This window comes from Furipterus horrens, unplaced genomic scaffold (assembly GCF_987537825.1).
Source record: "Furipterus horrens unplaced genomic scaffold, mFurHor1.1.pri manual_scaffold_1, whole genome shotgun sequence".
In the NCBI taxonomy this organism is placed as follows: Eukaryota; Metazoa; Chordata; class Mammalia; order Chiroptera; family Furipteridae; genus Furipterus; species Furipterus horrens.
In genome coordinates this window covers 12,922,174-13,066,352 of record NW_028327171.1, presented here as the reverse complement: position 1 = coordinate 13,066,352, position 144,179 = coordinate 12,922,174, and the positions used below count along the sequence as shown (strand labels likewise).

The 144,179-nt window shown below is 38.1% G+C and overlaps 1 protein-coding gene across 1 annotated transcript; it reads right to left on the bottom strand.

The window, feature by feature from the left end:
- Nucleotides 1-38,159: 38,159 nt before the first annotated feature.
- On the bottom strand, nt 38,160-128,814 carry CYYR1 (cysteine and tyrosine rich 1). The gene is made up of 4 exons (XM_090269364.1): nt 128,363-128,814; nt 123,390-123,492; nt 50,419-50,576; nt 38,160-40,646 (listed from the first exon to the last, which is right to left on the bottom strand). The coding sequence occupies exons 1-4, from the start codon at nt 128,433-128,435 to the stop codon at nt 40,513-40,515; spliced, it is 468 nt and encodes a 155-aa protein (XP_090125490.1). The 5' UTR covers nt 128,436-128,814; the 3' UTR covers nt 38,160-40,512.
- Nucleotides 128,815-144,179: the final 15,365 nt, after the last annotated feature.

The following is a 144,179-nucleotide window of genomic DNA, read 5'->3' as shown; positions in this document are numbered from 1 at the left end:
ATTGATATTTGTCAATTTGATATTGGCATATAAAAGGGACATCAACTTTAGATATTGCTTTCTTTGATTTTTTTCCCATATCTCTACCAGAGTATAAAAGGCATTCATATGGATCATTGCAAAGATGTTAACTACCGCACCCAAACATTGGAAAGCATAATTTTATTTCTGTTGAAAAATGAAGTTCTCGTAGCAGGCTCAGGCAGGGGTGGTGATTCCAAAGCAGGGAACGATGGATGTTAAAAGATAGTTAGGCATTGTCATTCCATAATGTGGATAAAAAAATTGTCAGCTCTTCATATGAAGGAAGCTTCTCAGAACAAGATGCAAGTGAAATCACCCACGTGTCAGCCCTTTAAACTTTGAATTATTTATGGGTTATGTACCTGCATCCCGGGTAGATTGGTGTCAAGAAGGCTTTATTTACAAAAGAATAAAGATTTTCTAATTTCAATGAGGGCAAGATGAACTAAGGGAGCAAAACAATTATAGAGAGAATTGCAGATCCAAATGCTGAGAGAAAGGCAGGGTTGTTGGCTTTTCTGTATCTGTCAGAAAGAACTGCACTGAGGTATTGGGAATTCATCCATGCAAAATTGCTTGAGTAAAAAATTACTTTTTCCTGCAAACTCACAAATAGAGGATCAATAAACTGCCAGGGGACAGAAAACACTGAGTAATCACTTGTATCAAACTGAAGCTATGCATGCTTCACATTTCTGGGACCTGGCTTTATATCTAATTAAGCAACTGAAATGATTTATGGACTCTAACATTTACTTTAAAAGTGGAATTTGAAGTACAAATTTGTCTTTCTAAACTCTACCTGTTCAAATAGGAATCTTATGTCACCCGTGGTGAGACTCAAACAATCTCTAGTTAACAGCCTGCCTGGTTGGGATAAGGCTAAATTGATCATAGAATAATTTACTAGAACTTGGCAAGATTTTTAGGTCTCTTAACCTTGTAAGGGTTTAGGAAGTCTCTTGCTTGTTCTGTGCTTGTTTTTGTTTCACATGCATTCAGAAAAGTTTACAGCAACTAGGCTCTGTTCTGAGTGCTCATGATATTGCAGCGAGTAAGACCCAACAAAGAGTTCTGTCCTCAGGGAGTTTAGCTTCTAGTGGGGAGAGAGAAATGTAAGCAATACATAAAATGAATAAGCAGGTAGGTCATTACATTAGAGGATGATAAATTCCATGGAAAAGAACAAAGTAGAAAAGATGTACAAGGAAAAGAGGGTGAGAAGAAAGGCAATTTTAAACTGGTATAACAGGGAAGGCCTTCCTGGGAAGTTGACATTTGAGCAAAGACTTGAAAGAGGTTTGGAAGGAGAGATGTGCATATTGGGAAAAAGTGCTGCAGGTAGAGAAAACAGCAAGTGCAAAGGCCCTGTATCAGCCAGAGCAGAAGACTGATATGATAATCACATTGGATATTTTGAGCAGAGTTGAAAAAAGTGATCATATACAAAGATGTGGGCAGGTTGCAGGGAAATGACAGGAGACAGTCTAGTGTTCAGGGGCTAGAGACAGTGGGGTGCTACACTCATCATTAGGCTTGACTGGTTGACAGATAAGTGGTAACTGGAACTTGGAGTAAGAGACAGCTGTGTTGAGAGTCTGCCTGGCTGGAGCTGTGACCTTAAGATGAGCCATGTCGCACCTGCACCAACACTGCAGGAAGGAAGCCCCAGAAAGGAGAGATAAGGAGAAACTGTAATCTCACTCCCATTCCCCCTTCAGATCTTCCGCTGGGCTCTCCGCTGGCCAAACCCACCTGAAAGAAGAGGGCCAGGGAGACTACTGCTTTGGTCACAGAGTTCATCCTTCCTGGGCACAGAGGTGGGTTGAGAAGGGTGCACAGAGGGCGTGGGGGGCATACTGAAGACATATGGTGCAAGATCTGAGGCAAGATCATGGCTGAAGCGAAGAGGAAGAGCAAGGATGTCACTGTGATTACAGAGGAGTGATTGAATAGAAAAGTACCAGGAAATAAAGTCAGAGAAATGGCAGACTGGAATTTGATGGCCAATATCAGGGATCGTAGAGTTCTTAGATCTTACGGTGAGTGAAATGGGAACTATTGGAGAGTTTTATGTGAAAAGATGACAGGAACTGACATATCCTGAAAGTATTTTTCTGGCTGCTGAGTTAAACATAGATTGTAGTGAGGCAAAGGTGGAACTGGGACACCGTTGAAAATAGCGTTGCCTGATTCAGGCAAGAGAGATGGTAGTTTGGACTGGTGAATGCAGTGGAGGTGGTAAGAAATGGGTTCCTGAGAAAATTTTCAAAGTAGAGCCCTCAGGATTTGGTGACAGAGTGAGCGGAGGTTGTATGTGAAAGGGGAACAGAGGAGTCGAGGGATGAGGATGGCTTCAAGCTGGGAGGATGGAATTGCCACTGATGGATTAGGAACGACTGTGGAAGGAGCAGGGTTTGGGGGAAAGCCCAGCACTCAGTTTGGACAAGTTGAGTTGGAGGTGTCTATTAGGATGTGGCAAGTAAGCAGTTGGCTCCATGAGTCTTGAGTTTAGGAGGAAGAGCTTACCAGGAGAGAGAAGTGTTGTATATGTAAGTGTGAGATGCCATTTAAAATCGTTAGATGAGATAAAATCTCTGAGGGCGTTGGTATAGAGACAAAAGAGAGGCAGAGAGAAAACCGGCGTCTGAAACACCACCAGTAAAGGAAAATCAACAAGGAGACAGAGTTTCCAGCGCAGCAAGGGAGAAAAAATAAAAAGAGGAGAAGGTGGTCTCCTAAAAATAGCTGAAAGAATGTTTCTAGGAGGAGGGAGTGATGAACAGTCAGCAGCCACTGACAACCAAGTATAATGAAGATGGAGACTTAACCATTAGATTTCATTAGCATCCTTGATACCTCGAGGTTTCACAGAGCAATGGGAGAGGGAGAAACTGGTTAGAGTGGGTTTAATTAGAATGCATATGAACAATATATAAGTAAAACATAATTAGTATAGATTTCTCTTAAGCGTGTTTTGCTTTAAAGGTGAGTAGAAAAATGGGATAGTACCTGGACAGAGGGGGAGCCAAGTGGGATTTTTTTAAGCAAGAGCTAGAACAGCATGTTTTTGAAAAATAGGAATGCTCTATCAGAGAAGAAAATTGAAGAAACAAGAAAGAGAAGAGAAGAGAATTGCTGGATAATTTTTCTGGGAAGGCAAGAGGGGATGGAAGCTACTCATTAGATCGAGAAGTTGTCCTAAGATTTGAGTATGGACAGTTCATTTATAGAGATGGTTTTCAAACTTGCATATTAGCATCACCATTAAAACTCTTGATGTTCACTTCTCCTCTCTTAAAAATTAAAACATGATATCTGGGAGAGGATCCAGCATAAGCTTAGAAAAAGTCTTTGAGCACTGAAAATGGTTCTTAAGCTTCTAAATGTATCAAAATCACTTTGGTTCTTGAGTTTCTAAATGTATCAAAATCACTTGGAGGACTTGGTAAAATCCAGATTGGGGCATTACCTTCAGATTTTCAGATTCAATAGGTCTGAGTCAGTCTTAGGGTTTGCATTTCTAGTATCAGAGGAGATACTAATGCTGCAGAGTTGGGGACCACTATTTCAGGATCACTGATGTATAGTAAGAGGAGCAACTTCGTATAGTATATGGAAGTCAATGCTGGCAGGCGTGTTGATGCAGAACTTGACAAAGTTATCTTCTGGTTATTAAATTATTCTCAGTAAAGTAGAAATAAAGTCATAATCTGGGAGTGTGAAAGGGTTGGCAGGCATAAGAGATTCAAGGGGAGAGGTGGTTATCTTATCATCATTTAATAAACAAGAGTGTGAATGGTCCAAGAAAATGTAGCATAGTTTGCGGGCAGCAACATGGCTCAACCAGCATGTTTGTTTATTCTACTGTAGCCCCACTGAGTGCACAGATAGAACTGTTCGAAGAGGCAGAAAGATAAATTGGACCAGGTTTCAAGTGTTCTGAAGTGAGAGAAAACCAAGGAATTGGGAGTGTTCACAAGTGAGGATTTGTAATGATTGAAAGGGAATTTAAGTTTGGGTAAGAAGGAAAAGAAATTCACTAGGAGAATGAGTGGAAAGGGGGCAGAGTTAAGGGGATGAAGACTTTATTGGAGTAGAAGGATTGTTGTATGTTAGAGAACAGAATTTTTGCAATGGAGACTAAGGAAGAATTGCATTTATTTATTATGACCAGGCCTGGGTTATAACCATGGAAGTTTGTAGTTGAGGAATTGTTCAGACCAAGTTTATGAACAAGAGGGGTTTAATGAGCTGAGAATCCAGTGTGTTGGAAAAATTATTTACGTGAATATTTAAATCACTAGAATTAAAGATTGAAGTAGTTTTGGAAAAAGAATAACAATAAACTAGATGATAAAGATTTTGAGAAATGAGAGACCTAAAGCTAGGGAGCAAGGAGGTCACTTCCCAAGCTCCCCATTCAGGGTATGGGGGGGTGTGGGAGGAAATACCAGTTCCTGAGAACAATTGAGAGGCACCATATACCCAGGGAGATGCCGGTACTAGACTAAGAAGAGCAATAGTGCCCCAGGGGAGAAGTTGAGGTAGTTGGGTGTTTGGGAATGTCTGAGCTGAATTCCAGAGGACAAAGTGAAAGCATTTCAGGAGCAGGAGAGATTTAAGGCATTGGGGTAGACTCAGGGGCATAGAGAGACCTGGGGATTGCAGATGATGAAGAGTCACCTGGGATTGGAGTTTCTTGGGATGGTGCATAGAAATAGTAGAAAGGCCCATCATTTGATGAATCCTGGTGGCCTCAAAGCAGAGAGCGAGTGATGTAGAGTCTTTGAATGTTGAGAGGTAATGAGGAGTGGGAGCCTAGACCCCCGCTTCATGGCTTCTGAGTGATGTGTGGAGGCAAAGGAGGGGTGATCTTACTCTGAGAACATGAAGCTGTCTCCTGAAGATGTTTAACTTGAAGAACACAGCCTACATTACTTTAATTAAAGGAAATGATCCCGCACATGTTGCCAGATTTGGAGCAAAGAAACTCTGTAACCATGACATGGAGACTAGATAGAAGATTTTGGAGAAGGCTCAATCCTTGTTCCTGATATATGAAACATAAACAATAAAATGAAAATGTGAAGAATTCCCACTGGTTCCCCATCTCTCAGCTGGTTAATTGGGTTTTATTTTTCTAGCTTTGATAATTTTTTAGATGTTTCTTATCTAAATTCCCCATGCATTTGCTTCAGCTTTGAACCGTACTTTGTGAAACCTGATCTTTAGGCAACCTTAGACATTTCTCTAAATTTGCTGGGGTAAAATTCAATCCAACTAGTATTCATTAAGTGTTTCTGGTGTTCACAGTGGTGGGTTATGTGCTCTGGGAGATACAGAACTCTAAGATGCTTGCTTGCTTAAGTGAAACTAGATGTTCCTTTGCTTTTCTCAGCAATTATTTTTCCTGCCGAACATTTCCAGATAATATCAAAAGTGCATCCTGAGCTTAAATTCATTTTATTATGGCTATTATTAAAATTAAAGTTTATAATTTAAGAAATGGCCTGTACATTTTGAACCGCCCCCCTCCCCCCCCAACCACCACCACCTATAAACATTAAATCAGCTGTAAGGCAGAAGCTCTTCTGGTTACCACTGTAGTCTAACTTCTGCCTTATAATCAATTTAAAGTCCAATTTACGTATGGAAAACAAAGTAACTTTCAGAAATGCTCATGAATCTTGTCCTTTCTTATGTCAAAACCCTCCAAAAGACTTTGTATCAGCGACTATAAAATACAAAGACAAGGCCCTAAGTTTCCATCACATTTTCCATCTCCCCTGCACCCAGTCACACTGGTCTCCCTCCTGCTCCTTGAAACTTTGAGGTATGTTTCTACTCAGATCTTTGGCCTTACTATTTCCTTTGGCTACAGTGCTTTTCCCCAAGATACACACAGGTTTGCTCTATTATTTTATTCAGATCTCTCTGCAAATATCACCTCCTCAGAAAGGACTTCCTGGATAATCTTATTTGAATAGTAACTCCCCATCACCTATGACTTGATGCCTTTCTATGAAGTTTAATCATTCTTTGAACTCTACTGCTTTACATTATATTACATATTTATTTGTTTATTTTTGTTTGTTCCAATGAAATGTAAGCTTCCTGGGGTCAGGGACTATATTTTTCTTCTGTGTCTGGGGCACATAGGACACTTAGAACCTAGAAAAAAGTAAATGACTGTGGTGAAGTGAGCCGAAGTTTCATATCTCTCCAGGGAGAGTTTTGATAACAATAGACATTTGACAGATGGCCTGGAGTTATGTTCTTCTAACAGTGGTTATGATCTAACTAAATATTTCTGACAAGAAAAAAAAAACACTTTATGTTTTATCTTTTAAACCTTATGGTGATGAGCCAGTCCCATAATAAGTGCTCAACAAATTTTTGTTTAATAAATGAATTAATGAAAAAATAATGTATTGTATACAAGCATATGTCAATGTATAAGAATGTTGCCAATGATTAGGTCTTCAGATAATTTCTTATTTTGAAACAACTACACCTCTAATGTTAAAAGTATTATTTACTGAAACAAATAAAATACATTTCACTTGGCTTTATGTGAGTTTTAGAATAATTGTGACATTCTCTATGGTTTAAAGGCAAAGAACTTTCTATATTGGAAGAAAAACATAAGTGTATTTTAATTAACCAAAGATATGAACTCTTATAAATTTACTTAAATTTTAGTTTGAGAAGAATTTAAGACAAAAATTAACGGTGTTTTTTAAGCTTTCACAAGTGACTCCCTAACTTAAAAAACTACATAGTCACAATAAAGACATATCCAAATATAAGCTAAAAATTTATTCAATGTCAGAATATTATATTCTTTCATTCTTGAATTTTTATTATACAAAATAATTCAAGTTTGACATTTTTGGACATAAAAGTCTGTCTTCCCTTTCCTACTGTGATTGTGTTAACTCTTCTTTCTCTATTTGCATTTCATGACCGATTTAACAAGAGTTGTGTGTGGATAAAGCAGGATCTTGGAAAGGCATGGGTTGTCCCAAAATGTAGTTCCCAGGACCTGTTTTACCTCTAATTAGCCATGGAAACTCAGGCAAAGCACCTGACTTTTCTATGTCTCTAGAAAGAGGGTGTTCTTATTGGCTTCTGAGATGGCATTTTGTTCTGCAAGTCTCTGGACTACCAAGTCCCCAACAATTCATTCTAGGGTGAGATTTCCTCTCACCGAAGGGCACTTCTCTTCCATATTGTGCTCTACTGATGGGACCAAAGTCAAGTGTCTTAATATCACCTGGAATCCTAAATTTTGGCTATTCTTTCCATTACCTCAACATCAACTATATTCATATACTTGTATTTTTTAAAAGTTAGTTATTATAGAAAATCACTGGCTTCACTAAGAGATAAGTAGCATTCAAAAAGCAGTGAATAATTTCATGCATGAGGATGAATGTGACAAATGATATCTTTTTGCTGAGTTTAATGTGCTGTGTTTAATATAGTTCAGAGGAATGCAGGACAAAATCAGGGTTTGTCCTTAGAGCACACTTTCTACTCAGAGAAGAGTGTAAGTTCTTATTTTTAAAAAATATGCTTTATTGATTACGCTGTTACAGTTGTCCCAATTTCTTTTCCCTTTGTTTCCCTCCACCAAGTGACACCCCTCCTTCCAGTAGTCCCCCCGCCTTAGTCCATGCCCATTGGTTGGGCATATAGTTCTTCTCAGCATCTTCCTGTCTACTCCACTCCCTCCTACTATGCTTCTTAATTCCTGTACCATCTCCCTCCCTTTCTCCCCTTCCCCCTCCCCACTGACCTCCCCACAAAATGTTCCCCATACCTATAATTCTTTTCCCACTCTTGTTGCCTACTTAGTTTGTCTTTGTTTCGGTTCCCTAGCTTCCGTTGTTGGTTGTTTTGATACAGTTTTCATTTTAGTGTTCATAGTTTTGATCCTCTTTCTCCTAAACAAGTCCCTTTAATGTCTCATATGACAGTGGTCTGGATCTAATGAACTCCTTCAGTTTTACTTTGTCCTGGAAGCACTTTCTCTGCCCTTCTATTCTGAATGACAGCTTTGCTGGATAGAGTAATCATGGTTGTAGGTTTTTGCTTTTCATTACTTTGAATATTTCTTGCCAGTCCCTTCTTGCCTGCAGAGTTCCTTTTGAGAAATCAGCTGATAATCTTATTGGGACCCCTTTGTACGTAATTCTCTTCTTCTCTCTTGCTGCTTTTAAGATTCTTTCTTTATCCTTAATTTTTGACATTTTGATTATAATGTGTCTTGGTGTGGTTCTCCCTGGGTCCAGTTTTTTTGGAACTCTCTGTGCTTCCTGGACCTGTAAGTCTATTTCCTTCCCCAAGTTAGGGAAGTTGTGCTTCATTGTTTTTCACATAACTTTTCAATTTCTAGTTCTTCTTCTTCACCTTCTGGCAACCCTATGATTTGGATGTTGGGTCGCTTATAGCTTTCCCATAGGTTTCTGAGCCTCTCCTCATTTTCCTCACTTTTTGTTTCCTCATTCTGAACTGATTGATTGTTTGTTTCTTCCTTATGTTCAGATTTATTGATTTGATCCCTGGTTTTCTTTCCCTCACCACCAGTTTCGTATGTGTTTTTGTTCATTTCAGCAAGACTAGCCTTCATTCCTTCCCCATCTTGTTTAAGATCTGCTGTTAGCTCTGTAAGCATTTTTATACCAAAGCTCTGAACCATGCCTCAGAAAGATTTCTTATCTGCTGCTTCATTGGATTAGATATTTGCTGTCTGGTCAGCTGCATCACCAGGATCTCTATCGTGATCTGTGCCATCCTGACAGCTTTGTGTTTACCTTTGCTTCCTGGGTGGGGCTGTCACACCTCCTATGCTATAGAGGGCAGAGCCCCATGCCCTTGTCACACCGGGTGACCCTTCTCACCACGCTGTGGCATTTTCTGTGTGGGTGGGGGTCCAAGATGGATTCTTGCTGTTCACTCTCTGCTGAGAGACCGGGAGCCTCCTCTTCCATCTCCAACCCCTCTGGGCCTCACAGTCCAGGGCAATGGGAGTCTGCCTTCCCTGGCATTGGAATCACAAGCTGGCGGGTCTGGTCTGCAGACATGGGTGCTCCCCAGGTGCTTCTCGACTCCCCTTAAATATGGGTGTCTGTGCTTACCGCCATCCCACTGCCACCACTGCTGCTGCTGCTGCTGCCAGCACAGGTTGACCTCTCCACCCCGGATTCACCTCTCCTACCCATCCAGATGAGCACCACTTCTTTATAACTTTATACATTGGACTTCCATTTATTTTCTGGAACTTCTGGTCATGTCTGGTTTTGCGGTTGTTGTATTTCTTCTTAGTTGTGGAGGAAGATGGAGTGTGTCAGTCTAGGCCTCCATCTTGGCTGGAAGTGAGCATAAGTTCTTTAATATGCATTTTACACGTCAAAATTTTCAACTTGAAGTACAATTTATGAACAATATAATACACACATTTCAAGTGTATAGTTCCTTGAGAATGTACGGTGTGAAAGTGTTAAGACATGGCCTACTGGATATGTGATCTGGCGTCTGCCTCTGGATATTGATGTCAGTTTGTAAGCAAAAATGAACCATTAAAGGTTTGTAATTAAAGAAGCCTGATGGCAGTTGGAAGCTGGACTAGAAGAATAAAGGGCTGAAAGAAGGAGAATATACTCTAAGAATCTCAAATTACCAATTCAAAAGAACCTATGCACCCCTATGTTCATAGGTGCTCTGTTTACAATAGCCAACTGCTGGAAGCAGCCTAAGTGCCCATCAGTAAATGAGTACATAAAAAAAACTGTGGTATATTTACACAATGGAATACTGCACAGCAGAAAAAAGGAACTCCTACCTTTTGTGACTGCATGGATAGAACTGCTAAGTGAAATGAGCCAATTTGTGAGAAACAGATACCATGTGATCTTACCTATAACAGAACTCTAATGAACAAAGTAAATTAACAAACAAAATAGAACCACAGGCAAGAAAACATAGATCAGACTGAAAGTGACCAGAAGGGAGAGAGGAGAGGGATAATGGTGGAAAGAAGGGGAAGGGACTGACAAAGAACATGTATGAATGACTCATGGACATGGAGAACAGTGTGGAGATTACTGTGGTAGTGGGGGGTGGGGTGGGTGGAGGAGGGCAAAAGGGGAAATTTGGGACAATTAAAAAATGATTTAAAAAACAGTCTTGTAAAAGTCCCTATTATGAGGATTTGGAATAGGGAAATGCAATATAAGAGAGAGGGGCCACCCCTGGTCAGTGTGGCTCAGTTGATTGGGTGTCCTCCAGCAAACCTAAAGGTCCTGCTTCTACTCCAGTCAGTGCACATGTCTGGGTTGTGGGCCTAGTCCCAGTTGGAGTGCATGTGAAAGTCAACCAATCAATTTTTCTCTCTCACATCAATGTTTCTCTCTATCTCTTTCTATCTTCCTTACCCTCTCTCAAAAAATAAATAAACAAAATAATTTTTAAAAAATAAAAGCGATGGGCCAGAATGGAAATATATTTAAGAGATAGATTTAGTGACCAGTTGGATATAGGGGACATAGGAGAAGGGGAATGCTAGAATATCTCTTTTAGGCTGCAGTAACAAAACACCTGAGACTGGATGGCTTAAAATTTATTTCTCAAAATTCTAGAAGCCAAGAGAATCAAAATTAAGGTGCCAGGATATTTAGGGTCAGGTGAGTTCTTGATTCCTGACTCACAGATTTTTAGAAGGGCACTAATCCCATTCACAGGGGTTCCACCCTCATGACCAAATCACCTCCTGAAGGCTCCATCTCCAATACAGTAACACAAAGGATTAGATTTCAACATATGAATTTGGGGATGGGTACCAATGTTTAGTCTATAGCACAGGACAGCATAGAATTTTAAATTACAGTATTGCTAATATTCCCAACTCTCCAATTCCTTTGTTTTTCACCTTTTCCTGCCCCATTTCCTTTTCTAGAGTGTAAAGAAAGCCATAAAGCCAGAACAGGGGCTTCAGAATTTGTCTCTATTAGGGGGAGACTTTGACAGATGATAGACATTTTCACTGTATCATATAGATGTTTTAAAATAAAGTCTATTTTAATAAGATTTCTATGTATATTCAAGTGGCTTTAAATTCTATACACAACTACAAGAAGACTGAGTTAGCTGAAAATCAGGAAAATGTCACTATTTTGAAGGTAGAACAAGTAAAATATACAATGTGGGAAGAAAGGGAAGGAAAAATGGGAAAAACTATTGGTGATGTCAGAGTGCTTGCCTCTGAGCTGATTCTGCCCATGATTAGTATGCAGACATTACCTAATAAATTGCTCTTAATAAATAGCATTTCTGATGCATTTGATGTTCTAAATTCCTTTTGGCTTCTCTGTACTTGATCATATTTTATTAGCTTTGTAAAGCTTTTCAATCTGCAAATAGTACATTCCTCATACCTTTAGGTACAGAAATAAAAAGAGAAAAAAAAAGACATGAAATGAAATAGAAATAAAATAGAAATGTCTCATATTATCCTTATGTAGTTATAACTGTAGTAGTGTACATTTGTGACACCTTCACTCTTCACATTTCACTTCCTTATTTTTCATTGATGACAACAATGAGTCAGCAAAATCATCACCTTCACTCAACAGATAAAGGACTTGAGTCCCTGGACATGTAGGTAGTGTCTAAGATTTTGTAGGTGGCCTGTCCTCCTCTTGACTTTTGTTTTCTTAACTCTTTATTCAGAACTATTTATTCCAATGCATATAATTTTTGGTGTGGGTGGGTATATGTGGCAGATGTCATTAGAGGATTAATTGATTTTTCCAAATCAATTGCCTTTCCTGTACTCCATCTTGCAGACCTGAAATTCAATAGCAGTAGTGAGTGCAAAGTTAAATTCCATTACTTCAAACTTTGTGTAAATTTTCACCAAGTACAGTCACTGTGACCACTACTTTCCTCCATTTAGGAGGAAGTTCTTGGGTATATATTCGTTTACCATTGAAATACCTGCTTGGCCACTGGATTGGTTTCTCACACATGATTCTTCTGAGACTTGGAAAGTAATGATGGCAGTGAACAGAGGCTGGAACAAGAACTTAACAATGTGTGCCTTTTGTCAGGCATTTTAAGAATGAAGTCATAATGGAAAATCAAACTCACTAATTCCCCATCTCCATGGTTTTCCACCTATCAAATTAGTGAGCCACCTGTATGACACCTTTTTGGGTCCCAGTCTGGCTTTATCATGTGCAGACAGAACTCAGCTGTGACTTGCCTCAGCTGGCTGCTGATCTGACTTGGTTGGTTCCCTTTGTCTCTCCCAACGGCTCTGCTGCCTCTTTCCAGATTTGCTGCCAGCAAGGCCTCTTCAGCAGTTTTTGGCTCCAGCAGCCCTTGGCTTCCTGCCACCTGACCACTCATGACCCTGTTTCTGTCATCTGTTCTATCCCGGATTTTCTAATCCATGTATTTTGCCCTATTTAGCAGGTAGCACACACAGGTCTTTTGCTCCGTCTAAATTAAGATTTGCTTCCTTTTTTTCAGGCACTTAATCCTCTTTTTTTGAAATTGCCGTTGGGGAAAGGGTCAGTGGACAATACTTAGTGTGGTGCTTCTTCTCTTCTGCACACATCTGACTGTATGAGGTGTATATCTTAGCTCTGAATGAGGATATCACTTTTCCGAAGGTCGCAGCATGAGCGCCATCTTAACCTTCTGGGCATGAGCTAATTCCTCTCAGGGCTTGTGCTCATAATTCCTGGGTCTTGCCACTAAGGATTGAAGAGCTCCACCAGGAAGGATGAATTAGATTCAAGTAATACCACTGGTTGGACTATTGATGGACAAGTGACAGAAGATTTGATTCTGACCCACCATTTTCTGAAGGCATCACTTGAAGGTAAAAGTCCTGATAGCTCATCTGGAATACCTTTTCCATGTTAAAATAATATTATCTATATAATCCATGAAATATTGCATGAAATGCTAGTTGGCCATCAAGTACCAGGAGATGCCCAGCTGGGTGAGCAATCTCATTCCTATACTGACTTCATGCTTTCTGTAGCCATGCTCCAGCAACTTGGAGACATGGCTGGTGCCAATGTGGGAGAGGGCAGAGCCTCAAGCATTAGTACCACCTGTTCCACAACAGCTTTTATCAGTTCAGTAAATTACAGCTAAAGGAGTCAAATATGAGAGATGCCCTGTTTAGGATGACATATCCCAGTGTAGGTAAGCGTGGGCTGGGACCCAGTACTTCATACTGGACCCTCCAGCAACATAAGATAGTGGGAGAACAGGCAAATCAGGATTGAGAAGAGTCGGGGATGGTCATAAAGTGGCCATTGGCCCAAATTATGGTGCTCAAAGGGATATGGTCATCTCATCTTGAACCGCACTGACCTAGGTTCTCTTTCAGGGGTGGGTGGCAGGTTAGGAACAGTGAGAGGAAAGCCCAATCTGAGGGTTGTTGAATAGAAATGGAAGGAGTAGTGAAACTCACTCTCCAGGCAGGAAGGTGAATACCAATGGCAGCATCTAGGAGAGAATGAGGGAAAAGTGTGGCAATTGTCAAGGCCATAAATAAGAGGTCAGGGTGTTATTTATAACAGGATTTGAGACCCACTACAGGAATACATTTTCAGTGTGCCAACAGCTGGCCAAGATTCTTCTCAGGCCCATTAGATGGAATCAGTGAAATAGAACCAAGACAATTCTAGATTATAATTCATTATGTAAGGTCTTTCTTGGTTGAGATTGAATCAGCACCCAGGTGGAACTGATCTTTGGATTGAAGAAACTGAGTTCTGTAGGAGAAGGAGCTGTGGAGGCCATGGAAGGGACTGACAGGTGCAGTGTTGTGGTGAGACAGGGTGGCTAGTGTCCCAGTTTGCCCAGGGCTGATGGGATTCCTGGGACACAGACTCTGAGTTGTAAAAGTGAGATCATTCCATTTCAATTGCCGGTCACCCTATGAGGAAATGTATTTGATGGTCTTGATCAAGTGCCTTCTCAAGTGTTGCTCACTGTTAAATAAGGCAATAAAACCCTTTATATGAAATGTGAAATGTGGGATTGGTAGTCATTTTGGTGGAAACTAACAATAACTTAACTTTTACTGATATATTTTATTAGAGAACCTTAGGATATTGGAATTGAGAAGGAAATTAGATGTCATTTAATCTCTTATTATCTGAATGATAAAAATTGAGGCTGGAAAAGCAGGTAAATAACTTCAGTTTGAGCAGCTGCTTATGGGTCTAATATTTTGTGTCCAAATTCTTTGCATGACCTCATAACTTTTTTTTCTTTTTGTATCAGTGAAAGATTCTTCCTTTTTCACTTGGAAAGAGTCTTCAAGAGAGTAGATCCTATGAGGTAAGGAAAAAGAAAACATGATTTTTTGTATCTATATGAGATTATGGGTGTTAACTAAGTTTATTGTGGTAATTATTTCACAACATAGTCAAGTCATTATTATGTACACCTTAACCTTACACAATGCTGTATGTCAATTATATCTCAATAAAACTGGGGAAAAAGAGCCCTTACCACATATAGTCTGCTTGTTCTTCTTTCAGTTATATTCAGTCAGCCTTCTTCAGAAGGTTAAAGTAAAATCTGCTGTAGAACTCTAAGAATATCAGGTTGTAATATTTCTATGTCAAGTGTTATTATTACTAATGATAGTAAACTCCCATTATCACCATTACTGTAGTACAGGGGAATATAAGACAATATTTGTTTCAACCCCAATTTCTTAGATGGATTGTAATGAAGAACACCATGAATTTGAGGAGTCTAGCAGTAATTCTTGGCTGCTAGATAGCTCTTGTGGTCCCTACTATAAATCTCTGAGATGGATATTCAGCTCTAAGGTCAGTCAATTTAGTCTATACTACATGTTGTCATTTTGGTTACTACCTGGGCTATAAGTCACATCCAAGTTTTGCAGGAGGAAAAGAAATAAAGTATTGCGCAGTGACCAAAGCTTCAGTCCTGTAAACGGTTACAATACAAGGGAATTTCCATACCTGAGAGTGAGTGAAAATGACATCTCTTTAAGTTTCAACATTTAAAGGAGCAGATCAACTTCAAGTGGAGGGTCAGCCTGTCATTTTTCATTCTATATATTGTCAGGTTCATCATGGCTAACATGCCCAGAGTAGCTCCTGGGGGGATTGTCTGATACTGAGAGTCACAGACAGAAGAATCTTTTGAATAAGGAAGTGGATAAGATGTGTTCATGCTTTAAAGGTGCTTTAAAGGTTCTGGAGAAAAAACAGAGCAGATTCTTCACTCCTCAAAATTTACTTTAGAAGACTATTCTTGAAAAAGTTCCTTGGAATTTCACTTGGTTCCCTTCAAGGTTGCATTGAGAATAAATTTGGTCTGGGTTAAAAGTTGAAAACAAATTCATATTTTGGCTCTTGAATCTATAGAATTATCAAATTAAAGGTTAAAAATTAAATATAAATATCACTGATGATTTTGTTTTATTAACATGACATCACAGATTCAATTTGCTTGAATTGGCTAATTCATTTGCTCAATCTTTTGGAATTGAGTAAACAATGTTTTTGTGAGAAAAACTCATTATTCTAAGAAAAACTATATATTTTTGGAATGGTAAAGAAAGAAAATGGTTGTACTGGAGGTCTAGAAACAACATATCTGGGACTAAAAGTATATTTCCCATTATAGTATTGAATGACAAAATAAAATTGATGTTTCAAAATTGAATGGTTCATTCCCATAATTTCAGGGAATATTATTCTAAGTCATCTCAGAAGGTTATGTTAGGATAGTGAATCTCCAGATAGTTCTAAAATGTTGCTTGATGCCCGATAGATAATGTCTCATGGGTAGTTTTCTCTTTTTAATTTGGTTAATGTCACCTTTATCATGCCCTTACATAAGCACCAAGTTCAATGTTATATAAGTGGCAATAACCAAGAGCTTCAGGCTTCAGTAAATATATAGGCTATTAAATACAAACTAAATGAAGTTCACTGCTTTTGCCACTTAATAAGTGTTTAGCTTAAAATAGTTCTTTTTTCTTGTATAAAAGACCTTGCATATACTTTCTGAAAGCAAAAATTAGCTTTGTGAGAAGATCAAACTTATATGGTTAATAAACCCATACTGGGAACTAGGAGATTGCTTTCTCAGACAGGGTAAGAATTTTTCTCTGTAATATATTGTTTTTAATAAAGAAGCAGACCCTACATTAACTATTCTAATATTCATTATGAAAAAAATAATAAAACATATCTTGTCAGATAAAGAAGCTCCCGGATCAACCTTTTCAAGAGAAAGTAGAGCTTCTAAATAAATAAATTATATTATGTAGGGAAATGTCAGCAGGCAATTTTAATTATGCTCTCTGTTGGCATGTGATAGTATTTCCCATGAATTATTGTGGGCAAACACTTGGGACTGAAACCAACAGAGTAATTTAGGGTGGCTGCATTGTGTGATGGTTCTTTTGCTATTCTGCTGTACTTAAGAATGACTGTTTTTTTCATTTTTCTTAATTTGATTCAACTCACATTTGGTTTTGTGATTTTATTAAGAATAAATCTATATCTAATCAGTGCAACACAGAAAGAAAGTAGAACACATTGCATGGTTTGGCCATGCCTAAATGAGCAGTACCTTCTTTTGCTGAACACAGTGAAGGCTGAAAACCATCACATTGTCTGAGCTGGACACACCAAACCCATCTGCTAGCCTCAGTTTACCCATCTATAAAAATGGAGAAATTATAGCTAGTGCTACATTTTGAATTATGCTACAGTAATAGCAAGAAAATTGCCTAATATAGTATAAAATATTATAGCCACGTTTTATGCACAAAAAGATTTCCTAAGGTTTTCATTGTAAATCTAGATTATATTAATAGAAAATTAGATGACTGTTTCTGTAAAACAGATTTTTCGTATCTCATGTTTGCTTAAACCATAACAGAGCCCATCAACTAAATAAGCCACCTGTGTTTATAATAAAGTTAATGAAGATATGAGGGTATACGAAGCTTCCATATTTTGTGATATGAAAGTCTGTTTTGTAGCTGAAGTTGGATATAACAGCAGAAGCGCTTCAGGCCATTTGGAGAAGTCTACCAAAACCAAGAAATTCTTCCTCTGAAACGATCCCACAAAATTTGTCTGGGTTCACCTAACTGTGCTTCCAGAACAAAACTTCTGCATAAAATATAACAGAAAAGTAAAATGCCTTTGTCAGTTAGTTTAGTAGTCTGATATGTGATACATACCTTTCCACTACGTTCTATGTAAAACCAATTTGAGATCACTTGAAATAGCTTCTAGCCAATAGTTTCATCTCAACATTCCCAACATGTATTGTCTAAGATGTGACCAAATTAATATGGCTTTCTGAATTATTAACGCTATTTCTTCTATAAAAAGTATCCCTTTTGGGCAAATAATCTGTGACAAGCTTGACATTTTTAGGTAAGTTCTCAGTGACAATCCTGCCACATCTGTATTATTTTTCTACCAAGTATTCAGGAATATACCTGAATATTTAGGTTCTTCACACTAAATAAGGTGTTCTGACATGAACAAAGGATAATTTTATTTATTTATATTTTTATTTTATTTAATTTTTAAGCAATACAATGATCCCTTACTTTTCGTGGGTATTACATTCTAGACTCCCCGCAATAGGTGAAAAGCCGTGAAGTAGGAACCTTACATTTATTTTAGTATTTACTGTACAGTATCACAAAATCCCACGAAACAGTGAAAAAAAACACGATAAATAATTAAATATAATATTTTAAAAAATTCCGCGATACAGTGAGGCCATGATGAGTGAACTGCGATATAGAGAGGGACTACTGTATATTTACATGGTGCAAAATTCAAAAGGTATAAGGGAATAGTCACTGAAGGTTCTGTCTTCACCCATGCCTTTCAACCACCCCATTTTACTTTCTGGTAACAAGAGTAGCACTGATTCTTTGGGTATGCTCCCAGAGAAACTCTATGCTGCATATACAAAAGGTACATCAATAGATACAGATATACTACATAATGGGGAACCTCTAATGAACTACACATGTGGAACGTATTTCCTGTGTGGTGGTAACTCCCACGTACTTCCAGACTGAGCAAACATCAGCACGGTTGAGTGGTTTCCATAGGTGTGGAAGCAGAGAAGCCCTGGGACACAAAGTGCTAGATGGGTGGTATGCTGAGAAGAGATACCATGAAGCCACACGTGTGCTGAGGTGGCTCATTAGTGACCACTTGTAGTAAATAAGTTGAGCCAAGAGGACATGAGAAAAGGCACGAGAGATGTCCAATACACGGCATGACCGAGGACAATACCATCAAAGTTAAAGAGGGACCAGATAGCAGTTGCTGATACAGAAATTCTAGCACAGACTCAAATTTCAGTAACTTCCTATAAGTTTAAAAAGGGACTCATCTTCACCCTTTCTACTCCATGGATTAGCTTTTTATTGAATAGACTTCCCTAGTAAGCTTTTTTTTTTTTTTTTTTTTTTTTTTTTGTAAAATACACACAGCAAAATGTACCATTTTAACCATTTAAGTTTATGGTTCCGTGGCATCAAGTGTAGTCACATTGATGTGCAACCTGGTAGGCTTTTGTAGGAGAAGTACATGGTAGAAATTTTCAATTTTTTGCTGATGTTGACAGATACTGTTTTATACCTTATTTTTTCACTTAGATCCCATATATATATATATATGTATGTATGTAAAGTATGACTTTAAAGTCTTCCTGTGAATTTGCATTCTGTGGATCCCATGCCATGAAAATTACTAAAAGACAGTGTTTTGTCTGGGATTCTAGAACACCAGAAATGGCCAAAATATTCCAGGAACCAAAATAATTAAAAATGGCTATTGATTTACCCATTGTTTTGAAAAGTGTCACTTTTAGAAGTGTTTGGATATGCATTATTGGTATTATCAATAAGCCTGGGCAACAGCAAATCATGCAAAGATCTTACTCCTAAGCAAAGATGGGTTGATCTGTGGCAGGAGTTGGCCTTTGATCAACTTTACGAAGTAGTACATCTACCTCAGATTGTGTTGGTCACAATTGGTAGAATTAGGATGTGTCTTTTGCCTATATAATTCTTAGACAAACTATATCTTTCTACATTTTAGTGAGTTTGCGCACTGGCTGGTATAGATACTATTTTTCTCCTTTTTATTCACAATTCTTAAAACTTCCCTTGGGAAAATATCTAGTTTCTAGTAATCGGCTATTTCTGATGGCAGGAATGTTAAATTTTATAATACTGAATGGGGAACATTTTCCTCTCAAGAAGCATTTAGTCTTCCTCTCTCCACGATGAATGAGCTTCTCTAAGGATGCCACACCACACATTTGTAAACTCTTATTTTAGCAGCAGCAAGTGTATAGTTTTTGGAGACATTTGTGCAGAACCATGCGCACAAACACACATTCACACATACAAACCACTGGTCAAGAATCTTACAGGAAGTACTTGTCAAATGTCTCTTCTAATTATAAATAAACCAAATCAGATTCACCTTCCATTCTGCACACACAACAATTTATAAGAATTAAGGTAAGTGCTGCATGTTCCCATCTTTGTTTAGGCTGCTATAACATAACACCACAGACTGTGAGACTTACAAACAAAGAAAATTTATTCGTCACAGTCCTGGAGGCTAGCAGAAGTCCAAATTCAAGGCACTGGCAGATTCAGTGTCTGGTGAGAGCTTGCTTCCTGGTTCTTAGATGGCCATCCTTTTGCTGTGTCCTCACTGGATGGAAGAAAGGGAGCTCTCTGTGGTCTCTATTATAAAGGCACTAATTCCATTTATGAGGCTCCACACTCATGACCAAACTACCTGCCCAAATTCCCATCTTTTAATACCATCACATTGAGGGTTAGGTTTTAACATATGCATTTTGGGGGGGACACAAACATTTAGTCTTAAAGCCATTCCTAAAACATTTTTGTCTTTGAAAATTTCACCTATCACAAAATTTTACTCATCTCACATACTCATGTTGAGTTTATCTTATAAGTTCTTTGGTGGAAATAAGTTGTTACTATGTTTTCTTAACATGTAGACTTTTTTTAAGAATCTGTGCTAAACAGTTTTGACTTTGCGGTTGGAACATAAGTATAATTGTTCAGTGACTTTGGCATGTCTGAAGTAGTCTGTGTCAGAGGTTTCCCATGTTTTACCAGAGAGCAAGAAAAATACACTTTACATTATGAGAACCACCAATATCAGCAGCTTCCAACTTATTTCTGTGTTATGTGAGGTGGAGTTGCCTCCAACACCCTAGGCTCGATTGGAAACTACTCTGTCCAGCAAAGGTTTCACAACCATGGTGGACACTGTATTTTGTCTGGGGGGTAAGGGAGGTGGCTGTTCCCTCTAGTGGAGAAAGCGCAAGACCTCCGTTCCTCATTCTTTTTATTGAGAAGGGTATGCATAGGAGATACAAGGTCAAAATTTATGAGTCATCAATAGCTTTTAAGCACTTAAATTACAGTTGACAATAACAGATTACAAGTACCAGTACAGAGGGCACAGTGACCAGTCTGTGTCAGGGTCTATTAAACATCTTGACGCCACACTGGCATTAGGTGCAAGGTTTCATGCATTCCTTGCTAGAGATTGTTTATACTTAACTAAGAGATAAGAAAAGCAGAGCAAGTTCTAAAGCATTATAAGCATTCTTTAAATCCATTCCCATGGAAACCCTCTGAGTGGCTTTAGGTTATGTCTCCCACACAACCTTTTGTTGAGACTTAAAGACAAGTCGGGGGTGGGGGGACAGCAAGTCAGGCTCACGGCTGGGGCTACAATTCCCTATACCACAAGGAGTGGTTCCCCACAGTTATGTCCTATTGAATTAGTCTTTATTTTGGCCATTTGAATGTAAATTAATTCAGTCAAGGAATATTATTAGAAGCCTTCATTATTACTTTTATATACAATGGTTAAGGTAGTGTTTCTCAACTTCAGCGCATAGATATTTCGGGCCAGATAATTCTTTACTGTGAGGACAATAGGACATTAGCAGCATTCCTGGCCTCTCCTTGCTAGATGCTGATAGCTCCTCATTCCAGTTGGGACAACCCAGAATATCTCTAGATGTTGTGAAATGGCCTCTGGTGGGCAAAAATACCCACCTTTTAGAGCCACATACATAGAGAGAAACCTTGACTTAGACATGGTGTCTAGAGCGAGTCTCAATGCCAGTGCACAAATCAAGGGTACGCAGGGCTGTAGCATTGTTAAAATACAAGAATACTTTTAAACCAGTTGCTAATAGGGGTTCTGAGTCTTCCAAATTCTTCATATGACCCATTTCTCACCTTCCTTCTATGCAATTAAAGCTCATAACAAGGGGACTCCAACATCTGTCTTATTAATGGTTAAATTTTATTATCTATTAATTTTATTATTTATATTTATTTTGTTGTTACCCCTTCCTACAATGTAAAAGCAACTAGACTCATCCACCTCTCTATTCACAGTTGGGTCCTAGAACAGAAAGTTGGATGACTCCTTTTAGGTTGTCGTCTTGATAGAAAAATACTGTTTATTTTTCTGTTCTATGTATGCATAATTCCTCTCCAAAAATGACTGAGCTCGCTCTACCACTGATCACATGTTGAACCATATTCTTGTTGGAGTTTAGTTTTAAGACAGGCTTGTTTTAAGAGTCAATGGGAAAATATGCAGAGAAAAATGCTATTCCAACTTACAATGTCAATACAGCTCCAGATGCCATGATAACAAAAGCTTTGTCAACTTGCACGTAATGGAGCCAATGACAGACAGTGCCTGGAATCCACTACATGATACTAAAATCATTCATTGACAAACTGCTCATGTTCCCCCACAGATTTACAAATGCTGACAAATATATTTATTCAGTAGTTACCAAAGAGCTCAGCCTACAGTCTTTTTTGCAGGATTTTTAAGCATTTGAATATTTTCTGGTAAGTTCTTTGTATTTCAGAGAAATTTGTTTTGCTTGAATCTGAAAAAAATTCACTTTCTGCTTACGCCTCATGTTAAGAATTATGACCAGTTGAAATATAGAAAATTAAAAAACTTCCTTAAAACATGTGAAAAAATTTTATATTAATTTATCTACAGTTAAAATTTTTAATAATTACTGTTTTAAAATATATCTTCTAGATTTTAAATATGAATAGTATTTTGATAAAAAAAATGGAAGCACTCTAAATCCTGTTTTTTTTCTGCTTAATATAATGTGGACATAAAGTAGTTTGCATAATTCACTTGTGGTAGCTGTAGAATATTTAATCGTATGAATGATCTTTATGCATTTGGCCTTATTGATACATAGTTATATTGATTTTATATTATGTTATATTCAACATTGTAGTTATGATTCTCATGCATACATCTTTGCACATTTGTCCTTTCATTTCTTTTAGATTAATTCCTCAGAGCGCTGTCATGGCGGCAAAGAGATGCACATTTTGTATTTTGGTGCCTGTTGCCCAACTGTTCTCCAGGAAGACCTGCTCAGAGTTCGTCCTGATAGGGCGCAGGTGCACCTGTACCTCACATCTCTCCTAGGCACATACTCCTATTTAGAAACAGGTTTTCAATACATTAAGAAATCCACTCAAATTTTGAAATCTTGAATTGGTTTAGTTAGACTGTGAAGGCTTGTGATTGTGTTTTATTAAGCAATGATCATAAACTGCAACATCTTCCCAGGCGAAATCAGTTTAACTCGTAACAGAAGATTGTGATGGAGTCCAAAGTGACATGCGAGAGAGAATTATATGCCTGGTTATTGAGAAATAAGACTCCATCAATTTATCTTACGAGAATAGTCTGAACTCTGTGGTGAAGCTGACTTTGGTTTAAGTTTCTCCCTTAGAAATTCTGATGAAGAGCAGTGATGGTATTTAAGGTATTGCAGTATTTTTCATCATATTCAGGACAAAGTATAACCTTAGCCTACTTTATAATGCTTCTTCTGATAGAGTTATTTTTGAATCTTTTTTTCTCCACTTGCTTTTTAGAGGTCAGAGCCCAAGTGAAACACACAGTTTGCTTTTGGGTTTGATGTGAGATGGTTTCCAGAAGAGCTCTCATTTATAAGATAATGACTCCAGCTCGGCATAGAACCCTCTGCTCTGGTAGAGTAAGACTCAGCCTAGGGCTGGATCTGGGTAGAATGACAGCTCATGACACACTGGATTTTAATTTTTTTGTTCTAGGCAGCTCCTGTGGGAGACTCCATCCCTTGTGACTTCGTCTCACTTTATCCCCCTACCCCAAATCTCCTACAAAGGAGCACAAACAATGTTGCCAGTTTATTTTCAAAACCAGCTTTATTATTGGACTCCCTATAACCTTTAATTTGGTGGGGTAAGTGGGTAAGGAACCACAATATATCAAACGCACGGTATTCTAGCACCGTATGGAACTGATTTCATTCTCACAAAACAACAAGAGATAGTATATTAGCCAGTGTTCTCTAGAAAACAGAACCATAGGGAGTGTGTGTGTGTGTACATACACACCAAAATGCAAAATGTGCCTATCTTTTGACTTCATGATTTCATCCTGAGAAACTGATCTAAAAGAAACAATAAGACAAATGTGCAATGATGTGTGCATGAGAATCACAACTGCAATGTTGAGTGTGTGTGTGTGTGTGTGTGTGTGTGTAGAGAGAGAGAGAGACTGATTTTATTTTAAAGAATTGGTTCATACAATTGTGGAGGCTGGCATGCCCAAAATCTGTAACGCAGATCAGTAGGCTGAAAACTCAGGCACAGTTTCTATGTTGTAGTCTTGGGGCAGAATTGCTTCTTTCCTGGGAAGCTTTTGCCCTTAAGTCCACCTATATCATTGTGGGTAATCTACTTAAGTCAACTGACTACAGCTGTTAATAATGTCCATAAATATCTTCACAGCAATATCTAGACTAGTGTTTGACCGAACAATTAGGCATCATAGCCCAGCCAAGTTGACACACAGAATCAACCATCATGAATGGTTCTGGGAACTTAGACAAAGCAATAGCCCGTGCTAAGTGGCATACAATTGACCAATGAGGAAGCCGAGGCTCAGAGAAACTATGTAACTTCAACAAGATCCTGCGGTTTGTAAGCAGTGGTACCACAATTTAAACACTGCTCCGACTCCAGAGCACACAGTTTGTTTGTGCACAGTGAGTTCACTGCAGACACCCCCCCCACACACACCTTTTTAACCTTTTTATCACGATCCCTAACAAATCCATGTTACAGAAGAAGAAGAGTAACCCAGATTATCTTCCATAATCACTGACATCTAATGGAGGAGAATGCCCAATATGGTGAGGATAAATTGAGTCAGAAAGGAAGGCAGCTATCACAACAACAAGTCAAAACCTCATGCTTTTGTTCAGGCCATATTTTTAAAAACATTACACCACTTTTAGACACATAAAAAATGTTCAGGAATCTGTAGGTAAACCTGAGTCCGCTGCGCACAGAACTTAAGAGGAAAGTTACTTTCGACCATATTAAATAGTTGGAATATTCAAAAAAATGTATTTGTGAGTAGAAGTTTATATCTTTTTGGAGCACTTTAAAGCACTTTAGACTCCTTTCTCACTCCATTCCTTTTTTTCAGGGAAATTGGAATGTTTTATTTCTCATCAGATACATCCTAGAAAATTAATTGGTTTGGTAATTTCAATATTGGGTTCAGTGAATTTTCTTTCTGTATGTATTGAAAAGCTTGCGTGTTCCTTCACGACACTCAGGAATATAAAATGGGAAATTTAAAAAAGTCAGAAATCAAATGGCATTACTTTATTAGAATACAATCATTCAACCCCTAAATCATCATATTTTGGCTCTGAGTTAGGATGCCACATTGTTATTTCAGGAAAAAAAAAAAAGTTTGAATGCAGAGATAGCAGTTTTCTTGAAAATGCCCACATTTATCTTCTTTCCTTTGACTCATCTTATAAGAACAGCATTGAGAGAAAGCTGGAAAATGCCATGAACTATTGATTCATGGAAAATGCTAAGCTTATGATGAAAAACTCTTGCTATTTTCAAAGTTGAGGTCCTCCTTTGAATGTTTTATGTAGGAAAGGGATTAAAATGTAATTGCCATAGGAGACATTTGATTGGTTTGTAGACTTTACTTAGTAATTAACTAATTTGGGGATGAGCAATATTTATATTCATATATGCCTGATGGGTTCTCCAGATTTTGACATTATCTCCACATTCACCTGCTATTATGTGAATGATATTAAATGAGCATCAGACACACACATGCCAAATTACTCATCACTGGAAACTATAGATACTATAGAAAATTCATAGCAAAAAAGTAAAAATTTCTACGTTTAGAAGTGAACACACTCCTTAAATTAATTTTAAAGGGGGAAGAATAGTAAAATGACATTTCCCATTTTTACTTTATACCTTCCTGACGGTGTGCACAAAAAATAGCAAATATATCTCACAAATGGCAATACCTTTAGGAAGTGAAAGGACGTAGGTTACATATCAGTGCTGGCAGAAATAACACATTCCATTAGAACATTCATAGGAACTAAGGACTTGCCAGTCCTCATAACTGTAAATTGACTGACACAACCTATCTTGTTCCTACCTACTGTACATAAAATGAATAAAATCGGCTGTATATTCTTGTGTGGTATCACAGAGAACATAAACATTTAGAAGTGGGACTTCCGGCCAAGATGGAGGCTTAGACGGACACGCTAGGTCTCCCTCTACAACTATAGAGGAATACAACTACTTCAAAACAAAGGATAACTAGAAATTCCAGAAAATAAAACTACACGGAAGCCCAACACATGAAGTTATAAACCAGCGGTGCCATTTGGGCAGGTAAGAGTTAAAGAGGGCAGCGCTGTTTGCGGTTGCACCTGGAGCGCGGGCGGCGAGGAATCCCGGCGGCCAGGACCCTGCCGGCGCGCGACTCAGGCGCTGGGGAGAGCGGCCGCCGCATCGCCTTGAACAGTGAGGCCCAGGGGGGCGGGAGGACGGATCCCGGTCTCCTAGCGGAATAACTGTGTGAATCCATCTTGGACCCCCGCCCCCACAGAAAGCACCACAGGGCTGCGAAATAGGTCGCGGACAGGCAGGCGCCGGCCGGTCGCTGATTTGTGATGCGTACACAGGCACTGCCCCCGACAGCCAGCCCAGGAAAACAAAACGCATCTGTCAAAATGTGGCAGACAAATATAGAGATCCCGGTGGCACAACTCACCAGACAGCAGATAGAGAACCTGACAGATGAACAGATAAGAAACCTGTCAGAGGCTCAGTTCTGGGCCATTGTTATCAGGTGGCTTACAGAATTCACAAAAGAGCAGGAAAAAGATATGAAAGAAGCGAAAAACTTTCATAACGAAAGGAACAAAACCACATACGAGACAGATGGTGAGGAATCCAGAGTTCATTTCAACAAACTGGAATATGGAGAAGGAACAAGCAGTCAACCAATGCAGCGAGAGGAAATGGGAAGCAACAATGAAAGGATCAGAAACCTCTGGGACAGCTATAAAAGGCCCAACATAAGAATCATTGGTTTGCCAGAGAATGAGGAAGATGAACTAGAACTTGAAAAATCGAGTGAAAATATAATAAAGGAGAACTTCCCAGACTTGGGGAAGGGAATAGACTTGCAGGTCCAGGAAGCAAGGAGAGTTCCCAAGAGACTGGACCCAGGGAGAACCACTCCAAGACACATTATAATCAAAATGTCAAAAATTAAAGATAAAGAGAGAATCTTAAAAGCAGCAAGAGAGAAGAAAAGAATTATGTACAAAGGGGTCCCAATTAGACTATCAGCTGACTTCTCAAGGGAAACCCTACAGGCAAGAAGGGACTGGCAAGAAATATTCAAAGTAATGAAAATCCAAAACCTACAACCACGAATACTCTATCCAGCGAAATTGTCATTCAGAATAGAAGGACAGAGAAAGTGTTTCCAGGACAAAATAAAACTGAAAGAGTTCATTAGATCCAAACCACTGTTATATGAGAGGTTAAAGGGACTGGTTTAAAAAACAGAAGCTAGGGAGATGAAACAAAGGCAAACGAAACAGGCAACGACAGTGGAAAAGGAACTGTGGGTAAGGGAAGCATAGTGGGGGGAGGTCAACAGGGAGGGGGAGTGGGGAGAGGGAGGGAGATGATATAGGAATTGGGGATCATGGTAGGAGGGAATGGAATAGACGGAGAGAGGTTGGGAGGAACTGTATGCACAACTAATGGACATAATCTAAAAGGGGGGGACAACTGGAGGGAGGGGGGCCACCGGGTGGAGGGGAGCAGAGGGAAGGGAAATTGGCACAAATGTAATATTTTAATCAATAAAACACATTAAATCTGAAAAAAAAAAAAAAAAAAAAACATTTAGAAGTATTGACAGAGTCACACCTAGAATCTGATTCTCCAGTCTAGGAAACAATAAATTGAATGGTAGAACGTTTCAGAGAGAAGACCTAGGGTTTTTTAAAAAACAAAAATGAATTTCTGAGACCATATCTTGCGCTAGGAAGTTTTACTTCTGGGAGTGTTTCTGGGGGGCAGGCTAAGAAGGGCTGGATAGAGCCTGATCAGTATTTTCCAGGCATTAGGGGGCACTTTGAAGTAAAAGAAAATCTTTAGGGAACCATAACTGCCCACTTTGAAGTATTCCTAATTTTATTCCAGTATTATCTCTCTGCAGGTCAGTTTCAACTGCTACCCAATAGCCCAGCCATGCCCCCAGCCCCCTCAAGATCTACAGCAGTGACCCAATTTCCAAAATTTTCTTTTTCTTCTATAGTCTATGAATATCCATTAAAGATGTGTTTCATGAAGCTCTGTGCTGGTAAGCTAATACATGCTGCCCTGGGGACAGATAACCATGGCCTAATTGAAATGGTCTCAGGCCACATATTTGCATATTCACCTTAACCTTTATGTCTCTGTTTCCCAGCTCTTGCTCACACTCCACCACTAAGCACACTTATAAGCATAACAGTGCAGTTACATAGATGAAAGCACTTTGAAATCTGAAGAACAATGTCCAAGTGTTAAATATTACAGCAAAAGGATATATGATACACGAATTTGCCATATGAATTAAACATTTACATTATAGTAAATATATAAACAAATATAAATAAATATATATATATATATACATGTATATGACTCAAAGTCTTCCAGCGACTTCCCATTTCACTCAGAATAAAATGCAAAAAAAGTCTTACCACGACTTACATGCTTGACCCAATTTATTCTGCTACTCATGTGACACAATCTCCCTTTTGCTCACTCTGTTCCAGCCACCATGGCCTCCTTGCTCTCCCTCAGAGGTCAAGTGCTTTCCCATTTCAGGCTCTGAGTTTATGCTTGTCTGTATTCCTGCTGCATTCTTGCCCTAGATATTTGCAGGTCTCACTCCCTCACCTCCTTTAACTTTTCTGCTCTGACAGCTTTGAATCAAAAGTCTCCTGATCTTCTTATTAAAATCACAGGCTTTTACCCCTCAACTCTCTCATTCTCTCTCCTATTATCATGCTTATTTTTTTTCAGACCCTTTTCACAATTGATACACAACTCATTTATGTATTTTCATGTGAAGTTCCAGGGTGTTCCCTGGTAGATCCCCAGCACCTTGAATCAGGACTGCCACACAGGTGTGCAATCAATGTCTGTTGAATAAATGAAGGACTATTAGTGAAGGTAGATCTAGGTAGCACTGCTCATCTCCTCCTTGTTTACTGAACTGATGATCTTTGTCTTTATAGAGATCTTTGAAAAAATAAACTTTATTTTTAGAGCAGTTTCAGGTTTACAGCAAAATTGAGTAGAGAGGAAGGTATAGAGATTTCCCATAGACCATTTGTCCTCATAAATACACAACCTCTCCCACTATCAACATCCTGCACAATAGTGGTGCATTTTTTGCAATTGATGAGCCTGCATTGACACATCATTATCACTTAGAGTCCATAGTTTACAGTAGGGTTCCTTCTTGGTTTTGTACACATTCTATGGATTTGGACAAATGTATAAGGATACAAACCCACCATTATAATATCACACAGAATAATTTCACTGCCCTAAACATCCTCTGTGCTCCACCTATTCATTCCTCCATCTCTCCTAATCCCTGGAAACCACTGATCCTTTTCTTATCTCCATAGTTTTGCCCTTTTCAGAATGTTATATATTTGGAATCATACAGTATGTAGTCATTTCAGTTTGGTTTCTATAAAGGGCTTTTTAAAAACTGTAAAGTAGTTGAGATCTGCTAAAACCAACCAACCAACTGAAAAGCAAGCCAACCATAGATGTATCACCAGTAGGCTTCATAATAAATAAAACCAAATAAAAACAATCAGTGGTGGTAACATTAGAACAATGAAAAAGAAAATCTCTTAGGTTTACAAGACAATTGTTCTTAAGTAAGAATTTTAGGTGCTATAAGCCTGACTTGAGCAAAAGCACACACACAAGTGTTTTTTTTTTTTTTTTTTTTTTTTTTTTTTTTGTGGGCCTGGCAGCCTTATGTATAGATTAAAAACCCACCAACTTCATCTATGATAACTGGTCTGAGCCACAGGCATGCATGCTGCTTCCTCTGCCTACACTTGGCTGAGTCACTTCCACTCCCAGGATGTCAGCATTTCCACATTTGAGACAATGGGTTCAAGCTAATGACATCTAAGACAGCACCTTGGATTGATGTGTCTTCACTGCCCTTCCACTGAATATGATAAATTAATTTTAGTAACTGCTTTTCTTTCATTACAGTATGTAGAGACTACTGTAATCCCTATGAGTCAAGGGACCATGACCACTTCCTTCATTGCTATCCACCCAGCGTTTAGTGCTTGACACAAAAGAAGTCATAGATAAAAATCTGTTGATTGAATAAATGCCTCAATGCGTGAATGAATAAGTGAATTGAAGTGATTCTAAGAGGGTGCCCACAAATCTTCTGTGCTTACTTTTTGGTAACTTGCCAGGAAGAGGTTTCCATCTTTTTCTTGTAAAATTCATCAACCTTATTTTTTAAATTAGGCCTGGAGACATCATCATATCAATGGACTCATTCAAATAATTTTCTTTTTCTTAATATAAGTAGAAATGTAGCCCCTACTATTTTAATTTTAATGCTATCTCATAGTTATAGGGGCTGACTTACTTAAATACATTCTCAAGACAGGTAAAAAAAAATTTTTATTTCCAAAGATATATTCTTGAAACCTGGTGACACAAAAACAGCGCTGCCTGATTGGATTTTCTCCTAACAAATGGAGACCATAAAAAGGACTTATGTCCAATATCAATTATTCATACCCCAACAATGCATGCGTCCATGAGTGGGCCTCTTCACCAACAGTAAAACACAACCTCACTCTAAATAAAATGCAGGTTGCTGTCAGGCAAAAATATATTCCCATATTTGCATTTATTCCCAGAAGACAGGCATACAGGGTCATTACTTGGGTGACACATAGCTGTTAAAGCAAAACTGCAGTGATAGAGATCAAAGCACCACCTGAGATATTCTTGCTATTTAACCATCATTGATGGAAGTTTGAAGAAGAGACGGGAGGTAGAACATTTATTAATACTCCCTTGTTCCTTCGACCAGCTCAGTAAGCTGAGCAATTCATTCTTAATGGCAGGTGTTAGGGTCATTAACTATCTAAAAAATTTCAGAATCAACGATGCTTCAGGTAATTACAAATTTTTATCCTTTGGGTTAGATTGGAGGTACCGCGGGACGGGAAATCTAAGGAAAATTTTTGGCTCCTGTGGCAGTTGGGGCAGGATAATTCTCTGTTTTTGTGATTGTCTTGGGTGGTGGAGAAACCACTCCTCATTGTGAATCATGCCTATTAAAAAAAGCAATATAGAAATTAAATAGAAGGAAAAGGAGATCGATTTTTGAGATGGTTACTTCACATTTAAGAACTTTGGGTTTAAATCTAAGTTTTCCCTTATTAAAGCACGTGAGCGACTACATTCTATACCTTGGTTTTTAGTTCTGGAAAACACACTCAATAGTGAACTCAACATATACTTTTACGGAGTGCCTATACTGTCCCAGGTATTCTACTGGAGACCGGGCGTAGAGTTATGCATTAAACAGATGTGACCCTGGTCTCAGGGAGCTTGCAGGCCAGCGGATAAAGGGGACAGAACAGAAGCAAGTGAACAAATAATATTTAATTGCATCTTGGAGTAAGTGCTAGGAAGACAACATGGGAAATATTGATGCAGAGTGATGGTCATGGGTAATTGGAGACTTACTCAAATCAAGCTGTCAGAGAAGCCTTACCTTATGATTTGGTGTTTCAACTGAGACCTGAACAATTAGAAAGACAGGGATCAGCATGTCCAAAGGTCCTCAGTTTGGAAAGAGCGCGACAGTAACAACCTGAACCAACAATTGTGTAGAGAAGTGGCATAATGGAGTGGATAAGAGCACAGACATCAGGGTCTTGCTGGTTCTCACCAAGTGACTTTGAGCAAATCTATTCTTTCTTCTGTGTCTGTTTTCTCACTTAAAAAATAATGGTGTTACAGAAGAATATTCCTATGGTGCCTTATTGTTCTTACTCTACATGAATCTATCAGCTTATTAATTTCTGATAGTTGCTATGCAGTAATTTATTAGGCCCTCATAGGATCACAGAGCTAAAACATGATCTTAGAGATCATTTAGTTTAGTAGCTTCATTTTGTTTTTAAGAAAATAGTGGCTGTGGGGAATTCTTCACTGTCCCAAAGCTGGTTGGCATGAGAGCTGAGACTAGGATTTAGGTTTCTTACTTTATCAAATAAATATGTAATGAAACCCAGAGAAGTTGAGAAAAGACTCCACTCTATTTTAATATATTAAATGACTCCCATGTAAGTTTTTTCTTTTAAGAATCAGTGTTTCAGTCAGGGCAAGAAAAAATGGCACATTCAAACTAAGTAATTTGAAGAGAATTTAATGAGCTGCATGGGTGGAGTTGAGGGAAACTATAAGGGGTATTGCATACCCCCAGGCTAGTGTCAATTAGGGAAGCTTTACTAGCCTTTGGCTTGAATGGGCCAGAGGAGAGAGTTAACAGAAATAGCTGTTGAAAGAAGGCATCCCATGGGAATTGAGACTTTTGTTTGAGAGATGCAGCCCCCTAAATTTCCCAAGTGTATATCTGATCCTTAGTCTTCATTTTTCTTCTGATCTCCTGGGTGGGCACCCTATTGGCCAAATGCCACCAGATGGTCAATAAGAGAGGGAGCTCATCCATGCACTTTATGCAGTGTGGCTCCTAGGGCAGAGATAGAGGGGTGGAGATTGGGTATGAAAGGCAAGGGAGAAGGTATGCAAAACGGAAAGGTTTAATACCCTTTGTTTATTCCACACTTTTGTGTCTTGTGTTACCATATATATGCTCAAATATTACTATATGATGGAGAGACATTTGGCCCCTATTTTGGTTTCTACCGACATGTTCTTAAGAACTTGTCTACGGATAGTCAAAATGACAATCGATTCACATGAAAACTTGAAATAGCATCCATCTAAGTAGTTTGATAAAATTATTTTCTTAGTTCATTTGAATTTGGCTAAACAATAGCTTAGCACTACTTTACAGCTACTTATTCCTTCTTGTGAGAAACGGGTTAGTCACTGAAATCATTGTACTTCGTGTGTGGTGCAGAAAGTAGTCTCCCAGGGTGAGCTTGCACTGTTCGCTCCCAGTATATCCGAAAGACTGCATGGGGGTGCAGGTCCATCCACCAAGAATTTACTTGCATGAGATAATGAAGTCTCGTGGGCAAGGTTCATCTATGGTAGGAAAGAGCCGGAATTAGGTTCCCATAAAATGCTCCAATCTTCCGAAGAGAGTTAATTTTTTATAACAAGAGTACAATTTGTCTTCAAGCCCTTTCCCCATAGACCCATGTCTAAGTTTGAAGAGCAGGTGAGAATATTATGTCAAAACTGAAAGCACTATTTTCAGAAAATAGCCCCTGACATATCAGGAAGATGAAGTATTGCTGCTAAAAGCCTAATGTCTTCAGTTAAAGAAAAAGAGGTATTTTCCCATTTAGCTCAGAGGGCAACACTGTCTTGGTTTGTTGAGGAATGGAGAGAACACAGGAAGTGCTGGCATACAGGAGACCCTACCTTTTCAGTGGCCCAGGCCTCTGGGTGTGTGTGTCCTAATTCTAATGGCACCTGCAGTCAAGAGCTTTCAACTACAGCCGGAGGCAGACACAGCATCCTAGTTATTCTCCATGATGGCTCTGCCACTGCAGTAGTGACAGTGCAACATGACTGCTCCTTCAGTGATAGGGATACTGCTGACTGGGCACAGCGAACCAATTCAGACATCCTGATGGTGGTTCTCAGCAGCAGGGCCGTGGCAAATGACCTTCATGCAATCTAGTGGATGGCAGATGTCTAGTCAATAACAGCGGTAAAGGGGAGCTTGAGAAAAATACTTAGAAGATGTAACTTGGTAACCGAGAGGTCTTAAGAAACACCTTCTGGGGACTCCCAGATATATAAGTTGTACATTGCAGGAGTCTACAGTAGCAAATAAGACCCAGGATAGAGAAATATTATTATCTATTAGATTGCTGTGGCTGGAGAAACACAGACTTCATACATATTTAAACTTTGACATTCATGCATCTATGACTTTGTGCTGGGCAAAAACTATTTTATTCCTCAATTACTATAGAATTCTATTGTTTATACTGAATTATCTAGTAGAATATATCCTTTTACATTGACATTATTGCTTTTCATAACTTGGATAAATGCACTGCTCTCTATACATGTTAAATAATAATAGCACAAAAGCTGGTAGCCATTTTATTACCTATTTCCAGCAGAGTTAGTCTTTTTTGTTTCATTTCAGAACGTTCACTGTTTTCTCCACATACCCTGAAGAAATTGCAGTGTGAAACTATGGCATCTTATTTAAATGTCTTTAGTGAATTCTTCGGACAGTGCTTCTGGAGTCTGAATTAATTAGAATCCACTCTATGAAAATGTGATTTAGGAGGCAATTCTCTGGTTGAGAAATTGTTTGGTATCCTTTCTTTATTTTATTTTATTTTTATTTTTTATTATTATTTTTAATTTTATTTTTTGGTTATTCAATTACAGTTGTCCCATTTTTCCCCCATTGCTCCCCCCTCCCAGCCCACCCCCCCTCCCGCAATCATATCCCTCCCCGTTGTCCATGTCCATGAGTCTTTCATACAGGCTCTTTAATTAAACCCTTCCCTTACTTATCCCCCTTCTCTTCCTCCCCCCTCCCTGTTTGGTATCCTTCCTATGAAAAAAAATAAGCTGACTTTTTAATCTAAAGAATTATGAAAGGGTCTCTCGCACACTGGCCCGTTGTCTTGTTCTCAGTATGTGAGTCAGGCAGGATGAACATGTTCACTTACCTGAGTGCACATATGTGAATGTTATAATGACACAATCCAACCGTACACGGATTGACACATATCATCGGTTTAAAACCAAGAAACTCTCACCCTTTTGCCCCATTCTCTAACCCGTATCTTGGATTATGGACTGCACTTAGAATATGCTGCTCACTGTAAACTGTCTTTCTCTAATTCTTAAACTCATTTTAACACTCTTTAACATCAAGTATTATTTGCTGGCTTAATATGTTCGGTCATTTACTTCATATTCCACTTATCATTTAGCTGCCCCCAGGGATCACAAATGTCCAAGAGGTAGTGCTTGTTCTCAAAGAACTTGTGGTCTCATGGGGAGACAGACATTTACCCATCTGAGGCAAGGGGGGTAAGAGGGGTGAAAAATAGGTGCAAAAAGGGACAGAGGTGGGGCCAGTTAATTCTGACTGGAAACATTATCAGACCTCTCCTCAGATATAAGCCCGTCAGCTACAGAAGAAGTGAGTGACCTATCTCTAGGCAAACAGATGAGGGAGTTTGTCTTGTGTGTTCAGGTGGTGGTGAAACACCCAGGGGTGGGCCTCCAGGTGCAATTTCACAAGCAAAGCAGAAGGGATCAAAATTCCAAGTGGCTTCTAAATTGTTCCCCCACCGAGAGGAAGTTAATATACAAGATGTCTGGTAATGAAGACACTAACTTACAATAAGATACAAACATGAGAAAATGAGATCACTTGGTTCTCTTCGGATTTTCGTCAGAAAAAAAAGTTAAATTTTCCATCTTTCAGGCCTTGGAAAAAATATGAGGGCTCATATTCGCTTATTGCCCATGGCCAAATGCAATTCAGAAAATGATTCCCCTGCCTCCCCTCACACTACGCGGTGGCAGGAGGCACACACTCAGGCTGCCTGTGACTGGGTTAGAAGAGGGGAACAGAGCAGAAACAGGAGTCAAGGAGTCTGACTCTGAACAAGTTTTAAAAAACCAATTATGCTTAATGTATCCAGAGAAGGCAAACATTCCAGCACGTTTCTGCAGTTACAAACATTTGCCTTGGATTCGTTTTCCATTTCTTGTGAAGGTATTCAGGGTTAGGTGAGGTAGCACCGTGATCCGCTGAACACTCCTCTGGAAACTTGTTTTGGAATTCTTTTCTTGAAGACTAAACACCTTGGGAGGAACGGGGACCACGTTAAGACTTGTTTAGAAGGTGTGTGGTACACTTCGCTCCTTGCCAAAAATGCAATGTGCTCTCGCGCAGCTCGTAAATGAAGTTCAAGAGAAACACAAATGTTCTGCGGGACCTTCGATATTCCTTAGGAATGAAGCACTTACCCTGTTAGCATGGCCTGGGAGTACTGCTGGTGCCATTCCACCCATCAGCACACTAAAAGCAATTTGATGACCGCCAAGCCTGGCCCTTGGATTCTCTCAGCCTTTGAGTTGTACAATCCGGTTAGGAGGGAGGCTGCCTGAACTCCAAATGATGGACTTCAGGAGAATGAGATGAAATATCCCTGTGGCAGCTGGCCAGCTGCTACTGCTTTCACCTTCTGGTGCCTGTGTGCTGGTGTAAGCCCCTCCTCTTTTGTGAAAATTGGACCTACTGACCTGACTCTAAGGTATAGAACATAGCGCACGTGCCTCCCCTCCTGCTAACGCAATGTTTTGCTGGTATCCTCTCCACGCTATGCTCTGTGTGCTTGCTTGCTCTGGGGAAGCAAGCAGACGCATTTGGAGTTGCCCCACGCAGAGGCCCATATGGTAAGAAATTGAGGGTGGTCTCTGGCCGACAGCCAGGGAATATATGAGGCCTGCAGTCTCAAAGTCTGCAGAGAACAGAATCCCGTCAGTGACCATGTATGTGAGTGAGCTTGGAGGCAGATCCTTCCTCTGTTGCACACTGAGATGACTGTCGTAGCCTATGAATGTCTCTGAGCCAGAAGACCCGGCTAAGCCACATCTAGATGCTGATTTCTATAAAAAATGAGATAATAAACATCATTGTCTCTAGCCACTAAGTTTTCAAGTAATTTGTTACGCAGCAATGGATAACTACTGCACCTGCTTAAAGAAGTGATAGGGCTTGGAAATGGGAGCACAAAGTATGGGAAGAAAATAGTATTGAGATTTGTGTCTGTCTGAGTCACCAACCCAGACAGAATTTTTATGACAAACGTTCTACATACACTGTTTATAATCATTGCAACAACCTGGCAAGGGTGATGTTGTTGTTCGCATATTTTGGATAGACTGAGGTCACAGAGACGCAGTTCCTTCACTCAGAACTCTTAGCTACAAGGTGACAGAGATGAGAGAGAAACCTTAGTCTCTCTTATTGGGAGGCCTCACTTCTTTCCTCTGCATTAACAAGTCGCAAGAGGCCAGGGCAGGGTTGGGACTAGGGTGGCAGTGAGAATCACCTGTAAGGTCTTTGCAGTGCTAGTTCTGTCACTTCTCTTTCCCGGATGCCCCAGCACAGTCTGCCCTGACCTGTACCACGCAGTGGGCTTGGACCAGAAGAGCAGTAAATGTACACAGTTCACCCATACTGCTTGAAGCTTAGTCCTGTAATTCAAAAAGTAAAATTGCACATTTCAGCCAGGTTCTGATTAAGATTCTGGTAGTCCTTAGCAGCCTCTCTGGTGATTAGTAAGATGATCATGTGACTCTGATATTCTGGCGTTAGGTTGTTTTGATTAAGTTAAAAGTGAAATAGCACCCAGAGTGCCCCCATTTGATGGGATCATTACAGTATGTATGACCTCAGCTACAGCCCCGATTTGGCAAAATGGGTTTGGCTAACCAAGTTGGGAATAGAGTGGATGAGTGGCTAGTGCTGCGTTCGTTCGGTGGTGGCAAGAGTATTATGAAGCAATAGAAGAGTACACCACTGCATCACCCCTTGGGCGGATGTGGGTGGCCCCAGAAGTTTCTGTCATGCCTTCCAGAACCGAGCAGGGCAGCTGCAGGATTGGTTAGACTCTACTAATGGGCTGTGGTTCTGTCTCGCCAGCTCCCACGCCATGTCTGGGGTGTCTCATCTAGATTCAGCCCTTAAGCTCTTGTAATAATTGCCCTACCCCTGGCCCAGAGGGGGCTTCCCGTTGCTCGTGGGTTCTCATGCAGATCACAGCCTTAATTCCAGAGCCATGGCCTCTTGACACGTATTTGTGACAGACATCACTGTTAACTGCCAAGGTCCACTCCTGGACAAGATGACTGGAAACGCTTATTCTTCAACTCCTTCCTGCTACCTTATTGAGTTTCACACAGCGCTGCCCATAAGGTAGACGTTGGCCCTATGAAGCTGTGTAACATTCAGAATGTGGCTAGTGGGACTGAGACGCTGAATTTATCATTTAGTTTAATTTTAATTCATTTAAATTTAAATAACCATATGTAGCTGGTGGCTAATGTGTTGGATAGCACAGCTCCAGAGGCTTTTGTCCTTATGTTTTTCTTTTGGGAACTTATTTTTTGGCTAATATTTATAGAACGTTGTCTATGTGCCAGGACTGTGCCATACTTTGCATTTTGCATGTATCCATCCAATTTTCGCAAAACCCGATGAAGCCCATTATATGATTTACATTCTTCAGAGCGGAAAGTTGAATTATAGAGAGATGAAGTGGCCTGTCTTACATCATACAAGCAGGAGACAGGATTCAAAATAAAGTTTATTTGGCTCCAGTCCTGCTTTGCTGTGCAGAAGAGCAAGGCTGAATCAGCAGGAGTGGTGGGAGTGAAACAAAATGGACACAAGTCAATTAAAATATAACCCTTGTGAAAGCGGGTTGTTTCATTTTATTGCTTATTGTAAACACTTTAGCCTCAGCAAATACATCAGTTTTTAAATAACCATAGTTCAAAGCTTTCACATCATATACTATTTCCTCCCAAGATAGATCATCTATGAAAATAATCGGTGAACTCCCAAAGTCTATACTGATCATGTGCCCATTTACGCTATTGTGACATTAAATACAAATAATAAAAATAGTCACCTATTGTAGGTCTATGGGTTCGTGATATATCTTACCAGACGTCTTAAAACAACTCAAAGAAGAGAGATGGTGTGGACTGAAATGGCTCCTATGTGGGTAATGTTCGCAGAACATAGGAGGTATGTAACAAATGTTTATTGATGCTGAAGATGACGAAAATTCAATTTCCACCGGTCTTTTCCTCTCTGTTTTTCTTAAGATACATATGGTGCAAATTTTGAAAGTCACAGAGACCCTGGCACTTTAAGCTGCACAGCTGCAGTGTGATAGGGTCTGATCACGCTTGCAGGAGAAAGATAAATAAAGCATATGTACTGTGAAAATTGCGCTAAAATCTTAGTCACTAGAATAGGTTGGAACTCTTGAATGCACTATGTCTTCATAAGAAAACTATCAGTATCTAAAAACCAAGCAAGTCACTCAAAACAAATCTAGCTTTTAGGTCTCACTGGCAGTTAAACTGAATTTCAGTCAGATCAATGTATTTGTAAGTAAAACAGGCCACTTGTATTAGCTACTAAATTTCCTGTCTATAACAATGGAACTATAGTTTATACCTTGGGACATTTCTTTTGTTTTCTTCAGCAAAATTCGTAGCATTGTTTTGGGATTTCACTGAATTATGATGATGATGTTGGAGTGAACATTTTAGATTTAACTGCAAAGTGATACACAAATTTACTCATCTATTCCCAATATTTTCTCAGTGTAAATTTTAAATACATGAAAGGTCGAACATAAATGTTAAGGTCACTTGCAGTAAAATATGGCACATTAGACTTATTTATTAACAAATTTACACATAAAGACAGGCACTTCATAACATTTGAATTTGGGCAAAAGGCAACAATTTGTTATTAATATCTTAACCTTTCCATTAACTGTGTAACTTTTTTAGGGGATCAGAGTATCAAAATATCACATAAGGGAAACAAATTTTTCTAAGCTACCTATGAATGGAATTCCACAGAAACAAATCCAATCTTCACTTTTTTCCTCTTCTTTTTGTAAACTGTATATCTTTATGGTCAAGCTCTGAGATTTTACTTCCTGTAGATAAAATGGAATTATTTGGCTGCTAATATTTTAATCTGAAGTAAAGAATTTCTTGATTGTGAAACATGATACTTTTTTCCCCTGCTATTGGAATAACCTTTGTCATAATACACCAATTAAAGTCAGATGACTTTTATGTGGTAGAAACTATCATTGAAGAGTTCTTGGCTTTGAGAAACTTTGACTTCCTTTGATCCTGTTATAACTTTCAAATTGAATAGGTGAGATTGAGCTATTCCAGTAGTTTTCAGCTTTGGAGGCATACAAATTTACCCCACACCTCCATAAAACACGAGCAGAACTTTTGAGGTCCACTGGGCCCTTTGACCATTTGATTTAGCTATTCCTTCTAGAGCACATCTCTAACAGTCAGCCAGGTTCTGTTTGAAGTCTTGCTAACAGGGAGCTTCTCAAAAGCTCCAACTGCCCTTTCTCATACTGAAACCAAAGTTCTTGTAACTTCCATCCAGTGCTTCCAACAGTATAAGGCACAGAGTAGATTCTCATACACTTGATCAGCACTTACTGATGAGAGAAAGAATGAACAATTCTAGTTCTGACTCTTAAAGCTACATGGAATATAGAATACAGTGGTTTCTTTGTGTAGTGTAGGCTATTTTCCTATATTACATAAATCTTCTCTTTTCCAGGATCAGTACTGCAATATCACTTTCAGATATTTTATCTGTCTCGTTACTCTCCTCCAAATGTGCTTACGTTGATCAGTAGATCTCTTTAAATGTGATTCCATCGAACCAAACATAATACTCCAGGTGGGGTCAGCTCAGAGAAGGGTTAAAAATTCTGTCTCTCTTAGCCTGGACATTCCACCCAACACATTGTTTGACACAAAAGACTATTGCTTACAGCATTCCTTTCCTGTCTGTTTCTGAGTATAGAGGCGTTTTATTCTGGGCAAGATCTGTGGCAGGCACGTATTCTGTTCTGGGAGAAGGATTATTTCCTTGAGTGTCCAGGATAAGGAGGGGGTGGAGATCGCTGTGCTGAAGCCTGTGGGGTCGGGGAGTACGGAGGAGGCCGTTCTGCACGGTATTCCATCTCATGGTCATAACTATAGGGGGGCGGCGTCACTGAAAAAGAAAAGGAAAAGGGCGTCAGGTGGCAGCGTTTGAGTGCCCTCCATGTTTATGCTACTGCACAGGGTGCTTTGGAAGGGGACATAATTTTTGCCTGCAAAACTCTGAGTTTTATCAGGCTGAGGGCACACATATATAACAGGGTGAGTGCTTATAAAAGTGGTCACATTGGCCAAATTATTTAGGGGTGGTGCCTTAGAGTTAAATTCTTTTGAAATAGGTGTTGAAGGGCAGAGAGAGAAGAGCCTGGGGGGTAATTCAAGTTTGAGCACAAGAACAGACAGAGGAAAACATTTTTGTTCAGAGAAAAAAGTACATGGAGGGGAGAAATGGGAAAGACATTGAGGGATCTGATTGCATTATCATCATGGTGGGCTTTGAAAATCACATAAGGGGCGTGTGATGTACGATTATCAGAAAATGTTTTGAATATGCTAGTGAGTATGCTTTGGGGTGATTGAGGTGGACCAAAGAGAAGGTGGGACGATACAGGAGTTATGGGAGCGATTGTAAGGGACTCATAGCAGTGGGCTGGGCAGGAATCCGAAGCGCCCGTGGGCAGCGAGTGCTTAGGTCATGGCTGGGTAGGTGGAGAAAGGTGTGGAGAGAGAAGGAAGGTGTTGAAGTGTTGCCCAGTACTGGGCTCCCATAGCGTGAAAGGTCATGAAATCATTACAAGAATAAGAATAAGACAAAGAAAAATAAAACAAGCAGGTTTGCAAATAAGGATGATAAATTTATTTTTGTAAATCTTATTTGAAAAAAAATTTTAAATTAATTTTTATTGTACTAGATGCAGTGCCTTTTTCAATGACACTTAATACACTTTATTAGGACTATGTATGGATGTCTTTTATGCAGTGATCTCAATCCCACCTCTAGGGTTGAAAGAGAGGCATCCCTGAGTCCACCATGTCTTTAAGAACCCATCCATTCTGCAACATCCGAGCAAAGCCTCAGCAAGCCCTCTGATGACTTGCCAGCACTTGAATCATCATGAAGATCATGATTCTACATGGAATTAACGTGTTTAATGGCTTACTGTGAATGGAGCCTAAATCACAAGACTGGGGTCATAACAATGCAAAAAAACAAAAACAGGAACAACACAAAAAACCCAAAGGTTAGCTCTTAATATGAGAATGGGAGGAAAGAACAAGCAACATTTCAACATACTTATTTCTAAGATGTCTTCTAAAACGTGCTTTTACCACTAAGATTATGAGTGTTCTGATTGATGTGCATGCGCAAACACTGGGTTTCGTCCTATTTGCAAACACAAACTATGTTTCTTCTGGATCCCTTTAAGTTGGCAAACTTTACCGGGAGTTTACTGATCTGCCTAGACTCAGGGATGTCAGGAAGCAGAATTGAGTCACTCAAGAAAAGAGGGCAGGATGTCTGGTAAGCAAAGGCTTTGCAGGTCTGAGGAGGCTGAGGGCGCCTGACAGAGGACAGAGCTCTGTAGAGAAAGCAGCAATGATGTATATAAACAGCTTCTCCATGGCTGCTTTGGACCTTTGGAGGTTTGGACTATCTCAAGCTTTGTTTTCTGCAACAAAATGTAATAACTCCTGTGGAGTCCAGACACACATTTATCCTTGGCATTACACCCGCTCCTTTGCTTCTGTATGTCTAGGAGGACTGAGACAAACAGATTTGTAATAAACGTCCTCCAAGCCAAGAGATGCAGCCTCCATGTAAGATAGGAAGTTCCAGCTGGATACCCACTGGACTGTTTCTTTTAAGCATGTGGTTTTAAGTTGTTTTTACATTGAAGCTTTTCCCTGCCTCCCACATGAGGAGCACACAGGGCATGATTCTGCAGACTGACTTGACTGCATCACTGTCTGTCATGAAGCCGCAGTGCGTGCCTGTGCCTTGGTAACAAAGTGTTTATGTCTTGCCATCTGCGTAAAAATTGCTGGAGGACAGTTCAGTGGGATTCCCATGGTTTGTACAGCTGCATGTCAAACATGAAAATCAAATGTACAAAACAGTGTTCTTTCTGTCATACAGCCTTTGAATTTCGATAAAGCGATAATATAATGCCGAAGAGTGATATTTTGAGGACTATCCATCATAAAATAAATATAGTACATCTTTCATGGTAGCAGCTATTGGAAGACATTTTGAAGTAATACTTGTACAACTGTGGACTGTGCTATCTTTCTTTCTTGCAGATAATGCCGTTTCACTAGGAAGTAAATTTTTCATGGTCTCAATTTTTAGCATTCTGGATTAACTCTAAGAAGATTTGTTCTTCCTTAAAGGTTAAGTCATCTTTATAAGACATATGGATACAGATGGCGGTATAGCGTCTTAGAAATTCTTTCATAACCAATATTACAATTTTCTCACTCAGGTAGAACAAACATGTCATTTACCTTTATTGTCATTATAGTTGTCTACAATATTAGAAAGTTTAAGGATGTTATGAAATTCATAGAAGAAATGTAATGTTTTTCACCCACTCAGGCCAACAGTTCTAAAGCAAATGTCAAGGGAAGCTGCATGGTGTTAAAAAAACTATACAACATTATTTTAGAAAAACCAGAGACAGAAAAGTCATCTATAATGTTGTCACCACAATTTAACAAATTTTATCTTTATATATTCTCTTTTAGTCATTTGTGTTTTTTATATCCTTGTAGTCATATAAAAAGGTATGTGCTTTTAACTTTGTATTATAACATAGTCTTTTTCATTGTGCTATATATTCTTCATAAACATTATCGTTAATAGCTACATATTATTCAAATGACCATTCACTTGTTTTGAGATTAACAATTTTTTATTATTATAAATAATGAAGTGACAAATATCTTCCTACACACAGACTTCCTTTGAATTAGTTCTTTAGAATAAAATTTAGGTAGTCAACTAACTGGCCATCATTTACTATTTTTGTCTTCTTTGTTTTTATTTTTTATCTTATAAAAGCTCCTGCCTTCTGCCCATTTTGTAGTTCATCACATGAAGACTGTCTACTTCACGGTGTTGGTTTGTATCACCTAAATTGTATTCTTTAATTATTTTTTAAAAACAGGTAACCCTGCCTCTCAGTCCCTTATACTTTTTTGCATTCAAAACCATTTTCTCACATTGGTGTAACCAATAATGTTACTGTTTTGGAAATCTGACTACCACTCTTCATCTTTCTTCTTAAGTATATTTTATTGATTATGCTATTACAGTTGTCTCAATTTCTTTTCTCTTTGATCCTCTCTGCCCATTTACCCTGCTTACCCTCCAGCAATCCCATCCCCCTTAGTTCCTGTCTATGGGTCATAAATATAAGTTCTTTGGCTTCATCCTTTCCTATACTATTCTTAACATCCCCCTGCCTATTTTGAGCCTACTAATTTTGTTTCTTAATTCCTGCACCATTTCCTTCTTTCACCCTCCCAGCTAATACCCCTCTAAATGATCCCCATGCCTATGATTCTGATCCTCTTCTGGTTGTTTGCTTAGTTTGTTCTTGTTTTTATTTTTTACATTCTGTTGTTGATAGTTGTAAGTCTGACGTCTTTTTACTCTTCATAGTTTTGATCTTCTTTTTCTTAAATAAGTCCCTTTAACATTTCATGTAATAATGGCTTGGTGATAATGAATTCCTTTAGCTTTACCTTGTCTGTGAAGAACTTTATCTGCCTTTCCATTCTAAATGTTAGCTTTACTGGATAGAGTAATTTTGGTTGTAGGTCCTTGCTTTTCATCACTTTGAATACTTCTTGCCAGTCCCTTCTTGCCTGCAAAGTTTCTTTTGAGAAATCAGCTGATTGTCTTATAGGCACCCCTTTGCAAGTAACTGTCTTCTTTTCTCTTGCTGCTTTTAAGAGCCTCTCTTTATCTTTAACATTTAGCATTTTAATTATGATGTGTCTTGGTGTGGTCCTCCTTGGGTCTAGCTTGTTTGAGACTCCCTGTGCTTCCTGGGCTTCTATGTCTATTTCCTTCACTAAATTAGGGAAGTTTTTCTTCATTATTTTTTCACCTAAGTTTTCAATTTTTTGTTCTTTCTCTTCTCCTTCTGGCACCCTTATGTCTTGGATGTTGGCATGCTTAAAGTTGTTTCAGAGGTTCCTAAGCCTCTACTCATTTTTTTTTTTCAATTCTTGTTTCTTCCTTCTGTACTGGTTCACTGTTTATTTCTTCCTTATATTCCAAGTTATAGATTTGAAGCCTAGTTTCCTTCCCTTCACTACTGGTTTCATGAGAATTTTCCTTCATTTCACTTAGCATAGCCTTCATTTCTTCCCTGTTGTACTTAATCTTGTCTGCCAAGCCTGTGAGCATCATTATCACCAGTGTTTTGAACTCTGCTTATGTCAGGTTGCTATCTCCTTGTCTGTTAGGTTGGCTATCTCTTTGTCGCTTAGTTCTCCCACTGGAACCTTGATCCTCTCCTTCCTTTGGGCCATACTTCTCTGTCTCCTCAACTTCAAAGCCTCCTGTCTTTGCCCCTCTGTCTTGAGTAGGGCTGTTGCACCTATCTGGATGGGTATTTCTCCTTTATTTCTTTGTTGGTCTCCCCTTTAGTTTGATCTTCTGGAACTTCTGATTTTTTTAATAGTTTTTGATGTAGATGTATTCCTTCTTAGTTGTGAAGGGAGATGAAGCATGTCTACTTATGCCTCCATCTTGTCTGGAAGTCTACCTTTCTATAATACATATTCTAAAACATCTTGAAGTTCACTTGGATTTTCAATTTATTGATGACATTTAAAAAATAATAATAATAACTGATGTAACCTTTTTTTTTTGTCATCACATCCTTATTCAGCTTAGATTTATAATCCAGCACAGAAGTTATTTCTGTGCATTTGTCAACTTTCTTATCTCTTTCTTTCCCCATTGCCTGATGAAACTCCAATCCTAATTAAATACAAGATTTTAACTACCCTAGCTCTGTATCCAGGAGCTTAATGTAAGAAGTTAAAAATACACAGTTGTGCTGATTGATTTCAGTTTAAGTAAATGACCATATTCTTAAGTGTGGAGTCCATCAGCAGTGCTTGGAAATTAAGCATTCTTTAGGCATTCCAGCTCTCCACCATTCTCCGAGAATTACTGTTTCATATTTTCTTCTTTCTGCTTAACTACAAACACTTCCTTAAATATCTCTTTTAGCATAAGACTTCCTTCTTATTTCACTAAGAAAATAGGTACAATCAGAAGATATCCTACCACCAAATCCCCTTTTCATGGGTATATGAAAGTATTCCCATGTTCAGTAAGTATCCCAAATCCCAATAAGGTTGCCTTCATTTGTTAATTCAATAATGCAAATGAAGGGTTGATTGCTTTTCTTTTTTTCTTTTTTTTAGAGCACAAAAGCTTATTTAATATCAAATGACTAGACCTTTGAAAAGAATAAACAATATTAATAGTCAAGGTTAAAATATAGTGTCAATTTCATTGTGCATAGCATTAAAAAATATATAAAAAGAACATATCATTCCTGTCCAAAAAACCCATTTATTTAATAAAGTAAAAAAGGCAACAAATGAGTGCAGTTTCAACATGGACCTTTGTTGTTTCTCTGTCCTTTTGTTATAGAAGACTGCCAAAACTTGTGTCAGAATATAGGCTCAGACAACTTAGTAAAGATAGAGACATAGCCAATATGAATCAGAGAAAAAGCTCACCATGAAGCCTTAAAAAGATATAATCACACAACAGTGAGGTGGAACTGTAATGAAAAAGAAAAGTATAAATAAAAAAGGATTGACTGACCAATACTTTCTAGGATGTGGAGAAACGGAATCTCTCACACATGGCTGGAAGAATGCAAAAAGGTACAATTGATTTTGAACACAAATTGCTAATCTCTGTAAGTTCAACATTCACCTACCCAATGAAATATTTCCAAGAGATTTTAAATACTGCCAGCCAGTTAGATGACAGAATGCTCCTCAACTTGGGTTTGTCAGATAACTTTTCATGCTAAGGTTCAGGCTGTGAACTTCCAGCCAGAATACCACACATACGAAGCCTCAGAGTTACACCCAAAGATGTAAGATGTTCATTTGCCTTGTGATATTAATTTTTATTTCCTGGCTGAGATGTTGTCTGCTTTCTGCACTTTTATAATTAATGAGAATCTTGGAATAGATGCTTTAAGAGTATGCACATATCCTGCTCCTCAGCAATCTTTCCCCCCAGACTTACCATCAATGGATGATTCTTGTCCTCAACCTTTATTAGATGGTTTAAAAATGATGTATTTTCCAACTCCACAAGTCCTTTCTACATGTATCCTTTGGCATTTTTCTGTTAGCAAGAACCTCCCCCTCCCCTTTTCCATTGTTTTTGTCTATCTATCTATCTATCATCTAACTATCATCAATCAATCATCAGGGGACTCAATAATGCACTTCAAATCTTGATTTTCGTGATAGCATTAAAATCCCTTGTTTTCTTTTTATTGACATTTGGTTTTTATATCTTTGCAAAGCCTTTTGTTATGGTCTTTATGTATTATTTTCTTTCAGGTGCATATAGTCCAAACCTACTTTTAAAAAGGGGGTTAACATGATTACTTGTTTTACATGGAATTTCTGAAAAGTAGTGGAAATGCAAAATTTGACAAACACAGATGGTTTTAAAAATAATTGTAATTAAACAGGACACAATTTATTCTACCCAACATGGCAGGAATAAGAAACTATTTTAGAAGGTCACTGTCCAATAAAAGGTCAGGGGTGGCATATTACTTTTTCTTGGTAATCTCACCCCCGGGCAGAGTAATTATGTTCTCTGCAGGGTTCCCCAATGAGCACTTGCACCAAGGGATAATATAACAATGGCTAAATTGTTTTCTACCCATGTATGTGGCCTCCAGGCTATAGGACCATAAAATAACTTGGGTTGTTATCTCTATTATCACAGGGTTAATTAATTAATATGGGTAAAACAATTTATATTTCAACACATAAAAGATGTTGAAAAGCATTTAATTCTACTCTGAATTGTTTCCTCATCCTTTAAGTAAAAGCTTAATTAGTGTCTTTGAGAAGGAAATGAGAAGTAATCAAGAACATTATGTTTTGAAGACCTTGTCTTTTTGCAGTAAAAATGCTTCTATCATAAAGTTTATTATGTTTTTTGCATTATTCAGTTCCCAGAACCATGCATTTACTAAGAATGAGACATGCTTCTGTGATCTGCCAGTATTAGTGGAGCCACTAATAAAGTTTTAAAAACATGTTTTCATGCATGAAATAGAAACTTCAAACCCAGGACTTGACATGAAAATATTTTATATCTTCTAATCTAATTCTATAAATGATATTTTAAAATGTTTTAAAAATTAATTTTAACTAAACTTCTCTTGGTCAAGCAAAAGTGTATAAGAAATGTTACCTATAGAGCACTTCTCTTTGCCTTCTCTCCAGTTAATGTCTATCTGACTTCTCTGTTCTTCTCTTGGGTTATGGCTTGACCAGGTAAAAATGAGGAGATGTGAAGAATAAAAAACAATTCCCCTAATTTTCCCTTGTACTCTAGTCCTAATATCATTACACTAACCCCAACAATATTCTCAGTAAGTTGGGAAGATTCAAAATTGTGAATTGCTTTTGCACTGATTAAAAGCTATATACCCCAGAGTGGAATTTAAGGTCAATTCCCTAGGTATTGATATTTAAATCAGGCCTTGACATGAGTTGTGTTCTTCATTCTTTCTGCCATGTGAGTGCCTGTTAGGTGCCAGCCCCGATCTCATGTGTCTGAGATTTAGTAATGAACAAAATAGAAAAAGATTCCTGCCTCCTGGAGCTAATGTTCTGGAAGGAGAAAATAACCAATAAACAATAAGTGTAACAATTAGGTAAATTGTATGGTATATTAGAAGATTAAAAACACTGGGGAAAAACATACAGCAGAGTAAGGAGGATTGGGTGCTGTGGGAAGGGACGCATTACAATCTTAAATAGGGTCATCAAGGCAGGCCTCAATCAAGAGATGATCTTTGATCAAAGACTCAATTGAGTGAGAGAGTCAGTATTCTAGACAAAGCCCTCAGGTGGGTCTGTGCCTTGTTTGTTCACAGAACAGCAAGCGGAAATGTGACTGTAGCCAGAGTGACAATCAGGAAAGTAGAAGAAAATAAGGTCAGAGAAATAAAAAGAGGAGCTAAATTGCTTTGAAGGTCTTGGTAGAGAATTTGTCTTTTACTTTAGATAAAATGAGGAACCACTGGCTTTGACTCTTCCTCTGGGGGAAATAAGAAATCCCTGAAGGATTTGAGCAGAGTAGTGATATGATGTGACCACTTTCTTGAAAGGTTCCCTCTGGCTATTGTGTTGAGAAAGACCCTGGAGGCACCAGGAGGGTTCTGGGAGAACACTTAGGATGTTATCACAGGGATGGAGGTGAGAGCTGATGGGGGCTCTCATCAGGGAAGAAATAGTAGGTACTGGGAGAACTAGTCAGATACTGTACATGCACATATTTTGAAGATGGAGCTGAGTTTTCCTGATAGATTGCATGTAGGTTTGAAGAAAAGAGAGGAGTCAAGGAGGAGTCCAAGATTTTTAGCCTGAGCAACTGGAAGGCTAGAGATGCCATAAATTGAAATAGCAGAGGCTGTAAATGGAGGAGGATGTGGGGGCATGGTCGTGTTTGGACGTGTTAAATTTGAGATATGTTTTAGGCATCCAAATGGAGATGTCTAATGGGCTGAGAGAGATCAAATAAATCTGAAATTCAGCAAAGATGTTTGGAATGGAGATATATAACTTTGGGAAACATTAGTATGTAAATAGTACTTAATACCATGCGGCAAGTGATATAACCAAAGAAGTAAGTGTAGATGTAGGATACAAAAAGACACAAGACTGAGCCTTGAGGTACTTTACCATAAAGGTACTGGAGAAGAGGAAGAACTGAAAAAAGAGGAACAGGAGAAAGGATAGTTCTCACACTCATCTGATATTTGCTTCCTTCATTTGAAGATGATAAGGAAAAGGGTAAGAGAAGAAGGAAAGATTAGGGAATTGATATAAAAGGCAAATTGTATAAGGAAAGTACCCTAGTTCTTTTCTATAAAGACTGAGAGAGAGGACATGAGTATATACCAGAAATGATCTTTTTAAGGATATGCTAAATTTAGAACTTGAGTTTTTTATATGTCAAATTGTACATATACATATTGACTTAGAAAAACACTATCAAAATCACCTTATACAAAACACAGTTAACACAGTCATATATGTTCAAGATATTTATATGTGGAACTTCTAGCATAATTCTCAATAAATTCTTGCCAAATTATTAATGTTACCTTTGCTCTTTGTTGAGAAGTTTAATATTATGTTAATATGGCTGTATTTGCATATAGAGGACACATAAAAACTTTAATATTTTTTCTCAAAACATACATACCTATTAGTTCAGATGCCAGTTTATTCAGACATGTAACTTATACTTTCGCTATAATGATTTGTCGGAACTCACTCACTGGCAGATTAACACAGTGGATATGAATTGTTTATTTCTCTTAACTCTGGCTGATTGACAGTTGTAGTCAATGAGACAACCATTGAAAATAGAAATACCTTCAAATATGTGGTGGATTTTATTAGTTGCATCTAAGTAATCCCCACTGAAAGTGAGAGTTTCACTCTACATTGATTTAATCATACACCACATACTTGGAAATGACCCCATTGGAAGTCCTTAATGTGTCCTCTCTCCAAGGCTGAGACCATAGCTAACAAATCTGACTGTCATGTGAGGTGATGTAAGCAATTTGGCTCACCAGGGTAGGAGGTGATGGCATTGATGCGGGCAGTGCTGAGGACTCCCACCCGGGTCCCGCGGTTGTTTTTCATGCACATGCAGATACATATGGCGATTCCAGCAATGACGCCCATGATAAATACGATTCCAAACACAATACCGGCAATCGCCGTGCCCCTAATAAAGAAAAACAGAAGTGCATTTATTAAAAAGTCTCATAGGGACTCTTCAGACTTTATATACAGTTAAAAACTATATGGTATGTGCTTCTTTACAAATGTTCTTAAGGATAATGTTAAAAAAGATAATTTCCTGATTTGGTTAGATAACCTTGTGTATTTCAATGAATAAATAAAAGTTATACAGTAGTCCCTCTCTGTATCGTGGTTCACATATTGTGGCCTCACTGTATCGCAGAATTAAAAAAAAATTATATTTAATTATTTATCACGAATTTTTCGCTATATAGTGGGCTTTTGTGGTACTGTATATGTGTGTTGTTAAAGTTACGTAGGCTTAAGAGTGTAGAATAAATGTAAGGTTCCTACTTCGCAGGGGGGTCTAGAACATAACACTTGTGGCAAGTGAGGGAATACTGTAAATATTGAGGGACTCCTCTTTCAGAACAGTAGACTTATCATTCAGATTCTGGTTTTTAAAATTCATGTATTATACAAAACATAACTCTCCAGATATGCTATCTAAATAATAATTATAAAAAAACATTCTGCCGTGTATTTAAATAGCAAAGCATTTATCTACTTTCTGTAGAGTATATGGGTTTAATGAAGACAACTTGAAAAATGTCAAAATATTACATTAATATTAACATTTATTTTCATTAAAACTCTTCATAAAGAAAAATAAAAACAGTATCACACAAAGGAAAGTAATTAGAATGCTATGGGATTTCTCTATAGCAATTCCAAAATCTAGAAGACAATAAACAATGCCTTCATATTCCTGAGAAATAATGTCTTTCATGTCAGAATTCCATACCCAGCCAAACTATTAGCTAGTGAGTGTAGCATTAAGTCATTTTCAGGCATGCAAGGACTCTGAAACATTTATTTATCTCCCTTGTACTTTTCTTTAAGGAGCCATTGAAAATATTTCAGTGAATAGGGCAGTTCACCAAGAAAGAGCAAGAATGTGTCTATATCTACATCTAGCTGCATATACATCTATAAATATCAAATAAGAGTTATAATTTCAAGTAGTTAAATTGCTACAAAATAGTTACAATTTCATGTGTAAACTGCTAATAAAAGATAGAAACACCAATCTGTATCATTTTCCCATTAAGTCTATATTACTTGCAAAAGCATGCTGTAAAATTTAGATATGCCACAGATATTTACTTTGTCTTTTTTCATGCTAGACCTTTTCTCTAATAACTTCCCTCATCATATGTTCTTTCCTGAGGCTCTCTAATTAATTTCTTTGTTATGCTCAGAATAATAAATTTCCCTGATTTACTGGCTCTACCCCTCTGATAGAGATAAGTGTCCACCTCAATACTTGTACTCTACATTTTCCTTCATAAAAGAACTCTTGAGGGTTAATTTGGGTATATGACTACCTGAAATAAATATTTTATCTCTTAGATACTATTAAAACTAGTCTTTTTGGTGATACATTTATATAACATCGTTGTAAGTAAAGTATTTTGTGACATCACTCAAGAAAACTTCTTAAAAGATGGGAGGAGTGAGCTTTTTCTTCCTGCTTCTTCATCTACTCCCCATCCTGCTTTCTGAAATATGAATATAATAGTTGAGCTATCTCAATGCCAGACCATGAGGACAATCTGCCTAGGGATGGAGGAGGTAAAGCATGCATCCTTAATGGATATGGAGATGTTATATCAGTCCTGAGTTACCTATCTCTGAATTCCCTTTACATGAGAGAGAAATATAAACTATTTAATTTTTTTTCATTAAAATCTGTTACTTTAGTTTATGTGTGTGTGAGTGCATGTGTGTGATATTCTTCTTAACCTAATCTTGCCTAGTTTTTGTCAAGATGAACACAGTAAAACAAAGAGAAGTCTTTAATGTGGAAACAGCACTTTTAAGGAGCACACATATACTGAGGTCCCCATGAAAAGATTCCAAAAACAGCATACCAGAACCAAGAAAGCATGAGACTGTATTCAACTTCTGTTAGATTGGGATCATTCTTCTTCCATCTCATGTGGCTACCTTTTTATGATTTAGTGAGAGATCTTCAAGAAATTTTTATATTGTCTAGACATCAAGGAGGTATACAAAATGAGAATAAAAAATAATCTTGAAGATGTTGGGAATGATAGACTCACCTGCACAATAACACTTTTTTTTTTGACTGGAGTTCAATAGTAAATGATTTGATTTATTAAGAAAAAATTCAAGCCAAAAAGTACCCTTTGATAATTGGTTGGTTTGTACTTATTTTTACTGATCAAACTTTTTGAACAAGTGCTCAATTCTTATATTAGATTCAAAAGTGAGTTCCATGAAGTTTAAATACATATAAAATAAGAGTAAAAACAGAAATCTGAGTAAAGATTCCCTGAATTATATTACTTGATATGTTCTGTATATTATGTGGATTCTATATGTCATATATCTTGCCAATATAGCCTTAGCACAACATAACATACTGTCAAAGTCTAAATGTGACTAATTTCATAGCAATATTTAGAAGAGTAGTTTTGACCCATACATGAATCCACTTCATTTCCAGGCATGCCCTAGAAGTGTTTGATTATTCCTGTCATTATGCCTGCAATTATAAATGGCTGCCACTAGATAGCAGGATTCAGGAAATACAGTATATATTGCATATCTGTCATGTGCTAGGCACTATTCTGAGTAATGGGAAACAAAGTTAAGTGATGCATGGAAACTTCAAGGATTTGAGAACCATGTATGGAATAGTAGGCAAAGAGAGATTTTGAAGGTCAACTTTTTTCAGGCATAGAAGACTAAGACAAAAAAAAAAAAAAAAATTAAAGAATTTGATTATACTCAGCAGAAAAGAACTGTTTCTTACCCAAAAAATAGCACTATGAATGTAATACACTAAAGAGAGTAGTAATGATTTCTTAATACTTAATTGCATATAGTTTTTTTGACCCAGAGGATGATTTTGTGAAGTAGAAACCAACCCATTAGTTTTGCAGGCAAGAAAACCGAATCTGTAAGAGGCTAAAATAAAGATTTTATAGCCAGTTCCTGGTAAAGGATCTCTGAGGTCCTAATCCCCACCCCACAGCTGTTTGTACTGCAGTGGCCTGCCTTGCTCACACTCTTTCATCTACTCGGCAAATGTTATGGAGACTCTTGGCTCTGCCAGATTAATGGACAAAGTCTTCCTGGGGAGCAGAGGAGAGAAAGAATTCCTGGAATGGTTGGGAAACTGAAGCTCTGAAACCTGATGACCAGATTGAAATGGGGAGTAAGTGAGAGGTGGGAGTATAGAGAGTGTCTTCCTAGTGGGCACTTGCCCCTCGCATCCCAATGTACAATTCATAAAAATGTGTTGAAATGAAGACTATATGAGCCAGGCAATCATAAGCTAGATTTAAATAGAAACAGCCACAGCACAGAGGTTTCCTTGCTTCTTCCTTTTAAAGGTAAAAATCTCCCAATTACTGCTCGATATAATTCTCTCATTTCTAATGCTTTTGGCACAGTTCACCTTTCTGAAGTAACCTCTGCTGAAACTTCACACTGAGCTAATTACCTTAACTTAAGATGAGTACTTTAGACAAGACTTTCTTCTTTTTCTTTTTATCACATTTTGAGTGGAAAAAATTATAGAACAGTTTTTAAGTCGTGACTATAAGGATTTCTATTGAAAATCTATTTGTTGAGATCTAAGTCCTAAGAACATATGCGACTTCAGAGATTGAATCTGACTATGAAAATGCAAAGTTCTCAGAGTAATCTGCTCTCCTTCCCATTGACTCTAGCATGGAGAGTTTGGAATAAATCTGGAGGCTCACCTAATCGTTGACCTAGCAGAACAGTAGCTACAAGACCTTTCAGACTTAGACATGAAAACATTTAATGAGGTTCCTATAGGACTGAATTGGATGTTGTAAACCTTTCCAAATTAACTGCTGAAACCAATAACAGACCACCATGGCATAAGGGACCCCCTGGCACACAGCTCACATGCTGTCTAACCCAGTGTTTCCTCCTGCGGTGTTGCCAACTGCTAGACTGCACATGACAAGTGAGCCCACCCACCCAAACAACCGTGATCCCCTTCCTGGACCTTAGCAGGTCCCCATCATCTGCTGAGACAAGCCTGAGATTGATCATTGTTTGCTGGGGAGATCTCTTGTTCTCGGCCTGCCAAGGATTTGCTCGGTTCCAACATTTATTATCAGCACACAATTCTCATGAGCTTGTGGCTTCCAAGACCCAAATGCTGCTGCCTGATCGCACCTCTTCAAAGGCCTTGCTCACAGCCTCACCTGTGCCCAGCTGATGTGGTTGATTGGAGATGTCACACTTTGGCTTCCTTTTTGGAGGTAGCCTCATGCTCATTTTAGTGATTCTTAAAGCCATTCACAAGCAATACTTCCTCATCATAGCCTCACTATTGTTCCCTTTCACTGTAGATGGCTGCCTCTACATTGTTTCAAATGTTTTCTGTGTTTTTTGCCTTACAGTGACCCATGAGAGAGAAGCTGGTTTCAAACCATGTCTCATTCCAGTAGACAATACCAGAGAAAGAATGTGATTGGCTCAGCTGGAGTTGAGGACTCACTGCTAGATCAATCCACTTGGCCATGGCCAGGAATACAGTGATTGGCCCAGCTTGGGTCAAATGCCTCTTTCCAGACCTGCAATACGTAACCAAAGGGGAAAGACATGGGAGAAAGAGAGGTAGTCTATTTAAGAGCACAGGCAAGGGATTGGCAAACATGACACACACTATAACTTTGTATAGTTGGCATTATTAGAATTCCAGGGCCAAGTTCGAGTTTATAGATGTGAGCTAGAATTTTCAAAAATGAAGAACAGATAGAGACAAATGACCCCAAATCTCAGATCTATCTGTCCTTCTCCTAAATATATGTGGTAGTACAAAATCAAAAAGGTAACCCCAGACAAGTTTGCAGGCATGGAACAGTGGGTATTTCTAGTGGCCATTTGTTTTAGCAGACCTTATTTCAAGAAAAATAAGTTAATCTCAAGGTTGGACAGAATCATAAATTATGTAACACCATACATTTTTTAGTGTCTTCTCTTGCCTAGATATTATGTTAGAAATTCAAAAATGACAAAGACTAAGAAAATACACATGCATATAATTATAATGAATGGCATTAAGTCAAAGGGGAAAAAACAGACTAGGTTCTATAAGAACAGAGGTCAGTGAGTAATCAGAATGTGTTAGGAATTGTGCAGGCATGTGTGAGTGTATTGTGAGCAGAGACTGGGTGTTTGTGAGTAGAAAGAAGGCATATTGTGAGAATATATGTGCGCAAAAGAAGATTGTGAGTGTATATGTGTATTTGGAGGTGCTAGAGGATGACTTCTTGAGATGAGAAATGAATCAAAGATATTTGAGGGGATTAAAGCAGAAGCACATTTCAAATCAAAAGAACAACATATAAAATACGATAGGAATGTAATATATGTATCACGATGTGTTTAAAGAACCATGAAAAGTTGAGAGTTGCTGAAACAGAGCAAAAGGAGGTGAAGCTGGAGGATAAGAAGGGGTTTGGGAATGCTTGTCAGGAAGGTATTCAATGACAATATCAAGAACTTGGCCTTTTTATTGGAGTATACAGAAAATAAATGATAATCTGTAAGTACAGACCAGTCTAAGAGTACTGTAGAGAGTGGATTTCATGGGTATCAGACTGTCCTCAGGCAGCCCTATTAAAAGACCATTGTAATTATCTGGGCAAAACATGGTGAAAGACTGAACCTGATAATGGCAGAGGGGCAGGGGAAAAGGTGGGGAGAATTGAGCTCAGAAACATGAAACATCGAAGGTAAATTAATGGTGCCTTCAGGCCATTAAGTTCAAACTCCTAAAGGACTACTATAACTCTACACTATCCCCAGTCCCCCAAAGCTTTAGTCATTCCCAGTACTTAAAAGTTACTGGATCTGGAGGCAGCTTATTCCATTACAGAGCGGCACCCTGCAAGCGTGTGGCACTATAGTTCACCACGTCTCCTATCTGTCCCAAAGAAGGGGCCTCTGAGAAGTGAAAGCTCTGACTTTCTATAGGAAGGAAAGGAAGTGTCAAGCCCAGTGATGGGTAGGGTGGGGAGCAGAAGATAAACTTTGTTTACCCTTGTTGTTTACTGGCCTGATTTTAACCAAGTATGTTTTCCAAAATTAATGTATTTATAAAAGACATATGCACTTTTTAATATTGTATTGCATAAACTTTCCACACAATGAGCATGCATAAATAGGAGGTGTGCTTTATTTGTAGAATCAATGAACTCTCCATTGTCCTTCTCTGAAACTCATGCCCCTAAACCTCTGGAAAACATAAATGAAAACCAATAGTCTTTAAGTTGTTCTTAGATTGCTGCAGCAGTCCGATTTTCCAACCCAGGCCTGGGGGCAGTTACAATATAATTGGATCAGAGAATGCCCAAGCTCCCCTCCAGCTCCTCAGCACCACAGCTAATTAGCAGACATCCCACTTTAATAATACAGCTCTTCCACGTCAAGAAAGGAAAGTGAAGCAAAGGTGGAAATCTCAGCCTAGTGAAGATACAAAACAAAGATTAGAAGAGTGAAATTTCTGTGTGATAATTAATTACAGTCCAACAAGAACAAAGTTCTATGAATTTTGGCTAATTGTAATTTAAGCTATATTTATTCACTCAAATATCACCTCCACTTGTGAGGTGGAAAGAGATAATACTTTTCAATAAGCCTTATCTTACTTATTGTCAATTTAAAGCAACAATCTCAAGACTGTGGGGATATAATAATCCTCGAGGTAACATTAAATATTTTATCTAAGTAATTATAATTGCATGTACTTATTCATATCATCTAGCCAGCTCTTAATTAATTATTTTTATTTTCAAAGATATAGTTCTGTCTTGAAAGTCTTGGCAAAAATGGTCATACCATGACACAATAGTTGATTTAGAAGATATTGTACATGATCTTTTCTTAAGAGCATAAATGATTTGAAAATTAGTTCAATTGTGTGCATTTTAGGAGCAGTGCTTGAAGGTTTCACTGTATTCTTTGAAATTCCAATAGGCTAGGGCTCCTCACTCTTACTGCCATGAAACCTGGGGTGGGGGTGGAATCAGGCCAGGTTTGTACCATCAGAGTGGTATCACACTAGTTTCATCTCCTTTGTGTATCTCAGGAGACAGGCAAATGCCAATATGTTCTATCTGTTAGGACAGAGGAAAGAAAGGAGAACTGGACTGGGAAGTGACAGTTCTCCTACTGGGGAGAAAAAAAATTAGCTAATACAAGCCATGTAGTCTGGCAGAATAAGGCAAACTGTAGTTATTCATGTAATTATCTTGCCAATGTAGACAAGCAAAATAGCAAATTGCATTGTGGGTTATCACTACAGATTAGATTCTCCTCATCAAACTAGTGCATATTGGGCAGAGAGAGGCAAATCCAACAAGGAGAACACAGCAACAGGGAATTAGGGAGTGATAATCTTTAATGCAAAGATTCCTCTAAGGCAGGTGAGTGCTGGCAGTGGGGTTGTGTCAAGAGACAGTAAGAGCCACATGCTCCTTGACATTTCTCAGCTTCTTGTGCATCTTCGAGGGGGTGGGTTGTGTGAGGAATTCTCCCCAACAGAATATTAAAGGAAGTCAGGCATCACTTCCTGTCAAGGTCAGTAAGGACTTGGTGTTTCTTTCTCACTTCCTTTTACTATCCCAGCCTGTCTATGGTACTGGGACCAAAAGATTCTTGGATGGTGAGCCTATAGTATGGAAGCAGACTGAGTTACAGCTTGAGAGAGAGAAACTCAGCTAGTGTGATTAAGAAATAAAACAGGTGGATGGGAAGAATCAACATCATCAAAATGGCCATACTACCCAAAGCAATTTACAAATTCAATGCAATCCCTATTAAAATACCAATGACATATTTCACAGACCTAGAACAAATACTCCATAAATTCATATGGAACCAAAAAAGACCCCGAATAGCAAAAACAATCTTGAGACAGAAGAACACAGCAGGAGGAATCACAACACCAGATATCAAACAATACTACAAAGCCACTGTAATCAAAACAGTATGGTACTGGCATAAGAACAGACAATATAGATCAGTGGAACAGAATAGAGAGTCCAGAAATAAACCCAGGCCTCTATGGTCAACTAATCTTTGATGAAGGAGGAAGGAACATAAAATGGAGTGAGAAGAGCCTCTTTAACAAATGGTGCTGGGAGAACTGGATAGGGACCTGCAAAAAAATGAAACTAGACCACCAACTAACACCACACACGAGAATAAACTCAAGATGGATCAAAGACTTAAATGTAAGCCGTGACACCATAAAAGTCCTAGAGGAAAACATAGGCAAGAAAATATCAGATATCTCACGTAACAATCTCTTCACGGATACATCTCCTAAAGCAAGAGAAATAAAGGAAAAAATAAATAAATGGGATTACATCAAACTGAAGAGTTTCTGCTCAGCAAAAGAAAACATCAGCAAGATGAAAAGGAAACCAACCATATGGGAAAACATATTTGCCAATGACATCACAGACAGGGGACTGATTTCCAAAATATATAAAGAGCTGATACGACTCAACATCAAGAAAACAAACAACCCAATTAAAAAATGGGCAAGGGACCTGAACAAACACTTCTCCGAAGAGGACATACAGAAGGTCCATAGACACATGAAAAAATGCTCAACATCATTAGCCATCAGGGAGATGCAAATAAAAACCACGATGAGATACCATTTTACACCAGTCAGAATGGCCATCATCAACAAATCAACAAGCAACAAGTGCTGGCGAGGATGTGGAGAAACGGGAACCCTACTGCACTGTTGGTGGGAATGCAGACTGGTGCAGCCACTATGGAGAACAGTATGGAATTACCTCAAAAGATTAAAAATGGAACTGCCTTTTGAACCAGCGACTCCACTACTAGGATTATACCCGAAGAATCTTGAAACCCCAATTCAAAAGAACTTATGCACTCCTATGTTCATTGCAGCACTGTTTACAATAGCTAAGTGCTGGAAACAGCCTAAGTGCCCATCTGTAGATGAGTGGATCAAAAAACTGTGTTACATTTACACAATGGAATACTATGTAGCAGAAAGAAAGAAGGAACTCCTGCCATTTGCAACAACATGGATGGAACTAGAGAGAATTATGCTTAGTGAAATAAGCCAGGCAAGGAAAGAAAAATACCATATGATATCACCTAATACAGGAAACTAAAGAACAACACAAACAAAGGAACTAAATAGAACAAAGAGCAGAATAGCAGTCAATAGGGGGGAGGGGAGAGGGAGAGAAGGGGGATAAGTAAGGGAAGGGTTTAATTAAAGAGCCTGTATAAAAGACTCATGGACATGGACAACGGGGAGGGATATGATTGTGGGAGAGGGGGTGGGTTGGGTGGGGGAGAGAAATTGGGGGAAAAGGGGACAACTGTAATTGAAAAACCAAAATAAAAAAATTAAAAAAAAAAAAAAAAAAAGAAATAAAACAGGGTTGAGCTAAGCCACTTAGGTTTCAGGGTTTATCTGTTTCTGCAGAATAGCTTAAGTATCCTAAGGTATGGGTGTTGTGATTCTGAGGAGAGGATGTGGGTTTAACATTATGACAAAATTTAAATCCAGTTTTCACCACTGATGAGCTCAGCGACTTCACCTCTCTGAAGAATCTTGCTTTCAGAATGAGACTTCATAAAAAGGGTTTCAACTCGGGAAACAAAATGGGAGTCTAGGGGTGGGCCCTGGAAATGCTGCCTTCCAAGAACAGGTATAATTTCCAAGAAATCAAGTATGATTACCAGGCTTCCTGAGTTACACGGATGAATGGGACTTGTGGTGCACCTGGTTTGGTCAAGATTATGAGAGCCAATCCCAATATGCCTCAGAGTAAAGGCTGTGGCCCCAACTCTGGTTTCACATCAGATTTAAATTACACATACACAAATACTGATGCCTGGGCCCTAATCCAAATTCATTAAATCAGAATCTCTGGGGATAATATTCAGATGCTATTATATTTTTAGTTACCCTGGCAGTGCTAACTTATAGCCAGAATTGAGAATCAAAGAGTTGCAGTAACAAAGAGGTCCTAGAGCTGCTTAAGAGCTTCATGTTTTAGCTGAATTTTGTTCAGGAGGTGATGGACAGAGCCCAGGGGAAAGAAACATAAGGTGGAATCTTATATGTGGAACTGGACAAAGAGGTGATTTTAGCAGCAATTTCTCAACAAAACGGAGCTAGTCATTTAAGTCAAAACATTTCTGTTTAGAGAGATAAAAGAGAATATTATGAATATTACTATTTTTTTTCAGTCCTCATTTTATTTCATATTTTCAGTGTACTACATGCATTTAAAATAGGGGAAGAAATGATGGATGTACAAAAGGAGTTTCCAACATAGAAAAATATTTCTTTTTTATTATCATTTTTTTATTGTTGTTCTGTTACAGTTGTCCCACTTTTCCCCCATTGCTCTCCCCTGCAGAAAAATATTTCTGATTGGTAATATGCAAAACTAGGAAAACATTAACAAAATGTTACAGAAAGACAGAAATTGAACAATTGCTTGAGATATTTTCTGTTCATAGGTCATCATTAAAAGATATGTTTGGTTCTATGAAAACAGGCAGATGAGACCAGTGTTTTCTAAATGGGGAGGAAACTTAGTCCAGAAACCTAGTATTGTCGCGTTGGTTCTGAGCTATTATTTATCCAATGTCCTGCTCTATTGCTGACCTAACCCATATCCCACAATGAAGTCCAATTTTCTAGCAGATGTAAGTAAATCTTAGTGGAAAGGTACACCTTAATTTTCTTCAGTCAAATTTTTCCTAAGCAGTTTTTGAACTGCTAAGCTCCAGTGGGATTATAAACTTGAAAATATCTGCCAGTAATGAAGGTTACTTATTGGACAGTAACATATTAATCTCCTGTCTTTGATGATGTAGAAAGGTCACTAAAGAGTACTCAATTTATTTATACTAAGTTGCATTGGTGCCAAGGGATTTTATTTTTCTTCTTTAGAGGAATCAAAATTAACAGTCTTAAAGTTAACAGTATTAATAATTTTTTTAAATAAAAAAATATGTTTATTGATTTCAGAGAGAGAGAGAGAGAGGGAGGGGGATGAGAGAGAGAGATGAGAAACAGCAATTGGTTTCCTCCCAGATGCACCCCAACCAGAAATCAATCCAGCCACCTAGTTATGTGCCCTGACTGGAATCAAACCCCTAACCTTTTGGCATACAGGATGATGCTCTAATTAACTGAGCCACTCTGGCTATGACCACAGTGTTACTATTTTTTTACCCATCTGTAAAATATTCACATATTTGCTCAGATTTAACTTGCAAATGAGCCCTTTTCTACCAATGTGCCCTCATCAGGAAATACAAATCATAAAAATTCCTGGGGAACAGCTCCAATAAATTATTTTATATAAACAGTTTGGGATTTTGTTCATCAATCCACCAGTTCATGACTGCAAAGTTTGTTTCATCAATCTTCTATCACTCACATTATAGAACATAAAATAAACCCTTTAACAAAAATTTATATTTTATTCTATTTTTTATAAAAGGTCATTTTTAAAAAGCAAGTCAGCTAACATGCCTACAAAGAAAAATGGTCATAAAGCCTTTTGGCTTTATGCTATGAATCTTGACCTCTTTCTTCCCGTCGGCTTGTGGTAGAGAGTTTGCTTCTTATATCAGTCCCTGAGGGAAATTCTAGTACCACGTGGGACTACGAAATATAATTTGGTCTTTTACTATTTTAAGTTTAAGTTATTAAAATGTCATGGACTCAGCGTAGTGTGGCTCATGTCATATGATCAGCCTGAGAAGGAGTCAAACATACTGCTTCTGACAGCAATGTTGAGACAGTGTAAAACTAAACATTGCTTTTTAGGGGATAAATCAGTCTAAGATCAAGGCTCCTAAATGTTTTGCTTTAAAATGCCTATGAACCACACATAGTCTTTTCTATAATGAAAGATAAGCAAAAAATGGCTCTTTCAGGAGAGCTATGAGTAAATATCAATTTTATGCCTTCCACTGAATAAGTCAATTATATCTCAAATTGAGTTCCCATATGTCATTTGTGTCATGTATTTTCATTTGGTTTGAAACTTTAAGCAGCTAAACTTGACATCACTGTTATAAGATCTCCATCTTTTACAGTTGATAAACCCTCAAAAAAGAATGAGGGAAGGACCTCTTCTATATTTATCAACTGTGAATTCGGGTGTTTGTCTAGAAGCTTATAGATACAACAGTGATCCAGGAAGTGTCTTCTTTGAATGATAGTAGGAAAGAAGACAGTCAGAAAACAAGATATTAAGGAATATTAAAGAAGTGGTCATTAAAATGAGCTTTGAAAGGTTAATTACATGAGAAAATAATATTCAGGGACAAAAAAACAAGCCATGAGAAAGTGGGAGAGAGTAGGGCAAATATTAAGAGAAAATTTTAGTACACTAAGTACTGTAACTCATTTTGATGGCTGAAAGATGTTTGACTAATGATTCCAGGTGAGTTCGGAAAGTTAAACTGGGGTGAGCTCTTGAAGGGCCTTGAAAACCATGGTACAGAGGTGACTGTATAACAGAGAGGTCGGTGGCAGGAACAGAGTTGTGTTGCAGGAGGATATTGGTAGAATAACAAATGGTTGGCAAGAGACAAGAATGAGAGGCAGGGTCACCAATGGGGAGTTTGCAAAAGAGGTGAGGAAAGGCCTTGCTGGCAAGAATAGTGGTTGAATGGTGGCCTTCAAAATGATATGCCCATGTTTTAATTCGCAGGACCTGTGAATGTTACCTTATTTGGAAAGGGTCTTTACAGATGTAGTTAATTTAAGGATTTAAAAAAATAATAATTTATTTGTTGTTTTGTTCATTTATTTATTTTTAGAGAGAGGGGAGAGGAGAAAGAGAGGGAGAGAAACATCACTGTGTGGTTGCCTCTCACTTGCCCCCCCCCCCCCAACGGGGGACTTGACACGCAACCGAGCCATGTGCCCTGATTGGGAATCGAACCAGCGACACTTGGCTCGCAGGCCGACGCTCAATCCACTGAGCCACAGCAGCCAGGGGTAGTTTAAGAATCTTGAGATGAAGAGATCACCGTGGACACCTGGTTGGTTTTAAATCCAATGACAACTATCTTTTTTTTTTTTTTACTTACTTAGTTTTATTGGATTTGATCAATGACAACTATCTTTATAAGAGACATACAAGAAAGATTTGACAGACAGAAGGTGGCAATACGACCACAGAAAGAGAGGGTCGAGCAAGCTAAGTGATGCCAATAGCCACGAGAAACTAGAAGAGGGAAGAAAAGATTCTTCCTTAGAAGCTTCAGAGCGAGCCCGGCCCTGCAGACAGCTTGATACCTTGATTTTAGTCTTCTGGCCCCCAGAAGTGCGAGAACAAATTTCTACTGCTTTAAGCTACAGTTTCTGGTAATTTGTTATGGCATCCGCAGGACCCTAATACAGCGAGGCAAGAGAAAGACACTGGAGGAGGGGCAAAGCACTGCGTATTTGGGACACCGCAAAGTCCAATAGAGCGGGATTGAAGGTCATAGGTGAGTGAGGCTGAAAATGAGGGTGGCGGACAGGCAGGAGGTTTTATTAGTGTAAAGCTGCTGTGTTTGAAAGCACAAAATGTCAGTGAGCAGGTCCAAACGGAAGGAGGAAGGCTCTATGGCAGTGCAGGCGGGGAGACGGCTAGGGCTGGGTCTAGGGAATTCATACCCCAGTCAGCTGCAGGGCAGCGTCTTAGATAGCTTGGTCTGCCATAACAAATGCCGCAGACTGGGTAACCTAAACAGCAGACATTTATTTTCTCACAGTTCTGGAGGCTGGGAAGTTGGAGATCCAGGTGCCAGCAGATACAGTTCTTGGTGAGAACCCCCTTTCTGTGTTGCAGATGGCTGTCTTCTCACTGTATCCTCTCACGCCAGAGAGAGAAAGCTCTGGTGCTAAAGATAGGATGAACAAATCCTGGTGTGATTATTAAACAATGCAGAATTTTCTAAAGCATCACATACAGGTTCCATTTGTTTACCCTAGCCAAGACAGCCTGTATCAAGATGAATACAAAAGACCTAGGATTGCGAGTTAGAATTGAAAAAGCTTTTCCACTCCATTCACACAGGCTCTCTCATTCCTGTTGGTTCATCACTTAATCTTTTAGTCTCTCTTTTTTTTTTATCTGTACATTGGAAACAATGGGCCCTGATTTCATTTTGTTTTCTTGACAAAAGGATTCCCCACAGGTAGACTGAATGCGAATCTGACAAGCAATGCCCCACTTACCTAGTTCTCAGAAGTTTTATAAGATTTAATGATGGTCTGCAAATGTAGTGAAGATGAAGATCACATCATGAGAGATGAGGAGAATTACTGGGGGTGCCAACAAATAAGTACATTTTAATGAATGTGGAAAAAACATGCAGCAAAGGATCTCAGCTTGCTTGGCCTAGTACTGTACCTCAGTGCCTTAAGGTAGAAAGGAATATGCAGAATATCTCAGCAGAAAAATAAAAGTAATAAAGCCAGACAATCCAAGACCATAAACACATTAATAGTGAAATATTCTTTGCATCCTAAAGAATCCAGCTTAATTTAAAAAATAAGGCAATGATTTATGCACCCAGGATGCAATGAAATCCAACCATATGCCTTGGAAATTTAGAATAATCTATAGAGGAAGGCAAAGGACTGAAGAGAGAGAGGTTTAGAAGGCAAATAGATTAAGGATATTTTCCTTCACAAATCAAAATGCAACATGGACAGAATTCTTTGGCCAAGTATAAATTTGATAACTGTTTTTTGTCTTTCAAAAAGAGATCAGATGGAGATGTGAATGTTGTTTGATTTGGAGGTAGTTACGGAGCAGATGAAAATGCACAGTAAGTGTGACAAGAATAGTAAGTTATGTTTATAGAGCAATAAGAGAAGAATAAGTTATTTATGAATTTATGGATTTTAAAAGAAAGTTAAAGTCATGTTGTGCTTCCTATATACTAATTATTTCAGGCTGTAAACCCCCTAGCAAATACAAAATAGTTAAGTTATTTTGGTCCTTACAATTTCTCCTGATCTTTGTGCCTACAAAGAGTAGGTGTTACAGTGTCTGTCTTTTCATTTAAACACCATCCATTCCTCGTATTCCTGAAGCAGCTGTCATAAGTCTATTTATAATATATTTACCTTCAAATATATTTCCTTTTCATCCTATTTGTCTCTATGTTGCCATATACCAGTGAGCTGTAGCTAATGTTAGTGCTAAGTGAAGACACTTTATTTAATTCTCTTATCTTTAATACCACAAGGGGAACATTTGGTGCCCTGCTTCTGTAGATGCATATTTTTAATGATAAATTTTTTCTTTGTATTCCTGATTCACATGTGCTAGTTTATTTCTGCACAAATATTTATATTCTACTCTACAGATATGGTCAGAGTGTATTTGCTGTAGTCAAATTGATTCTGGAGGTAGGTGGGACAAGAAAAATAAATATGGGTGGAACTCATGACAAGTTTAATATTCCTTTTTTCCCCATAGGATTCGATTTTAGAGTTGCGCTGGAGTCCACACACACACACCAAAAAAAAAAAAAAAAAAAAAGAAAGAAAAGAAAAAAGAAAAAGAAAATAACGTCTCTATGACACTAACTATAGTCTCATTAGGGTGATTTAGAAACTTATAATGGAGAGCATACCTGGGGACCTTGTTTATTTAGGATACTAGTGAGGTAATTTGGAGTCTATTCTTGAGAGATCCTGCTTTCCTTAACTATTTATTTCATTCTTTAAAAAAAAAAAATGTAATTTGAGGTATATGATCAAAATTGAATCAAAATTAAATTGTAAGAGTACATTATTGAGTATTACATTTCATTGATTAAAAACTCAAATGTTATTTTAAAAGTCCTGAATAAATAATTTAAAATAGCAGTCTAATTTGAGAAATAAATTATAGATTAAACCTTTTTAAAAAGTTCTCTCTCCAAGACACTAGAATGTTCTCCCATATATATCTCAAACATGTCTACATTTCTTCTAAATTATTCCCTTTTCAAACTCAGTATTTTATTTTATTTCTGTTCACTTCTGTGTCCTTCACAGTATCTCTCTGTCTGGAATCTTGTTGCCTGGAGACCACCCTTGAACAACATCCACTGTGATGGCCTCTTGGAGATCTTTAAGATATCTAATGAGGAGCTGACAGGAAATCATCAGCTTGTCTAGAGCAGGTAACATTTTCTAAAAGTCACAATGAAACACTTGTCTAGATATTACCTATTTGTAACAACTACACACAGTATAACATTCAGAGGAGAAAAAAATATGTTTGGAAAAAATCTGAATTTTAGAACTCCATGCAAAAAAGAGTTGGGGCAAAAATGAAAATCTGTGCTTTAAAATATAAGAGAACCGTTTAGTTTCCCCACATTGCTTATTTATTATAATTTTTAAAAATATTTTAAAGGTTGTATTATCTGTGTTTTTAGCTCTGTTGCGTGTCTGTCAACATTCTCTTTACCCCGAAGGAGTTTTGAAGCAACAAATTCAATGAAATGGCATAAGATCAAGGGTGAAAAAAGTCGATCATAAAGGAGAGAAAACACAGTTATAAGAACTTCATATCACACACAAAAAACAATCAACAGTTAACAATCAACAATCAAAATGAAAAGGCAAAGGATGGAATCAGAGGAAATATTTGCAAATCATACATTTATCTCATAAGGGGTTAAGATCCAAAATATATAAAGAATCCATGTAACTCAATAGCAAAGACCCCAAAAAATGTAATTGAAAATGGACAGAAAACCTAAATAAACATTTTTTTCCAAAGAGAATAATCAAATGGTTAATAGGTACATGATGTGCTCATAACTGATCATTAGAAAAATGCAAATCAAAACCACGAGGTATCACCTCACACTTGTTAGAATGGCTAGCATCAAAATAACAAGATAAATGCTCACAAGGTTGTGTAGAAAGGGATCCCTCCAACACTGTTGGTGGTATTGTAAATCGATGCAGCCACAGTGAAAAACAGTATGAAGTTATCCTCAAAAAATTAAAGTATAACCAGCATTCCAGTAATTCCACTTTTGGGCATTTATCAGACGGAAATGATATCTCCACCCCTATGTTTACTGTAGTATTGTTTAGAATAGCCAAGACATGGAAACACGATCTAAGTGTCCATTGACAGATGAATGGTGTATAGAGAAAGATGTAGGGCACACACACACACACACACACACACACACACAGGAATACTGTCCAGCTCTAAAAAGAAGGAAATCCTGTTATTGCAAAAACATGGATAAAACTTGAGGGCATTATGCCAAGTGACATAAATCAGACAAAGAAAGACAAATACTATAGAATGTCACTTGTATGTGAAATTTAAATCATCTCATAAAGTCATAGAAAAAAATCAGATTGGTGGTGACCGGAGCCAGGGGACAGTAGTGGGGTAAGGGAATTGGCTGAAGGTGGTCAGAAGGTACAAAGTTCCAGTTACATGATGATTAAGTATTGGGAATGTAATGTACAACATGATGACTATAGTTAACACTGCTGTTTGGTGTATTTGAAAGTTGCTAAGGATTAAATCCTTAAAGTTCTCATCACAAGGAAAAAAAATTTTTTGTAATTATGTGAGGTAATGGATGTTAATTAAACTTATTGCAATAACCTTTTGCAATATTTAAAGATATAAGATCATTATGTTATACACCTTAAAATATCAAGATTTGAGATGTTTTCTAAGGCATTACAATGTAATAGTAATTTTAGAATACAATAAAGCAATACAGATTTTAAAAAGCAAGCACCATATTAACTTCAGACATTCTGAGAAGGTCTAAGAATCCAGCACATCTTAATGATATCCAAAGATCAAAAACAGATTAATATATGGTAGAAGGTGAGCTCTGTTTAAAACATTCAGAGTATATTTGTGCTTAAAAGAAGAAATCCTATAAATGGAAAATTTAAGTGAATTAAAACACAATTCAGAGATGAAATTAAAAAGTGGACCCTCTTTTAAAAACTTTTATGGTTTGATCCTATTATTTACATAATTGTTTTTCATATGGTACCTCATGGTCACCAAGGTATGGTACAAGGTATATTATTTTCAGAATTAATATTATTTTCCAAATATTTTATCCCAAAGCATGCAAAAAACAATTAAAAACTTGATTTGCAAGAGCTTCTGGCCAAGATGGAAGCATAGGGAGACGTGTTTCTCCTCCTCACACAACCATAAGAAGGATTACATGTACCTCAAAACAAAAAACAACCAGAACTACCAGAAAATTTAACTGCATGGAAGTCCAACAAATAAAGATTTAAAGAAGTAATACTCATCCAGATGGGTAGGAGGGAGGGAGCCACGGAACCTTAGGATGGAGAGGTTACTGAGTGGCAGCCATGCAGCCGCTGTAGCTGTGCAGCCGCTGTAGCTGGCGGCAATACGATCAGGTCACACATTATAAAAGCCGGGAAGGACACTGGGGGGAGGGGGGTAGTGATCCCAGCCCCAGGCTAGACCCTGCAGCTCATGGTTCCAGTACTAAGAAAATCAAGCCTCATTGCTTCTGGCTGTGAAAACCAGTGGGGGTTGGGGATGCAGAAGAAACTGCTGGTCTCTCAGCGGAGTTTCTTGTTTAGAGGCCGCCCCAGTCCTAGAACATCTGCAAACCCACCCACTCTGGGAACCATTACCAGGACAACAAGTAGAAGGGCATGTATGGGAAGTGGGTGAAATGACTGGAAAAGGGCCAAATGCCAAACAAGTGGCATTCTCTCTCTGACCCCTCCCTTACATACACAGAAATAAAGTCAACCAGTACAGAATGAAGAAACAAGAATTGAAAAAAATAAGAAGAGGTGTAGGAACCTCTGGAACAACTTTAAACATACCAACATCTGAATCATAGGGGTGCCAGAAGGAGAAGAGAAAGAATAAGAAAGCAAGAAATTGAAAACTTATTTGAGAAAATAATGAAGGAAAACTTCCCAAATTTGGCGAAGGAAATGGACATACAAGTGCAGGAAGCACAGGAAGTTCCAAACAAGCTAGATCCAAGGAAGACCACACCAAGACACATAATAATTAAAATGCCGAAGGTGAAAGATAAAGAATCTTAAAAGAAACAAGAGAAAAGAAGAGAGTTACCTACAAAGGAATTCCCATAAGACTGTCAGCTGATTTCTCAAAAGAAACTTTGTAGGCAAGAAGGGACAGGCAGGAAGTATTCAAAGTGATGAAAAGCAAGTACCTAAAACCCAGATTACTCTATCTAGCAAAGCTATCATTTAGAATGGAAGGGCAGATGAAGTACTTCCCAGACAAGGTAAAGCTAAAGGAGTTCATCATCACCAAGCCCTTACTATATGAAATGTTAAAGGGACATATTTAAGAAAAAGAAGAAGAAAAAAACTATGAACATATAAAATGCAACAAACTCATAACTATCAACAAATGAATCTAAAAAAACAAAAACAAACTAAGCAAACAAATAGAACAAGAACAGAACTGTAGATATGGGGATCATATGGAGGGTTTTCAGGGGGAAGGGGGTAGGAGGAAAAAGGGGGAAAAAGTGCAGGGTTTAAAAAGCATAACTGGTAGGTACAAAATAGGTAGGGGGTGTTAGTAGTAAAGTTAATGGAGAAGCCAAAGAACTTACAAGCATGACCCATGGACATGAACTAAGTGGTGGTGGTGGGGGTGATTGCTGGAGAGAAGGGAGATACTGGGTGCAGGGGGCCAAAGTGGGAAAAATTGGGACACCTGTAATAGAATAATCAATAAAATATACTTGAAACAAAGCTTGACTTGCAAATACAGATAAGCTTCTGCATGAGAATTTGGAGACTGCTGGGAGGTGATACAGTTCAGAGAGCTTAAGACTGTGACTTGACAACAGATCTAAATTTCTGCCACATTTCGCCATGTGACCATACATTGGTTGCTAGACCTCACTGAAATTCTTTTTTTGGTGAAAAAGTGCACATGTTTATAGTACTTAATTTATGAGATTGTTATGAGAAACAAATGAGTATGTATTTAACCGGAGTGCCTAGAACGTTGTGAGTGCTGAATAAACATGCGCTGTATCATTCTAGTTAAGTGACCCCATATGATCATAAAATTGTGAGACTGAGTTTGAGGGTATTTACAGAGCCACAGAGCTAATCATAAACAGTTGTTTTAAAAAAGGAAAGCAAATTATTGTCTACATAATGCCATACAAAGAGCACATTCTGAAGGGACTAGGTTAATATAACAAACAAACAAACAAAAAAGGTTTTTTAATGCTTTCCATAGATGTGAGAGAAACAAAGTTAAGGTTATTGATACATTAAGGGACTATTCATTCTTGGGAGAAGTATAAAATCAAGGTTTTGCCCAGTTTTACCCCTTCTCTGTTTTGTTTATTCCTTATTGAGGTATAAAGTAATTATGAATTTTATGATTTTATTTATATGCCATGTAACCACCACTCTGCCAACATATACAACTTATACATCATCTGAGTAAGCCTTTGTGCGCCCCTTCACAGTCAGTACATCATCTGCCCCTCAAAGATAATCACTTTTCTGTTGATGGTATGGGGTTTCAGAGTCCCTTCCTAACAGGACCTATAAGACATTTGAAGACCTCATTCTCTTCCCTAGCTAGGCCTGACCCCTAACCCATTGATTTTACTGTACTCAGAGTCTCTGTCACCTTGCCTCTAACTCACAGTCATCCTGTCGTCAACATGCCCCTAATTTAAACTATCTGTCCTGCGCTGAGTATTCTCCACAAACAATGGTTTATGCACTATGAACTTCTTTTGACATTTAGGGGGCCTTCTCTCTGCTATTATATTAGTGATGTTTCACTACATTATCTTTTGATTCATGCACAACATAAAAATTATTTTTACCACCATTATTGCATTGTGTTTTCCAAGGCATCCTGGGCCAAAGATAAGTAAGGAGACAGAGAAAAATGAGCTTTAAAAAGATTTGAGGATGAACCACTTGAAGAGCAGCTACATTCTCAAGTTCAATTTCCCACAAATTTTTTAATAGTTTCAATTGTTTTTAATTTTTCTCCACCTTCAAATTAAATTTATATGTATTATTTTATTTTTCAATTACAGTTTACAGTCAATATTATTTTCTATTAGTTTCGGGTGTACAGCACAGTGGTTAGACAAATCATATACTTTACAAAGCGTTCCCCCAATATTTTTTAAAATACTAATTTGAAAGAATATATGCACCCCTACGTTTATCGCAGTGTTATTTACAATAGCCAAGATATGGAAGGAGCCCTTTCTGCAGAGGAATGTCCAAGCTTAATGAAAAATTTGATGTAAATTCGTTGCTCTACTCGCTCAGTCATTTTGAATGTGATGGACACACAGTACACATGCTCACTTAATGATGTCTACAGCCCCCACTGACTAGTACAGTGAAGTCATCATTTTTCATGCAAGCACATTCCAGTCCACTCTCCTTGGCTGCCAGGTTACATTGACGTTGTGCAAACCATTCTCGTTATATTAATAATGGCTGGACTTTTTCTGGACAGCTCTCTTTCAATAGAATACTACTCAGCCATAAAAAAGAATGAAATCTTACCATTTATGATACCATGGATGGACCTACAGGGTATTACACTAAATAAGTCAGTCAGAGAGAGACAAATACCATATGATTTCAATTATACATAGAATTTAAAGAACAATATAAACAAATGAACAAAACAGAAATAGACTCATAGACCCCACCCCACCCCAGTTCTTTGGTTCCACTTTCAGAGCTAAATCATGACGCAACAGGTGCACGAGCTCAGTGGTTTTAGTCTGGAGCGGCTCCCCGTGGGTCTCTCCTGTCAGTGTCTCCTGTGCCCCGCGTCGTACACCTTGAACACCTTACCCAGGTGCCCCTTCTGTGAATCCTTTCATTTTAGGAAAGAAAAATAGGTTCCAAAAGTACATGGTCTCTGTTGGTTCCCTACCTAGTCTGGGTGAGTGCCCACTTACTAAAATGACCCTGGCCCCTCATTTGAGCCCTTGACCACTGCAAACTTTACAAACAAACAAAGCTCATCATAAACAGAGGCTCTCAGGGCTTATAGCTGATTGCAGGAAAACTAGAATCATTCCTATGTCATCCTTTTCATGACAGTACTAGCGAGATCTGAGCTTGCATTTTTCCACTTGCTGCACAAAAATGCAAAGAGTATAATAATGCAACCTGGAAAAAATCAACTAGGAGCTATGAAAACACGCAGCTAAGAGGTTGCTGGGATTTTTCACTTGACTATTTTAAAGGGTTCATTTTACTTTTGACTTTAAAATGCTCACTCAGTTTTGACATAAGACATATGACTCAGTTCTTTCAGTACCAATCCTGTAAAAATAGATGAGTCAGCCACCAGTTATAACAGCATATTAGTGCAGTACTCAGCCAAACATGCCTTATGTTGTCAAGAGAGGGGTTTCAAGCTGATGAGGCAGAAACAACCATGTCTCAGCTCAGAACATATGCTATCCTGTAGCAGAAAAAAGAGCCAAATATAAATACTAAACAACGTTGCATTCCTGAAATGTAATCCCTCAAAAAAGAATCAGGCATCCATCTTCATTTTCCTCATTATCTGATTATTAATTTTAGAATAGCTGCTCCCTTAAATGAAATCCATTTCTACATGATTTTCAGAATTCAGATCCCCCTAGGAACCAAGAAATCAGAAGTTGATTTTTCTCAATGGGTTTCCCTTTCAAAACCAAAGCATATGGTGTACAAGAAAATGAGGTAAGCCCTAAGAAGAATGGTAATCACCTAATAACAATGGCTGCAAGCCAAAAAAGAACTACGGAGGTAAATCAATCTGGAGCAATAAAATACCCCTCTCGAAACCTGAGTAAGAACAAGTTCAGTATTAAAGTACTGTTTATTTCCAAGTTTCCCAACAAACTGTGGAAAGAAGTGAGTACATTTTCCCTCACGAAGGATATGACTACCCAATGCCACTTTCTACCCAATGAGCATCACAGGATGGGTGTCGTGATACAGACATGACATCTTTTTTAATTACATTAATATCAGGCAACAAAGCTAGAACTGGATTTAGAGTTATTAATTCATTCAACATGAACTGAACACCTACTGTGTATCTACTATGTATGGCTCCGTCTTAGGGGCCCGGTGCACAAAGGGTTGTCTTGTGGGGCAAATGACAGATGTAAACTCGGTCACCAGTGAAATAAAATTATACATGAGGGGCCCTGGAGGGGAGGTCAGGGAAGGCTTTATAAACAGCATGGCATGTAAGCAGAGGCTGAGAGCAGTAGGAATTTGCCAGTTAAACAAGGTGAAAAAATATTCCAGCAGAGGGCACGTGTGAAGTCACTGATGTGTGAAATAGCCTGTGATGTTTGTAAAACAACAAGCAACTTTGTGTGGTGAGAGATGGGGCTAAAAACGCAGCCAGGAACTGGATGGTGAGGGATCTTTAAGTCCAAAGAGTGTGTAGCTCATCCCTTGCAGAGAGGAGAGTGAAACCACCAGATTTGTGTTTTAGAAAGGTGCTTCCGGGAGCAGTGGGCAATGAGTGGGACTGAGACTCGTGAGGGGCTGATCCGGCAATTCCCTTAAGAGGGCATGAGGGCTCGATTTGAAACTGTTGGAGAGAGAGGGGAAAGGCAGCTTTAGGAGGCGTGTAGGCTTAAGAGCTTTTAGAAATGGTTTCTGACTTGAGCTAAGGTGGTAAAGGGAGTTTTCCGAACTGAGAAAAGGAATGCAATTGGCATGAGCTCGGGAGTGAGTCCGTGGGAATGGGGAACGATTTCGTTTTTGGAGATGCTGAGCCAAAGATGTGTTTTGGGTAGTAGTCCAGGTGCAAAGGACAGTGAGCAGTTTATGAAGTCAGTGCATTCGCTCTGTCATCACCTAGGGCACGCCAAGTGCTGTTTCACGTGCTGTGAAATTATCACGCAATGATTTTTGATGATTTACAGTGGAGGTTCAGGAGAACAAAGACTTTTGCCAGGATTTCTTTGATAGTTCTCTGGCAAGTGTTTCAAATCAGGGTGCTGCAGCCTGGGGTATGGTTGGGAACCTTAGATAGAAGTCCAACCGTCACCAGTACAATTCTCTCTGCGAGTTGACACCACGCAGCATAGGTTAGGTGAGAATTACTCATAGACCGAAGGGACGCACGTGTGAAGCCACGATGATGTTGCAGTATCGTCTATTGTTAATGATGTTTTTGTTATAAATATATTTTTAGAAGACAATCCCTTAACAATATAAATCAAACCATGTCGCTATACTGTACCCCACTTCCCAGTGGCTTCTAATTTCACTCAGAGTAAGAGCCAAAGTCCTTAAAATAGGCCACAAGGTCCTCTATGATGTGCCTCTTTCTCTTTACCTTTTGGACCTCATCTCTCATTATTCCCTGCCTCCCGCAGTCACTGTATGCCAGCTACACTGGCCTCTTGGCTTCTCTTCAAACATCACATGGTTGACAATCCTCTTTTGTCTAGAATACGTTTCCTACAGCTACCTGTATGACTTTGAGTTGTCGATCAAATGTTATTTTTTTTTTCTTTTCTTAGTTTTTTTTTTTAATGATTTAATGTGTTTTATTGATTAAATTATTACATTTGTGCCAATTTCCCTTCCCTCTGCTCCCCTCCACCCGGTGGCCCCCCTCCCTCCAGTTGTCCCCCCCTTTTAGATTATGTCCATTAGTTGTGCATACAGTTCCTCCCAATCTCTCTCCGTCTATTCCATTCCCTCCTACCTTGATCCCCAATTCCTATATCATCTCCCTCCCTTTCCCCATTCCCCCTCCCTGTTGACCTCCCCCCAATATGCTTCCCGTACCCACAGTTCCTCTTTCCCTCTCGTTGCCTATTTAGTTTGCCTTTGTTTCATCTCCCTAGTTTCTGTTTTTTTTTTTAAACCAGTCCCTTTAACATCTCATATAACAGTGGTTTGGATCTAATGAACTCTTTCAGTTTTATTTTGTCCTGGAAACACTTTCTCTGTCCTTCTATTCTGAATGACAATTTCACTGGATAGAGTATTCGTGGTTGTAGGTTTTGGATTTTCATTACTTTGAATATTTCTTGCCAGTCTCTTCTTGCCTGTAGGGTTTCCCTTGAGAAGTCAGCTGATAGTCTAATTGGGACCCCTTTGTACATAATTCTTTTCTTCTCTCTTGCTGCTTTTAAGATTCTCTCTTTATCTTTAATTTTTGACATTTTGATTATAATGTGTCTTGGAGTGGTTCTCCCTGGGTCCAGTCTCTTGGGAACTCTCCTTGCTTCCTGGAGCTGCAGGTCTATTCCCTTTCCCAAGTCTGGGAAGTTCTCCTTTATTATATTTTCACTCAATTTTTCAAGTTCTAGTTCATCTTCCTCATTCTCTGGCAAACCAATGATTCTTATGTTGGGCCTTTTATAGCTGTCCCAGAGGTTTCTGATCCTTTCGTTGTTGCTTCCTATTTCCTCTCGCTGCATTGGTTGACTGCTTGTTCCTTCTCCATATTCTAGTTTGTTGAAATGAACTCTGGATTCCTCACCTTCTGTCTCGTATGTGGTTTTGTTCCTTTCGTTATGAAAGTTTTTCGCTTCTTTCATATCTTTTTCCTGCTCTTTTGTGAATTCTGTAAGCCACCTGATAACAATGGCCCAGAACTGAGCCTCTGACAGGTTTCTTATCTGTTCATCTGTCAAGTTCTCTATCTGCTGCCTGGTGAGCTGTGCTACCGGTATTTCTAAAGTTGCCTGCCTCATTTTGACAGATGCTTTTTGTTTTCTTGGGCTGGCTGTGGGGGCAGTGCCTGTGTATGCGTCACAAATTAGCGACCGGCGCCTGCTTGTCCGCGACCTATTTCGCAGCCCTGTGGTGCTTTCTTTGGGGGCGGGGGTCCAAGATGGATTCACACAGTTATTCAGGTAGGAGACCGGGATCCGTCCTCCCGCCCCCCTGGGCCTCACTGTTCAAGGCGATGCGGCGGCCGCTCTCCCCAGCTCCGGAGTCGCGCACCGCCAGGGGCTTGGCCGCAGCTGGGACTCCTCGCCGGGGTCGCGCACCGCCAGGGGCTTGGCCACCGGGACTCCTCGCCGCCCGCCGCTCTGGGTGCAACCGCAAACAGCACTGCCCACTTTAACTCTTACCTGCCCAAATGGCACCGTTGGTTTATAACTTCATATGTTGGACTTCCGTGTAGTTTTATTTTCTGGAATTTCTAGTTATCCTTTGTTTTGAAGTAGTTGTATTCCTCTATAGTTGTAGAGGGAGACCTAGCGTGTCCGTCTAAGCCTCCATCTTGGCCGGAAGTCCCAAATGTTATTTTTTTGAGTGAGTTCTTCCTTGACCACTTGACTTAAAATGATGCCACCTGAACCTTAACCACAGTATTTTCATTACTGTAGCTTTGTAAATAGTCATAAAAATGGGTAGTGTGCGTCCTTCAATTTTAATCCTTCTTTTCCAAAATTGCTTTGGATATAAATTTCATATAAATTTTAAAATATGCTTGTCTATAGCTACCATAAAAACTGGCTGGAATGCCATTTATTATCTATGAGAAAGCTCATCCCATTCATATATATATATATATATATATATATATATATATATATATATATCTGATAGAAAAGTAATTCCTACATTAAGCAGATATTTGCATCTGTAGGACCTCCACCCGTTATTCTAGTTCAAAATATTTTTTTTTGCTTCAAGTAATAGTACTGTATACATATTCTAAACAGGAACACCATTACAGTCATTTAAAGGTATGTAAGTTGATAAGCCTAAAATGTTAGAGACCACAAACCAGTCAGTACTAGGGTAATCAACACACAAAAATTCATATGAGAATATTTTAATTTAACATTGTCCTGAAATTTCCTGCCTAGCCATTGGCCCACATAACCCTAACTAAGATGAACCAGAAAAGATGGATCCCATAAGGCCAGCCACAAATAGATACCTACAGCCACGTGCTGAGATGCAGACAGCATATCAACAATGAGATAAAGTTTCCGAAGCCAAAGGTCACTGAACCGAGATTTCTGACACACGCCCAAGTGCAGGTTATTAAAATAAAGAATAACAGAAAGCACAGTGAATTTTAGAAGATGTTTTATGCAATTTTATGAGAAAACAGAGCCAGTTTATTTCAAAGTGAATGCTCTTTCATTTCCTTATGCTGACAAGTTATACTACTGTCTTGACTCAAGGGTTTGGGTTGATTCCCCTACCCCCCCCCAACCCAAATATTATTGAGAATGATTGCTTTTCACTTTTTATTCTTTTTAAACACACCTGCCATTCTTTTTTCTAACATGCAGAGAGCTGATTACAGTGCCAGTTTGGTCATATACTGTACAGACATTTTGGAATAGAGAATGTAGAATATGTAATTGCGCTAGAAAAACAGAAAGTGCAGCTCAAATGTCACTTTCTACATGACAGTTCAAATATGTGTCAAAAATAGTGCAAATGCCTACATGTGCACATGCACACACACACACACAGCTTGAACTGAAGCAGTAGCCCCAAAACTGGCCCCTTATCTCACATCTCTCGTCCTACACAGGGGTTGGCAAACTTCAGTCTGAAGGCCAAATCTGGCCTGCTGCCTGTTCTTGTGTAGTCTATCAGTTAAGGATACTTTTTTCAAACAATCTGAAAGAGTTGGAAAAAACTGGAAGAATAATGGTTTGTGAAATTCAAAATTCAGTGTCCATAAAGTTTTATTGGAACATATCCAGGCTAATGTGTTTACATATTGTCTGTGCCTTCTTTTGAGGAACTAAGGCAGAGTTCAGTAGTTGTAACATAGACACATGGCCTACAAAGCCTAAAATATTTACAATTTGGTCATATAAAACAGAGAAGGTTTGCCAAACTGTGTATAAATTAATGGAGCCTCTCGGGGCAAGGCCATGCATAGCCTGGGTGGTTGTATACTACAGCTCTGACCTCTAACACTCATCATATTTAAATATTTTTCTGCGTACCAGGCATTTAAGTTTTTCCATAACCTAGATCCAGGTCAGAGTCTCTCTAGCCTTCTCACCCACTACTTACTCTTTCCTTGGTATCCCTTTAACCACCTGTTGCTTCTCTCTTCTACCTGTGTGTTCTCCTTTATTTATCTCTTAGCCCAGCTCAAATGTGACCTTCCACTCACCAGTTCAGGAATGTGTCAGCCTAATGTGATTTCTTTCTTCTATGAATTGGCAGAGTGCTCTAACCTTATCTGGCACACCTTACCATATCCTGCTTGGCACTGTACTTGGTCACACACTTGTCTCACTTCCCCTCCTCTAGTATATGATCCTTAAATACAAGGCCTTGCCTTAGCCATCATTGTACCTTTAAGAACGGCGCAGACATGGGCAGGCCTGGTACAGACTCCTGCTGACTGAGGGGGTAGTGACAAGAACCACATCAGGCCTTGGCACACACTCAGTCACATACTTCCTTAGAGGCAGGGTCCAGGGGACATTCCAGTGACATGACAAAAGACGCAAGTCAGCACTCAGTTCAATAGAAGAGAAACAAGCTTGCTTCGGAGAGCTCAAGCCCAGGACCCAATCCCCAAGCAGGAGATCCAGTCAGGCTCTAAACAGCAGTGACACTCAGTATTAAGTAGCAAGATTCCATTAACCAGACAAGGGTCCGGGGCAACAGAACCGACAGATGAGGGGATCAAGTGGAGGTTGTGGAATTGGGCAAGAAGATAGAGGCTCGGTCTTAGGAAGACCGGGGTTCTAAGGAGGTGATTAGACAAAAGTCCAAAGACAGAAGTCAGTGCTCAAGAACAGAGTGAAACTACTATCAGGAAGGGTGACCTGAGCTGAGTCCCAAATATTGGGTAGGGGCTCCTTAGATGACTTTGCTTAAATTTTGATCTAATTCTAGATTCATAGCGCAAAGAAGCCAAAAAAGAAGAATTAAGTGGCCCTGTTGCGGGGGAAGACACAGGACACGAAGGAAGGGACAGAGCGGAGCCCAGAAAGAGCCAGGTGAGAGGGAACTAATATTCTTCAGCACTAACCACGCACAGGTGCTGGGGTAACACTTTTACTTACAGTATATTGTTTAACATGCAGGGGAGCTCTGTCAGAAAGTGGCGTTATTCCCATTTTACAGGTGAGGAAATTGAGGCTCAGAGAGATTATAAGTAACTAGTGGAGACGAAATTTGAAGGCAAGTCTAAGTGAACCCAAACCAATGCCTTCTACTCCCCACCCCTGTATCACAGTTGTTCAATAAATATTTATTAAATAATGAAGATAGAAAAATTAGAAATGCAAACTCTTTTTACAATTCATTACGGTATGACAGTATTGATCTTTTTCCCTCTTGTTTTCTCTAATTTTTTCCTTATGAGCTAGAAAGCCTTTTTCTTCTTCTATTGCTCATAACTCAGGGATCCTCTGTGGCCCCACATCATACAGGGACAGAAAATAATCTCAGAGCATACTGGTTGCCCCAGGCAACTGCTCTGAATTTCCAGACTTCCAAGCTTTTCACAAGCTAGTCCAAATTTCCTTCCCGGGATTATTTTAATTTTTTCAGTTTTCTTGGGCTACCTACTGTCTTCCAATCAACGCTTATACACCTTATCTCTTCTAGGTTAAACGTTACCTCCTCTCTGGTCTCTTTATTCAAAAATGATGTCTCTTTCTTTCCTTTACTCTTACAGCATTTTTTTCTAAATGGTTCTAGATGTGATTTGAAATAATACTCATGCACATACTAAAAACTCCAAAACCTTTAGAGTTTTGTACACATATTTTTATCTTCCATAGTGCCTTGTGGTATCATTTACACAAAAGAAGTGTTTAAAAATATAAGTACTAAAGAATAATATATAAATAAAATTTGACTTTCTTAGACTCTCCTATGTTGGCAATTTTTCCTTCTGAAGTTTGTTCCCACAACCCCATTTTTCTTCTGATTTAGGTCTTTTTAGTTAATACAATTCTTCCTGGTCACTGAAATTCTTTAGAAAGAAGCAGCTGTATGAAACGAAAGAAGAGCTTGGCATATTGAAGGTAGGCTGTGGCTCTGTTTTACACCACTTGCAAAGCCATTCTTAGGATCTGAATCTAATAACACAGTCCATTCCCAATAGTATGTACAGGCTTATTGACCTGTAATCTGTTTTTCAAAGTCTTTAATAAATAAAATATACTGACTTGCATCCTACAATAACAGAGCCTTCCAAGAAATTCTATTTAAATAACTGCATAATTTCTTTTGCTACTTACTTAATTTATGTCATTGTGACAGTCTGATAGTTCACAAGGGCCCTCTGAAAGCCAATTTGGAATGGAGAGCAAAACATATTTAGAATATTTAAAAATTATATTAAAAGAGATTTTTCTCCTCATTTCATAAATATTAATGCATTTATTATTGGATGACCAAAGGGTACTAAATTATGAAAAAAATAATCTTGAGTTCATAGTGACTAAAAAAAGTCACCATTATGAGAACTAAAACTAAGAAACACATTCTTTTGAAAATTGCACCTTAAAATTATTGATGGCAGAATATCAAAGTGAAGGATTTTGCTGGATGATAAGTTCCCTAGTTTTGACAGGTTTACAGAGGCCTCCCAAAATATAATCAATTTTTAATTATCTATGTAAATAAACAATAGTAGCTGTGTATATTATGTACCATAAAGGTCAAATTTAAAACCACTTATATTGGCCCTTAGAGACTGTTACATATTTTAAGGACTATTTGCTTCAATTTTTTTTGCTTAACTTAATGTTAACATTATTCTACAGGCTAGCGAGTAATAAAGGGATTCTAGGGAATAATAAAAGAAATGTTTAGCTAGGATTTTAAAATTCACTAGAATAATCTATCCAATTATAATTTTGACTACCATCAACCTAAAAATAATATATCTATCAATGAAGTGAATTACAAGGAAGAAACAGTATACCCTATACTAGGATTATTTTAGCCTATTTCTTTTAGAATCCTTTTTTTTTTTTTTTTTGCCTTTCATGTTATTATATGCAATTATAATACGGTATTACTTCTAATCTTTCAAGTACTGCTGTCAGATAAACCTAATTATTTCCTAAAAGTGGCTTGCTACTGAAAAATGCAGCTTAAGCCTTATTCATTCATTTAGACATATTTAGTTTATGTAAAAATATTTTTTTGTGTGTGTGTAGAAAAAGAAGATTCAGATAGATGGGGAATTAGATGTATTGGTACAGGGGGGAATGGGGGTGTTGGTGGGGGAGGGTAGAGGGAATCCCAATCTTTGAGATAGCCTAGACAACTCCTCATTAAACCTCTAAGAAACCCCAGAAGATTTCCACACAGGAATATACAGGCATTTCTTAGGGACTGCTGTGGGCTGAATATGCGTCCCTGCAAGATTCATATGTTGAAGCCCTAATTCCAATGTGATGATATTTGGAGGTGGGGCCCTTGGGAGGTAACCAGGCATAGATGTGGTCATGAGGGCGGGACTAGTGCCCTTTTGAAAAGAGAACTGGCTCTCTCACTGCCCTTCCCCCATCTGTCAGCAAGAAGACAGCTGTCGGTAAACCAGGAAGAGGACCCTGAGCAAGAACCCAACTGATCTTGGCCTTCCCAGTAGCCAAAACTGTGAGAAATCAATGTTGTTTGAGCACTCAGTCTATGATATTCTGTTATCTCAATCTGAATGGACTATGACCTGAAGGTCCACATCAGTGTTTCTCTCATGTGGCCCTAAGATCTTGGCCCACATTGCAGAGTCCCTGTGTCTCAGCTCCTACCCTGTGTGCACACAGCTATGATGAAGACATTGGATCTTTAACAAAAAAAGCGTTGATTTCCAATGTGAGTTATGAAAACCAGTATCAGCTCCTGTGTACCAACACCCATCTGAGACCCAAACTTAGACCCCTGATATGATTGTCTGGTACACTAACTTCCTAACCCATTGCATTTATCTCTTCATTTGTGAGAAGCAGAAATCATGCTTTTTTTTTCCGTAGCTTCATACTTTATGTTGCTCCCAGGCTGCTGTCTTCCTAAAGCTCAGCCTTCTGACACACCAAACAATAAATGATTCAATTTAGCTTCTCACCGATGAACCACTTAAGGAAGGGCTCAAGATCAGAGTGTCACTCAGTTCAGAAATTAAGCAGTAATTTACATATTTTGGAGTATCTACGAAATCCTGGCCACAAATGTCTTTTCTCCTGAAGTTGAATAAATTTGGTAGAACTATCGCCGCTCCTTCATTTAGGCCTGAGATCAGCGGCTAACATTTTAATGTAGTTCCTAAGATTAGAGGTAAACTCAGTTTTGGACAGAATTATGTCTTCTTTGTTTTTGTATCCTCGAAATGAATTCATATGTAAATCTTAGGTGGTCCAGCCAATCCATTCACTCATTTAATTCAACAAATATATTGAAAGCCTGCTATGTGACAGGAACTATTTTAGATGTTTGGAATATATTATTAAGTAAGATACCTATCTTCTTTTGTCTTTACCAAATTAATTTTTTAAATAATAGTTTATTGATTGTGCTATTACAGTTGTCCTAACTTTTCCCCCTTTGCCTCTTCCACCCAACACCTCCCACTCCCTCAGGCAATCCCCCACCATTGTTCATGTCCATGGGTCATATGCATAAATTCTTTGGCTACTTCATTTCCTAGTCTGTACTTTACATCCCCATGGCTATTCTGTAACTACCTATTTGTACTTCTTAATCCCCTCACCTCTTCATCCTTTCTCCCACACCACCTCCCATCTGGCAACCACCAAAACTTCTCCGTATCCATGATTGTTTCTCTGTTCTTGTTTTCTTAACTATGAACAATTAAATGACAATAAATACATACATTTCAACAACTGAATCTAAAAAACAAACTAAGCAACCAAGATGCCTGTCCTTGAAGAAACTACATTCTGGAAGAAGTTGGGAAACAAGCAATAAACATAACAAATATATATTTGTACAATAAATAAAATATAAATATTATCCAAAAGTATTACACTCCACAAAGAATTAAAGAGTAAGTCAGCAGAACAAGAAGGGTCAAGGAAGGAATGCAGGTTGGTTGAGAGACAAAGAAAGACTTGAAGGTAGTGAAGGAGCTGGCCAAGCAGACGCATGGACAGGACATTCCAGGCAGATGGCACAGACAGACAGTAGCCTAAGGCATGTGTAATATACTCAAGCAAAGAAGTCAAGCAGCTGGGGAGAGTGCCTAAGGGGAAAAGGAGTAGGAGATAACATCACAGACAGAGAGATCTAAGGGACTTCTAAGCCATTTCAGGGCTTTGGCTCTTACTCTGCATATAAATGGGAGGAGCTGAAAAGTTTTGAGCAGAGAGGAGTGACAGAATCCTGTGAGTTTTTAAAAGATATCACTCTGGTTGCCCAGGCTGTGTGAGTAAAGTAGGAGGAATTGCAGCAATCCAGGCAAGAGATATTTTTAAGAGATTAAATCAGCAACCTTGGTCCCTCCATGAATTAATGTATCATGTTCTCTATGCCTAACTACAATAGCTTTTTATGTGTACTAAAGAAATCTAGTTAAATAGATGCAGCACTGCCAATAAGATATTCTCAAGATTGCCTTAATTCTCAAATTGTGTAAACAGGGGGTACACAGAATAGATATTAAGTTCAATAACAAATTCCAGTTTAAAACCGTCAGGACCAATTTATCTGAAAGGAGCATTCAAATTCACATTAATCAATAATAACAAATAATAGTCTCCTTCGATGTTTTCTCATTTCGATCATGTAATAGTATTACCATCTATTTTTTTAAAGAATTCCTGGTGAATTGTTACTCTATTGAACATTTGAGTGCATCTTATTCCAAAGAGAATGAACAACAAAATGTTGTTTTATTGGTTCCTGGATACATGCTATACATTTGAATACACCTACGCATGGCTCATCTGTGAAATAGACTCTAAGTCATGGGACCATCCCATTTCAAAGAAAAAAAATATAAAGAGAATCAAATACTTGCTCACATTCAAGGAGAAATTCAATGTATTTCTTCAGGAGGTTAGGGTAGCATTTTGTAATCTCTCTCTCTCTCTCTCTCCCTCCCTCCCTCCCTCCCTCTCTCCCTCTCATTCTTTGTTAGCTGTTTGTCCTTCAGGAAGGAATCTGTGGTGGCACAGATTGAAAAGGCTACACTGTCATCATTGTACAGATAAATTCTATCTGAAGTGAAACTCACCAAGTTTTACATTGACGTTGTATTGTTCTATGTGGTATTCTGTCAAAACTATATGCTGGCTAGAACAGTGATTTTAAACTGGCGTGCCTTAAGAATTTTTAAAATATGCAATCCCTGACTATTTTAGTCAGGGGCACTGACCTCTTTTCTCTTAGATTGTCAAGTAAAAAATGACAACAGCCAACGCAACAATAGCTGTCTGGTATGAATGAATCAAAATTATACCCTTTTTTTTTTGTCAGATTGGAAAAAATAAATAAAGTTTTTGGTGTGCTTCAGAATTTTAGTAATTTATGTGTGCCATGAGATAAAAAAAAGGTTGAAAATCATGGTTTAGAATGATGATTTCACCTTTATTTATTAGCACATTTAAACCAGCCACAGTATTAGACACCTGCACGATGAGAACGGTAACAATTGACAATGTGGGCAATATTCCAATCACAGAGAAAATTTAGGGGATATTATTTTTTAAAAGCCCAAAAAAGGTACTATACCCTAGCTTGACCAATTCCAGGAGTAAGTTTTAGGGGGCCTGGAGCCTCTAAAATTATTTGCAAGGTTGTGTATTGATATGAATCTGCTTTTTCTTCAAATGATCTGCTTTTATTACAATTTCAGTGGCACCTGTGATAGCATTCCCTTAAAAAAAAAAAAAAAAAAAAAAGACTTAAAATATTTCATTTTACCTGTTACAGATTTTTATGGTGGAATAGACCTTTATTTATTCCAACCAACATTTCTGAGCATTTGCTAGGCACTGGGGATACAATGATGAGAAACAAAAGTCCAGGCTCCTGCCCCTGAGAACCTCACACTGTTATCAGAGAAACAGCTCATGATCATATAATCATGAAAGCATTATTAGGGAAATGAATTCAAGAGCAGTTTCAGCCCCAGGATAACTGAATTCTGCCAAGCATGATTGGGACTGGAAAGATAAACAAGATTTTCTAGGCACAGCAAGAGAACTAGAGGGTTCTGGGCACAAAGGACAGCAGAGGAGAAGGTGAGCGTACTGTACGGAATTCCATTGCCTGGATGTCCCTCGATTCACAATTTTTTCTCCTCAATGAACATCTTGGAGTTTAGTTTTTTTTCTCTCTCTCATGACTAATAAAACCCCAATGAACATCCCTGAATATGCCCCTTCCCCCATTTGTCAAAGGTTCTACTGATTTATATACCAATTAGTGGTGAAAAAAAATGTGTGTGTTTTTTTTTATCACTTCCTTCTACTTTCCTTAAAGCTCTATTGCTGCCTTGAAACGTCCTGAGCTGAATGCTCAACCAATTATCTTTAATCTCTTAAAAGATTATCCATCTTCCTCTAAGTAGTTTAGTTTGCATTTCTGAAAACTTCACATGGTTCTTTTGATGCTATTGAGTTAAAATTATTTTGTAATCTCTATTAAGATTTTCTCTTTAATCCACAATTATTTATGAGTGATTTTTTTTCTCACTTTCTAAACTTGGGTTGTTGTATTTCAACTGTCTTTAGATGCTTGATATTTAACTTTAATTTTACCTTGAATGGTCTGTAGTGTTACAGAACCCCTGGGCTGCTCCAATAGAAAAAAACCCACAGGCTCTTTAGTTAGGGGCCCGATTGCCCGCCGCCAAAATTATAACTCTCAATACCAGAGTTTAGTGAAAAGAAAAAGAATTATTTATTTAGCAGTTATATAGATTTAGTTTTTTGCAGATTTCTGTTGTTAAGTCTTATGTTCTTTAAAACACCCATAAACACATATCCTTGCCTTCCCCCTACCAAACCAGGCTAGTTTTAGAAAAGTCAGAGAAACCCTTTCCCTACTTTCCAAACAGAGTTCAGCTTTACCAGTAGCTGCTAGTCATTCAATTCTGATTGGGGAGACCTCGTCTGTGTTATGGGGTCCACCAGCTTTTAATCCAGAACCTCGTGGATTCTCAGCCTCCTTGTAAACTGTATAGTTAGTCCTTTTGTAATCTGCACAGTCAGCCTTAGCCTTAGTCAAATGCACATAGTCAGCCTCAGCCTTAGTCAAATCCGCACAGTCAGCTTTAGCCTTAGTCAGATGCACAGTCAGCCTCAGCCTTAGTCAAATCCGCACAGTCAGCCTGCCTAAAATGTCTGCCGCTTATTCTTAAATCCCTGAGTCCGTCCTCTGATGCAGCAGGTGTGGTAACCAGTTCTGACCATTCACAGAACCTCACGCAGGCTCTGTGTGCTTTCTCCACACCATTCCCTGGTCCAAGTCCCCTCCCATCTACCTGAGGCTTTGGATGCATTAAAGCCATTTTGCATAGAAATACACTAGCCACCAAGCCTCAGGCATGTAGAGGCATTCTAAAAGCTGCTTCCTTCTCCCCATCCCCCAGCCGCAAACTCTGGGGTTTTTTGGAACACCCCTGTTTCTGTAACAGTAGAACATTATTTCTTGATATCTATTTAAATTTTCTTAGTAGTCATAATTTGTAAATGTCACATATATTTTTGAAAGAAAAGTGAATTCTCTGCTGTTTGGTGTAGTTTTTGGCCAACATCTAGATCCTTAACTGTGTTCTAATCATTTAGATCCTTAAAAAGTATTTGTCTGAAAAATCTGTTCCTTTCTGAGAAGTGTGATAAAATCTCCTATTGTCATTATAGGGCATTGCCAATTTTCCCTTGTGGGTCTGTCAACTTTTTCTTTATATAATTTAAGGTTATACCGATAGATGCATGAGATTAGAATTATGTACCTCTCTTACGATAACTGAGCTGGTGGGTTGTGCCTCTTCTCTATATCCTTATAAACACCCTAATGTAATAATGCTTTTGCTTTCAAGTCTGCTTAATAGTGCCTTTGCTTTAAACATTTTTTTTTTTTTTGGTTCTAATTTAATTTACAATGCCAAGCTTTCTTTTGATTACTATCTGTATGGTGTACATATTTTTTTTTCTTCCTTTCTTTTCAAACACTTTTTTGGTGTCATTTTATCCCTAGAAAAAATCCAATAGTTGGATTAAATGAAAAATATCCATCATGAAAACTTTTGTCCCTTTGTGTGTGATTTAGTTGGTTTAACTTGATTGTGACTGTAATAATTTTGGACTTTTCTACTGCATTATTGTTTGTGTGTGTTTTAAACCACGCTTTCCCTTTGCTTGTTTGTTATTTTCTCTCCTTTTCATCGTCTTCTGGGTTGATTAAGTTGATTTAATTTATTCCCTTTTCTTGGTACTAATCCATAAATCATACATCTCATCTTTATTCTCTCAGGGCATTTAACATGGAGAGGTGCCATAAACAAGTCTAAAGTTAATTTGTATCTCCACTTACTTTCCAAACAATGCAGAGTTTGTATCAGGAGATAGAAGCCACACACTAGTTTAAACAGGGGGAGATGATAGATAAAGAGTTATTAAATTTGATAAAATAACTCTAAGATACATGGAAACTATCCGAGATGCTAGTGCTGAGAGTGAGTGCTCAAGCAAAGACAGACTGGGAAGATGTAACTTGTGGGAGGTTTCGTTGGGCCACTGGGTAGCAGAGAAATTTGCAGTTTGGCCAGAAATGATCTGTAGTCACTGGGCAAACAGGACGCCGCCCCTCGGAGAACAGGCTAAGAACCCAATGACTTGGGCCTGCAGAGCGCTTGGCAGCTCAGCTGGAAATCTGTGGGGTGCTGGTAGGTGGCCTGGGCATCTGCAGAGGGAGTAGAGGTTGGGTGTGTGTGTGGGGGGGGTGTTCTGCCAAGTAGGGGGTTTACAGAGGAAGTCCCCAGTGCTCGTGTGGGCAGCAGGCCTTCGGTGCTGTCAGGAAACCTGCAGGGCTCTGGTTTCCTTGGTTAAAGGGCCTGGAAAAGGTGTTATCAGGCCGAAGCTGCAAAGCTGCTGATAGATTTTGCATGCGTGGCCGGTGCTCACAACCACACTGCTGACCTTCTCCAACGCCATGGGCCTCCAGTGCCCTCTACTGAGGAAGCTCAACATTATGCTCTAAAAAAATTCCATCTGTTCTCAAAGAGAATGTATTGAAGGGTGAATATGAAGCTAAGAAGCAATAAATTGGTAACTGACATGGAGATTTTAGAACATTCTGTCCATTCCCTTTCTTATGCCCTTTGTGAATTCCTCAGTACCATTTTCCAATTCACTAAATCTCTCTTCAACCACACACAGATCTCAGTCTATAGAATTTTTCTTGTATCTCAGTGTCACATTTTTTAATTTCAGGATTTCTAATTATTTCTTTTCCTTCAGCTCCTCCTTCACCTACTTCTCTTTCATTTTTGCCTGTTTTTCTTTGTTGCTCTTTCAACATTTTTAATGCAGGTTTTCCTCTATGTCTCTAAGAATCTTTAAAATATCTACCCTGAATCAACTGTCAATTCCTCATCACATGATTTCTTTGCAGCTATTTCAGACTCTCTAATAGGTAGGTGAGCTGATCTCAGTCCCATGAGTCACACGTTCAAGCAGTGAGCCTGGTCCCAGCCCCCCAGCCCCATGGTGCCCCCCCACAATGAGTGCAGTACTTTGTATTCCAACTCCTACCCATCTCTGCCTGCTTCCCTTTCAAGAGGTTTCATGGAGATATTTATCTTATTTTAAGCTCTACTACTACTTTTTAAGTAACATAGTTATTCTTATGTGTATATTACATATTTAAACGGAAGCTTACGATTTATCTGACAAGACCCACCTATTAATTAAAGCTATTCTATAATCATTGTCTACATTTTAAAACATCTTATTCTGCTAACTTGGTGGGTGGTTCCCATTGGTTGAAGAGTTTTACTTTAGCTTGCTCCAGTAACTAGAAGCAATCTCTGATTTACTAATAGATTGTTCTACAAAAATTACATTTTAAATCTCTTATTGTAATGTGGAAACTACTTGCATGCTAAGACCGTGACAGTCATTTTGAATTATAATTTGTTTGATGAATAGGATCATTCCAGATGTACTTAAAATAATTTATAAGTGTTTCAAATGAAACAAATGAATCCAATTTCAACTACAGGATTCCAGGAACACATATTTCCACCTTGGTATCCTAGCTAAGATTTAAAAAAAGAAAGTTTCAATGTCAGGTCAACAATCTAGCTTTCTCTGCCTGCTTCCCTCTACAGAGGCTTCAGCCTTAACATCTGTGTCTTTTGTGTATTTCTCTTCTTGTTGTTTTTTAATCCACGGAGATAATTACCTTATTTTTGAGCCTTACTGTTTATTAGCTAAGTAACTGTTTGTACCCCGTGTAAGACTCTTCACATCTTTGACTCTTTTCTTTGTTTTAATCTTTAAAGTGGTAGAATAAGTATCCTTACTTCAGGGTTTTAAGTACCAAACGAAATAAGGAAAGTGAAAGCATTTTAAAATTTAGCAACCCCACTTAGGAACACAGGACATATCCTCCAAACACTATGGGCCTGTTAATTCTCAATATCTTCCTGACATATCCTCTCCCTGCATAAAGAAGCCAAGCGTTCAGGCCAATCGCTCATATTGAATTAGACAATAAAGTAAGTGGCCCCTACATATAAAGAGGCTCTGGACTCTTTATTTTTTTCCTTGCAGATATGCTGGTGTGTTTATAACATGAGTGATCAGAAGTCAGGGGATGGCTGCCCCCATGTAACAACTCTGTTCTGCCCTGGTAACATATTAAAGGGCATTTGGACATTTGGAGCAAATTAGAGCCAGAGCAAAGGCTGGAATTCCCTCTTTTCCTTCTCCACTGGCCACAATATTACCAAAATAAGTAGTCCTGTCAATAAACTGGGGCTTTGAATTTGGAGGTAAAATCAGTATAAATTCTAAAATATTGTGACTTTTTAGGTAGTTATGTTTTTGCAGACTGAAGTTGTATAAGCTCAGCATATTTTAACTATGTGAAATAATCCAATTTGCACAACCAGTAAAGTTAAATCACTTTTATTTTTCTCAATGAATGTTGTGTAAACCTCAAAGGTAAAAAGCCAATTAAAAAAAGAATATCTATTAATTAGCTTTTTACATTCTCCCTCAATTTAGGACTCTTTTCATTATGGACAATTCTTGACTGTTGAGCGGATCTGTTTTCATCATCAACTAAAAATGACCTATGTTGGGACGAATATATTCTATTTTATTGCTGCTTCTGTACCTTTCCTTTGCATGAATATAACCATTTGAATCATTTATAAAGAAAGCTCAGCTCCTCCAGAATACTGCTATTTTACAAAGACTTTTGCTGCCAGATTCAAAGCTAAATTCAGATTTGAGGTATCAGAATCTTTCATAGGTCCTAAGAGAACATTTTGTTCAGATAACATAACAGCTCAACGATCAGAGATTCTGTTCATATGTTGGGTCCCTAGAAATATGATATTCTACAAAGTCAGAGGTAATGAAGGTTAAGGCATTATTTTTACTTTCCTTTTCATCAAAAGCTCTGACAGAGGAGTGAACTATTTTACAAAATATTATATAGGAATTTCAAGAAATAAAGTAAGGTATTCTACAAGAAAGATAAAAGAAAAAATTCAGAAACACTTGCAATGAGTAAAAATCTAGAAATGTTCTGTTGAAATCTGGCCAACTGTTTACTAAAAAGAGACAAGTATCATTACAGAAAAACTATTTTGACAGAATAAAAATATTTATTTTAGCCAAAATATTATTGTTTTGGTTGATAAATAAATCACTGTTTTTAGCTTTAAAAGGTTTACATTTAAAAGCTTTCATTTTTTTTTTTTTTTTAGAAATTCCTGTTAAATTAAAATTTCCAGAACTTTGGAAAGACCCTCAAAGGGGGAAAATGCAAAAGTTTAATGTAAGATTTAGTTCAATCTATTGGGATGGTACCATTGTTTATATACTTGGAGAGAAGGAATTTCTTCATCAGAAATCAACTTGACTTACCATTATTGAGGAGCTTGGTTACTGATTATATGTGGCCTTCAGAGGAGAAAATATGTAAGAAAGGGAAGAACATTAAAATAAATCTGTTATAAGCCTTTTCAATAAAGGTTTTTCTGAGGCAGGAAGACTAACATCATAAAGTTTTATTGGTTTATTATCTACTTCACACCCACCTACTCCATTATTAATAGCAAACAAAGGTGCAGAGATGAAATTAAAATGATTATTGAGTTCTTCTTCTCTATAATTTACAAGGGCACCATACACATATTACTTATTTCTTACAACAATCCATAGGTGTGTATTATCATTGCTACTTAACATGTAAATAAAGTCTGGCTGAGAGGGTTTAGCAACTTGCCTAAGGTCACCGAGTTAGTAGAGTGGCAGAGGTGGCAATCTGAATAGAAGTCTGTTTAGTGCAAAGCCCACCTATTTCTATCACATTATTTATTACATTAGATTTTTTAAAAATTTATTTATCTGTTCATTTGTTTATTTATTTTATTTTATTTTTTAGAGAGAGGGGAAAGGAGAAAGAGAGGGAGAGAAACATCACTGTGTGGTTGCCTCTCACTCGCGCCCCCAACTGGGGACTTGACGTGCAATCTAGTATGTGCCCTGATTGGGAATCGAACCAGTGACAGTTGGCTTGCAGGTTGATGCTCAATCCACTGAGCCACAGCAGCCAGGTATTACATTAGATTTTCCTACATATGCTCCTCTTGCATATTTTTTGAAAAGTATAGAGTTTTATGAAAAAATGAGTTTCTGATAATCTGGATATAAATTATCTTTTATAGATTGAATGACATACTAACATATATAAGAGGTACTCATTAATTCAATGAGCACCATGCTTTACATTAATAAAGTATACAATTCATGAAGAAAACAGGTAACCACAATTTTTATTTAAGTTTTAAGTAAAAATGAGTGCTCCTGGCTTTGCCTAACGTGGGTGAAATCTATACAGAACATGGTTTTGTTGGAGGTGCCAGCAGCCATTAACATGGCTTGGCATAAAGTACACAATGTAGACTCGGAGTCTGGCTGGACCAATAACATGTTGATACATATGAACACAGATCCTGAAGGCACAGGAGAACATGGTTTGCACAGTCAGGGTTATCATCCATCTCTAGGTCACTTAATTGAAAATAATTTGCTATAGGTAGTGTTTTTGACAAAGATCACTTTGGTTTCAGGTTATTGGATTTTGTCTTATTAAACACTTAAGTTGTTTGTTAGGGTGGTTTAGGGGCAGCGGTATATTGGGAGAGGTTTAGCTAGCCCTTAACCTTTGCTAACTATGGACTTCAAACTGAAGAAACCAAAGGATCTTAAAAGCTCCTTTCTTGATGGTTTTGTTATTGCACTCAACCCATCCTTTCTAGTGATTATAATGAACTGTGTGGAACACTGGTATGTATCAACAAGAATACGGACATGCTATTACTGGTAAGCAAATCCACAACTATACTAAAGAAATGAGCAGTTCTCCCACTGGAGACTAGAGAAAACCCTAAAAGCTCTCATTTGGGGTGCAGTGTGAAGCTTAGACTTGTCAGCCATTTTGCTTGTATTTGGGTGTTATGCTAGTCATTCAAGTTGAGACATTACTTATAGAAGTTAAGCTGTTTACAAGCAGCCTGCATAATTTTTTTTGCTATAATAAAACTATGTTTTTTAAAAATATATATATTATTTATTTATTTATTTTTAGACAGAGGAGAGGGGAGGGAGAAAGAGAGGGAAAGAATCAATGTGTGGTTGCATCTCGTGCACCCCCAAATGAGGATCTGGCCTGCAACCCAGGCATGTGCCCTGACTGGGAATTGAACCAGTGACACTTTGGTTCATGGGCCAGCACTCAATCCACTGAGCCAGTCCAGCCAGGGCTTAAAACTATGTTTTTTTTAATGGAGAAATTTAACTGGTGTTCAGAAGTTGAGTATTCTGTTATTTTGGCCACACTATAGGCAGCACATTCCAGAACGGTTCATGACAAAACATCAGCTTGACTGTTGCTATTGCTGGTGTTGGTGGCGGTGGCGGTGGCGGTGGTGGTATGTGCCTATGTGCATGTTTTGTGTTCAATGTTTGGCATTGGTTCCGAGAGTGAAAAGGCTGTAAAAGTGAATGTTAACAAACACTAGTTTACATAACACAGCTAGCCAAAGCCTCTTATTCTTTCATGGCAAAATGCCTATAAGCTTCTGTTGAGGATTTAGGACTGAGTGTATTTGCTCTAAGGTTGATTCAAATAATATGAAACTCAGCATGAAATTCTAACTGCATGGAGCTTCCAGCACACACACCATGCCATTTGCTAGCATTTCTGTCACTATTTCAGCATTTGTTTCAGTCAGTTCAAGGAGTTTGTCAACCAGAATCTCAAAACAATGACCTTGTAAAAAATATTTTGTCAACATTTCACCAATATCACTGTGACAGATTGTCATTGGCCTGTTTATTTGTCTGATTTCTCCATTACAACTCTTTGAAAGAAGAAATGATGTCTTATTTCTTGGGATCCCAGGAAACTGTTGAGTTCCTTTACATAATAAGGCTTGATACAGGGTTAATGTTAAATAAGTGTCAATGAATACAAGTTGCTGATTTCTTGCCCCCTCACTCAGCTGCAGAGTCGGTGGCCACACACTGCATCTCTACGTTATGTTAATGTACTGGGTATTCTGTTCTTTCCCCTCCTGACCCACCTTCCACCCTGCTCCGTCTTGCTCAGTAATTAGGAATGCTGACCCATAATAACGGCATCAACGGACCAACTTGCCTTCTGACTTCTGTTTTGAGTTTGGCCAATGAATGCCTGATGGAGGAGACTGGAGGCTGGAAGGGAGAATGAGACCTGTGATGCTCTGGCTCCCAATTCTGTCCACTGCTGCCAGTTGGCTGCCTTCCCTAGACAGGCCCTAGCTCTCATAAAAGGTTCTTTCCATTTGGCTACTCTCTCTGAATTTTGATAATTACTCCCTCCCCTTGGCTCTCTCAGGCTTAGGGATGAGAAAGGGAATCTGCTGTTGATAGCTCAGAATAAGACTATTCCCATTTTACATTTTAGCTGTGATAGAAATACATCTTCTCTGGAACTTTTATTATATTCATTCATCCATTCATTCCCATAGTCATTGCAAATTTGTCTGCTGATATTGCAACTGTTAGTTGTAATTCCTGATAGAGCACAGCAACACAGACATTCTGGCCCAAAGTGAGTGCCTCTGTTGGATAAACAAATAAACCAGTTTAAGAGGTCCTTTGCTGTAAGGGCAAAGAAGGGAAGGGTTATAAAAGGAGGAGTGGCAGCGGCTAAGCTCAGAATGTTTGCTATTATAAAGAACAATACTATTGAAGTTTTGCTGAGCCTATTCATTTGGGTGTAGGGAGGCAGGCTTGTGAGACCTTCACTAGTACCATGTCCAATGGCTGTGGATTGAAGTCACTGAATTCTAAACCAAATTTTATTATCGCATCCTTTAAAACTTAGGGGACTCTCTAATCTCATTTTTTTATATACGCACTGTCTGCATTCTAAAGGTTCTTTCCCTTGCATGTGTTGCCACAGTGACTTAGTGGCCACTCTTGGTCCCCACTCTCCAAGGATTGCCTCAGTTTGTCCATCAGGCTCAAGAGTCAAGGGGACTTTGAGGCACCTCCACCAGAGGCTATTTGCAACTTGCTTATCCAAGAGACCAGCAGCGAGTTTGAACAACTCTTCTTTGCCACTTAACCTTAAGTTGCCAGAGAATCATGAAAAAGAAGGGAGATGTAATATATTATTGAAACCACACAGATATTGACACTGCTTTTCTATGAGATGCTTGATTATGCTTTTAACAAATAGGTATACGTACAGTTGATGTGAATTAAGAAATGGTGTACATTATCCAAGGAAAGCAATGTCAAATTACAATATTTCAGAATCAGGCATGGCCGGAACTTAAACCTTTTTGGAAAGTGTAAGTCGCCATAGTATATTTTAAACACCATTTTTCTCCATACTTTAGAGGTTTTCCTTTTAGAAAAAAAAAAAATGGCAGGAGTCACGCTAATGTGATTAGAAAGGGCCTTTTGCTTTTACAATTCAATACTTTTGCAGAAAGAAAATGATAACTTTTTCCCTTTGACTTTTGGTCACTATTTTAATAAAACTAACAGCCCCGAGAGACTGGAAGAAAATGTATCTTCTTCTTGGTGTTACTTGGGTGATGCTAAATTAAGTCCTTTAACTGGCTCTGTTTTCATCTTTGCCTTAATCTTTACTTCTGTATTCCCCCAATGCCACATTGTTTCTGTATCCTCCAGACTTATTCTCAGCTATCACGATACTGCATTCACTTGTTCACTTATTCGTTAAATATTTACTGAGCACCTACTGTGTGCCAGGCCCAAACAGAAACACTGCACTCATGGAGTCAAGAAAAAGAAACAAATACAGTGGTACCTTGGTACTCATCATTAATTCGTTCTGGAACACATGACAGGTATTAAAACTGACGAGTACTGAATGATGGGGCATTTTCTCTTGCGGGACAGTGTTGTGACTCATACAAGTACTGGCAAGCATCAAGTGCTGAAACATTTTTTTTTCTCATCAAAATGTGATGAGTACAGGGTCTGATGAGTTCTGAAGCCAAAGAGTACCGAGTTATTACCGTATTTGTAAACACAGATAATTTGTAAACACTGTGAAGGAATCCTCCAAATGTAGGAGTATAATGCCAGGGGACCTTGCCTGGTATCTGGATTGAGAGCTATTTTCTTAAGGAAATGATGTGGGGGAGAACTGCGATGGATGGGCAGCTGGTCAGTTAATTGAAGAGTACAGGAGAGGGTCTAAAAAGTGTTTATTAATTAGGGAGAATGGCATATGCAGAGACCCAGAGATTCTGTGGTGCTGAAACAAGGAATAAATATATGCAGTGCTTGACTTAAAACCACTGGGCTCCAGGTAACATGCAGGGTCCAAGTTCCCTTCCTCTATCCTATTCTTCTGTGTGGCGTTCCCCTTGGTTTACAAGTCAGGACACATAAGGAGCAGATGCAGGGAGGTAGATGCTAGAAACCCTAGTTGACATTGCAATACAACCAACCTCAAGCTTTCAGTGATTGGTCCAAGCAAGGTTTATCTAGTGCTCAAGCTTTGTACCCACATTGGGTTGCCAGGACGTGGTTTTTGTCCTTTATCGGCACTCAGCAGCCCAAGCTGGCAGAGGCTTTATTGAGAGAGAGAGAACAGCACCTGCCAAAGAGTGAATCAGCCCGGCAAGCTTCTTTCCAGAAGTGCTGCACACTTCACTGGCCAAAACAAGTCGCAGAACAATGCTTACCCTCAAAATGCAGGAGAGAGAGAAAGAGCAGCCTCTTACCAAGAGGCTGGAAGTAGAAAGCCAGGAATGTGCAGTGAGAAACAGTAGTGATTCCCATGGAGACGAACTTTGGAGATCAGACATTGCTGTCTTACGGAAAGAGCAGATTACTGGCGCCCTGCCTGCAGCCAACCCACTTTGTAACCTCTCATTTCCCACCATCTGCTGCTGCAAAGGTGAATGAGTGTGGGGGGCATCGCAGCAGAGTGATAATGTGCAGAAGCAGAGGTCAGAAGGCATTTACTAAGCAGTGCGGTGTTCTGTAAATGGAGAGTAGGCAGAGCAGATAAGATACCATTTCCATCTCTTGAACTTTTCTTCTACTTCCTGGAAGAAGGAAATCAGTCATGGTGTCCTTAATATTCTGCATGTCTGTTGAACTTTTTATCTATCTTAATTGAATTTCCAAGAGCTTCTCTGTATTCTTTGTTCCTCTGTATGTAGTGCCCAGTCTTGTTTTATGGATGAAATATAGTCTCTTTACAGTATTCCCTCATTTATTGCAGGTATTACATTCTAGACCCCCACGAAGTAGGAACCTCACATTTACTCTACAGTCTTAAACATATGTAACTTTAACAACATACGGAGATAGTACCGCAAAATCCCACAATATAGCAAAAAATATGCGATAAATAATTAAATATAATATTTTTAAAAATCCTGCGATACAGTGAGGCTGCGATAAGTGAACTGTGAAATAGAGAGGGACTCCTGTATTTCTCTGGGTTTATTAGTGATGTTTCCTTCACATGTTAATTTTCTTACCACTTTGTTTTTCTCCCCTCTTTCCTTCTTATTTGATTCTATTTTGTTTTGCTCTGTTTATACTTTTCATGGTAGAGGCTGTCCTCAAATGTCTGGTCTTCCTTAGGTGTCAAATCATATTGAAAAGTGAGGCCCGAAAGCACCTTATTTGGATGCATGGGTGTGGCTTATCAATTTGTGAGTCTCACTGTAGGATTGCTACTATGGGATCATTTGTTTGGTTGGGGAAAGCTCTAAATACCTGTATCCATAATTAAGAGGTTCTTGATTTCTGAGTGTGTGTGTATGTGTATATGTGTGTGATGCCGTGTAGTGAAGCCTGTGAATCCTGTTTCAGAATGTTTTTAAATGCATGAAACCAATTAAACCAAAATATTAAAAATTAAATTTGTGATACAGTAATATGGGCTTTATTATTACTGTATTATAAAATAAGCTTTAGAGCTGTGTCTCATAACAGTTAAAACAATGATGAGTGTAAATACTCCTTCAAAATAATATAAGAAAATAACTATGACAAAGGTCACAGGTATTGCTGTTACTATGATGGTCTGTTGTCTACATTCAGAAATGACAGAAATGCTAACTTTCAGAGGACAGTAAAAACAAACAAAAAAATGAATGACTATCCTCATTTAAATTCATAGACCCTTTGGTTAAAAATCCCTAGTGGAGTTTTATACTTTGGGGTGGACTGATTTTTTTCTAGAAGGCAGTAGCAGTCTCCCACCTCAAGTGTATATGCCTGGCTACAGGCCTTTCCGGATCGAAGCAGGGAGCAAGTCATCTTCAAGGGGAAGAATTTCCCATAAACTCACTGACTGCAGCACGGTGAATTACCCTCTGTCCTCAACTCTTCTTGCTGTCTCCAAATCCAGAGACTGTCAGATAAAACCTCTCCAAAGTAGACCCCAGGTTTTCTCCTGACGGAGCAGGCTTACAGAGGGAATATGGGAAGTCTAACTTCTCTGTGAAAGAGCTCAATTCATCCTCCTGTTTTCAGTTCCTCTCTCTCTCTCTCTCTCTCTCTCTCTATATATATATATGTATATATATATATGCATATCGTCGTCGTCGGCAGCCGTCCGTCTCGAGAGACGATGGTGTAGCTTCTTAAGAGTCTATCTGCACCACCGAGAATGGCTGTGCAGTCCGACTCGGGAGTGACACGGTATCTGTCTCCTCCCGTGTTGAATCGACATCTTGCGATGACGCTGGAGTGTCCTCTCCAGTGAAGCTGAAGCTACAGAGCCTGGGCAGGGTGATATGGAGGGTCTGCTGTTGCCCATGCAGCAGACCCCTCCTCTCTTCGCAGCTGAAGGGTCCAAGGGAAAGACGGAGTCGATACAGCTTGGCTTCAGGTGCGCCGCAGGAGTTGCCGGTGTTGACTACAACGTCAAACCGCCTTAGGGACTCCGGCTCCGGATTTTCTGTCGGGGTTTACTCCCTTAGCCTTTCCCCTGAAGAGGTATGCCGCAAGGCAGCGGAGGTTTTTTGGAGTCAGAGTTTTCCTTCTCTGATGTGCCCTGACTGGAAGATCGAACCAGCGACACTTAGCTCGCAGGCCGACGCTCAATCCACTGAGCCAAACCAGCCAGGGCTAATATATATGCATATATATATATATATATATATATATATATATATATACTTTCAAGCATCAGTTGTTGCTGATCTTGGAGTTTAGCAGCAGTTTTGTATGGAAATGACTAGTTTTTTGGCTTTCTGTCTCAACAGACTCAGATCATTGCATTTCTTAGTCTCTAGCAGTTCCCAGTGATTAAAATACTCCAGATTTCACAATGGTACTTATGTTGTCTGTTGTCTTTTTGTCCTTGTGAGAGCTTTTTCTTTCTGAACTCTTTTACTGTCATTGCTCTGTAAGCTGTCAGGAGGAAGTACAGATAGACATTTGTATTCAATCTGTGCTATTTAACAGAAGCTTAGATGCATTCATAAATCCATAAGCAGCATTTCATTATGTCTGGACTCACATCTTTTCTTCCTCTCATAATAGCATATCCTTCTTCTGATTTAATAGAAAAGTGAGTGGGAAACAAGGTTGATATGCAATGCCACTTTAAGAAAGACATCTGTTTTGTATTTTAAGGAAATCGTTTCTTAAAAGAGCTCGCGTGAGACTCTCCCTGGGTACTTTCAGTGTCTCTGCTTAGGACGTCAGACTATGAGTCCCTCAAAGGCAACAGCCAGGGACACGGGCTGTTTCTCCTTCTGGCGGAATGGCAAACGTAGAGTAGGTCCTGTGGTTACAAGTCCACCATAAAAAACAACTACAAATTCTTGATGGTACGGAAAATACCACCCTGTAGTCACTAGAGAGAAAGTAAAAGCAGGCATAAATGGGAGGAGAGTCAGAATTTAGAAATACGAAATGGGATTGGGTGAATTTCCTGCAGATAAGACTTTTTGCTCAAGGGTGTACCCCAGTCAGAGTAAGCCAGTTAGCTAAATCTCAGACAGAACCCCCAGCAGCGCACTGGGTTTAAGAACCAGAGGGCAGAATTGAGGACTATCAATGTAGGTGGAAAGTAAGCGGGTAAACCAGGGAAAGGAGAAACTACAAGGGTTGGGGGACATTACATTTTGCACATAAGTTCTGGGAGAAGTCTCAGAATCACCTCTGAATTATTCATGCACGGGACAACTGGAGCAGCTCAGCTAAGGCTTGAAGAACTGAACAGCGCTTTTAGCTACTCACCACAGGAGTGACAAAGACTGGGATGTGAGTCCTGCCACATGAACTTGCTGATAAAACAAACAAAAAAACCGAACTCTCAAGAAAATAGCAGAATCCAGACTCTGCCATGTATTTTTCAGTGTCCAAGACCTCAAATCACTAGGTGTATAGTTAAGAGGAAAGGAAGTTAAAGCCTTGCAGGACATTTGTTTCTGTCCAAAAACATCCACAGAGATATTTGATCCATGCCCAAAGGGCCTTGAAATTTGGTCCTCTCCAAAATGTCTGTGAGCATATTGGTCCCCGCCAAACGGTCCTTGATATGTTGTTCTGTCCAAAACAGCCATGCTTAGGAAACTTCCCTGCATTCAGATAGCCCATAATAGTTATTTATACTTTGGCTTTACAGAATTAATACATAAAAACACTGTCATGTTTTGTTGGTCCAATAATTAGGTGTGGCTGTATTGTCAATAATAACCTTTATTGTCTTCTAAGCGTAGCTTGTCATGGCACGTGGGGTTAGGTAGGTGGGTTGGCATGGACTAAATGTCTCCGTGAACATTCTGGACAGGACCAAATGTCTATTTATCAGTTTATGAACCAAATATTTATCATAAGAATGCGACGTTTATAAATTGCTTTCTGACTTACAAAACTAAATTTTATCAACTCTTTGTAGTTGGGATTTATCTCCAATGACACTTTTGATAGGTATACGTTGTGATGTACCCTGGTGGTTCTTAGGATATATGATTAATGAGAATGTCAGAAGGAAAGGTAATTTTATTAAAATTGCATAACATTATTTGAATAAATTTTGAAGAATAATTTTATGATTAAAATCTATATATATAAAATCTATATATATGATTAAAATCTATATATTTTGTATTATGAAGGCATGAGTATAGATAGAGAATAAGATAAATTATAATTTGAGTCTAAAATGGCATGAACAGAGACTTCCGGCCAAGATGGAGGCTTAGTCGGACACGCTAGGTCTCCCTCTACAACTAGAGAGGAATACAACTACTTCAAAACAAAGGATAACTAGAAATTCCAGAAAATAAAACTACACGGAAGTCCAACATATGAAGTTATAAACCAGCGGTGCCATTTGGGCAGGTAAGAGTTAAAGAGGGCAGCACTGTTTGCGGTCGCACCTGGGACAGCGCGGGGCGGTGAGGAATCCCGGCTGCGGTCAAGCCCCTGGCGGTGCGCGACCCCGGCGAGGAGTCCCGGCTGCGGTCAAGCCCCTGGCGGTGCGCGACTCCGGCGCTGGGGAGAGCAGCCACCGCATCGCCTTGAACAGTGAGGCCCAGGGGGGCGGGAGGACGGATCCCGGTCTCCTAGCTGAATAACTGTGTGAATCCATCTTGGACCCCCGCCCCCACAGAAAGCACCACAGGGCTGGGAAACAGGTCGCGGACAGGCAGGCGCCGGTCGCTGATTTATGACGCGTACACAGGCACTGCCCCGGACAGCCGGCCCAAGAAAACAAAACGCATCTGTCAAAATGTGGCAGACAACTATAGAAATCCCGGTGACACAGCTCACCAGGCAGCAGATAGAGAACCTGACAGATGAACAGATAAGAAACCTGTCAGAGGCTCAGTTCTGGGCCATTGTTATCAGGTGGCTTACAGAATTCACAAAAGAGCAGGAAAAAGATAAGAAAGAAGCGAAAAACTTTCATAACGAAAGGAACAAAACCGCATACGAGATAGATGGTGAGAAAAAGAAATCCAGAGTTCATTTCAACAAACTGGAATATGGAGAAGGAACAAGCAGTCAACCAATGCAGCGAGAGGAAATGGCAAGCAACAATGAGAGGATCAGAAACCTCTGGGACAGCTATAAAAGGCCCAACATAAGAATCATTGGTTTGCCAGAGAGTGAGGAAGATGAACTAGAACTTGAAAAACTGAGTGAAAATATAATAAAGGAGAACTTCCCAGACTTGGGGAAGGGAATAGACATGCAGGTCCAGGAAGCAAGGAGAGTTCCCAAGAGACTGGACCCAGGGAGAACCACTCCAAGACACATTATAATCAAAATGTCAAAAATTAAAGATAAAGAGAGAATCTTAAAAGCAGCAAGAGAGAAGAAAAGAATTATGTACAAAGGGGTCCCAATTAGACTATCAGCTGACTTCTCAAGGGAAACCCTACAGGCAAGAAGAGACTGGCAAGAAATATTCAAAGTAATGAAAATCCAAAACCTACAACCACGAATACTCTATCCAGCGAAATTGTCATTCAGAATAGAAGGACAGAGAAAGTGTTTCCAGGACAAAATAAAACTGAAAGAGTTCATTAGATCCAAACCACTGTTATATGAGATGTTAAAGGGACTGGTTTAAAAAAACAAGCTAGGGAGATGAAACAAAGGCAAACTAAATAGGCAACGAGAGTGGAAAAGGAACTGTGGGTACGGGAAGCATATTGGGGGGAGGTCAACAGGGAGGGGAATGGGGAGAGGGAGGGAGATGATATAGGAATTGGGGATCAAGGTAGGAGGGAATGGAATAGACGGAGAGAGGTTGGGAGGAACTGTATGCACAACTAATGGACATAATCTAAAAGGGGGGGAGAACTGGAGGGAGGGGGGCCACCGGGTGGAGGGGAGCAGAGGGAAGGGAAATTGGCACAAATGTAATATTTTAATCAATAAAACACATTAAATCTGAAAATAAAAAAATAAATAAATAAATAAAATGGCATGAACAGAATAACTTAATGGGAAGCCAAAACCACTTCAGAATGGGTTAAATGTTTCAGAATACATTCTTCTTCTTTTTTTTAAATCAGAATACATTCTTTAACAAAATTTCTCTATTAATCCTGTTCTGTTTAATTCCTAATTTGGCAATTAATTTTATGTTAAAATTATCTAACATTTTATTAGAATGATAAGATCTTTGTGCTATTTTAAAGTATTTTATTTTTAGAGTTCCAGTTTTTCTATTTATCACATCCTGTTAGAGTCTCTGGGTTTGCCTCCTACATGGTGAAGTGATATTCTTCAAAACAGTCACATGGCTGCTGATCTCTGCTCAGATGTCACCTCCTCAGGGCCCCTTATCGGTTCATCCCTGACCATTCAGTTTAAAGTACCACCCACATCGCTCTCTATCCTGGCTGTTTAATTTATTTATTTTTCATAGAAAGATACTATTAATAATGGTGAGTGTAATTCCAAGATGGCAAAGTTAATGAGTGATAATACAAACAAACAGCTGCACTGTGAAGTTCCTGCCTTCTGATGAACACAATACTCCAGATAAAATTAAAGATGGCTGACCTTATTCACTTCTCTATAATGAGAGATTAAACAGATAATTTAAAATAATTTAAGTATGTGCATAAATTGTTTTCTTAGGAGGGACTACACCTCGCTACCTTTAGATATCAGAGGTTTCTAAAACAAAGTAAAGCAGGAACAAATGGTTTGTAGTTTTTAAAACAAAATGGAAGTTCAGTGCCTAGATCAAGAAAACTATGATCTGCTTAGTTTTTAATTTCAGAAAAAAATAGGGTAATATTTTTGTGGGCTTTAATTCTCTTCATACCTTCTTAAAATGCAGGTTTTCAAATACAAATGGAAAGCCTTAAAAATAGAAAATGAAATATAAAATGCATAACTGTACTTTAAAAATATTTCTCTTACTGAACAGATTTGGTTACATGCATCCCTCCCTCCTTAGCCCAAGGTCCAATAACTTTAGAGAGAGCAACAAAAACAGTAACAGCAGCAACAACAGATGTTTCTGCTATAACGTGATGTATGCATTTCTGAGAAAAACATCAAGTTCTACAAAATCATAAATTAAAAATAATGTGATTTAGGGGAAAAACAGATTAGGGAGAGATCAGTGAAGATCTATGCAACTTGCTAACTGAAACCAGTGGGGACCAGTGTTTTTGAGGACCCTTTTAAAAATTATATATATATATTTAACTGCTTGACACAGCTCAGCAGTATGAATTCACATATACTTTACTACATTTTTGACTGCAAATTCTCTGAGCTCTTCTTTATATGACAATAACTTTGTACTATCTTTTTTGAAACAAAGAATAGAACGGTAATGTAGTGTTTCCTCTAACTCAGTGATTTTCAACCTCTTTCATTTCATGTGGCACACACAAAATTTCTATTTTTGTTGATCTGACAAAAATAGGTATAATTTTGACTCATTCACACAAGATGACTATTGTTTGGTTGGCTGTTGTCTTTTTCTTTTTTTCTTTTCTTTTTTTGACAATCTAAGGGAAAAGAGGTCAGTGCCCCTGACTAAACAGTTAGGTATTGATGTTTTAAAAATTCTTGCGGCACGCCAGTTGAAAATCACTTTTCTACCATGATGTATTAAAATTTGCTTTGGGCTGTTTAATCACTTTGGGGAACCATTCCTACATCAGAATGTCTAGCAAAAACTTTACTTTGAAGTGACTAGGAACCACATAAACGTATACTAAACTGAGACTACACCTATCCACTGCCCCACCGTTCCAGCTCCCCCAGCTGGGTCCCTAAAATGGCGCTGCCATTCCAAAGCCCCTAAGGGAGAAAACACTGACCTGGAGACTATAGTCTTAAAAGAGACAAAACATCTTACTCTGCAAGTGTTACAAAAATGCACAGCCAGGTGAATGTGCCATCTTAGATGCAATGAAGGGTGCCCATGCAAGATAGGATCCCTGGCAAAAAAGCTTCATTAATGCCACGATAGTTTCTACTGGGCTTGGAATATGGAGCAACTATAATGGATACTCATGAAAAAGCACGTCCAGCTCAGGGAGGAAGTTCACTGTGACCGGAGGCTGCCTCAGAGGATATTAAAAAGGCACAGAAACAACCTAGTGGAAATGCCAGCTTCCCAGCGCTGAGGCAATGCAGATGCGCTCTGCCAGAAGTCAAGAGCTGAGCGAGGCTGAGAGTGCATTTTTCTGGTTAGGGAGCCCCAGGTGCCAGCACTCATTTTAATTTTTCTTAAAATAGAGCAAGAATGGGTTCAGCTTGCGCAGCATTTAAGCTAAAGGTTTTGTCCTGTCCAGCTGAAGGCTGTTAATTCTCTTCCCACTTTTTTTTTTAACTTCCTTTGACAAGAAAAAATCATGTTTAAACCAATACAACTTCCCTGTTATACTAATACCATGCCCTGAGTTATGCATCTTGCATGTGCTAATGGACATAATGAGAGCACACACTGGCAAAGAATAGATGGTAGCTAATAACTACTGAGCGCCAGCTGTTGTTCAAAGTGATTTCGGAAGTATTATCTAAGTTAGTCCTGGTAGGCACCTATGGAACATATTCTAGCATTGTTATCATTTCACAACTATTTTGGTAGAGGTAAAAGCTTTGGTGATTTGACTGTTTGTGAGCTAAACTGAGAACCCATTGGTTCTCAATACCAAGAACTGTATTCAATTACTTTGATTGAACGTGAATAAATCTTCATGACATTTTATTTTTAGTACTCCAGAACATAGTTACGGCTGTAATTTCAAATTGCTTTTATGTAAGTCTGTGTTAAGGTAAAGAAGTTATACTTCATGAAGTGACGATTTGATTATATCTCTTGATTGATAGCTCAACAGGATAGTAGGAATCCAAAATGAAAAGTTTTGGGTATGGTTTATTTAGACCAATGCGGTCCAAGGGTCACTTGTTCCAGAATCTCCAGGTGGTAGATGGTTAATGAAATATAGGTTTCCTGACCCCATTTTAGATCTACTGAACTTGAATTTCTAGATTAGACCCTGGAAAATATGTTTTTAGCAAGCACTCCTGGGTGTTCTCACGCATACTCACGTTTAGAAATCTCTCTTTTAAACTAATGTAAATGCTGTGAAATCTCTACTTCACTTTCTGTTGAACAGACATAATTAATGTCTAGTATTTACAATCACAAAACATTTAAAAGCTTGAGTGTTACTTTAAAAATAAATAAATATATTTTTGTTTCTTCTATGCTAATATAGGCTTACAGGTGTTATTTGCAACAAAGAATATAGTACAGGAAAAGAAAAAAACCCTACACAATTTTGCAGATCTTTTAATCAGATTATCAATTAATTGAAACATGTGGGGTTAGTCTTCCAAATAGCATAATCTGAAAACTAGAATAAATTTTACTTACTTTGAATAAATCATTTCAGGATAAGCTCTTTTCCCTTATGAACTTTCTTCCTTAGGAACAAATTTCATTCCAAGAAGGAGTGAATTTTGGGACTTGCAGGTCTGTGGGAGCTCTCCCTTCTCGTCAATATTTAAATGAGAAGAAAACATCCAGGATCATTCTTCTTAAAAGTTTAATGAATCTTTTTAAATGTGTGCATATAGTTGGGAAAGCCTGCTAGTGATTAAGGAGTCTCATTTTTAATATCACAGCACATTCATTTTCCTTCCAAAATTCTCTTCCGCATTTCATGAGAAAATATATTTCAATAAATCTAAGGTGAAGTTAATTATTTTAGCCATGTTCATCACAACACTTAATTATCGACACTCAGTTCTCTGGGGCTTGTGTGTTTGTCTTTATTGCACATCACCTGTGGAACACTCTCTCCATCCAATAAGTTAAATTAATATTTCTACTTCACTGAAATGGGTGTTCGGTGCACTACAAAAATGCTTATGTGTGGGCCGTCTCCTGAAAACTCTCATGTCCTAGTTGAGATGCTTACGCATCAAAAAGCTGGAGACTGTCGAGTTTTAGACTGGTTTAGAATTGGAATGAAGTACCTCTAAGCTTCCTCTGTGTTACCTGCATTAACTGACATACTCATAACTAAAAATAGAGAAGAAAAAAAGGGAAAATACAAATATTTTTTAACGCTGTATGTAAGTCGACATACATGTTTTGTTTTTTTCCCTTGTAAAGTGAGTTTCAACAAACAAAACTAGTTTCTTTATTTGCTGTTGATACAAAGCAAATGTCAAGAATTTGAATTTCTCCTTTTTATTGTTAGGCTTTCCTGTGCGATTGACCCTTTTTTCATTCTGCAATATCACTTTTTATCTCTGGCGATATTTTCTTTCTCTGAACTTTACTTTGTTTTATATTAATGTAACCACCACATTACAATTTTCCTCTGCTGTTTGCAGGTTATATCTTTTTCTATCCTTTCACATTTTTTTTTCTTTTCATGGCTTAATAGTTCATTGCTTTCCCCCCAGCTTTACTAAGGTATAATTAACAATGCAAATGATATGTCTTTAAGGTGTACAACTTGATGATTTGATATATATTAATAATCATCATACTCAAGGTAATTAACATATCTGTCACCTCACAGTTAACTTTTCCTTGTGTGTGTGTTTGTTGCAAAAACGTAAGATCTAACCTCTTAGCAAATTTTAATTGCACGTATAGTATTGTCAGCTACAGTCACATTATCCACTGCATCTCCAGAACTGAATCATCTTACACCATTGAAACTTCGTACCCCTTGACCTACGTCTCCCCTTCCCCCTCCTCTAATACTTCTAATATACCTACAACATGGTAGTTGAAGTGGGTTTCACGTAGGTAAGATGAACTCTGTCAGTGAAAATGATCCATTCTCTGTCCTTTATTTTAGTTGCTGTGCTTGATCATTAATGTGATTACTGATGTTTGGATTTAGTTCTATCATTTTATTCCTTGCTTTCTCTTTGTTTTCTGTTTTTCATTCCATCGATTCCCCTTTCCTGCCTTATTCTGACTAAATTGAACAGTAGGTTTTTCAGTTTGTGTATTTCTTTTTAGTAATGCTCTAAGGATTACAGAATACATACTTAATTTTTCATCATCACTTACAAGCACTTTTATGCCACTTTGGTTGGGGTAGTTAACCTACCACCTTATATCCCTTTTCCCTTGATGCTTACAGTTGTATCATGTATTGATATCCCATCTACAGCCACTGAAAACACTACACATTTTTACATTCAACAGTCGAATTTTAAAGGGAAATAGTCTGTTACATTTACCCAGATATATACCAATTTTGTTACTCTTCCTTTCTGATATTCTAAGGTTCCTCCTGCTATCATTTGCCTTCGTTCCAACGACTTTCCTTTAGTAATCCTTTTATTTTTATTTTTTTTGTTATTGTTTTATTTCGTCCAAATTATAGTTTTGCCCAGCACTATATTAGTCAATATTTGTACAAGCATATTTATATAAAAATCACTGAATCAATGTTATAATAGTGTGCTTCTCTCCTTTTGGTGATAATTACTGTTATCCTTAAAAGACTTCTTAGTGACTATTCTGTTTAAGACATTATTTTTAGAATAACAAATGTAGTGCCACAATCCAGACTTTGAGAGTAAATCTAAAAATGCAGATATTGTTTTAAGTTTTTTTAACCTGATAATAAAATGTATGCAGCATTTGCTTTGCAAAATTGTAAGTTCCTTGAGAGTAGAAGCTTCTCTGTATGCAGCCCAGGGTTTTGAGATAATAAAAATAGTGGGCTGTAGTGGGAAGATAAAATTAATGTCAGATCAACCTAGATTCAAATCTTGATTCCTTTGCTTACTATTTCCTAGAAATATCAGTAATCTTTTTAGATCATGTCTGCTCACTAAATATTTTCTTAGTTTTTCTTAATCTGAGAATATCTGTATTTCCCTTTTATTCCTGAAGGATATTTTTACTGGTTATAGAAGTCTAAACGGACAATTAAAAAACAAAACAATGTACCACTTCTCTGGCCTCCCTGGTTTCTGATGAGAAGTGTGGAGTCATTAAAATCATAGCTCTTCAACAGGTAACTTGTTTATTTTTTGGGCTGTTTTCAAGATTTTTCCTTTACTTTTCAGTAGTTTGATGATGATGTGTCTGGGTGTGGATTTTCAAAATTTTATCCTTTTTAGAATTTGTTTGATGACGATGTGTCTGGGTGTGGATTTTTAAAACTATCCTTTTAAGAATTTATTAAGATTCTCCCTTTTACCAAACTTGGGTAGGTTTTAGCACACTTTTTATCTTCTTTTCTAGGACTCTGATGGCATGAGTGCTAGACCTTCCGTTCCCAAAGGTCCCCGAGACTCGACACTTTTTTTTCTCAATGTATTTTCTTTCTGTTTCTAGATTGGATAATTTCTATTGCTTTGTCTCCAAATTCACTTATTCTTTACTCTGATATCTCTACTCTGCTATTAATCCCATCCAGTGAATTTTTTAAACCGTGGTTACTATATTTTTGTTCTGAAATTTCCATTTCGCTCTTCATATTTTCTATTTCTTTTTTTCTATTTCAGCCCTTTCACTAGCTTCAAATAGTATTTGCTTTTATTTCCTGGCTCTTTGTGTGCTGGGTAATTCTGGATTGTACGCTGGACCTTTTGAATATTATAAGATTTTGGGTGTCATTTAAGACTATGGGGAATTTTGATATTTTTCTTTTAGCAGGCAGTCAGCCTGGTTCTGTTTAGACCACACATTCCAATCAGACTTTTGTGGGTTGGTGTTTTAATGTAAGTTCCATTTTCAAAGGTTTTGCAGTCAGGTTTGGATCTATCTCATGTATACAACACCCAATGGCCAATGTAGGATCTGGGTAGCTGTCTATCCTGCACGTAGTTATCAAGGTCTATGGTATACTGCTTAGGGTCAGATCCATGCATGTGCCAATTGCGGTGAGCCCCGGAGTTCACAAGAAACTTCTGGGGTCACTTTCTTGAGTCCCTCTACCTTGGTGATCTCCCTAGTATGGGGTCGGTCAAAAGGCCTTATGGTTTTTTCCTTAAAATAAAAGACACGGTTTTCATTTCACCAGTAACTATTGATCTGGATATTTTGGGTATGTTGGCTATGTCCTGCCTGGGATAACGTTGATTGTTCTCACTTAATGTCTTGATTTGATTGCTCTCAACTTGAGCTGGTCTACCTGACCATGGAGCATTGTCCAGTGGGAAATCTCCAGCACAAAACTTCACAAACCACTTTTGACACCTTTGATCAGTCACAGCACCTTCTCCATACACTGCACAAATACACATATTGTTTTGCGTTTCAGTTGCATTTCTACCTTTCCTGAAGTAAGAAAGCATAATATGCTGAAAATGTTGTGTATTTTCTTCCATCTTCAATATTAAAATGGCTACATAATAATTTACCAATTTTGATAATTTTTTTAAATGTATGCTGATAAGATAGCTCACTATACAATTAAACATTTTTTCCAAATGGAGTTAAAGACAATTAAGTGCTACTAGAGCCATCTTATGGGAAAACAAATAAACTTTTTGGCCAACCCAATACTTCCTGGTTCTCTGGGACTACCCATTTAGGTTCTCTGGTCAGAAAGATGGGCTTTATTTACTCTGCTCTTTGCCTAGTCCACAAGGGGCTCATATTCAGGGTTGAAAAGTGGGAGGACAAAGACAGGAAAAAGTAATGTGGGTTCAACCCATCTTCCTGGTATTACATCGTTCTAATCAGAAAGGAAGTTTCCTTGTTCTCAGAGTTTGAGGTTCCTGTGAAGTCCGGTTGCTGTCTTTGTTACTGCCTCTTCTGCAGCAACCAAAAAGATCACTTGGGAGCTACAAAAGGGAACAAAAATACGAGGGTACTTCCGCCACTGTCTTTGAGTGTGAAGAGACCCTGCTTGTTTGGCCAGAACTGGACAGCTTCTCGCTGCGCACGTCCCAAAGCCCGCTTATGTGTTTTGGCTGTATTTAGTCCAGAGTGGAGCAAACAGAGGAAAACGACTGGCAAACTCATGGCTAGTTTAGGTAGTACTTCAAATGTTGGTCTTGTTTGCCAATCCACTTCCTATTATTTGTTTTCCATATACCTGAAATAGCTGCTCTGTGCATTCCATCCAAATTCTATAGCTGCATTCAGCGGGGGCAGGGAGTGGAGTGTGCTTTCTGCCTTACCCGAGATTGGAGTCCATCTTTCCAATGAAAAGTAATGAGATAAAAACTACTGCAAACGCTATGCAAAACATACAGCAAAAGAAGCTGGTGGTTGAAGGCCAACAGTCTGTGTAAAAAGAAACTCACTTTAGAATTGATAGACCTCAGCTGATCCTTGTTATGATCAATGACGTTGTATTCAGCATGCAGCTGGCATTTATTTGCCATTGCTGAAAATGCTTACAATCTGGCAACTGTTGCCAATGGAGAGTGTATACAACAGCATCAGAGGCAAGTCATTGCCCTTTTTATTGTTCTACGTCTTGTAAGCACTTGACATATTGAGAGAAGGAGAACTGCTGACTAACACGTTTTTAAAAAAAGCCCAATCAGGGCAATTCTAAACTTTTACATGCAAAGGCATGCTCAAGTCTGTAGAGGACTGTGATCCCTCTGCTGAAATGGTGAGCAGTTAGACCTCTGTTTTGTGCATTGATTACTGCAAGTCATCAATAGAGATGAACCAGCCATACACACAGTGTACACTTCAGAAGTTGTGAATAAAATAAATTTTAAATAGTGAATTAATGGAACTCTATAAGGAATCCTTTTATAAAGCAAATCATTACCTCAATTTTTGGTATCACAAGTTTGATTGTTTCATAAATCAGGCTAACATATCTTTATTCAGATTCGCTTACTCCATCTTTTTTCAGTCAGCTACTCTAATGCACAGGTCAGCCTACAGCAACACGGCGGATTTGTAATATTTAATCCACATGACTTTGGGGGCTAAATTATGATTTAACAACTGCTGGGCACCACGACACCATACTTAATTAGCTGCCTTTGCAGTTATCAGACTACAATCACCTTTGATTAAGAAGACTATATATTTCACTCAATGCTGAGAGTGCTCTCCTGAGGACAGATGCCCATGTTTTGGCTGGGAGGACCAGAAAAAGTGCTTCACATCCAAAGTGATGCTCTACTGATCCATCATGGGCCTTCCAGATGACCTCAGAGAAGTCACTTTGCTCCCCACCTGTCTCACCTGTTTCCAAACTCCAGATGTTTTCATCACGCAATGTTTTCATTAATGACAGGAAAAATCTCCAAAGCCATCCTAAGGGCTTTTATGTACAAAGAGTCCTTCAGCCTGATTCTGAGAACCAGGTAACCTGTTACTGCTACTCCCTCATTATAAATTAATGAACCGAGGCTCAATGATGTTAGGATAATAAAGTCTGCATAGCATAAAACTGGGGCTCACCATTTCTATCAGTTCTTCTACAAGCTTCTATCACTGAAATTACTATGAACTAAGAACAGACTCACAAAGAGTTGTCAACTGTGTAAGTCCCGGAGAGGGACAAAGTCTATTTACTTAATGCAGGCAAGAGCATTACTCGAGATTGCAACCACACACTCAAGTTTTCACCATTTGTTTGATAAATTTAAACTTAAATATTTCCCTCTGTGTAAGACTTTGGAGGCTGATTTAGTTTTCTGGTTTTTGTAAAGGAAAAAAAAATGTTGTATCAACATTGTACAGTTGGTCATCAGCAACCACAGGTAGCACTTATGTTTTGCAAAACACAGCATAGCATAGAGTGATATAGGAGTTCCGCAGTGTGGATTCATACAGAGTATGTTTGAAGTAATTTGTCATGTTTTCTTCTATTTTTGTCAGGTTTGTGCAAAGGCATAAAAAAAAGTATTCTTCCTGTTACCTGTGTGGTTTTTCTTCTTTTTGTAAGAAAGAATAGCGACACTAGAAATTCTGTTTGTCTCTGAGTTATGATGAGTTAAGTAGGCTTCACCCAGGGCAGTTTCCGATGGAATCCTATTATACTGCATGAGGTTATTGTCACCCTCTGAAATTGTCATTGGTCATGGTTGTGTTCACCCTAACATTTTACAGTTGGGAGGCAGCTGCACGTTGTGCTCTGGCCGGCAGCCGCTCACCGGAATTCTCCCGATATAATGGGATAAATATCGCTGTGTGTGTGCATAATTTTTCCCTTCTCCACATTATCAATGAAACATTTTATTTCCCCAAATTGTGCAACTGAATAGAGTTGTGTTGCAGTCTGTCAGAGGCAGGCAAATAATACTTCCTCACTGAAGGATCACATTCAGATATGTGCTTTGTCAATGAAATATGACAAAAGGTTAAATTGTTATAATCAAATTGGCAGTTGAGTTTTTATCTTATTATTTGATTGTATAGGTATCATCATATAAAGAATGACTAGAAAATGATAACTGAATCAATCCACAGGAATCACTCCTTCTACTTTGTAATAACACCTGATTTGAATTCTATGAAAATTCATAAATATGCAAATTACAATTAGATTTTCCTAAGCCATATTTATCTACCTGACACATATTTATTTAGAACACACAAAGGTAGGTTTTCCATAAATAGAGGATTGACCTGCATTTAAACAATGCATTAGGGGTCATTCAATTGGTTAGGCCCTGTACCTTCAATGCTAGGTTGTCCAATTGGCTTCCTCTCCCCTCAGGGTCTCGAGAGTGGGAAGGTAAGCAGGTAACTTAGGTGAATCAAGTGACAAATAATCACATGGTAGAGAAAGGATAATGTTATGGCAGTTTCTAGGAGAGAATCTAATCCAGATATTGAGGGTAAGAAAAGGCTCTCCCCAAAATATGGTGTTTCAGACTTCATAAGGTCTTATGGCAATTAATAGTTTCCATTCTTTCATCCTGAAATCTTCAGGTTTTCAGGAGTCCATGGAGAGGAGCAGAAAGAGGTCCAGCACATGAAGTCTGAAATGACAGTTCATTGCATAGTAGCTGTGTAAATGTCAAAAAAAAAATTTACTATTTAGGTCATGAGGGCTATTCTGAAGATTAATAAACTAATATACTTTTAAGTATCTGGGACAGAAAAAAAAATTATATAAATGGTAATTCCCATGACTAATAACCCATGCCACCCCCGAATACACCTTCTCTTACAATAACCAACTCTGATTTCTGTCTAATTAAGGTAGCTCCTAAAACCTTAAATATATGACCATATATGAATTGATTTTGTTTGGGCACAATCAGAATAAATGAAGATGGATCCTCATATGAACTGCTTTGTTATGGCAACATATGCAATTCAGAATGAATGAAAAGACCAGGACTTCTATCTTTTATATAATATAAACCACAAGAAGAGCACAGAAGAAAATAAAGGCCTTTACTACTCCTACCACCACAGGAGATGGCTGCAGGCTGGTTAATGAAGGGCAGGCTAATTTTTGTAGGGCTGAAGGAGTTTTGAAAGGATGGGGAAACTTTAAGAGAAATAGATGTAGAACAATTTTCAGGAAGCTGGTCAAGTATAAAGAGAGGAGAAATCACAGTGTATTCCTGAATTTCCTTTGCGCTCTATCATTAGCTTGCTGTTCTCTTTCCTACATCCCTCTTTAGAACATCTCATTCACTCCCACACACCTTTTTTGAATCAGCACCTCTAGGCCTTTTACTTCCAAATCTCTGTGTGATGCTCCAGACTCTACACTAAGCTCAGATTGGTGCAATCCAGCAATCAAAGACCTACTGAATTTGCCAATAGGTTATAAAGCCTATTCCCACCTCCCCTGCCACTCAGTATATTAAAAAAAATCCATTCCCTTCTCTGAACTTTCTTGCATATTCCCCGTTAGTTCCCAGAACACAATCTACCCACTCACCTAAAGAAGAAAATCAGAATTATTTTGTGCTGGTTCCTCCTTTTAGCTCTAAAATCCCTTGCCCCACATCCCATCAGTCCTCAAGTGCTAATATTTTCTGTCATTTCAGCCTCTAGTTCAGGACACTGTCAAATAGCACCAGCCCTCTCTACCCAAGTGTGTTTGCAGGAACGGTGGTATGAGCATGGCCCAGGAGTGTGTTAAAAATGCTGAATCCGAGGTCCCACCCCAGACTACCTACTCAGAATCTGTATGTTAAGAAGGTGTTGTGATATTTGTAGTACAGTATATATGTTTGATCTTTGTCTGTGTGTCTGACACAGACCTCCTAAGACCCCTGGAATCTCCTAAGTGATAAGAGCATTACAGGAGCCTTGATATTCATAACAAACATCTTTCGAGGACACCTGTTTATGTTAATGAGTTAACTTTGGAAAGTATCTAAGCATGAAGGCTGGTTGCCAGGGAAACCAACCATATGATTTAGAGGACTGGAAATTTCAGTCCAACCCCATCACCCCTGACTCTGGGGAGGGAAGAGCAGGCAGAGATTGAAGCCAATCATCAATGGCCAATGATTCAATCAATCATGTCTATGTAGTGAAGCCTTCATAAAAGCCCAAAGAGAGCTTCGAGGTTGGTGGACACATGGAGATTTGGGGATAATGGGGCACCTGGAGAGGGCATGGAAGCTCTGCACCCTTTCCCCGTACTTTGCCCTATGCCTCTCTTCCATCTGGTTGTTCCTGAGTTATCATCTTTTGTAATAAACTGGTACATAGGAAATAAAATGCTTCTCCGAGCTCTATGTTGTGAGCTGCTTTGTCAAATTCATCAAACCCAAGGAAGGGGTCTTTGGAATATCCAGTCTGTAGCCAGTCGGTCAGGAGCACAGGTGACAACATGGATTTGAAATCGGTAGGTCAAGTAGATAGAGGGTGGGGCAGCCTCCTAGGACTGAGCTCTTAACCTGTGGGATCTGATGCTGTCTCCATGCAGGTAGTGTCAGAATTGAGTTAATTGCTTGGGAGTGTTGGAAAACCCAAACAATGCAATTGCTCTCAGAATAGGTGAATCCATTTCAGCCATCACCAAACATTTTCTTGCTTTCTTCTTTTTTAATTATAAAAATTTTCAAACATATAAGAATACAGATAATAATACTAAAACAACCACATACTCACCACCCAGACTAATTTATATCTGTTTTAGATGTTTAATATTTAAAGTAAGAAAAATATTAGAGTTGGAGATTTTCTTCCTGCTCTTCTCCCTGGGATGACCAACTGGTTCCAATTAGCCCCAGACTGTCCCGGGGGCACTAAAGTCCTAGATTCCAGGAACCCTTTAGCACTGGGAAATCCTGAAATCCACATGTACCCTTCTCTAACACATGTGCATATTTCCATGAGTAACACACAAGAATTACCTTATCTGTTTAACATTATACCAATACAATCATCTTTGGCACATTTTTTTTCTGCTAATTCTTTTTCACACAGCATTGCTAGTTTGAGATTTACTATAAAGATACATTACCATGCATTGATTTGTTTTAAGTTCTGTCTGTCAAACTCAACAACAAATAAAAGTTCTGTGACTTTTGATTAGAATTACATTGAATTTACATATAGTTCAGGAGGAATTGACATATCCCAATATCGACATCCTTACAATATTCCAGTCTACAATTTGGTATATCTCTTAATTTCTTTAGTTCTGTCTTTCATCCCTTGAAATTTTTACATAATTATAATACTCCATAAATGCTATACATATATTATTATTATATTTTTTACTGGGTATCTTATGATTTTTGATGTTGTAAATGAGATTTGTGTGCACATATACACTAATGCAGTAATTTTTGTATAATAATCTTATATCCTGAAGTCTTGGTGAATTCTCTTATTTTTTATAGTCTGAGGAATATAGGCCATCATATCATTTATAAATAACAACAAGTTAGTTTCTTTCTTTCCAGTTCTCATTACCTCTTTTTAATTTGGCTTGTTGGTTATGCTGACCAGGAGAGAAGGATGCTGAGTAGAAGTGGCGCTAGAAAATAGCTTGTCTTACAGTTGCCTTTAAAGAAAAGGGTTATAACACTGGATCATTAAGTATGATATTTGAGGTAGAGTATGCTTTTTTTTGAGGTATTTGTTAGGTTAGAAAATTTTCTTCTCTATTCTTCATTTGCTAAGTGTTTTTCTTTTAACTTTGAGTGATGAATTTTGTCAATTGCTTTTTCTTTTGAGATTGATCTTAGAATTACCCTTCTGCCAGAAGCCTTTCAGAACCCTAAAGTTGGACTAACAGCTCCTCTTCCCTGATTCCTTTGCATTTTGTGATTTCCCCAGTAGATTAAACTATTTACTTATAGTACTATCCTTTCAGTGGCTTATGCACAATGCACAGCCAGGAACTTGTTTGAATCCTGGCTGTATCTATGTAACTGGTATAGAATATGGAATATCTCTGTACATATTTATAGAAATAAGTTACTAAGACTGTGTTCTAAAAATTTCATCTATTCTTTCCTAAAAACAAATTATGATTCTGACATTAGTCTTAATTTACAATGACAATTTTGATAGAATATAGATCTGACTGAGAAAAGTTTTAGATATATATGTCTGCTTTTAATAAAATAACCCATAAAATGTAAATGTATGTCTTCTGAGAAACACCGACTTTCTTCTTATATTAAAGTAATTTGTTAAATTTTAAATAAATTTCGTATTTACTTTCATATTATATTCATTATTATTTTTGTGTCATTACTAAAACAGAAATAAGACTCCCACAAACTTTCATTTGTTTGGTATGCACTATTCTGGAAGTGTTTTTCCATGTCTAAGTACTAAGAAAATCTAAATTTAATTAATTTAAATGTTTTTACCAATGTCAAAAGGCCTTTCAGAATGCATTATGTTTCTGTCAGTATTTGAATAGCCTCTTGTGTTTTGTTCAGAATGCTCAGCGACTTAATGAGCATAGGACTGCAAATGCCATTTGAAAAGATGAGACCTTTATCTTTTAACTCACTTTTGCTTTCATGCATAACATGACTCTAAAATCACAGTTGTGATATTTAGCGGCTGTCTTTACAAAACTGCAGGCAATACATCTTGCACATTTCATTGAGAAGAAACGAAACTTAATCCCACCAGGATCTCCATTATTAGTTCTTCCTCTTGATTTTTCCCTGTGGGGATTTTGTTGGCCAGATGGCTCTCTGACAGATCTCTAGACAGACCTGCATTTTACAAGGGCAAATTTGAAGAGCAAAAATCTCCTTCTGAGTAAGGGAATTAAATCTTACTTCCTATCATCTGGCTCACTATGTCCAACCTAGTCATTGCTAGTTTTTATTCAATATTGTACAATTATTCTGATACTCACATAGCAGTTTACTTTCACTTTCAGTAAAGTTGATCAGTTATTAGCCACTCACCTTCACTCTGTATTCCCTTGAATTCCACCAGTTATAAAGACTATTGCACAAACTACATCTTTATGCTAGATCCTCTCTCTAGTGAATGTCAATTCAATTTCATCAGCAGCAAAAATTGAAATAGCCTTTTCAATATTCATCACAGATGTTTATCTTCCAAAGGGAAGAGTAGCTGAATAAAATGTTTGAGAATCAAGTTGATGAGAAATTGTTTATTTCTTAAATTGACCCTATTATCATTTTCAAGCATAGTGAGGCTGTTAATCTTCAGGTAGTTACTTTTGTGATTAAAAAAAAAGGTGAAAAATTGAAAAATAATTCCAAAGTCACATATTCTGTCATAAGTGGTTCTAAATATTGTAACATCTCAAAGAGTTTATTTCAAATATTTTCTCTATTGAATAAATAAAAAGAATCATCATTTGGTGCCTTCTCACCTTTGCACCTTGTCTTGGTGGTCTCCAACAATGTGTTCTTTATAAATAAAACCAGTTGTCTTATTTCTAGAAAAATAAATTATTTTGTTTCAGTTGTGCAAGGCATGACAAATAAAGGTAGAAAAAATCTACCAATAAAAATATGCAAAAGTGAGAACTTATGTTTTGCCTTACCTACTTATTCTAATGCGATATTCAAATTTTATCCTTACGTCTCAAGCAGTACTGAACAACGTGGGTTTTCACAAACTGGTCATTCCCTTTCTTATTACTTTGCCTTCGAAATCAGGAGTCTCCTTGTCTGGAATGTACTTAACTTTCTTTACTGTCCATTTATGTAAATACGGTTCCTCTAAAGAACTGTTTAAATTTCATGTTTATGAGATTTTCTCTAAACATTTCTTTTTAAACATACACACACATACACAGACTGCACTGTTTTCTCTCTTCCTGGCCCTCCAATAACATTTCACAGATCAGTTCATTGGATTAGAATTACTTGTCTACATTCTCTTCTCTTATTAAATTACGAGATCCTAGAGGTCACTGTACATCACTTATTCATCTTTGGATCCCAGGACCAAGTTCAGTGCTGACATGGTTATGGGCATTCACTGTGCATTTGTAAATAACTGATTGCATAGCATACGCTGACTTCTATAAAATTATTCTTAAATTCTGGAAAATGATACTACTGTTTTTCTATATTGAAAACATAATCTGTGACCATAATAATTAAAAGTAGAATGTGCTATTTTAAATAAATTTATGTTAAGTAAACATACCAAATCATTATTTTATACACCTGACACTGATATTATATGTCAATTATATCTCAAAGGGAAAAAGGTGGACATGCTATTTTAAAAGTTTAATTTTTAAAGTTTCCTATGAGATACAGTAAATTTTAAAATTCCTATACAGAAAAGGAAAAATGGGGGGGTGATCTCAACTTATTTATCAAAATTAACTGACATTCAAGTAAAATATCAGTGAAGGAGGGGCCTGAGTAAAATACTACTTTCAACTGAAAGGTAAATTGAAAGTCAGATCTTGTGATTTCTTAACAAAATGAATCTTAATGGTTACTTTGCAAAACAGAGGAGAGCTGAAGTAAATAGAATTAAAGGTGAAACATGTCTACTCTGATTATTTTAAAGGGTGACTGGGGAGAGGACTCAAAGACCAGGATCAAGTGTTCCTTAATTTACCATTTACGAAAAGTCTAGAATGACCCCAATTGTAGTTTGTACTCTTTTTAGCTTATTTTAAGGTCAGCCAAGATATTTTCTATTTTTAAACAGACAAAAGTAGAAACCAAAGTATAACCAGTTTATACAGTCATGCATTCAGGAGACAGAACATCCCATTGTGTTTGGTGCTTTCTTCCTTATTACTTTTCTGATAACCACAAAGATTTAATTTTCTGTTAAGGTGATTAAAATGATTTTACTAAGAATATGCCTGGATGCTGGAAGAGAGGAAGCATAGTTTATGAGTTCCAAAATAGTGATATTTGAAAACATGTGCATGAAAGAACCTTTGTAAGCATTCTTGGAAAGATTTTTTCTCTCAAACTCCCTACCCACACCCAACTTAAAAAAAAAAAAAACCACTTTGGGTGGAGTTAAGAACTCTTTTCAAATCTTAAACAATAACTGGAAATCCTGAAAATGTATTCTCCTTTATCCAGTGGGGAAAACACTTTAAAGCACCCGCCTCCTTTTTCCCCCTAAGAATTGTTTAGCAAGGGATTTACATAGTGCTCTCTATTTTGAACAGAAAATTCAGTTTTAACTGCCTGAAATATAATGCCAGCTGGTTTATTGAATCCAAAAACAAAATCCTTTTATTGCCCAATATTACAAGTACATGGCCGTAGTAACCCAGATAAATACATCAACTCAACTCATTATTTAACTAAGTAGTGAAATAAGTGAAAGACTTAGAATAGGTACTGTGAAAATGTGAATCTGATTGCAAATATAACACATACAAAACACACCTGTAAACTTAATTTTTAAGTATTCTGATTAATGAGTAATTATGTCTCACATCTATAACTTTACCATGGTGGCAGAAGTTATCAGGTGAGAAATAAGGTCACAGCGCACACCATAATGTAGTGAGTGGACAAGAAAATGGGGCAGGAGCCAGAGGACCGAAGAGTCAAGAATCACTCTTGCGCCAGTTTCCTCAAATCCAGACCACCTGCATGGCCCAGTCACACATCTGCCTGGAACAGCAGTATCTGGCACGTGGAGACCACTCAAAAATAAAATTAGAACTTAGTCATAACGTGTTTTAAATTACTTTTTTATTTTAAAATGTTTTAAATTTTATTTTATTTTTAATTTACTGTATGTTTTTCCATTACCATTTATTCTTCTTATTCCCTGTAATCACCACATTGCGGTCCATGTCCACGAATCCTTTTTCCTTTTTGCTTAATTCCTCAACCTTCTCACCGCCCCCCTTACCTGTCATCTGCTCTCCATCTATGAGTCTATCTCTATTTTGCTTGTTAGTTCAGTGTGTGCATTAGATTCCACATGTGAGTGAAATCATATGGCATTTGTCTTTCTCTGCCTGGCTTATTTCACTTAGCGTAATGTTCTCCAGGTCCATCCATGCCAGTATGTAAAGCATCATTACATACTCATATGTAGGGTATTCTGAGCTGATTAATTCCTGTAGGTATCATTCTGACCATCCTCTAAAACAGCGGTTCTCAACCTGTGGGTCGCGACCCTTTTGGGGGTCGAATGACCCTTTCAGAGGGGCCGCCTAAGACCATCGGAAAACACACATATAATTACATATTGTTTTTGTGATTAACCACTATGCTTTAGTTATGTTCAATTTGTAACAATGAAAATACATCCTGTATATCAGATATTTACATTACGATTCATAACAGCAGCAAAATTACAGTTATGAAGTAGCAACGAAAATAATTTTATGGTTGGGGGTCACCACAACATGACGAACTGTATTAAAGGGTCGCATCATTAGGAAGGTTAAGAACCACTGCTCTAAAGTAAGAAGACTTCATCTCTTTTCTACCAAGTCTTCAATGAGAAAAAACTTATTTTATTTAGAGTTTATATGCATGCCAAAGATTGCTTAAGTTCCATCCACACATAATCATGACAGTCTTCAAAAATATCCTGAAGTATGATTTTTTGGGGGGTCTTATTCCAAGAGACATAATCTCTAATATCAACCCCAACTCTGAATCTAGAAAATTTATGTTGCACCACATTTTCTATTCTCAGGAAATGGGGGATGAGTTGTAAGGCATCTCAATGAACATCCTTTAGTGCCTCATCTTCCCTGGCCTACAGAAGCCTTCACAGGGCACAAGTTAAGCTGCAATGACATAGCTCCAAACCGATCCTGATGTTCACTTGAAAAATAAAAAGTAAGGAGAACAAACACCAGACTCTTATCACTAACTGAAAGCCACAAGTAATTCTGATTCGGAAAATTCTTACGTTCCTAATTTTCTAGCTTTAGTCCCTCGCCTTGAAGGCCTGCCCAGCGGACTGAGAATTTATGCTTTTCACACATACTCACACAAAGCTGAAGGCAGTTCCTGCTTCTCCATTTTCCCTTTGATCACAGCATCTCTAAAATAAACTTAGTTTGTTGTGGAGAAACACTTAACACGGTTGAAGTGCGTGCGTCACGTTGCTTTTTGTCGTCGGTTATTACTTTACATTGTTGGTGTCTACCCTATCTTGGGCTCTGAACTTGTGTCTTGAAGTTGCTTTATATGCATTACATAGAAAATTGACACTTCAACTGTGTTTTTTTTTATTCATAATGTCTCTTTCCCCTGATATCTCCTAGATGAGTTAGACAAATACATGGATAGCAAAAATAAACTAGCCATAATTAAATGACAAATTCTAACTTATAAATCTTTTGGCAGAGCAGACAACATAATTTACAATGTTAAAAAGAGATTAATGACATGAATAAGGCCTACTTATCCATTTATTATTGCAAAACAAATTAAGCGATAAAAGTATATTTCATTTAACTCCCTTCTCATCAGGACGATATATTTTGTATATTAATTTGCGCATTTTGTCAAATAATATAGCGTCCTGGATAATGACAAGTAAAGATTTAGTATTTCCAGTAGATATTTTATGTCAATAGCTACTCTTAAAATTTCTTCCCCATACCTATAACTTAGTACTTTTTGAAAATATAACTGGGCATGGGAAAGAACTCCAATATTGCCAAATCCGAGCACTACTCACGAGAGGATATTCCCAATGTAGGCGTAGTAGGAGCAGCAGTAAGGCGTGGTGCCATCACAGCAGTAAGACCTGCAGTCTGCGCCACACTGAGCAAGACAGTCCTCTGCAAAAGAAGAACAGCATACGTCCGGTCACAGTTCTGAAACCACGGCTCCATGAAAAATGCTTCCATTTCATGCCTTCACCACTCGAGTGCATTTCGATGTCCATTTTAAATACGCAAAATTCTAAAACATTCGCAAGCATCCAAACCAGTCTTTCCTCCCTGTTAAACCAAAAGCTAGAAAAGGCAAAGATCATTCTTCCTGGGATCTCCTGCATCAAGCTCCATATAGGTGGTCAGTGTTGAATGAGACAATGAAGTGAGGAAGGAGTGATCCAACTAATTAGTCATTCAATTTGTCAATTGAGTTCTTCTAATGCTTTTTAATGGATAGAGTCTTTTGGCTTTGAGTATTATTATTCTCAATTAACTTCATCTAATGGAAAGTGTCATTAACATGAATAATGCCAACTGGAGATGATTTTAAAATAATGCATATTTTTCATGACAATGCATTATATGCTTTTCTTTCTCTACACTTTTTTTACCTTCATAATCACAGTGTGCCTACATATGGTAACACATATGAGTCTGCATATCCTGTCAGTGCATTTGATTTGGAAAATAAGAAGTTTCCCTAGATAATTAACTTATGAATAATTAAGAGTTTAATGTCAGATTTAAGAATCAATAAACTGTGAAACAGCACTATGTGAGGGGGGAAAGCTATTTTCTAATTAAAAAGGACATGTTGGAGCTAACAAAACCAAATTACTCTCTTTGTAAAAATATGTTTTTGGTAGAAAGATTATACTCAAAATGTTGAATAAAAATTACCCTGGCTTTTAAACTTTCTTTAGTCCATCTAAATAACATTTAACGCATTAAGGTTACCATTTAGTTATAGTCAGTGTTATAAATTATAATGGATATGTGAGTTTCAGCTGCATTATAAGGAAAACATTAAATGTAGTCTGATAATTTAAGTTACATGTTCAAAAATCGCAAAATAAGTCATTTCCAACTCAACCTCTGACGGTAATATCAACTATTTTCTAAATTATGGGACCCTTGCTTTCTAGCTCAAGTCATAACATAAAGTGCAAGATGTTATATTTACATCTGCATCTTCATGCAATTGATTTACCTTGAAAGGAAAATTTCTATTTTGCCTTTAAATCACCTCCCTGCCAAAATGATTTTTTAACAAAAGGATGTGATCAAAAGGTAGCGAATTTCATTTACCTTTATTAATAATGCATGTCCTGTGTCCAACAAGTGAAAAAAGTTCACATTTTCTTTCCCTCAGTGTTATTTCTACCTCATAAATTAATAAACTTTAATGACTTCTGGAATGTGGTAAGAAGAAATGAGAGAGGAAAATAATTACCTCTGTAAGATCCAGTAGCTCTGCTTAAATTTACTTGAAAAATTGGAGGACAGAAACACAATCTAATGATTTATTGACAGTGTATGCTTTTTGCAGAGTACATCAAACTTTTAAAGGCTATTTATTTTATCATTTTCCCAATGAATGTTTATTGCTCTCATTTTTTGTGCTGTTTAATTAATTCAAATATTTAGACTGCTCGGTTGTCTCAAGCACTTAGCAGGAACATTTTGCTTCATGTTCTTAAAAGCCACTACAAGTCATTAAGGTAGGGAGAGAGCAGATGTCCCCCCTTATTCTGTGGGAACAGGATAACCAATGTGTAAGTAGCTTCATGAGATGCCTTCCAAAACAATGTCCAGGACGATGACATCTTACTAAGCTCTCCGTGAATATCCCATATTCAGTTATGACTCTTGTACTCCAATTACTATTATTATAAGGACATGGTATTATCAAAACATTTTGAGCCGATGTTACAGGAAACCAAGCCTAAAATCTTGTAGCCAAGAAGCTGGATTTTACACTGCAGCAAACATCTAGATCATGTAACACATTGTTCATTATTTTTATGGCATTTTCCAGTGCTCTTGTCTACTTCCCAGACTTCAACGACTGAAAAGGGCAGATTTAATAGTACAGCAAAGACATTCACAATCATGGCCTTTCCAAACTGAGGTTCCAAACCCTCCTCCAAGTTTATTTTGATAAGTTAGTTGCTTTCTCCACTGTATTTGAGACTAATTCTATGAAGACCAGAGACTGGACTACACAGTGTTATTACTTGTAAAAGAATAAAAAATTCCAATTGTTTTTAGAAAATAAATAATACTGTTTCTCGTATTCAAGTTAGCATCTTTGAAAATCAGACAGATCAAACTTTTTTCAATGACCTTAATTAAAGGCATGATCTTGAAGAAGGTCCCACACTCCACCTTAAGGAATGTGTTCTACAGGAAAAGCTGCATCTGGCTGCAAACACTTGCTCCAAAACTTTAAGCTACAGTACAGCTAAGGCCAAGAGAGGAAGGAAAGGGAGGGGACAGAAGTCACTGGCTGAGGCCACGAAGGCAAAAATCTTGGCCAAATTCCGTCTTTGAGGCCTGCACTGGGAGTTGGATAATAATGTAAACACTTCATTGGGTCTCTTCCCAAAAGTCACTCCACAGTAGAGCATGATGCTCCAGGTAAAGAAACCTTGGTCCTATTTCCTTAACACATGGAGTGTGAATTTAATGCCCTTGCTTTGAGCAATATAATTCAGGTTATGGACAGCGCATCTACTTCTGTTTTTGTCCCATTTAAACTGTCAATTTACTCAACAGGGTTCCTGAACTATTCTTATTTCTGCCATTTCACCCCGATCCTCACTTCCAGGTGTAACTCTTAGTTCCAACCAAACTGAATGATCTATTTTTGCACAGACACGGCTCGTGGATTTTGCCTTTCTGCACACTCTGTCCTGCTACTCCATTTCCTATGTCCAAGGCTTCCTCCCTACCTTTCCAAGGTCTAGGTCCTAAAAGTTCTCCTCAATTCAGTTTTTCTGAGCAAATATCAATTGAGATCCACTTATGGGCAAGCCGTTTTAGCTGGTCTCTCCGGCTATTATGCTAAGTAAACCAGATACCACCATCATGCAGCTCACACTCCTAGGCGAACAATAAGGCCCTCTCCTTTGAACACCGACAGCATATGATTGTACCTCTCCTACGACCCATTAGAGTGACGAGCACACCTTATCTCTTAGCAGAGACTCAGAGCATGGCCTCTGTCTTATATATCATTCCCCATATTCCACTCAGTAAGTATTAGTTGAATGAAAAAGCCTCTGAAATAAGGAGTTCAGGAATAAACACCGAAGAACATAGTAGCTAAACATTTCCTATCAAAGACCATAAGTCACCCTGGTATTATTGGTGCACTTTGTAGCCCAGCAGGGAGAGGTGTGGAAGGAGAGAAGTGAACGGGCAGATAACTTTCTAAACCAAGCAATCTTGCTGCTACGCAGCTCTGCGGGTTTTCTGAATCTGGGGAGTTGTGCCCCCAGCACCGGAGGAAGAGGAGGAAGGGAAAGAAAGGTGTGCAAATTAGAAGCTTTGTGTTTATCACAGGGAATAGAATAGACAAATAGACATGAAAACATTGTTTTCCACTGGTGTGGTTGAGTAAGGGCAAGTGAGGGTATCAGAGTTTTATCTGCTGTGTTCCATTTTCTTATTTAAGTATTCTTTTGATAAGCAGAGAAGTTGGAAAGAATTAACATCACTTCAAATAAACTAATAGAGAGATAAAACTAATATTAATGCAATCGCTTCTGGTAGTTCCTCAAATTCTGAAAACCTTGTATGATTTAAGTAGAAGAAATAAGTGTCAACAGCATAGAATGTGGAGTTTCCTCCATAAGTGAGAAGTGCTTTTTCCTACTTTTATAAATTCTTGCATTTGAAAGTTGGCATTTTCCCTACAAGAAAATATCTTTAAACTAACTTTTAGAAACCACTAATTCGCATCTTAGTACACGGACTGAAACTTCCCATGGGAGTTACTGTGTCTCACTTCTGGCAAGGTTGAAAGAGAAATTCAAATCTTTTGATGTTCAGATAAGGTTGAAGGACATCTTCATTTCAGTGTAGTATCTTTATATATATATTCAAGGTACTCTACATAAATTTAGTATTGCAAGGTCATGGGTATCAGTCCATGGTTTTTGCTATAGGAAATCAGAGAAATGAAAACAATTTGCTTTTAGCTTGTTTTGGGACTAGAAAACAGATGCAAAACTCCTGTGTAATTAACTCCGTACATGAATAAGCAATGAAAGGCCTTATCATTAGGCTCTGTATCAACCACAAAACGAGACAACCACTTTGTTTCATCAATTATTAGCAATTATCACTAAAATTAATTAGGAGGAGGGAAATGAGATGCCTGTTACCTACAAACAAGTGCTTAACAAACTCCACGAAACACATATTAGACTGAGTGAATTTATGCCTCTCAAAAACCCTATGTTTGACTTCAAAGCATCCAATTGTCCAGGATACCCCACTTGAGAATCACCTTCTAAAGAATAAAAATAAAGGTCTACAGCTTCCTTTTCTCCAAAGGTAAAAAGTGGAATATTCAGAATGCAAGAGTGGAGAAGGCAGTGAGTCGCCTATACTGAAATGGGAAAGTCACCACATTAATTTATTTGAAAACTTCAGCAATACCTCTAGACTTCAGGTGATTTCTAAAAGTGTTTTCCCTCCACCCCTTAACATCCAATCACCCTGATTCCTGAGTCGTGGATACGACTGGATAAATGTTACACTATTAAGAGAGTAAAATGTCTTAAATGTGGGAAATCATTAAAGGAAAGGAACAAAACATAACCGCCTGGAAATGGAGCCAAGGGTTCCTGCCCCGCCAAAACCACACGATCCTTGCGCTCCGGCCGAGGTCCCAATGCCTCGGGCTCAAACCGCGTCCCCCAGAGTAAGACCCAAGCTCAGCCCCAGGTTCCCTTTCCCTCTCCCGCCGCCTTGTGTCACTGACCTGCGTAGACAAAGAGCAGAACCAGCTTTGGAAGCAAGACCCCTGGACCCCTGAGCAGCCTCTGCGCGTCCATCCAAGCCGGTGGCCGGAGGTTGCGCGCCAGGCCAGACAGACAGACAGACAGACTGGAGCCAGGGCTGGCTGGGAGCGAAGGGAGAGCCCGGAACGGGAAGGGGATGGAGGGGATAGAGGGCGGTCAGATGCAGACAGCAGGGTTCCCGAGAGGGGGGTTGCGCGGAGACCTGGCCATTGCCCGGGTGCCTGGGAGGGACCCCCGGAGGCCCACGGCCGGCAACGCTGGGGAGGAGGTCTCTTTGTCTGTCCCCGTGGTGCTCCCGGGGCGGGCGAGGCGGCTGCTCCTAAGTCCTGGGCCACCCGGGTTCACATTTCATCTCCGCGGGTGGCACCCGACGCGGGCTGAGGGCGGGGGTGGCCCCGACTCCTCCCCACGCTCCAGTTCTTCTGTAGTGACCCGGGGGCATGACCCTGTCCTGAAAGAACTTCTAACCCTTTGCTTTGGCTGTTGCTATGGAGTTTAGCAAGCTTCCTTTTCACCCTATCCTCCACTCCAGTTTTTTCCTTTTGAAGCAATGGATGGAAGAGATGAAGAACCCTACTTTCTGCCTTTAAATAAATGAAGGACATTTTCAACATGGAAGGTATTGGATAAAGAAAGCCAGTGAGGAAAATGCAGGAGAATTGGAAAATACGCATACAGTATATAGCATTTCCTTTGAAAGCTGGTAAAAATGTTTATTTGTTAAACACTCAAAGCATTTCCAATAAAGTCAGGAAAAACAAAACAAAACAAAAAGCACACTGTGGTCTCTATTATTGGACAACACTATGGAGTTCCTGGCCTATGTGATTAGACAAGAGGAAGAAAACAGAATTATAAAAATTGGAAGGAAAATTATCACTTGCAAATGATATGCTTGTACACATGGAAAATCAAAAAGAAGCAACTATAAAGTTCTTAACTAGAGTTGAATGACTAAAAATTCAATAGCTTGTTTTTCTGAAATTAAAAATCAGAAAGTTCTCAGTTACATGCATGATGAATGAAGTGATATAAGACAGAAATAAGTAAATAGAGTTACTCCTCTTAACTGAAAAAATACAACAGTATGAAAATACTAATTTTCCCTAAATTAATCTATAAATCTGGATATTAAGCTGAACTCAATGAAAACAGCAATATAAATTTTTTTTCAACCAAGTCTGATTCTGAAGTTTACATGGAAAATAAACGTAAGAATATCTATTAAAAATGAATGAATGAGATAAACCTTAAGAGAGAATAAATTTAACATCATAATCATTAAAACACTTTTTAAAATTATACACAGTCTTCATGGGACAGAAGAGAGAATACAAAAATAGAGATATATGTACAGAAATTTAATATAAGTTTAAAAAGTATCATTTTAAAGTAATGGGTTACTTAACAAATTGTGTTGGGACCATGACTAGTATTTTATGAAGTCTTACCCTCTTTCATCAAAATCAATTCCATATGAATTAAATATTTAAGCATAAAGATGCAATTATGAAAATATTAGATTAAAAAATGAGAGGATGACATTTAAATAATGTTGAAATAGAGGTTGCTTTTCTAAGCATTATTTAAAAATCTCAGAAACCATAAAAGAAAAAAAAAGAGCAATTTGAATCCATAAGAATGAAAAATTTCTGTATATGACAGTCCAAGCATTTGACTGGCAAAAATATTTTCAATGCATAAGACAAACAGAGGCCTGATCTTCTTATTATATAAAGAGATTAGAAAATCAATAATGTAAAGAAAACAACCAGTACAAAACTCATCAGGAATATCAACAGTACATATTTGTCTTCTATGTCATCTACTGTTCTAAACATTTAGAAGATGCTCATCTTTCCTCCCCCCAAAAGAAAAAAAATAAAAATCAAATTGATAGTGAGACACCATTTTTTGTGTATCAGATAAGCACACTGCAACACAAAATATCAACTTCTAAGGGGAACAGTGTGGCAATATGCATCAAAATTCAAATGCACATGAAGTTTAATTAAGCCAAATCTTTTCTAAGAATTTATCCCTGTAAATATACTGCTGCATGAGTGTAAGAGGATGGGAGGACACATCACCTCCCAAATAAATGTAACCTAAGATTGCTAGTGTGATTTGGGCCCCAGTATGGGCTCACTCATCTCCTGATCCATCAAGAAACCTGATCAATTCCTGCTTCTTTCTCAGTCCCAACAGCTGATCTGTCACCAAGTTCTACTAACTGTAACCCAAGCACCACAGAAACATATTTGCATTTTATCTTCTGTTTCTGCCCTAATCTCAACTCTTAGAGTCTCCATTATAAACAGTCTCTTTGCCTCTAGGGATATTCTCTAGACTGAAGCTAGAATATTTCTTTTGAAACTATAGATTTAATCACAATTTGCTCACCTGTTTAAAACTCAGGGGCTTTCTGTTGCCCTTAGGTTAAAATCCAAATATTTAATCCATGGCTTTTTGAAGCTTCATCATAGATTCTGTCACTCTTAACCTGATCTCAACATTCTTCTGGGGAGCATAATTTCTAAGTAACTGGAAGAATAGTTGGAACCTGGAGGAAGTCCCAGATATATAGAACTTCAAGTCCCTAAAGGAGAAGCTACAGGTGTAAGTCAGTGTTTGCAGAGTTGGAGAATGGTACTGAGGATTCTTGCAGTGGTAAGATGCTGCCTTCCATGATGAAACTGGATGCAGAACCCTGGGTGGGAGGGGGTGGGGTGAAGGCAGGCATCTGGTGATGGAGAAAGACTGCTCCTGCCCAGTTGTTGCACACAGTTCAACAGGGTGGCCGTTGCCATGGGTGCCAATAGGAAGCTGCAGTGTTAGTCAGAGTGGTCTCTTCCAGCTTACTTTTGAGAACACAGAGCCTTCTTCTCAAACTGCTCAACAGAATGGCTAAACAAGCTTGCCTTCTGGTTCTCCATTTTGAAAGAAATTCCACCTTAACAGTATTCTAGTGCTTAAAAAACCCAAGCCAACTGACTTCCAAAGGCAAAGAAAGATATCAAGCCCTTTAAGGAAATGTGGTAGTTTATAAAGAAAGAATTTCAAGCAAAAAATATGTATATATGTATACACAATATATATGTAATGAGAAAGCTTAAGAACACAGCATTGGATTGTATAAAAAAGCATGTTGTCTGGAAAGAAAATGACTTGAGACTTTTTAATCACAGAAAAATTATAAAATGGTCACTAATTATTAAAAAAAACTTAGACTGTTAAATCAAATAGAAAGCAAATTTCACAACAAAGAAATGGAAACCACGAATAAGAATATAAAAAGCACTAAGACACATAGAGGAGACCTAATATGAGAAGAATAAGCAGGCTAGAAGAAGTTTTAGAAGAAACAAAAAGTGAAGATGCAAACATCAAAGAGTTTGTTTTTATAAACTCTAAGCTATGTTAAAATTTTGAATTTTGTATTTAAAATGGTAAGGCAGAGGAAGACAAATACCATATGATTTTACTCACATGTGGAATCTAATGAACAAACTGAACCAACAAGCAAACTGAGACAGACTCATAGATAGAGAACAGGCTGACAGCGTTGATGGGGTGGGGGTTAGAGGGTGGAGGGATCGAGCAAAAAGGAGAAAGGACTCATGGACAGCAGTGTGGGGATTGTGGTGGGGAGGAGGGTATAAGGGGAACAGTGGTAATGCAAACACACACACACACACACACACACACACACACAATGAAATGGAGCTGAAAAAAAAAGGTGAGTTCCAGGAATAACTTTTTTTTTTTAAAAGGTGGCATTCATATATACATATCCTAGAGGCCTATTTGAATGAGTATAAATTTAAAATCATATGAATCTTGACATTTAATAAAATAATTTTCCTCAAAAAGAAAGAATTAGATAGGTATAAGACTTCTTATTTGATACGGTGGAATTTATAAGAAAATGAAAATATTTCTAAACTTAGATAAAGACAAGATTTCTATTCTCCAATCAAATTCAATTAATGTTTGAGTCCATTCAGTTGTTTAAAACAGAATGTATTATAATTTTAAGACATTATAAAGAGCTTACATGTCCAAAGAAATAGAACAGTTAAGTGAACCCTGGCTGGTGTGGCTCAGTGAATTGAGTGTCGGCCTGTGAACCAAGTGTCGCTGGTTCAATTCCCAGTCAGGGCACATAACTAGGTTGCATGTCAGGTCCCCAGTTGGGGGTGCAAGTGAGAGGCAATCATACAGTGATGTGTCTCTCCCTTTCTTTCTCCTTTCCCCTCTCTTTAAAAATAAATAAACAAATTATTTTTTAAAAAAAGAACAGTTAAGTGAATTAGGATACATACATATTATGGAGTAATATTCGATACTTAAAAATGATGGGAAAAAGTCCTTATGATATATAGTTAAAAGAAAAAAATGGGAAAAGGAAAATGTAAATAACCCACAGATAGACAAACTGTGCTCTATCAATACAGTGAAACACTACTTGGCAACAAATGTAAGTTGGAATGTAGGCAAAAACGTGATGGATTTCTGTAACAATACGTTGGGCAAGGAAGTCAGACACATGTCACTGGGCATGTCCCTGATTCAGTAGGTTTAGCAGTCATGCGCAGAAAGCCTTTTCCTACTCCTGAGTGATAAAGGAATTCACTTTTGATGTTAAGACTTGCATAGTTTTATTTTCTACACTTAGATCTCGTTGTTACATGCGTAATTCTGTAGAGAAGCGATATATAAAATTAGCATGTAACAATTATTAAGCATGTAAGAGCACAAAACACAATGCCTTAAGAGATATATTTGTTTTACTGGTGAAAGGTTCTACGGGGAGATTTGAAATCAGATGACCACCATTGTTTTCTGTTTGAAGATCTGATGCATTTGTTTTTAACAGAATTAGGAATTCTTCAAGCAGATAATATCTTTTTTGTGGCTGTAGTGCAGAGAATGATATCGAAAACCTAATGAAATGCTTCTGATTTAAAAAGTAAACTGAAGCTCTGTAGAGATAAACACAAATGCACATGTAGCTCACATTATCAACAATTTTATCTCCTGAGCTGATAAAAATATTTCACCAGAGGATAGGCAAGGGAAATCTTTCAATTAAGTAAAGAAAAGTTCCAAATTTGTGTTGTTCTAAGTAATATTAGCTTCATTTAGGAAAACTGTCATCCATACATTCACTATTTTCTTCTTGTAAAAGTATATTTTCATTTAAACTTTGTGCACACATGTAACTTCACAAAGTCGAAGCATAATGTCTACTCAGTTTCATATACCTATTTTTTTTTCAGTTCACATTACATCCTAAACACTCCCGACATTTGTACTGTCTCTGCAAGCTTTATTGTCAGCAGCTGCTTGCAGTTCCATGAGGTCGTTTCAGCATATTTTACTTAACCCTCCTTTTATTGCTGCAATCCCTTTCTTTCTGTTCTACCATTTCCACTTTCCCTTTTCAATCAGTCTTCCACGCATTAGCCTGAGTAATCTTTTAGAAATTGTATCAGGTTCCCCGATTCCACTGATTGAAATTCTTTTTATGGATTTCCTTTGCATTTTGCATAACATTCAGACTCCTTATCAAGACCCTACAATGACATGTACTATTTGGTTTCTGTCCATCTTACTGATTTCTTATTACATTATTGTCCCTCCTAAATGTGATGGGACCACAAGAGCCTCTTGGGGCTTCTCAGTAGTACCGATGGTTTTGTCTCAGGACCCTAGCTCATGTTATCCCATCTCTCTGCAACAGACCTCTCCCCAAACCTTAACCTTAGGAGCTCACCTGAAAGGTCACTTCTTCAGATTTCTTCCTCAATCACCCTCTATTGTTCTCAATTAAAACACTGTATTGATTTAATATGCCTTCTGGGTAATTCTGATGCATGTTAAAATTTGAGAACCATTCATGAAGAAAATTACTGTCCAATAAAAATATTACATGAGACACATATGTATTTGAAGTTTTCCATAGACATATTAAGAAAGAAAAATGAAAGAATTAAATTAAATTAAATATATATTTTATTTATCTTGGTCAATCCAAAATATTATTATAATATATAATCAATATAAACAATTATTGAGATAGTTTACATTGTTTTTTATATTGTCTTTAAAATCCTGTGTATATTTTACACATAATGGCCCATCTCAGTTTGGATACTAAATTCTATTAAAAACCTGATTTGGATTTTGATTTCATAAAATTTACTGTTGAAACAGTAGATACACATACCAAAGTTGTTCCAAATATACTTAGAAGTTTTCTAATAATGGAAAGAAGCAGTAGTTTTGGAAGGTTAATATTGATTAATTAAAAAATGTAGTTCTTCAGTTGCACTAGCCACATTCTGAGGTACCAGGAGATGTATACAGTATTAGCTACCATACTAGATGGCACAAATCTAGAAAATGCCCAAATTGTACCATGAGTCCACTTAACTGAGGACTCCGCATCACAGGCAACAAATATATTACTACAAGAATTCCTATGAATGTCAGGTTGGTGGACAGAAAGGAAACACTAAGAACTGCAGAGATGCTCCATTCTGCAAATAGTGAAACACGTGTACAGAGATCAAAGGCTCCTGCTGCTGAGTTCCTCAGGTCCACCTTGGCTCCTGCCACTTCCTGCTTGTCCTGAGATCATACAGTAATTCAGAGTCAAAAGTATTGGCAGATCTTGCTGCAAGGCTTTCCAAGTCATATTTTACTGGCTAAACTAAGGAGTAGAGGATCTTTATTATGTTTGTCACTTTCTCTTCTTTACTCTCTAAATTGGCAGTTCTCTGCCAGGAGAAATACTCCCCCCACCCCCAGGAGACATCTGATAATATCTGGAGACAGAACTGGATGCTTCTAAACAGACTACAATACTCAAGACAGCCCCACCCAACAGGGTTATCCAGTGCCAATGTCAATAGTACCCAAGGTTGAGAAACATTGCTGTAAACTATCACCCACCATTGTTCTTATACGAATGATGTGTGTTTATTCTGATGCAAATCTAAGGGTTTTCTGCCAGTTATTATGATAGAAGAATTGGAATAGAGAGGTCAAATTAATGTTAGCAATGCTTCGCATGAACCAGGTAGATTGAATACCTACATCTGCTCTCTCTTCCAAACTTCACTACAGAACAATTAAGGGTTAAATGTGTATCATTTCATAAGGTCAAAGAGAGTGAGTGAAGAGACATCTGTAGACAAAGATTGGTATGAGTTTTGGAAGCTAGGAACTCAGTTGAGGAGAAGTACCTGACATCGCAGAGGACAAAAACGCCTAAACTATCTGCAAGAGGTACTCCAATTGCAATGTTTAGAACTTGGAGGTATAGATAGCATGGAAAGTAATATGGGAAGTAGGAGTGAAATAAGGATTGGTTTAAAGCGGGTGTAGAAAACTGGGTGGGCCTCAGGTCTCCCCCACAACCATGAAATGCCAGTGCCTATGCTTTCCTTCTCCTCTCCCTCCTTCTGCACCCAACCTCCCCCTCTTGCCTCATATTTGAACTCTAGAAAATTCAAATGAGTTTCTGAAATCAATGATAACAAGTGACGAGGCTAATATACACAGAGGGTCAGTGGTTTGAAATGGTGATGTTGGACTCAAGCCTCCTTATTCTTATTAGACCACAGAATGACTTTGAGAGTTTCAAAGAAGAGGGGTGCCATGATTTGATGTATCTTTAAAGGTTTTTTCTCTGATTGCTGTATGGGAAATGGATTAGAAAGAGAGCAAGGAGATAATTTGGGAAGCTAGTTTTGTATTTCATGGTGATTTGGATCTATGTGGTGGCAGAATAGATGAGAGAAATGGATGATTCAGCTCCCATCATGAAGGTAGAAGACCAAGAAAATGCCGTTGGTGGCCTATATGTAGGAGATGTGGGTAAGGGAGGAGAAACAGGTGAAATTTAGATTTTTAACTGAATAATGAGGCAGATGTTAGTCCCACACACTGAGATGAAAAAGGCTGAGAATGGGAAGGTTTGTAAGTGGGGGTTTGGGACAGTTGTTTTGCACTTGCTGAGATGCCTGTTTAGATACCCACCTGGATCTACCAAGTAGGCAACTGGGAGATGGTTCAGGATCAATACTAAAGATGTAAATTTAAGACCCATCACTATATTAATGGTGCTGTGGGTTGAATTGTGCTCCCCTCCCCCCAGGAAAAAAGGGAAGGATGCCATATGAGGATGGATTAAGAGATTGAAGAGCTGCAGCTGCAAACCAAAGAAAGCCAACGATAGTCAGCAAACCACCAGAAGCCAGAGAGGCAAGGAAGGATTTTATCTTACAGGCTCAAAGGGAGCATAGGCCTGCCTATAACTTGATTTCAGACTTCTGGCCTCCAGAATTGTAAGACAAAAACTTTCTGCTCTTTTAACCCACTCAGTTTGTGCTACTAGGCTATGACAGTGGCCAGGAAACTCATAAGATGGTGTTTAAGGGCAAAGACCTGGAAGAAAACATTCACGTGAGAATATAGGAGTATACAGAAAAGAGAGGCAGGAACTGAGCCATGAGGCACTCCCGCTGGGAGGATCTATGGCATTGTCCCCATTTATGCCTCGTTCCTGACTCCAGTGGTACCTCAGTGCTTCCTCCCACATAGACAAGCTTATTATACTCTACCCATACGCTCCAGACATTTGTCATGTTTTCCCGGTGTTATCTTTGTGCCGCTGTCTTTCACAATGACTCATACCAGTGCTGCCTCTCTAAAACTAGAGAGAGAAAGGCTGGCAACCTTGTGAAGTACCACTTTTATTACCATGTGTTAAAGGAGTTTACAGAGGTGTCTAATTCACAACTAATAAAGAATGGGATCGGAATATTAAGATCAGAGTATTTTAGAATTCATTCTCTTTACTTATATTCTCACTATAGCCTATTATGCTCAGAAGGAGGCAGCCTTCACACCATTGTGAACACAGTGATTTCTGCTTTAGTGGACTTACAGATTCTCTTCCGTCACATCCGATGCAATCCACGTTCCATATCATAGACCTAATGATGAGCCTACCTTCAATATGGGACATGCAAGCTAACAAGAAGGAAATCTTGCCTTCCGTTTACTAGAGTCAATGCTGCTGCTCTATAATTATTCAGCAAGCATACAAGGCTTCTCATATATATATTCCCTCTTGACTATGAGCAAGAAATTATATAATTTAAAGCAGGTTTGCCATCTTTCATTTCTCTATGACCAAGCACTTTTTATTTCTGTTTCTTAATGTGAGAAGCAGGGGTACAATGATACTTCTCTTTTATTCAAACTTTGAAAGGTCAAGAGGCTTATTTATTAACCATCCATAAGTTAATTGTGGAATTGAAAGAAATCCAACATTTTTTCCTATCTGTTCCCCAGATCATAGCAGAGGTTTTGATTTTAATTAGGAATCTTTCCCCAGACGTTTAGTCCCAAGCTTCAACCAGCTTTCCTGTCTACTCAAGGGTATTCTATCCACTTGTGTTCTGATTTCCATTTCCTTCTATCTCCTAATTATAGTCCTCCTGAGAGAATATTTTTCTGCATGTATCTCTTATTCTGTATTTTAGCATCCCTTCCTTTATTCTCTGGCTCTTTCCTGAGTATGTAAGCATGACTGCAGATGTTATAAACTGAGAAACAATGTAGTCTCTTTGGCCATTTTAACTGTTGTGTGCAAGTTTTTGGCAAAGCTATGTCTTTAAAGATTTTGTTGCTTCTCTGAGAGAAGTGTTTCTGCTTTATTAGTGTACAGGAGTGGGCAAATGTGGGTTTACAGTTGTGAGTATGCAAAACTGAATTTATTCTTATACTATTATTTATTAATTATTGCATTACTTTTCATATAAGCAACTGTAAAGCTATTTTTGCCCAGCCCTTATTTGTAATGTAATCTGCTTATGTACTCTAATTTACTCTTTGAGATTGCATGTATTCTTGCCTGAGCAGCTGTTTTCTAGAATGAGGATCTGAGATGAAGAGGACTTCAGGGAAGAGACATAGATGAAAATTTTAACTCACACTGGAAATAAACCAGAAAAGGAAGGACATTTGTGTTTGTGTGTGGACATTTTATTTCTCAGTAATGGTATTGTCTAGGGCTGAATGGCCTGGATGTTGAGGAATGACTTTGTGCTGGGCTACTGTGTTCAGATATCACCCTTTTGTTAGGTGGGGCCAGTAGAAAAGTCCATATCTCTGTGAGGGTGGGAGGTCTCTCCTTAAGGGAGAAGATATTCCCTCATTAATCAATTAAGGAAATGGATTTCTTGTCAACCATATATATAGTAGGGTTGTGTTTCCTGTCCCCTCTAATAACCTATGTCTTTTAAGTATTGCATTTAGACAACTGACATTCAAAATGAGTGTTGATAATAGTTGGATTAATATCTATCTTATTTATTACTATGTTCTATTTGTTTCCCTTTTTCTCTGTTCCTATTTTTGTCTTCCTACCTGTAACTTTTCATTTGTATTTTAAATGCTCCTTTGGGCTTGCAAGGACCTAAATATATGCAGGAAAATATGTATTACACGTGTATAGTGATAATAAGACAACAGGGACTCTAAAAAGGAAAAATTAAAACTAATATATGAATATATCAAGAAAATCAACCTCTAAATCATTGACATGCTAAACATTAAACTGATGTCATGAAAAGTATTAAAATTTTATAACATCTTTTCCCATAAAATACTTTATTCTTCCTTTAATTACATATAACTTTTAAAATAACCCTTCAAAGATACCTTGAGAGAAGGTTATACAGTTATAGAAAGCTGGATCTATTTGCATGAGAGTTACATCTATTTCCATTGTAATATAAACACATTATCAACTGACATAAAGGAAAGAAGATAAAAAGAAAAAGAGAGTATGAGAGGCAACAGGTGATTTCTGGTTTGAGATAAATATATATTTTTTTGTTTTGTTTTTCACTAATTAGGACACCATTATAAGTAATATTGTAAATATTTATGTCATCAATGACCTCATTTTTACTTATTTATTTTTGTTTTAAAAAAGATTAAATGTATTGAGGTAACATTGGTTAATAACATTATATAAATTTCAGGCATACAATTTAATAATACATCCTCTGTATGTTGCAAACACATAGACACAGACATCAGTATGGTGGTGACCAGAGAGGAAAGGGGATCTGGGGAGGATGAGGAGGGTAAAAGGAGTCAAATATATGGTGAGGAAATAAGAATGGACTTTGGATGTTGAGCTCATAAAGATATTTTTGAAATCCTACATTTTAGAAATGTTTGTGTGAATATTGCTTACGGAAACACACAGACGGCCAACCACTTCCAGCAGATCACAAAAACTGATGAAAATCTACTTAGGACAAATAACCATTCTGCTAATTCTGTAAAATGTGTGCCCTGCATTTTTTAACAAAAAGATTCACATCAAACCTATGGTGCAATCTTATTGCGTGGGGATGTGCATCTTTTATCTGCCAAGTAACAAGATTGGGACTGAGCACTTTTGTATACTTTTCTTGAGTTTCATCACTATTCTGGGAGATGAAGCTGGTTAAGATGACATCAGTCCTTGTATTTAAGTATTTCTGAGAGTATTTCGCTGTGGATTCTAGTCATGTACCTTTTATTTACTTGGAATAAATATACTTTGAATGGTTATCTTGATTTGTAGAATCATTACTGATTGTTATTGATTTTTAAAGATAGCTAGAATTGTATTAGCTAGTCTTATTAGAGATCCAACATAAATTTAAGTGGATTGATATTTTATGAGGAAATGTGTTTACCAGGAGTCCATTTTTGTGGCTACTACATTTTTAAGCACCCACCCCACTTTCAGATTGTATCTCCCCATTGTCATCAACATGAAAGTAGGGACTTAAAACTAATTTTACAAATACACAAGGCAAAACATAATTAAGAAAATGCATAAAAATTTAAAAAGCTGAAAATTTCATAATGCAGTTCAAGGCTAAATAAAAATAATTTTTTAATTATATGCTCACTTGAGTTATGTGTTAAAGCTTCCGAAGAGAGGTGTCTGTTTTAACCCAAGTACCGGCCTCAGTATTTCATTATGACAGTGGGGGTGCTGTAAAGGGAAGTAAATTGATACTCCCTCTTCCACTCTTTTCTTCTTGTCCAGGCCTGGGGATAGAGCATGATAAAATAAGGTCCCTGCTGTTCCCAGTCCAACATTCACTCCTTGTCTCAAGAGTGTGCTCAATTCTGGGGGATCTGTAGGGGAAGAATCTATTATCGCACTGCTCCTAATAGGGAATCTCAATCAGTGTTCTCAATAGGGAATCCTAGGTGGGGCCCCAACGGCCCAAACATTCAATTCGTCAGCCTTTTCTGTAATTCTGGAGGCCAGCATGTGTGGTTTGGGGAAAGGCAGGTAGATTTCAGCTTCCTGTGTTCAACTAAATCCTTTATCACTCATCTGTTTTCCTGTGTCTAAAATTGTTTTGACCTCTCTGCTCTTCTCTCTTCTACTACTCTCTTTATCCATGTGAGATTATGACTTTCACCTTTTTTATCTCTTTGCTGTCACCTTGGTTAGATTCCTGAAGACAGCAGGAAAAAATGCATCTGTGCAATCTGCCGCTCTGAACAGACGTCCTTGAGACAGTGTTTTGAACGAGCGGGAAATAAGTCTTCATTCTTTGCCTTTTTCTCTACAATCTTCCCCCTTCATTTCTGTCTCACTTATGCCTATGAAGGTACCTATAAAGCACTCAACCAGCTCCCAGTTCACCTCCACCAAGGCTTAAGGAATTAACCTATGGAAGAACATTGCATGTATGCTTTTTATACTCCAAAAGAAATACATTCTGTTTCCAGCAAGAAAAACAATACAAAAAGATACAAAGAAGTAGCAGGATTTCTTTTAAACAGGAGTCTAAAAGACCAAAAATACTCTGACTACCAAGGAATAAATAAATCTTGATTAAAAGTTCAGACTGAGTCCATTGTTCAGGGATAGAAGATCATCTGCAATTGAATCTCATTCATCTGGACCTACTCAGAGAAACGACTCCCCTCTGAGGTTCAGGCAGATGGTATTATATTAATCTAAAGTTTCCTATTATAAATAATCAACTTAATGGACCCCGCAAAAAAATGGAGCATATAGTTTTTTCCAAAAAGTTTGTATTTTTTACACTAAGGCTACTTTTTTATTGATTAGCCTAGGTGACTTTTCTAAGTAGCATTTATACTTTAAAAGATTGGTAGAAAAGAAATCTATTTTTTCAAAAATTTCTAAGTATCAGTTTGAATTCATGAAAAAATACATTTTTAAAAGCATTTCAGTTGAGGGCATAAAGAAAGATTAAGAAAATAATCTGATAGTCAATAGTATGAGGTCTCTGAAGAAAATTATAAAGCAGCTCTCTTAAAAATTACTATTTGTCCATATGCCTTAAAGGCTTGATAACTGGAGAGACCCCAGACAAACATAAGAACAAATTCTGGAATGTTTATAAATCCTTAGAAAAATAAATCCTTGAGTATATTATTTCTTCATAAAGTAGACAAAAATAAAATGAAATAAAGAACCTATCAAGTCCCAAGGAAAAAATAAGCAGTAATTAAAAATCTATTATTAAACAGTGAGAGTGGCAAAATTTATTTTTTATGGCTCTTTGGAAACAATGGGAATATTCTTAAAGCTATATATTTAGCAATATGTACTATAAGCCAGCCCCATGTACAAAACATTCCCAAATGAAAATTTTAGAAATTTTATCTGACGTTAAATCTTTAACAGAGAAGCTGATATAGTAATATCCTTAAGTCTCACTAGGAAAATCACATTGTACAGGCTGTCATCTTGTTCTACCTTAAAAAAGAAACTTTCTAGGTTAGATTATCTTTCTAGTTTCATCTAGGGTTAAAGAAATATAGCATATTAAATACTATCATTTAATGACTGTAGATGTCGGGGTGCTGAGCTAAAGGTAATGAGACACACAGAAGAAAAGTTCTGATTTACTTGCAGAATTCCCCACATTATTTGAGATATTAACCTTTTTTTCAAGTATATTTTATTGATTATGTTGTTATAGTATCTCAATTTTTTCCCCTTTGCTCCCTTCTGTCCAGTACCCCACTTCCCTCCAGCAATCCCACCCCCCTCAGTTCAGTCCATGGGTTGTGCATATAAGTTATTTGATATCACCCTTTCCTATATTATTCATAACTTCCCCTTGTCTATTTTGTACCAACTGATTATGCTTCTTTATCCCTGTACCATATCCTCATTTCTCCCCTCCCCCCTCCCAGCTGATAACCCTTCAAATGACCCTTATGCCTATGATTCTATTCTTATTCTGGTTTGCTTTGTTAGATTTTGTTTTTTTTTTTTTTTTTAGATTTAGTTGTTGATAGTGTGAGTTTGTTGTCATTTTATTGTTCATAATTTTTATCTTCTTTTTCTTAAGTAAGTCCCTCTGACATTTCATATAGTAATAGTTTGGTGATGATGAGTTCCTTAAGCTTTACCTTGTCTGGGAAGCACTTTATTTGCCATTCCATTCTAAATGATAGCTTTGCTGGATAGAATAATCTTGGTTGTAAGACCTTGCTTTTCATCAGCTTGAATACTTCTTGCCAGTTCTTTCTTGCCTGCAAAGTTTCTTTTGGGAAATCAGCTGAAAGTCTTATAGGCACCCTTTTGTAGGTAACTCTCTGCTTTTCTCTTGCTGCTTTTAAGATTCTCTATCTTTCACCTTTGGCATTTTAATTATGATGTGTTTTGCTATGGTCCTTTTTGGGTCTAGCTTGTTTGGGACTCTGTGATTCCTTGTCTATTTCCTCTGCCAAGTTTGGGGTGTTTTCCTTCATTATTTTCTCACATAAGTTTTCAATTTCTGCTCTTCCTCTTCTCCTTCTGGCACCCCTATGGTTCGAATATTTTCAGAGTTAAAGTTGTCCCAGAGGTTCCTAAGCCGCTGCTCATTTTTTTCAATTCTTGTTTCCTCATTCTGTACTGGTTGACTGTATTTTTCTTCCTTATGTTCCAAATCATTGAGTTGAACCCCAGTTTCCTTCCCTTCACCACTGGTTTTGTGTGGGTTTTCCTTTATTTCATTTAGTATAGCTTTCACTTCTTCCCTTATGTGTTTGCCATATTTAAAGATATCTGTGAAGTCTGTGTGCATCTTTATCACCAGTGTTTTGAACTCTGCATCTGTTAGGTTGGCTATCTCCTCATTTGTGAGGTTGACTCTCTCCTTGTCACTTAGTTTTCCCACTGGAACCTTGATCTATTCCCCCTTTTTGGCCATACTTTTCTGTCTCCGCAACTTGACAGGGTCCTGTGTTTGTTTGCTTCTGTGTCTTAGGTAGAGCTCTCGCACCTGTTTTGTTGTAAGGGGTGTATCCTTAGGTATTTGTCAGTACAGGGTAACCTGTTTCGCCACGTTGTGGTACTGTATGTGGGGGAGGGGTCAGAGAGGGAACAATGCCACTTGCTCAGCACTCACCCCTTTTCCAGGCACTTCTCCAACTTCTATATGAAACTGGTGCCTCTCTAGCTGTTGCCCTGGCCATTGTTTCCAGAGTGGGTGGGTCTGCGGATGTTCCAAGGCTGTGGGGGCCCTTTATACAAGTGGACTCTGCTGAGGTACCAGCAGTTTCTTCCTCCATCCCAACCCCCACTGGTTTGCACAGTCAGAAGCAATGAGGCTTTATTTTCCCCAGCACTGGGACCATGAGCTGTGTGGTCTGAACTGGTGCTGGGAGTGCTCCCCAGGTTTTCCTCTTAACTTTTAAAAATGTGTGACT

Excerpts from the sequence above, each read along its gene's own strand:
- CYYR1 (XM_090269364.1), bottom strand. The coding sequence starts at position 128,435 with ATGGACGCGCAGAGGCTGCTCAGGGGTCCAGGGGTCTTGCTTCCAAAG. Across the intron at positions 123,493-128,362 it reads TCTGCTCTTTGTCTACGCAG|AGGACTGTCTTGCTCAGTGT; the intron begins GTCAGTGACACA and ends CTTCTTTTGCAG. Across the intron at positions 40,647-50,418 it reads TGCCATCACCTCCTACCCTG|TGACGCCGCCCCCCTATAGT; the intron begins GTGAGCCAAATT and ends TTTCTTTTTCAG.